We start from the raw sequence: 126,577 nt of genomic DNA on the forward strand, positions 1-126,577 counted from the left end.
AAAAATTAAAACAGTTAAAAAGAAAGAGAAGATTGGGAAGAGAGAAATGGAGCAATATATTATTATTATTTATACAAAATGTTTTTTATCTTCAATTTGTTTATTTGTAAGAACTTTATTTTTTTAGGAAAACAAGGAGAATTGATGATTGGGCAGAAATTACAAAAAGATCACTGAGAAAGATACAGAAATTTTACATGATGATAGTATCATGGAATCATAAGAGGAGGAAGTCTTCCTAAAGTAGGATATTATTTTCTGCCTATTTATTCAAGAATAGGAATCTTAGAAAAGATCATCTCCTTTGCGTTTATGACTCTATAGCATTCTTGTGATAAGATCATTTGAAGTAAGATTATTTCAAAGCTTTCTACATCTAAAAATGATTTCTACCTAAACTGACTTTCATATTTTCTAGGCTACAATAATCTTTCCCTTGGGCTAAGTATTGTTTTCTTTCTTTCTTTCTTTCTTTCTTTCTTTCTTTCTTTCTTTCTTTCTTTCTTTCTTTCTTTTTCTTTTTCTTTTTTTTGAAGACACAATTCCTTTATTTTTACAGATAAAATGTTAAATATCTCTCTTTAATTCCCTTATTACAATGTTATAGATGATGTGACAAGGTATGTGTATAATTATTAATTCAAATGTCTAATATTATAGCAACTGCAAATAACTATATTTTTAAATGAAGATAAATATAGTTTATCTGGCTATAAATTTTGTTGTGTTACTCAGGTTTTATTACTGGAACAAAATGCTGATTAAAAACAACTGAAAGAAAAGTTTACTTTGATTGATAGTTTCAGAGGTTTAAGTGCATAGTTTCAGAGGTTTAGGTCTATGGTAAGCTGGTTTTATTGCTTTGGGCTTGAAGGTGGTCATAACAACATGGTAAAAGGGCATGGTGTAGGAAATCATTCCTCTATGGATTAGCACATTGACGAGGTCGGTGTTCTCATGATCTAATCATTTCTGAAAAACCTCACTTATGGGCATTGCTGCATGGGGACTAAGTCTTCAAAACTTGAGCTTTTGGGGGATATTCCACATCCAAACCATCACATTCTGTCTCTGGTACCCAAAGACTGGTGTCCATTTTTTTTAATGCAAAATATATTTATTTCATCTCTTAAGAGGCTGCAAAATCTCAACAGTTAAAGCATTGCTCAAAATTCCAAGCCCAAAATTTCTTCTCTGACTGAATCCTATCTTGTCTAAAACTTTCATCCACAAGATGAATTAGTACATCAGCTCTAAATTCAACCTCACAGTCTTAAGGCATAGACAAAATATAGACAAGTTCTTTACCAAATATAACATGAATGGCCTCAACTCTAATTCCCAATAGAATGCCCATTCCCATCTGAAACCTCAAGAGAATTTCACCTTATAAGTATTGTTCTGATTTCTCTAATGAATGAAGCATGAATAATAAAATGATTCTGACTCTGAACAAACAAAAATCCTCATTATCATAAGTGTCTTTACTGTCCACATTCCTATCAGCATTCTAATCTTTCAAGCTCCCAACAGAATTGGGCATTAAGTTGCCCTTGTAATATTCTAAGACTTCTTTGTCCTGCATTTCCAAACCTTTCCAAACTCTTCCTGCAGTACAATCCCAAATGCGTCTGAAACTTACATGATCAAGATATTATCACAGCAACTACACCACTCATTGGTACCAATATTTGTCTTAGCTTTACATCACTGAGAAAAAACATCTGAGAAAAATATCTTAGAGGAAAAATAAATTTTGGCTTATGATTTCAAGAGTTTTTACTCTTGGTCATGTGACTTCATTGCTTTGGGTTCAAGGTGAACAGAATATCATGTGGTGGAAGAAAGTTACTTACCTGATGGCATCCAGGAAGCAGAGTAGGTAAAGTGCTGGGGAGACTAATATGTCCCCAAAATCCCACTCCTAAGCTCCCACACTCTCCCAATAATCACCTTCCTCTTGTTGTTTCTGCCACCTCCTAGGAATCCACTCAGCTGTGAAACCCTCAATAAATTAATCCACTCATGGGATCAGAGTCATGATTCAATCAGTCCCTAAGAGCCCCACTTCTGACCATTACTGCATTATACATTAGCCTTTGGAAGACATTCCATAACCAAACCAGAACAGCAATCTTGAAATTTTTCAATGTTATATCAAAACCAGGGTATTTATTGAGAATTTACCATAGTCTAGATGCCAATATAAAACATTTACATGTGTAGAATTTCATTATAAAATGTTAAGTAGTATTTTCATATATATTTCAAAAATGCAGTACGCAAAGCTTATCTTACTTGCCAAAATCTGAAAACTATTATATTTTAGAACCATGTTTTAAATCAAATTTATCCAGTTTCACTGGCCTCACAATTAAGTGCTCCATAAACTGCCTGCCAGATGAAAATTTTCCTCTGGGCTAGTCGCTCCTTACCAATGGATACTCAAGAACAGTGTTTTACCAACTTTAATGTATACATACACTACCTTTGGACATCATTAAAATCCTGATTCTCACTTAATTGATGTGTAATAAATACTAAACTTTTCAAATCTCGAGCTGTTGCTGCTGTTGCTGGTCTACCTCTCATCTTTATGAATAATCAAAAGTCCTCTAAAAATAAATAATTACTGAAAGTAATTTTAATATTTTTTACATGCATGGGAACATTAACATATCATATACAATGCAACTTAAAGAAGCATATTTGAAAGAGACTGCTTGACTAATTCTGCATTACAGATTATAACACACAGAAATGGAATGGCGACCTGAGGAGAAAAACGGAAGACAGATTTTGATAGCCTTGTGTTAATATTGTTTTTCAATGAGGGGTGTTTCAATATTGTCTACCTATGGACATGTCCCAGGTAAACTGAAATTTAGCTCTATCTCCTGCCTAGGAGAATAGAAAATAATATTTTATACTTAGTTTTCTAGATAGCATATGAATATGTAAGTTAAATAATATGTAACATTAATTTATAATTTATAGAAATCATGTGCAAACAATTGCTTTAAAAAAGGTGAATATATACTCAATATAGTCCTCTTAATCATAAGTTAAAAGTATCATTTGAAAAATGGCAATAGACAGAAAATTAATCTTCCACTGTCATCCACCACAATGCCTGGACATTACTATCACCCCAAAGAAGACACAATGGGAGGAGAAGACGAAAAAAATCTGTGAATACATATCTGGATTGGAAATTCTGAGGAGCTCACAAACTTGAGTGTGGCAAGAGAGATCCCAAAAGTAGAGGACAGGGTAAACATTCAACAAACATGGATCTTTGCTGGCCTAATGACTTCTTGACTATCTGCCTCTGTCATTCGTGCACTAGAAATATACCCTTGTGCTTTAGCTTTCTTTGTAGTGAGATCAAGAAAGCTTGTTCTGAGTCTATGTGAACAGGAGGACATGGGTTCATATTTTCCAATAGGAACAGGAGGCAGTAAAGCTGAATCCTCTCTATGCAGGTAACTGTGGCCGTTGAAGTATGAATGTCTCCCTGGGTGGATTGTGTAGCCTTAGGCTCACCACCCAGTTTTAATGGCATTTCTTACAGCTTCCCTAAAAAATTGGTGTTTATTTTTGAAATACAAAAAGGTCAACCAAGACACAGTGCTGGAGGGAGCTCTGTCATGTCAGTTGAGTCAGGGTCTGAAGGCAAAAACACAAACTGTGCTGCTACCCCATATATCTTACCCACTTGAGAGTAGCAACGTGTTTCTGAGCATCACACCAAATCCTCTACCCACAACAACATGCCTTTATATTTTCGGGTCTCCTGGCTGCACCTTGTCAGTCTCATGTCATTTGGAAGCCAATGACAGAACCACAGGGGCCCACCACAGATGTTGGATCACACACCTGCACTTCATTGCTCCAGACCCAGTTCCCTGCTGACTCCTACTCACTGACATCGCTGTTCTTCACCATGGTCATAAAATCCACTCATTAAAAAATGGCACTCGATGGTTCAGTCATGATGAGCAACAGGAGATCTAAAGCTTCTCCAGGGATTTCTGGTAATGGGATTCTCAAAAACTTCAAGGTATTGGCCTAGCCATATTTCAAGAATAAAGAAGTGGACACTGTGGGTTTTGATTCATTCAGGAGCCATTAAGTGTTGAGGAATCTCCTTTCAGTAAAAGCTCTGGAGATCACATGCAGGCAAAGTTCCCAAAGAGTGGCGAAAGGTCACAGGAATCTAGGCCCATTGGGGTCTAAAATATGAGGTTCCTGTGAATTTTGGCTCTCAACTATAGCTGAAAAGGCTTTCAGATCAAATTCATGTGAAATCCTGGCTGAGATTCCGAGTGCCATGGAGAATACCACCCTCGGCCTAGATCTCCATTTCCAAGGGCTCGTCTAATGCCTGGCCTTCTAAAATCCCAACACAATTCATGGCAATTGTTCTCTGAGATCAGTTGCAGAACTCAGTCTCCAATGGCATCACACCAGACTTCAAGCTGAGTTGGACCCAGTCAACTTTTCCAACCACCACACAAAAGACCACTATTCTAACAAAAACACTCCCACATGGCCCTCATCTTCTTCCATACAGACACTCATCATAACATTCTGGCTGGGGATTTCTATAGGGTGAGCAGTCTTAGATGGTGTGCAAAGTAAGCTCTCATGCCCATATATGCCAAATGTCATGGTGGCTTGGACACCCTTCCTGAGAAAGAGGATAGATTAAATGGGCCTGTAGTTAATACTGCTCTGCTTGTAAAATTAGAAGCCTCCTGACTGCCAGGGGTAGATTCTTTATGTGTACTCGACTCATGAAAAACCCAAACACCTGTGTGCTAGTTACTGGAGGGCTTGCAACAAATCATTTGACCCAGAGGATCCCTGTTCTGACTTCATAGGGGTCAGGAACCTGACCAGAGGAAGGCAAGAGACTTCATCCAATAGTACACTTCTTTTTCATCCTTTTAGATTGGGATGGACACATGGGATTTTTCTTGAGTTTCTTGGGGAGCTGAGAATGTAATTCACAGCCACACACAGGGCCAAGATTCTGATTCAGGCAGAGCTTTTACAAAGCACTTTATTAAAAGGCACAGATTAAGCCTCTTCATTTCCATTAGAAACTGTTTTCTTGAGGAGTCCCAAAGGAGTGCCCTAAGGCAAACACCTCCCTGACATTCAGGGGAACAGAACAATAGGTAAGAAAGAAGCCTGGAGAAAAACTTGCCTTTAATTGAACACTGTGGCACTGACAGCTCCTAATCATGCAACTTGGGTTACTATCTATCCAAGCAGGGATTCTCCAGAGAGATCCTTACCAGTCATGCTAATTTTTGAGTTTTCTGAGATGCTCGGCATGCCCATCAGCAATCCAGTCCATGGCCATGTCACAGAGCTTGATTGTGGTACACATCTTGGACACAATACTACGAACTCCTTCAGAGAGTGGCCAAAATTCAGGAAGAATACAGGAACTTAGGATCTTGGTAGGTGTTTCCCATCTGCAAGGCAAGTAGCAGTCCATACATAGATTGGCCAGGAGGAGTCCTGCAAAGATTTAAACTAGACAGGACATATTCACGGTTGCATTCTTCTGTCTTCTCTCTTTAACCACAAACCCAGTGGGATCCACTGACATAAAAAAAACTCACTAGTTAACAGCACATTTCAAACCAACAACAAAAAAAAAAAAAAACACGTTTTTCCTTCATGTTCTCAGAACATGAGACAAAATGACAAATTGAAACACACAGCCACTGAGACACACAAACCACCCCTGTATTTGGTCTGCATCTATCCACTCTGTCTTCTGACTGGTGTGTGAAAATATGTTCCTCAACAGTGGCCTGTCCTGTCTCAGCTCTGGTCTCCTTGGCCATCTCTGTGTAGTTGTCAGGAGCCAGCAATGAGCCAACACTTCTTTCTCAGGAAAGGCCCCTGTTGAGACCATTCAAGGCATTTGGCTATCCACACATCACTAGGTACCAACAAAGAATGATTCTGGCCTTGGTAGAGACAATCAAGTGAGCCCACTGGGAGTGGAACTGCCTCTGGATGCCTCGCCTCCTAGATCCAAAGTTCAGAGAGTTCCTTCACCAAGGAAGTGAGGTGAGGTCACTTCCTTCAGGGAAGTGAATGAGGTCACTGCCTTGGCAACCACTTTGTCCTAACACTTGTTTCCAAGGGTCCCATGAGATGGAGGCTGCCCCAACTTCCTGTGACATTTTCACAAGACATAAAAGTCTATATACCCTAGGAGCCCGGGATCAGCAATCCACGCAGACCTGATTGTGTCCATCTTCCCTGCATTGAGAAGAGAGAGGCTTATTCAGCCCCATCCCTTCGTCCTGATTGGGTTCTTGGCCATGGAAGATGACTTTATACCTCACAGGTCCTACCTAGCTGCCTACATTTGCTCCAGGGATCATTTCTGCACCTACCTTTGAGCTTCTCAGCAGCTGTAGGATTCCCTACATACCTGTATGGCAAGATCAACTCAGGACCTGCTGTTATGTGAAAATAGATTGAGGGAACAGAATATGGTTAAGGGTTATATCATGTTCGATTTGGGTTAGGAGTCATTCTGCTGGATGAATACGGGTATTGGGTAACTGGGATGTTTTTACAAATGTAAGGTGAAATGTAAGTATGAAAATAGAAAACTAGGTAAGATCTGAAGCACACAAGTTTGTTGGGCCCTTGATTTGGATACATAGTTTTGAATTATGTTCTGCAGAGATGAATCCTCTAAATCCATAGACAATGGCCTAAGATCTTGTACCTGGGACTACTGAATGTAAAAGAGAACTTGCAGTGAAATAGAGAGAGAGTAGGCAGGATTCCAGTGTAGGGTAAGGAAGAAGAGTGAGTTTAGGATTTGGACCAAAGGCCCTTTTTGCAATCCAATGAATTTCTATTAAAGTGTAAATGGGAATGTCAGCACACATGAAGAGTCAGTCACAACAAGGCACTTGGCGAAATAGATATCAATAAGAATGTTAGGAGATCAGGCAAAGTACAAAATGAGTGATAGGATCAGGGATAATTTCTACAGGGGGGTAGTTGAACACACTATCCTTGAAAGAATCAAGTGTATACTCACCATAGGATTGAAATTTGAAAACAATAGGCAATGCAGATGTAGATGATTTTAGTAATCCATGCTCTCTTTAAAATGAGGCTTTGGTAGAAGAATAAGATAAGTGTGACTTTTGCATTTTGTGTCCAGAACATTATGTGATGAAAGGAATATATGGAGCAGGTGACACGCGTATTTCTTTCACCATTTCTTGGAGCATGTTTTGAAACCCTATCATTTAGAGTTTGGGGATAAAAATAGGTGTACCCTGGGTTTATGTATATAGAGATAATGCATGAATAGACCAAATGGTGAATAAAAAATATAACAGGTTACTATTTTAAATAATGGATTGAATTATTATTTTTAAAAATACATAGAGGCTGGTATTCACATACAAACATTCAATCCAAGTAGTTATACATGTAGTGGTAATATTAGGGTTACTAATTATAACAAACTGTGTTTGAGTTTTGCTTCGAAACTGATGATGAAATTCAAAAGTTATGTGATATAAAAGAAATCTCATGAAAAAGCAAGTAAAGCAACCTGGAGAAATACATGGGATCTGATACAGGGAGTGAATGAAAGTGAATCATATGCATATCAATTTGTGAATTGTGAATGAAATGATACATCCAATGATGTATATATACTGAAGAAATAGGAATATAACAATTTTGAATGAAAATTTAATTCAAAATACACATCATGTCCCATATGAATATACTTTCATTGATGTTAAACTGGGTCACTTACTGTAGAAATATTAGGGTTTGTTCTCAATATTCACTGAAGTTCATTTTGAGTATTCCGAAATGAATATGTATGTCAAGAAAATGAGTATTTCTTAAAAATATCTCCTGAAAGGTTGATTATAAACCCACACACATGGATATGAAAGAATCAAGGTAGTATAAGTATATGACACATATAGCTTATGTTTGCAAATTATATATATATATTTAATACATCAAAATGTAATAATATGTATGCCAATCAAAATACATAAGGGGATATATATCCTTCACATATGTACCCAAAATATTCATTTTCCTCTACATTGTTTCATGTCTAAACTTGTTGAAGTATAAAGATCACCACAGCTTGAATTTTCAGGTACCTCAGTTTATGGGGGGGCAGTGATCTCTTCATGAAATTCGTATTTACCAAAGTGAGAGTACTCTCAAGAATATACCTGTGATGGCACTAGGATTATATATATGTATATAAAAATATACATTGTGACCCAGGCGACAGAGACAGGGAGTCAGGAAGTTACATATTTGTTAATTTTGAGAATTCTTGGAGAAGTAAAATGAGAAAAATGTGTCACAGGTTTTATAATATGTATCTCTGATGAAGCAAAAGGCAAGTCCAAGTATACACCATGCCTCTTTCAAATGCCTCTACATCTATTCCTTTAGGATTATTTTTATCAATGTTAGGATAAGTAGTCAGAGCCCAGAAGGTTATGGGTTAGTGTCAGAGATTCAATATTTCAAATGTCAAAACGGAAAATGAGTCTACTACATATGGGAACACGTGGCACATAAAAATCTTCCACTGTCATCCACCACAATGCCTGGACATTACTATCACCCCAAAGAAGACACAATGAGAGGAGAAGACGAAAAAAATTTGTGAATACATATCTGGAATTGGAAATTCTGAGGAGCTCACAAACTTGGGTGTGGCAGAAGAGATCCCAAAAGTAGAGGACAGGGTAAACATTCCACAAACATGGAACTTTGCTGGCCTAATGACTTCTTGACTATCTGCCTCTGACATTCGTCCACTAGAAATATAGCTTGGTCTTTTAGCTTCCTTTGTAGTGAGATCATGAAAGCTTGGTCTTAGTCTATGTGAACAGGAGGACATGGGTTCATATTTTCCAATAGGAACAGGAGGCAGCAGAGCTGAATCCTCTCTATGCAGGTAACTGTGGCCGTTGGGGTATAAATGTCTCCCTGGGTGCATTGTGAAGCCTTTGGCTCACCGCCCCATTTTAATGGCATTTTTTACAGTTTCCCTGGAAAATTGGTGTTTGTTTTTGAAATACAAAAAGGTCAACCAGGACACAGTTGTGCAGGGAGATCTACCATGTGGGGTGAGTCAGGGTCTGAAGGCAAAAACACAAACTGGGCTGCTACCCCTTTTATCTTTCCCACTTGAGTGTAGCAACTTGTTTTTGTTGCTACAGACTTGTTTGTCTCGACCGGCAGGACACATCAGCATGGGCAGCAAACATAGATGGGGAGGAATGAAGGTACAAGAGACACAGAGAGATGACAGCAAGACAGTAGTTCTGATCAAGCTGCAAACTTTTATTGTTCACACAGGGGTATGTATGGGCTGGGGATGGGGAAAGCTCTCTTATTGGCAGTTGCTAGAAGTCTTCACAAGGTGAGATAATGCAGGATGCCTCAGGAAGACAGATGGCAGTAGGATGTCTTAGGGAGATAGATGGCTGCAGGGTTGTCTCAGGCAAGATGTCTCCCAAGGGGCTGTTTCTTGTAACTGTCAGGCTATTTTTTGAAGGAGATCTCCCTTTTGGTCCCTGGCACTTTCAGGCTATTCTTTGAAGGAGAACTCCCTTTTGGTCCCTGGCATCTCCCCCTTACTTATATAAAATATTTGACCATACCTTACCGGCCTGTGTCTAATAGAGAAATCTTTAATTCTGTTACTTATGGCTGGATAACCATACTAGCAAACATTATGCCTACCTGTGTAGGTTAGAAATAAAGGCCTTAAACTAAAAACTATTCTGGCAGTCCCTTTTGATGGTTATCAGGCATTCCTGTCTGATAATCTCTTTTGCAGCCTCCAGTTTACTTATTCTTTGAAGTTACATTTAACTATTATTATTATTTAAAATACTCAGGAATAGCAGTGTTTTGGCTTTGACTGTCTTTGCTAAGTGTTTAGGATGAAGCAAGTCAAACTGACTTTTGTTTTTATCTATTGTTAACAGTCAGCCGAGTTTCCCTGGGAGTCCTCCGGGTGCTTACAGCAGCTTTTCAGTTCTGCTAGTGCCATTTGCGCTAGGGTGGGTCCAGGCCTTGTTTGACCATATGGCTTCCCTGGGAAGCATCAGGGATTTCTCCCTTATCTGATGACCCTCCTCTTCACAGCAAATGTACTAATTGGCTTTCTGTCCTCCACTGGTCTCATTAATCTCCCTGCTCGGGAAGTTATGTGGCCGAGAGTTACAAAGCTCTTTGAAGAAGTCCCCTATTCCCTGACTCAGACTGATTCAGAGGGCAGGAGCCAAATCTTTAATTTTAAAACTTGATCCTAAACATCCAGCAAATAAATTAACAGCCATTAAAGCCCAGTACTCTTGATATAAGGCTATCTCTCTATCCTGTAGGTGATAGCTCCTTGTAACTCATTATCTTAAATTAACCCAGGTCGTGAGTTCTTAAAGTAGTACCTCTGCAAAACATTAACAGGCAATCTTTAAACCATCTATAGGTAAACTACAAACTAAGATTAACTAAGGTAAAAACATATTTAGTTTATATAATAGCTACCTCGAATTTTGGCAGGGTTATACATTATAATCCCCTGTTTGAGATCCTAGTAATCTTGGCAAAAACCAAATTTTGGACACAACTTTAAATGTACCGAAATCTGGCCTACTTTTTTCATAGTCTCGGGCTCTTCATAAATCTTAAGCACTATAGTTCTGAAGCTGATCTTTGCTTTCTAGACATCATTTTACAAAGCTTACATAAATTGTTGTTCAAGTTTACATGAATATTAGCTAGCACAACATAATATCACATCTAAAACATGAATTAAAGGCTGAAAACTTCTAACCCCTCCCCCTTTTTTTTCAGAAAAGTAGCAATATACTTTTGTGTTGTACAATAAAACCTTCACACAGATTAGGCTCTCATTAACTTAAAAATACATTTGAATTGTATCTCAGTGTAAAGTAACATAGAACTTTACATATCTTATTGATAACAAATCCAGTTAGAAAACACAAATGATATAAATAAATCTCCAACATTTTTTTTTAAAGCCAAAAATTTCCATACAACTTCAGAACACCAGCTTGATATAATACTCTTTTGAAGCTTCTACCTTACAGACTTGAATACCTGGAAGATATGAATTAATAGCACCATAATTACATTGATGATTTTATATTAACCAAGTTTAGTTCTTAAAGAAATAACATTACAATATTGAAAAATAACAGTTATTGTTTAACCATAGTTGTATAATTTTTAATTTCTTTAAGATCCCTTATTCAAAAACTTACACATTTACACAGACCTTTTTTATCTTAAACCCTTTTGTTAACTCAATCGTATAGACTTTTTATCCAGAAACACATTTTTTCTCTATTAAATCCATGTCTAGAACCTTTTAGTTTTTCTTTTCCATCGGTTAACCTTCTTTTTTGTTGACATTATGAAACAATCCTTGTAAATTTTTGAATTTAAGCAATTATTTCATAGACATCAACATTTTATTACATTTTATTGTTGAGCACCTAGAAAAACTTATAAGCTTAATTTTAAAGACATCTTTACTTTTATCTGTTTACCCAATTGAAATTGAACCATTTGAATCATGTGAATCAAAGATATTTGGATCCATATTTATTTATTTATTTATTTATTTTTCTGAGTGCTCCTCACATATCTGCCAATTGTCATATAACTGCATGATATATGGACATACACACATACAGACATACTGACATACAACACATAACACAAGTGTGCACACATAAACAAGGCCTTGTAGCTGTTTTTGAGGTGAAATCTCCATTGCAATGTTTAAAAACTCCACAGCTGATCAAAAATAGAACTGATCAGAAAACATTAACTTGTCTGTAGGATCAAAATTATGAGCTCAAAAAATACAGAATCTAAGAAAAGCAAGAGTCCTAAAAAGATGACTGTCCAGTAATTAGTAAATACCATACAATTTATTTTTTGGTTTAGTCTTGTTTGAGTACAGGTAAAAAGACACTTTGAAGAAAGGGGGGATCTGTGGGGATGTAAACTTAAGAAATAAGCCTGTGAGAAGGGTAGAACATCCTTTTAAATGTTGGCAGCACAGTCTTCCATCTCCAGATGATGATAGTGAACCTGTATGGGCTAAGAGGCCAAAATATTAATCTGTTCTTTAATAAATTGTACCAGCCTGTTTATAACACAGGGTCCTATGGACACCACTAAAAGTAAACCCAACAAAGGGCCTAATAGTGGAAGAAGGTAGGGTAAAAGTCCATCAAGCCCAGTCCAGAGGGGGTTTTGAAATAGTTCCCTTCGTCTCTTTTCTAAATCTTGTTGAAGCTGCTTAATTTTAGTCCTTACTATGCCTGATTTATTGGCGTAAAAGCAGCATCGCTCCCCTAAGGCCAAGCAAATACCTCCCTGGTTAGCTGTCAGCAGATCTAAGCCTCATCTGTTTTGAAGGACCACTTCTGCCAGGGAGTCTATTTGGTCCTGTAAATCTTTAATGGTTCCTGATAGAGTTTGTACATCATCTATAAGTTGTTGAGACAGGCGGCGGTAGGAGTGTATAGCCATGCCTAAGCCAGCTGTACCTGTTCCCACAGCAGCTATTCCAAGGCTGGCAAGGAGTGGTGAGGCCTGTATTGCCTGCCTGTGTCTTTTGACTAAGGTGTCTAGGCTAGGAATGGGTAGAGGTTCATCTCCTGAGACAATAGTTATATCAGGGAGTAATAAGGCAAGAACACAGCCACTGGTCCAATTTGCTGGAAGCCTGGGGAAGGCCGAGTTTCCTCCACACATAAAAACTGTGCCATTGGGATGACAAAGAGATGGGGTGGGTGAGGAATAATTTTTACTGTTGAGCAATTTCCAAAGGAAGTAACTCCAACATCAATAGCATAGGTATTATTCTGTATCGCGCCTAACTTACCTATGGAGGCCTTCTCCACTAGGTGCTTGCTGATAGTTTTAGTGCGGCAGTTCACTGCAGTGCTCCTGGGACTGAAGGCTCACTCTGAGGCCTTGGAACATCTCAAGTTGTGCACCCCCTAAAGTGGCTCTCCAGCCCGGAGCCCTGGAGTGAAGGCCGGCTTCAGAATTTTCAGCAGTCTGGTCTTGTGATCTGGTTGGGCAGGGTCATCTCGCTGGGGAACTCCAAAATGTTAGACCAGGATGCAAGAAAAGACAACTGACTCCAATTAAAATCAAATTAAAGCAAGCTTATTATTTCGACCGGCCGGGCTGCCTCTCCCTCCCAAAACGGCGGGAACAAGACAGCCCTCACCTTTCCTACAGCCCAGCTTTATAGCCCAGAAAGTTACACAAAGGGGGGTTACAGATAACAGAACTCTGACAAGCATCACACTAATGGTAGTTTTACATTTTTTTTTTGGCCCCAACATCAGAATTTATGAGGACCATTAGAGACTCAGAGAGGGTTGTTGTCTGGCCAGGGAAGGCCAATATGTATGAGGTGTCACTAAGTTTCAGAGAGGGCTGCTATCTGGTCAGAAAGCCAGGCATGGGTGAGTTCAAGGCATGGACAGGCATTCCAAGCAGGTTCAGAATTTGCAGTAATTTATAGTAAAGTTGAAATTATCTTTTTATGGTTTTATGGGGAGATGCCCAATTTTAAGAAAAAATCAGGTTAGGTCTATCATCAGATCTATCTCCTACTGAGCGGACTCCAGGCTTCTTCTATTTGCATATCAACTTAAGTCCTGGCTGAGGTCTGGAAGGAACCTGAGCAGAAACCTCATGCCTAAGGCATTTTAACCATAAGTCATAATTTCCAGGTTTGGATGTTGAAAATTATGATACAAGTTTAAGATGTAATTCTCAAATTTTTATATCCTTATATCTTTCTACACTAGAAAAACTTGCTCACACAAAACTGAAAATAGGATCTCTACCATCAGAAGAAATTTCTTTAGGATCATTAAGCTACTTTCTTTGTTCTGAAGTTCCTAAAGTAGTATTAAGTTACATTAAATTACCTGGAAAAAATCCACACACTACCATGTATATCCAAAATTAAGCTTTGAAAATTCCCAAGACTGTTGCTAATTAATGTCATTTTAATAAGCCAGACTAACGTTTTAATTTAACAGTTTTTTTTGAATCTTATACACTGAGGGGAACAGATATCATATCATAATTTATTATTTTTGCCCAAGTTAATATACTGGTACACCTAGTGAACTCTTTTTAGGCTACCCAGTTCAAAAACGATGAAAAAATAAAACTCAATGATTGGGAGTTACTTGCCAACTTGGAAGTAGAGTTTTTTAATTTTCCAAACTAAGTATTTAAGTTTTTTAGCATTAACTATCTGAAATCACAAACTAAACAATTACTTAAACCCAACTTTTAACTGCAAGATTGTGCAATGCTTTAGAAACCCATTCAGATATCAGATTGTTACAATAAAAAATCAACTTTTAGATACACATTTAGCCAAGATCATCCCGAAGAAACAATCTATAATATCAACACATTACTGCATTTATTGTCCCTTTTTTAAGTAGACAGAGGTGGAGTAATCCTTAAATTGCAGGTAAGGAAGAGGGAGTTTCCTGAGAAGCGGGAAGAAATAGGCTGTCCAAGGGCATCTTAGATCTACACTCACTGGCCCAGTGATGACCTTTACCACATCTAGGGCAAAGGGTGGCTGGGGGTGGTTTTAGTCCTGGTTTGAGGAGACACTATCCCTAGGGCTTTGTTTGCCTGTAAGACACTCACGTGCAAAATGGCCAGGTTGTTTACAAGTAAAGCAAGTACGTGAGCCAGGATTGCAAAAGACCTTGGTAAAGGCAGCACCTATGGCGAGACCCATGGCATGGGCTGCACCCACCCCGGCACAGAGTCTAATAAAATCAGAAAGTTCCCCTTTATCCTTATGTGGTCGAAGAACATCCTGACATGTCGGGTTGGCGTTTTCAAAGGCAAGATGTTTTACAAAGGTGCTTTCGCTTGGTTCAAGCAGGCACTCCGTGGCTAGGTTAAGCCGGGCAACAAAGTCGCTATAAGGCTCGTCATGCCCTTGTCGAATTTTTGCTAGGGAAGTGGTAGCCGAGCCCTTTTGAGGGAGGTGTCTCCAAGCATGTAAGCCAGCTGTCTAAATCTGCGCCAAAAGTCCAGCAGGGAAACGCGCCTGTTTAGGATTAGTGTCAAAGGTGCATTGCCCACTAGCTTAACATAAGTCCAGGATTTAGAGGAAGCCTTAGTTAAATTTTTTTGAGCAGTGTCCCGACAGTGCTCTTTAAAATCTGCATTCCGTAACAGGAAGTCTCCGGCACTGAGGGTGGCTCGGGCTAAAAATTTCCAATCATTAGGAGTAAGCCAATTCAACATATGGTTCTTACCCGTCATCGGAAAACTGACCTTTAGGCAACTGACCTTTAGGCGTCAGCCTCCTGTCTTAGGTTGATACCACTGCAATTGGATCATACCCGTCACTGACTATCGGTCCAGCATATAGCCATTGGCCCCCAAATTTAGACCATCACTAGCAGAAGGGAGGAGGATACAGAAATGCCACGACACCAAGCCAATTGACAGTTCCTTTGGAAAAATTGCATCATTGGTGACACCATCAGCAAAGATATTACAGAAATGCCACGACACCAAGCCAATTGACAGTTCCTTTGGAAAAATTGCATCATTGGTGACACCTTCAGCAAAGATATGCCAGCATTACACAATTAACATGTGGTGCGCTGGCAAGGCACGGTCCTTAAGCCACATTAACCTCACTCCCCCACTGGCACCAAGGCCAAATTTGGGGGCCAACAGAGGTGAGGCAAAGAACCTCACCCCCCCACTGGTGCATAGACCTATCCACAAGTATGGCTGTATGCTGGACCGGTAGTCAGTGACGGGTATGATCCAGTTGCAGTGGTATCAACCTAAGACAGGAGGCTGACGCCTAAAGGTCAGTTTTCCAATGACGGGTAAGAGCCATATGTTGAACTGGACAACCTACCAGGCACGGTCCTTAAGCCACATTACTTGTTATTTAATTAATCAGAAGGGGGGAGATGCTGGGAGCCATCAGCCAAGTAGGTATGACAAATTCCTTGCCAGCTTACTCCCATGCTGTCTAGTGGAAGGACTTCTGAAAGGTGACCTTGCTCAAGGACCAGGGCAGGATCCGTGTTTAGGGTGTTCCCCCTTTAGAATAGGGCGGTTTAGCATAATAGGAGATTAGGGTGTTCCCCCTTTAGAATAGGGCAGTTTAGCATAATAGGAGATTAGGGTGTTCCCCCTTTAGAATAGGGCGTATCCTGCTGCTGAGTTCCTCTTGAGTGCTTAGGGTCAGACAGTATATTTTGGGAGACAGAAGCCCATGTGGAGTGGATTTGGGCAGAGTAGTGGATTTGGGCAGAGTGGATTTGGGCAGAGAACGTGGATTCCCTCAGAGCGTGTTGGTAGACGGCCGGTGTGAGTTTGGGAATAAAGAATTGCTGTTTGAATATAAAAAAAAAAAAAAAAAAGGAGTAAGCCATTGTGCGCTGTGACTCTCTAGTAAAGCCAATGTGTAGGGCGCAGTGGGTCCAAAGTGAGTACAAGCCTTTTTAAGTTTTTCGAGAAAGTGCAGCCTTAATTTTTTGTAAACACTCTGGGTTTCTTCCTGCCTAGGGGTGAACTCCTCATCCTCTGAGTCCTGCTCTTCCTCTTGCCCTCCCCCCCACTTCAACCCCTTGATTCATTTCCCCTGCTTCCTCCTCTAGATCCTTGTCTAAGTCATTGTCCTCAGCCTGGGCGGGCTTATCTGTCTGACTGTGGGTGACTGGGAACGCAAGAACAGGCAAATGGCACAGCTTAGCATTTATGTTAGATCGCCTTGGGCCAGCTCGGGTTGACTCCTGCCTAAGGCTAATGAGCGGAGTTCAGAGTCAAGGGATCTTAATTCTTTTAAGAGTTGGATCTGTTCCAGTCTATGTTGGAGAGACTCTCCCAAGGGAGCCAGGTTAGGCAGGGGAAGTGGAGAAAAAAATATTTGAAGCGGCAGTTGGCCCCTGAAGGGCTGGAGCACAAAAGGCAGGAGGGATATAGGAGGGAGGGGGATGTGTAAGTCCAATAGACTGTGGCAGGGTCCTGAGAGGTGGCAGGTCTTCTGAATGGTACCGAGCTGCTTCCTTCTCCAAGGTAGCCTCCTCCCCAGGGATCAATGGATAAAGGTGGTTGGTAACCATTGGAGCCTTATTCATTAGGGTGGGATTTTGAGCGGGACCAGGAAAGCTCCCAGGGTCCTGGGGAGACTGAGAAGGATCTGTGTCTATACTAACTGAAGGGCATGCCAAGGGGGGACAAGAGGGAGGAGAGGTCTTTTGCATAGCCTCTTCCCCAATCCTGACAAGTTTTAAGGTACCATTGTCAAAGGGTGAACTTTTAAGAATTTCATTAATTAAATTCCAGTAAGAAAAGGTAGGAACAGGCACCTTTTCTGGGCCAAAGGATTCATAATAATCTTTTAAACAGTCACCTTCTCTAAGCCATCTTTTACCATCAATGGTCTCTTCAAGGGGAAACCATGGACACAATTCTCCTATGTATGAAAAGAATAATTTTAAGTCCTTTTTCTTAACACAAGCCCCCCGTGTCTTGAGGGCCTCCTTGAGGCCTGACAAAAACAACTCATGTGACTAAACTGCTTGTCCCATGGTGGGTCACTCACCTTGCGTCCTCCTCACTCTCCTCCTGGAACTGTCTCTCCCTTGTGTCTGCCAAGGCGATCTCCAGCTCCCGCTTGGCCAAGTCTTCCCCGGAGGATGGTGTTCCTTCTCAGTCAAAGGCTCCAGCCCCACACTGGACGCCAAATGTCCCGACCTGCAGGACACATCAACATGGGCAGTGAACCTAGATGGGGAGGAATGAAGGGACAAGAGACACAGAGAGATGACAGCAAGACAGTAGTTCTGATCAAGCTGCAAACTTTCATTATTCACACAGGGGTATGTATGGGCTGGGGATGGGGAAAGCTCTCTTATCAGCAGTTGCTAGAAGTCTTCACAAGGTGAAATAACGCAGGATGCTTCAGGAAGACAGATGGCCATAGGATGTCTTAGGGAAATAGATGGCTGCAGGGGTGTCTCAGGCAAGATGTCTCCCAAGAGGCTGTTTCTTGTAACTGTCAGGCTATTCTTTGAAGGAGAACTCCCTTTTGGTCCCTGACAGCACCAAATCCTCTCCCCACAACAACATGCCTTTATATTTTCAGGTCTCCTGGCTGCACCTTGCCAGTCACATGTCATTCGGAAGCCAATGACAGAACCACAGGGCTCACCACAGATGTTGGATCACACACCTGCAGTCCATTGCTCCAGGCCCAGTTCCCTGCTGGCTCCTACTCACTGGCATCTCTGTTCTTCACCATGGTCATGAATTCCACTCAGTCAAAAATGGCACTCGCTGGTTTAGTCATGATGAGCAACAGGAGATCTAAAGGTTCTCCAGGGATTTCTGGTAATGGGATTCTCAAAAACTTCATTGTATTGGCCTAGCCATATTTCAAGAATGAAGACGTTGACACTGTGTGTTTTAATTCATTCAGGAGCCATTAAGTGTTGACGAATATCCTTTCAGTAAAAGCTCTGGAGATCGCATGCAGGCAAGGTTCCCAAGGAGTGGCGAACAGTCACAGGAATTCATGCCCATTGGGGTCTAAAATATGAGGTTCCTGTGAGTTTTGGCTCTCAACTATAGATGAGAAGGCTTTAATAGCAAAATCATGTAAAATCCTGGCTGAGATTCCCTGTGCTGTGGAGAAAGCCACCCTCGGCCTAGATCTCAGTTTCCAAAGGCTCCTCTAATGCCTGGCCTTCTAAAATCCCAACACAATTCATGGCAATAGTTCTCTGAGATCAGTTCCAGAACTCAGTCTCTAATGGCATCACACCAGATTTCAAGCTGAGGTGGACCCAGTCATCTTTTCCAACCACCACACAAAAGACCACTATTCTAACAAAAACACTCCCACATGGCCCTCATCTTCTTTCATACAGACACTCATCATAACATACTTGCTGGGGGTTTCTATTGGGTGAGTAGTCTTAGATGGTGTGCAAAGTAAGCTCTCATACCCATCATATGCCAAATGTCATGGTGGCCTGGACACCCTTCCTGAGAAACAAGATAGATTAAATGGGCCTGTAGTTAATACTGCTCTGCTTGTCAAATTAGAGGCCTCCTGCCTGCCAGGGTAGATTCTTTATGTGTACTGGACTCATGGAAACAACCCAAACACCTGTGTGCTAGATATTGGAGGGCTTGCAACAACTCATTTGACAAAGAAGATCACTGTTCTGACTTCAAAGGGGTCCAGAGCCTGACCAGAGGAAGGCAAGAGACTTCATCCAATAGTACATTTCTTTTTCATCCTTTTAGACTGGGATGGACACATGGGAATTTTCTTGAGTTTCCTGGGGTGTTGAGAATGTAATTCACAGCCTCACACAGGGCCAAGAGTCTGATTCAGACACAGCTTTTACAAAGCACTTTTCTTAAAAGGCACAGATTAGGCCTCTTCATTTCCATTTGAAATTGTTTTCTTGAGGAGTCCCAAAGGAGTGCCCCTAAGGCAAACACCTCCCTTACATTCAGTGGAACAGAACAATAGGGAAGAAAGAAGCCTGGAGAAAAACTTGTCTTTAATTGAACATTGTGGCACTGACAGCTCCCAATCATGCAACTTGGGTTACTATCTATCCAAGCAGGGATTCTCCAGAGAGATCCTTACCAGTCATGCTAATTTTTGAGTTTTCTGAGATGCTTGGCATGCCCTTCAGTAATCCAGTCCATGGCCATGTCACAGAGCTTGAATGTGGTACACATCTTGGACACAAAACCACGAACCCCTTCAGAGAGCGGCCAAAATTCAGGAAGAATACAGGAACTTAGGATCTTGGTAGGTGTTGCCCATCTGCAAGGCAAGCAGCAGTCCATTCATAAATTGGCCATGAGGAGTCCTGCAAAGATTTCCACTAGACAGGACACATTCACTGCAGCATTCTTCTCTCTACTCTCTTTAACCACAAACCCAATAAGATCCACTGACATAAAAAGGCTCACTAGTTAACAGTCCATTTCAAACCAACAACAACAACAACAACAAATCGTTTTTCCTTCATGTTCTCAGAACATGAGACAAAACGACAAATTGAAACACACAGCCACTGAGACACACAAACCACCCCTGTATTTGGTCTGCATCTATCCACTCTGTCCTCTGACTGGTGAGTAAAAATATGTTCCTCAGCAGTGGCCTGTCCTGTCTCAGCTCTGGTCTCCTTGACCTTCTCTGTGTAGTTGTCAGGAGCCAGCAATGAGCCAACACTTCTTTCTCAGGAAAGGCCCCTGTTGAGACCATTCAAGGTATTTGGCTATCCACATATCACTAGGTACCAACAAAGAATGACTCTGGCCTTGGTAGAGACAATCAAGTGAGCCCACTGGGAGTGGAACTGCCTCTGGATGCCTCGCCTCCTGGATCCCAAGTTCAGAAAATTCCATCACCAAGGAAGTGAGGTGAGGTCACTTCCTTCAGGGAAGTGAATGAGGTCACTGCCTTGGCAACCATTTTGTCCTACCAGGTGTTTCCAAGGGTTACATGAGATGGAGGCTGCCCCACCTTCCTGTGACATTTTCACAAGACATAAAGGTCTATATACCCTAGGAGCCCGGGATCAGCAATCCACACAGAACTGATTGTGTCGATCTTCCCTGCATTGAGAAGAGAGAGGCTAATTCAGCCTCATCCCTTCATCCTGACTGCGTTGTTGGCCTTGGAAGATGAGTTTAGACCTCACAGGTCCTACCTAGCTGCCTACATTTGCTCCAGGGATCATTCCTGCACCTACCTTTGAGCTTCTCAGCAGCTGTAGGATTCCCTACATACCTGTATGGCAAGATCAACTCAGGACCTGCTGTTATGTGAAAATAGATTGAGGGAACAGAGTATGGTTAAGGGTCATATCATGTTTGATTTGGGTTAAAAGTCATCCTGCTGGATGAATACAGGTATTGGGCAACTGGGATATTTATAGGAATGTAAGGGGAAATGAATTTCTATAAAATTTATGTTGTTCTGTATACATGAAAATACAGATAACAAATTATTTTTTGTGTGTGTTAGGATACTTAACCCAGAATATTGTACTTGTTTGGCAAACACTGCCACTGAACTCTATCTCCAGACCCCCACAGATAACAAATTCTTGGTTCAAAAAGCAGTTTAATTGTGGTTTTTATGATAATGGTTTATTTTGTAACAGAATTTTTTAAGTCCAATGAATGACAGACATTCAGTCATAAATTTCTGAAGACTGTGGCTGAGACTTATTCATATGTTTCCCTTTAGAATTTAGCATAACACCTTGTTTACAGAAGGCCATGAGTGAGTGTGTGTGTGTGTGCATGCGTGTGTGTGTGTTTAATTTATATATGACAGCAGAATGCATTACAATTCTTGTTACATATATAGAACACGATTTTTCATATCTCTGGTTGTATATATAGTAATTCACACCAATTTGTGTCTTTATACCTGTACTTTGGATAATAATGTTCATCACATTCAACCATCGTTAATTGCCCCATGCCCCCTCCCTTCCCCTCCAACCCTTCTGCCCTATCTAGAGTTCATATATTCCTCCCATACTCCCTCTCCCTATCCCACTATGAATCAGCCTCCTTATATCAAAGAAAACATTGGACATTTGGCTTTTTGGCATTGGCTAACTTCACTTAGCATTGTCTTCTCTAACTTCATGCATTTACCTACAAATCCATGATTTTATTCTCTTTTTTGCTGAGTAATATTCCATTGTGTATATGTGCCACATTTTTTTTAATTCATTCATCTATTGAAGGGCATCTAGGTTGGTTCCACAGTTCAGCTATTGTGAATAAACATTGATGTGGCTGTGTCCCTGTAGTATGCTATTTTTAAGTTGTTTGGATATAGACCAAGGAGAGGGATAGCTGGGTCATATGGTGGTTCCATTCCCAATTTTCCAAGAAATCTCCATACTGCTTTCCATATTGGCTGCACCAATTTGCAGTCCCACCAGCAATGTATGAGTGTACCTTTTCCCCCTGCATCCTCGCCAACACTTATTGTTGTTTTTATGCATAATAAGTGCCATTCTGACTGGAGTGAGATGAAATCTTAGAGTGGTTTTTATTTGCATTTCTCTAATTGCTAGTGATGATGAACATTTTTTCATGTATTTGTTGATTGATCGTACATCATCTTCTGAGAAGTGTCCCTTCAGGACCTTGGCCCATTTATTGATTGGTTTATATTTATTTTTGGTGTTTAGTTTTTTTGAGTTCTTTATATAATAGAGATTAGTGCTCTATCTTATGTGTAAAGGTTAAAGATTTGCTTCTAAGATGTAGGCTCTCCATTCACCTCACAGATTGTTTCTTTTGCTGAGAAGAAACTTTTTAGTTTGATTCCATCCCATTTATTGATTCTTGATTTTAATTCTTATGTCATAGGAGTCTTATTAAGGAAGTTGAGGCCTAATCCCACATGATGGAGATTAGAGTCTACTTTTCCTTCTGTTAGATATCGGGTCTCTGGTTGTATTCCTAAATCCTTGATCCATTTTGAGTTGAGTTTTGTGCATGGTGAGAGACAGGGGTTTAATTTCATTTTGTTGCATATGGATTTCCAGTTTTCCCAGCACCATTTGTTGAAAAGACTATCTTTTCTCCAATGATGTTCTTGGCACCTTTGTCTAATATAAGGTAATTGTAGTTTTGGAGGTTAGTCTTTGTGTCTTCTATTCTGTACCATTGGAACACCAGTCTGTTTTGTTGCCAATACTATGCTGTTTTTGTTACTATTACTCTGTAGTATAGTTTAAGGTCTGGTACAATGATGCCACCTGCTTCTCTCTTCCTGCTAAGGATTGCTTTAGCTATTCTGGGTCTCTTATTTTTCCAGATGAATTTCATGATTGCTTTTTCTATTTCTATGAGGAATGCCATTGGTATTTTGATCAGAATTGCATTAAATCTTTTAGTGCTTTTGGAAGTATGGTCATTTTGATAATATTAATTCTGCCTATCCAAGAGCAAGGTAGATCTTCCCATCTTCTAACATCTTCTTTGATTTCTTTCTTTAGAGTTCTGTAATTTTCATTATATAGTTCTTTCATCATTTTCATTAAGTTGATTCCCAAGTATTTTATTTATGTATTTATTTATTTAGTTTTGAGGCTGTCGAGAAGGGGGTAGTTGTCCTCATTTCCATTTCTGAGGATTTCTCACTGATATACAGAAATGCCTTTGATTTATGGGTGTTGATTTTATACCTTGCTATTTTGCTGAATTCACTTACTAGTTCTAGAAGTTTTCTGGTGGAAAACTAGAAAACTAGTTAGAGTGTTCCAGGTATAGAATCATATCATCAGCAATTTCTATTTCCTGAAATAAATTGGAGACTATTGGTATTAGTTCTTATTTAAAGGTCTTGTAGAACTTGGCTGTGAATCCATCCAGTCCTGGGCTTTTCTCGGTTGGTAGACTTTTGATGGCGTCTGCTATTTCGTCACTTGAAATTGATCTGTTTAAATTGTGTATATCATCCTACTTAAATTTGGGCAAATTATATGACTCTAGAAATTTGTCGATGCCTTCGATATTTTCTATTTTATTGGAGTATACCTTTTCAAAATAATTTCTAATTATCTTCTGTATTTCCATAGTGTCTATTGTGATATTTCCTTTTTCATCATGTATGTTAGTGATTTGAGTTTTCTCTCTCCTTCTCTTTATTAGCATGGCTAAGGGTCTGTCAATTTTATTTATTTTTTCAAAGAACAAACTTTTTGTTCTGTCAGTTTTTTCAATTGTTTCTTTTGTTTCAATTTCATTGATTTCAGCTCTGATTCTAATTATTTCCTGTTGTCTACTGCTTTTGGTGTTGATTTTTTGTTTTTTTTTTCTAGGGTTTTGATATTGGTAAGTAATTTATTTGTTGACTTTTTCTTCTTTTAAGGAATGAACTCCATGCAGTGAACTTTCCTCTTAGAACTGCTTTCATAGTGTCCCAGAAATTTTGATATATTCTATCTGGGTACCTCTAAAAACTTTTTAATCTCCTCCTTGATGTCTTCTGTAACCCATTGATCATTCAGTAGCATATTATTTAGTCTCCAGGTGTTAGAGTGTATTTTATTTCTTATTTTATCATTGATTTCTAATTTTATTCCATTATGATCTGATAGAATGCAGGGTAGTATCTCTACTTTTTTATATTTGATAAGAGTTGCTTTGTGACATAGTATATGATCTATTTTAGAGAAGAATCCATGTGCTGCTGAGAAGGAAGTACATTCTCTCATTGAAGGTTGGAATATTCTTAACTCAGTTAAGTCTAAGTTTTTGATTATATTATTGAGTTCTATAGTTTCTTTGTTTGGCTTTTGTTTGGAAGAACTATCTAGTGATTAAAGAGGTGTGTTAAGGTCACCCAAAATTATTGTGTTGTGGTCTATTTGACTCTTGAACTTGAGAAAAGTTTGTTTGATGAACATAGCTACTCCATTGTTCGGGGCATATATATTTATAATTGTTAAGTCTTGTTGGTGTTTGGTTCCCTTGAGAAGAATGTAGTGTCCTTCTTTATCCTTTTTGATTGACTTTAGTTTGAAGTCTACTTTATTTGAAATGACGATAGAAACCCCTGCTTGCTTCTGCAGTCCATGTGAGTGGTATGCTTTTTCCCAACCCATAACCTCAGTCTTTGAATGTCTTTTTCTATGAGTCTTGGAGGCAGCATATTGTTGGGTCTTTTTTTTTTTTTTTTTTTTGGTCCAATCTGCTAGTCTATTTCTTTTGATTGGTGAGTTTAGGCCATTAACATTATTATTGAGACATGATTTGTATTCCCAGCCATTTTTGTTTATTTCTGATATTTAACATGACTTGGTTTCTCTTTGATGAGATTTTCCTTTAGTGTAATCCCTCCCTCTGCTGATTTTCATCATTATTTTTCATTTCCCCTTCTTTGACTATTTTGCTGAAGATGCTCTGTAGTGTAGGCTTTCTAGTTGTAAATTCTTTTAACTTTTTTTTATCATGGAAGGTTTTTATTTCATCATTAAATCTAAAGCTTAGTTTTGCTGATATAAGATTCTTGGTTGGAATCCATTTTCTTTCAGAGCTTGGTATTTGTTGTTCCACGATCTCCTGGATTGGAAGGTCTGGGTTGAAAAATCTGCTGAGATAACGAATTGGTCTCTCCCTATATGTGATCTGATTCCTCTCTCTTGTGGCTTTTAAGATTCTATCCTCATTCTTTTTGTATGTTAGGCATTTTCATTATAATGTGCCTTGGTATACATCTGTTGTAATTTTGTATATTTGGTGTCCTGTAAGCCTCTTGTATTTGGTTTTACAATTTGTTCTTCATGCTTGGGAAATTTTCTGATATTATCTCATTCAAGAGATTGTACATTCCTTTGGCTTGAAACTCTGTGTCTTTCTCTATCTCAATACCTCTTAGATTTGTTCTTTTGATGCTGTCCCATAATTCTTGGATGTTCTGTTCATGGTTTCTAACTTTCTTCACTGTGTGGTCAACTTTATTTTCCAGATTGTATACTTTGTCTTCATTATCTGACATTCTTTCTCCCAAGTGATCTAGTCTGTTGGTTATGCTTTCTATTGAGTTTTTTATTTGATTTAAGCTATCCTTCATTTGAAGGATTTCTGACTGTTGTTTTTTTTTTTTTTTTCAGAGTCTCTATCTCTATTTTGAAGTAATCTTTTGCTACCTGTATTTGCTCTCTTATTTCTTTGTTGGAGTGATCAATTTGTGCTTGTATTTGCTCATTTAGGTCATTCTTTAATTCACAAATCATTTTGATTATGAACCTTCTGAACTCCCTCTCTGACATTTCATCAACTTCGCTGTTCATTCGTTCTGTTATTATAGTGTCCTGTCTTGTTTGGGGCACTTTCCTCTCTTGTTTTTTCATGTTGTCTATGTGTCTTCCTTTCTTGCAGTGTGGATCTGAGACATTACAGTTTCTTCCTTATATTCTTGTGGTACCTGTGCAGATTGTCTGTACCTCACCTTGATGTTGGGCTTTCAGACCCTCAATGAATGCTACTGCATTCTGGATCTGGGCCATGCAGAAGCTGGTGTGGGTGGATCTGGGCCACTGGGCTTGACCTCCTGTGGTAGTCTGCTGGTAGGAAGAGGTGGTCTTCTGCCAAAGGCTAAGCTCTGGAGGTGTCTGCCCCGCTGGGGGAGAGATGAACCCGACCTACTCAGAGCATGAACCCAGTGTGCTGGAGTAGCAGTCTGGGCTGGATCTGGGCTCCACCCAGACGGGGTGGTCCTGCACCAGAGGCTAGGCTATGGCGAGTGTCTGCCCCGCTGGGAAAGGGCTGTGCACCTAAGCCCTGCGTGTCTGGGCTCTGTGCGGCAGAGGCCAGTGTGGGTGGATCTCAGTAGTTGTATTTTGAATGTATCAGTCTATGATGAAATGTATCCAACCAAGTTTTTGTTCCTTTTCAGTTGCTAAAAAAATAGAATAATAAACTAGAATTTATTTTAACTTTTGTTTTCTTACAGAAATTATTACATTTCTGAAACGTGAAAAGTAGGTAATAAAGATGAATGCCAATTGGCATTTCAAAAGTCAGATTTACTAAAACAATACATCATGAGGTGTTTGATTACTAGTTTTTATGAAAGAATACTGTTTAAAAATTGTTTTTATTTAGTAATTCATTGTATTTATTCAATTATTAAGTGCTTACATCAACCACCATTTTATTTATTTAATTGGGTTTATTTAGGGATGAATCAATTATATGAGTTATGTATATATCAAACATATCCAACTTAAAAATTGAGCTTTTTATAGGAAAAAAGAGTTTATTGTAGTTTAATTACCCCACCCTAATGATAATATATCTTTATTTTACAGGACGGAAAACAGATATAACTTGCTGCCTTGTTTGGAGTCACATGGTGAGTTTTAAGATCAAAATTCTCCCCAATAATTTCTTAATCCCAAGTCCCATGTTTTAATATTTAGTCTTCCTTAAAGTGATTCATAAAATTGACTGATCTCATGTATCAGTACTTAGGTGACAATTTACAGAAAATTAGCTCTGCAACTTGATGGGTGAAAACCCTTTTCAACCAAAAGGTAAGTGTTGTGGCCACAACAGATGACAGTGTGTATGGCTTTTGTTTAACTGCTTCAAGAGAAGGTGGAGGACTTATTCTTAAAAACTTAAAATTGTTGGAGTAGCAAATGTTCATATAAAAAAAGTAAAGTAGAAGTGAACTTTATTCTTTTTGTTAACAGAGATAAATATCAATTTAGTATATTCATGTGTGTCTTCTATGCATAGACAAAAAATATTTCTAGAAAACATTTAAAAAGTGCTATGTGATCTTAACGTTTCTCTCTCCAGTGTATTCTGTATATTTTAACAATGGCAGAGTCCTGTGAGAAAGAACAAGGAAGATCTTTGCATACTCTTATCAGTGCTCTAGAGCTACCACAACAAAGTACCACAGACTAGGTGGCTTATAGGATGTAAGTTTGTTTTCTCATAATTTTTGAGGCTAAAAAGCCAAGATTAACTTGTTGGTAGGGTTGGTTTCTTCAGAGGGCCACAAGGGGATGGTCAGGCTTCTCTCTTGGGCTTGTAGATAGCCATGTTCTCATTAGGTTTTCACATGGTCCTCTCTCTGTGCATATGCCTGCATCCCAATTTTCACTTCTGTTAAAAGACACCAGTTATATGGATTTTATTGCCACCCACATGACCTTTTTAAAAAATATTATTTATTTATTTATTTACTTACTTACTTATTTATATGTGGTGCTCAGGCTCAAACTTAGTGCCTCATGCATGCAAGGCATGTGCTCTACCACTGAGCTATCACCCATCCCCCAGTGACCTTATTTTAACATAATTATTTCTAAAGGTCTATCTATAAATATAGCCAAAGTTTGAGGTAGTGAGGGTTAGGAATTTAGCATATGGCTTTTGAGAAAACACAATTTAACGCATTACATATATCAGCTGGAAATAAATAGTACTTTTATTATCAGTTCACAGTGGATCTTTCCTAATTTTTCAAAATTAGGTACTCTCTTACTTCACCTTATCTATACGTTATCTCATGCTGTGGGTATGTTGATTATCTAATGTTCTGGGGGAAATGTATTCTCAGTGAATTAAATTTGACTGTGGCTATGTAAAATTAAGACATGAAGAAAGAGAGTAGTTTGAGATCATGTGTTTTAACATTTGAATTGAATGATATTGACTGTCAATGTAGTTCAAAATTCAAAGGAAAATAAAAATATAATGATTTATTGAGGAAGTTATAATTGAACCAAGGATTAGTGCAAACAGGTAATTAATTGGTTGAGTTTCTAGTTGAAAATGGATGTTTTACATGGTGTATTTCATTTTCTTGAATGTATATAAAACTTAGGTAGATATCATAAATAGCTTCAAATAATTTCTTCAGTCATACAATTACAAGGCAGTGAAGATTTGAACCATTCAATTTGATTTCAAGTTCATGTCCTTTTTATGTCGTAGACTGGAATGATATAGACTATAAAGGTAAAGTACTCTGTGCAGAAGTGATATAGATTTTAGTATTTTTAATGATCTGAGTTAAAAAACTTAAAGAACTCTTATCTAACTAGTAAAATAGTACAATTATAAAAGAAAGGGGTCAGTTTGTGATGTCAATGACATTTGAAAAAATAGGAAGGCCTTTGATAGGTAGATTACTAAACATTTAAATATTAGACCAGGGAATGGTTTGTGACATACTTTTCTATATAATTATAAAAGAATGGCATCTAATTTGTTGAAATATTTGCTTTGTATGCTGTCTCCAGAGCATAATTTCAGTTGATATCTTTCAGTTTTATGGTGGAATATTGCTTGAATTTTGAGTTAAAAGTAGAAATGATATTATTTTAGTTTAATAAAAAATTGCCTTTTAAAAATGATGTATTAAAGATATTGCCAGAACCCCGGAAATTTTTATTTCTTTTGTGGTTAGGAGGTTTTCCTAAAATCCTGGTGCTATTGGTGTTCCACCTATATCTAAGTGCTTATTAGGAGCTCAGTATACTTGGTCATAATTTCTGAGAAGTAGTATTTACTGTATGTATTGCTTTGATCGGTTTCTTCAGGTGAGAAAATGTAATATAACCTGGCTGGTATAAGCCTCCCTCATTTCCTGTATTTTAATTTAGCACCTATCTCTGCTTTGCTCTGGGCCTAATGTTCCTGAATTTGGTAGTTATTTCTTAGTCTTAGTCTACCTTTGGTTAATATCTCTTTAGAAAGATAATGATTAGATAGAATATGTTTACTTAGGTGTACTACTGAAGCTCACTTTGGATTTTATTATCTCTAAGTTTTCTATCTATCGTAAATAACTAATATCTTTCATTTTCTGTCTTCCTATGTACCTTTTAATCTATCTTAATTGTACTAGTTTTTATCCTAGTGAGATCTGAATTTCTTACTGTTATTACAGGGTACTGACTACAAATATCAATTCAGAAATTGCTATTAGAATTGTTAAAATAGATCTTCAATATCAGGTATTGCAAAAAATGTTTTTACTGCCAGGCATGGTGGTGCAAGCCTGTAATCCCAGCAATCTCAGCAGCTTGGGAGGCCGAGACAGGAGGATCACAAGTTTAAAGCCAATCTCAGCAAAATCGAGGTGTTAAGCAACTCAGTGAGACCCTGTCTCTAAATAAAATATAAAATAGGGTTGGGATATGGCTCAGTGGTCTAGTGCCTGCTAGTTCAATCCCTGGTACTCACCCTGCAAAATGTTTTTATTTTTCTTTTTGAAAATAAGGTTACTTCTCTCCTTTTGAAAATTAGATAACTTAAAAATGGCAGAACTCTTTATGGAATGTGAAGAAGAAGAATTGGAACCATGGCAGAAGAAATTAAAAGAAGTTGAGGATGATGATGATGATGAGTCCATCTTTGTTGGAGAGATATCAAGTTCAAAACCAGCAATTTCCAGTAAGCATTTACTTTTACTAAAGCCAAATTTTATAAGATATTATTTTTAATGGAAAACTTGTGAATGTCTTATGGGACACAGTGTACTTATTCTACTGTAAGGAGTTAGGGATGAGAGATGAGGGGGAGGCCAGTAAGAACTTGAGAATCAAAATGGGGATGTGATTAGAGACTAGAAGGAAGCCAAAGGTTAAATATCAGATGTGTGAGAAAGAAGTAGGCTTAGATTGGCTTGTTGCATTGGAGGTCTTCTGAGATTGGAAATAATTTCTAGTGAAACTGTTCATCCGAGTGAACTGTTTATCTGTTTATTTCTGTCTTTTCTCATTTAGCAGTAACATAAGGAAGGATTTGGAATGCTTAGATTAAAATTTTGGAATATACTAAGTGTATATTAGTATCAGATGGAAGTTCTCACATCTAGGCCTCATTGCATTGTCATTCATACATGGCTAAAACTGTATATAGGCAGTGAATGATTCAGAGTTTCTGGCTTAAGTCCTTGATGGGTTGTAGATTCTGACCATATCCATTTTTCATCAACTTATATTCATGAAAAAGAGGGACATCACCTATAGCCACTGTACTTTGATGACGTAGCAGTTAGCATACTTAAATCCTTTTAACTTTTTGGCAGAATAGCCTCTATGAATTACTAGCTTTCATATACAGTAATTGGGCTGGACATTGTTATATTGTTATCAATACTTGCTAAGATATCCACTCTGAGATGTCTGAAGTATAGAGAAATAACATGGATTTCAAGTAGAAGGAGAAAATAGATCCTTTCTGATTTTATTTATACATTTGTTTTAAACCAGGAGAATTTATCAAAGAATGTAATGTGCCCCGCATATTAGTGTTTTCTTAACTTACTATGGCAATGCTTAAAAGTGTGAATGAGTCTCAAGTTTCTGTACAACCTTGTCACCATTCAAAGAAAGATATAGATTGTATATAAATACATTTTAGAACACTTCAAATATGTAGACTCTTTTTTGTGTGTTGGACTCCTGTTGAATGTGTGTACTATTTCTTTGTCTTGCAGAAAGTTTTGATTTGTGTATAATCAGATTTGTCATCCTTTTTCTTCTGGCTTTTGGATCTTGAGTTTTAATGAGAACAGTTGTGCTTACTCTTTAAAATAGTTAAGGCTAATAATCTTGTTTCTTTTGTTTCTTTGGAAGCTAAAGATGTATGTGTTTAAAATTAACTGTATTCTTAAATTAGTGATAATTTATATATTCTTTCTAGTAACCTGTTTCTTTTCAATTTGTGATTTCTATTTTCTTAGTACATATTTTAAAATTAATATAATTTTTTTAAGATATTTTGAACAGAGTTAACCCCAGCTCATATTCAAGGGGAATAAAGAATGGCATACTCAGTCAAGGTACAGTATTATTGTACTATTTTAATTTTAAAATAAAGTATTTTGACAAAATTAATAGAAACATTTTCAATATATTGTGTAATTTTAAAATACAGGTATTACTGCTGCATTCAAGCCTACATGTCAACAGTATACGAACCCAACATCAAATCCAGTGGCTGCCTCGCCAGTAAATTTTCATCCTGAATCTAGAACTTCAGATAGCTCTGTTATTGTTCAGCCTTTTTCTAAACCTGTAAGTGTTTTTGAAACTACATAGTCAGCCCAGGGTTATTTTGATATTATTAATCAGTATCAGCAGTACTCAGTTAAAATTCTGGACTGTCACAGGTAGTTATCCAGTAGGAGCAAAATCATAAGAAAATGTCACCATTTTTATAATAGCTTAAATAGTACCCAAAGTAATAATTGCAGGCACTACGTCCCCAGCCTATTAATAAGTCAGGTAATATGCTTAAGTTGAATAGATACAATATTGAAAACTATGTATCAAAATTTGAGTTAAAATATTAATAATGAATATTGCATAATGGCAAAATATTTAAGATCACAAACTGGGTCAGGTGTTCTTAATAGGGAGAATTATTGAGAGACCATCATAGCTTTTTATTCTAAAAACATACCTTCTTGGTTTAGTTTTAAAATCTTAATAAAAAGTAATAGTTAATAGTAATAGTTATCATCTATTGAGCTATTAATATACATAAGGATTTATGCTAAGTGCTATGCATAAATTAATCTTATTTAATTCTTAAGCATCCCTAGGAAGTATGTGCTGTTATTATCCCCATTTTATAGTTGAGGAAACTTAGGCTTATAGAGATTAAATGATTCACTCAAGATCACACAGCTGGTGAGGATCTGAGATTTCATTGTAGGTTAAACCATTTTTATGTGTGGGTACACACACATAACTATACATTGTATATGAATTTTTGCTTTCTAAAAATTGGAAGCATTGCCTAGTTCTAACAGTTCTCAATGGATAGTCTGTAAAGTCCTCTGGGGTTCCCTAAAACTCTCTCTGGGTTTGGAAATCAATGATATTGTCATCGTAGTTGAAGATACTAATTTTGCCTTTTCTACTATGTTGACATTTGCATTGACGATGTTGAAGCAATGGTGTGAGTAAGCTACTTATGCCTTAAGTGGGAGTCAAAGCAGTGGCACCAAACTGTACCAGTAGTATTCATATTAGTCACCTACTGAATATTTACAATAAAAAAAATTCCAGTTATACTCATTTCCTTGATGAAACTACTAAGATCTATTAACACCAGTTTAAGTATAAAACATTAATGTTATTAATTTTTAAACTCTACCCATTAATATTTTTCTTTTAAAATATTTTGCATGATGAAATACTATACATAAAGTACTTCTGTGTCTGAAGTTTGGTGCTTGTGTGATTGAATTATGAGCTACACTATCTGTTTTTTTAAAAATAGAACATCTTATCTAAATAGATATTTCCCAAATTTATTCTTGAACTAAATATTTAATAATAGCTTTATAATGTAAGTGATCCCTATGTAGGGCATATAGGTTTTTTTCTCGTCTCATTAAACCTGAAAAAGGTGACCATTATGAGCCTCCCCTGTTTTCTCCCATAAGGTGGAGACTATGTGTAAGACATCTGCTTAATCCATCATACTGGAATGTTTTTTCCCTAGATATTACTAATCCCAAGTTATATATAATCCTTTTGTTAAAAGACTGTAGATTCTTACAGAAGAATTAGCTCTTTTCTAAGCCTAACAGTTCAAGCGGTGTGCCAAGTCCTTTTCAGAGCCCTTCATTGAAAGTTTCATGAAATCGGTAGATGGCACAAGATGGTCTAAGGGGTAGGGATCCAGGTGAGTTTCCAGGTCATGACCTTTTGGATTTCGAAACCAGCAGTTATTTTTCTGCTTCATTTTAATTACCTTTCAATATTGGTCATGCCTTACCTAGACTATAAATGGAATTGGTGTATGGAAATTTGAAAGTTTGAGTTTGTTTTACTTATATCTTAGGAAATTCTCATTCCTTAAGCCCAGAATCAAAAGAGTTATCTTTTTCTTATTGTCTTATATTCCTTTTAGTCTAAATTTTCTTTCCTTATTTATGGCATGGTATATGGAACCCTTACCTGGTAATTTAATGGCTACAGGCATAGAGTTTTACTGGATAACACATGGATAGAAGAAGGCTGTTTTTTTGGTTTTTGGTTGTCTTCCCTGTGTACCATGAAATTTCTTTGACATTTCACTCTATTCCCTGGGTATCCAGTTTTACACATAATAGATGGTATTGTTCTCCTACGTTTCTGTTGTTCTTGCTGGTCCCTTACCATAACTTTACACAAGTATTCCATTTCAAGTGATTTGGAGATAGAGCATCCTATACTTAGGAATAGTATTCCAAAAATGCAGAAAGGGAATCATTACACCAAACATAGATAATCAGACCCATTCTGTGTATGCACAAACCTGGGCTCAAATTTTTCCTACAATGTGCCTAATCAAGTTTGAGTGGTTCCTACCCTATCCTCAAGCAGCTGTTGATGGTTTTACTGGTAAAGGATAACTTTTGGTAGAGGAAACTATAGGTCCTTTGCACAAGATTGCAGTCCTTTGTTCAGGGACTGTAATCTTGCACTTATACAACTAAGTATATTGTGTCTTTCACACTTCAGAAATTCTCCGCATCTGATCATTTCTTTCCTTTTGACCCGGACTACATTTTTCAGGTAATCCCTAAGAACTAATAAATAATTCTTTATAAGAAATATAGTAATGAATTTAATTTGAAAAATATATGCCCATTTGTGTACATTGTGTGACTTGAGACTTCCTTATTGTGCTGTTTTTATTGTTTATCTTTATTTTTTGGCAATTGTAAAGGAATAAAATTCCAAGATTAATTACAACAAAAATTAGAACACCATTTTTACTTGAAACAATGACTGACAAACCATGGTGTATTATTTATTTATTTTTTTGTATCAACATTATCACACATGTATGTACTTAAAACAACACATGCATTATCTCACAGTCTTATGTAATATTACTGTGGGTCAGATGATGGTTTAGCTGGCTCCTCTGCTTTAGGGTCTCACAAGGCCACTTTCCGTATGTGGTTCCTGAAGTTGCAGTCTTATCTGAAGCTTTGTGGGGGAAGTATCTGCTTCAAGTTCACATGGTTGTTTGTAGCATTCATTTCCTTACAGGTTGTCAATCTGAGTCTCAGTATCTGATTGCTTTTTGGTTCATTCTTTGTCAGATGGGTCTTCCCAGGTTGGCTACTTGCTTTCTCATAGGTATTAAGGGAGAATCCTTAGCAAAATGTCATTAGAGTCTGAAGTAATGTAATTACGAATAGAAAATCATGTTTATCCTATTACTTTTGCTGTATTCTACTGGTTAGAAGCAAGTCAGAGGTCCAACACAAAGCGAGGGAATCACACAGCATATGATTAACAGGAGGTGGGAATTGTGGTGGCCACTTTAGTATATATCTGCCAGGCATGGTTCTTTAATTTTGGGTAGTTGACAATCACTTCCTCAAAATTGAACACAGTGTACCTGCCATCTCAAGGAAAATGACTGATAGTAGTATTTCTTGATTATGGTAAAATTTGAGCTTTCAAGCAAAAATTAGAATTTTGAAAAACTTAACATCTGCCACTCTGATCTTGACAGCATCCTACTATTTCTTGAAATGAGGTGGAAGGCTACCCAGAATGTAAAAATTATTTGCTGTTAGTTAGAATCAAATTAATTTAATGGTGTTCTCATGATTGTCATAGCTGTTTGGCATTTAGGGGGGAAAAGAGAAAGTGAAAACTCAATTATTTAATGAGTTTATAAGTAAAAATATTTCAAACATAACTTGGGGGAAAAATAACAAAGCCAGGTGGTATCTTTGATGTTACAAAGTTAAAAACTAGAGATTTTTTTGACTTGGACTGTTGTGTTTTTGTAGGCCAAGTTTTAAAATCAAAGTACTTCAATTGGTGGTTCCCAATTCTTGGGTTCTTTAAAAAAAAAAAAAAAAAAAAAAACAAATAAACCAACAACAGTTTTGCCAGTTGGTCTGGGTGGGGCCTGGAAATAATAGATTTTTAAGAACTCCCAGAGATCTCCATAAAGTTAAGAATGATAGAGGTGTATTCTAGAATGCATTGAGAGTTCTATTTAAGGAATTTTCTCCCTGTATTTTGGAAGCCATTCGTTTTAATAAATTGATTAATAGTTTCCCATTTTATGTCATGTTTTATATGTGTGTATGTTTACTTTTTCCATGAACTGTCTTTGTATTTCATCATCTCTTTCAGGTAGGCAGGGATGGAATATATTATTACTTATAAAGTTAGTATGATACTGCTTAAGGGTCAGACCAGGATTCTAATTTTGGCTCCATCCAAAACAAATTTAGTATATATCTGCCACGCATGGTTCTTTAATTTTGGGTAGTTGACAATGGTGCTGTATTGGGAACCTTCCTCAACCAGGAAGGGCTTTATTAGTTCTTTTGTGATGACTACTTGATATATTTACTATGACGAGCAGTTGCATATAAACATAATTGTGGCCGTTATTTGTCGGAAGATGAATAACTTGAAGTTCAGAAGTGAATTGCCCAAGGTTGCATAGTTAAATAAAAATGCAAATCTTCTGAATGCCAGTAAAGTGCTTGTTCTACTTTTATTATTGTATATGACATTTTTTTGGACTGTTTTTATAATACATTAAAAATTCTCAATTGGAGAATTATTTTAATTAGTTATTGTTGATTAGTGGATTGCCTGCTCTCTGAAATTGTGATAATTAACCAGAGTTTTCTTCTAGAAAAGTGTTTAACAGCATTAACTTTATTATACTTATGTTAAAAGAACTATTTTAGAAAATGAAATTTTCAATTCTTAAAGTGCATATATTTAGAAAAAATATTTAAATTGAAGTAAAATTTTGCTTACTTATAGTTCAGTATGGCATTATTGATTTTTTTTAAACTACATTTTAAGGCTCAAATATCCATATCTGCCTTTTTGGTACTAAATTCTAGATGTTATTTGTGTTACAGTAATAACTTATTTCTATAACTTCTTAACAGTCCTGTGTCAATTGGAAAGTTAGTAACAAAGCAAAATTCTTAAACTTGATCAGCCCTCAATTTATAAACAAAATACTTCAAATTTTGTTATAAAATAATATGTATCTTGTGAGGAAAGTTTAGAAAAGAGAGAAGAATATATCCAGATCATGTTGTATATGTCAATATGTATTTCACTTTTTACTGAACATTCTACTTGGATCATATCATTGATTATTTCTCAAAATCTTGATGTTAATAACTGCATGATTATCCATCAATTTATTTTACCACTCCTCTATTATTGGATATATAGGTTTTTATGTTTCTGCTATTATAAATAATTTTCCATTACACTTTCATTTCCTTATCATGAATCGTTGAATGTAGAATAATTTAATCATGTGAACCTTATTTTAAAGGCTTTGGTAACTAAAGCTAACATTTTTATGCAGATTATACCAAAATATGATCTCTACTTTGCCAGTAGTGAATGTTTCATCATTTTTAAAAAAATTTATTTATTTTTTTAGTTTTTAGGTGGATATAATATTTTTATTTTTTATTTTTATGTGGTGTTGGGGATCGAACCTAGCGCCCCATGCATGCCAGGCGAGCTCGCTACCGCTTGAGCCACATCCCCAGTCATCATTTTTAAACTTTAACTTAATTCAAACTATCATTAGTCTTTTTAAATAAATTATTTATTTATTCTAATTTGTTATACACAATGGCAGAATGCAGTTGATTTCATATTACACATATAGAGCACATTTTTTCAAGTCACTGATTGTGCACAAAGTATTTTCACACCATTCATGTCTTCATACATATACTTAGGGTAATGATGTCTAACTCATTCCACATCATTCCTATGCCCTTTCTCCCTTTCTTCCTCTCCCTCCCACTGCTTAAGGGAACCATATATCAATAAGACATAACAGTTCTATCATTAGTCTTACAAGAAAAAAATAATTCAAACAGTTCCTATATTTCTCTTACCCATTTTCCCCCAATGTTAACTTTTTATCACAGGCAATTAATATGAACTAAACCTCAGACCTTATTAGAATTTCACCAGTTTTTCCATTAATGTTCCTTTTCTTTCCAGGATCCTATTCATGATCTCACCTTGTAGTTTATTCTTAGTCTTATGTTTTCTGCAGTTATTAATTCTTTTTTTGATCTTGATACTCTTAAGAGTAGCCGCTAATTATATATTTTGCAGTATTGAAGAATGCCAATACAGTAAACACTATTATTTGCATTTCTTTGACTAGTATATTGGAAAAAATGTATTTTGAATATATTGGCCATTGCATTTTAGTTTTAATTATCTCAGTTTATGTCCTTTGCCCATTTTTTTTTCTAAAAGTAGCTGTCTTTTTTTCCAGTTTGATTTTTAAGCATTGTTAATCTTAAAACTTGCTTGCTATATATTACAACATGTAGAGTGGTCTGGCTTACTCTCAACAATGATTGTCTTTTATGAAAATGGCATTGGAGCATAATATTGTGGTGTGTGTTTTGTGTATGTGTCAGTATTCTTAATATACAATGCTATTTGAATATTCCTAAATTTACTGACCACAATTTTCATAATTATTTATAATAAATATATGTGTATATTTTCATATAAATGTATTTATTACTGTATATTTGACCACAGCATAGTTCATCTCATACTTTTCACTTCTCTTTTCTTGAGATCTTCCTGCTAGTTTGAACCACCCTTTCTCCTCATGGAAGGGCTGAAATTTCCTTTGAGGCTCTGGTCTCTAGGAGCAGGGCTGCTGACCCAGATCACTTCTGTAAATAACTTCTATTCTATTCGCTGTCTGCTTGGCATTCTTATTTATTCAGCCTACTGGCCAGGTTGCTTTTATATTTGCCTTATAAAAGGAGAGGTTGGCCTACCACAGCTTTCTGTGGGATGATAGGAAGAGTCAGGGGACCAGCCTTTTCTGATCTATAACATTCTCCAAGAAACATGGTTCCAAAATTTATATTGTCTGATATATTCGTCCTTAATGTTTCTGTTTGTTTGTATTGATATTTTGAAAGCAGGATTTAAAAAATATTTTTTAGTTGTGCATGGATGCAGTATCTTTATTTTGTTTATTTACTTTTATGTGGTGCTGAGGCTCGAACCCAGTGCCTCACATGTGGGAGGCAAGTGCTTTACCGCTGAGCCACACCCCAGACACCAGGATGCAGAATTTTTTAGAGGCACAAGAACTTTTAATTTTTATAACCATGTGCTGGGAGCCATCAGCCAAGTAGGTATGACAAATTCCTTGCCAGCTTACTCCCATGCTGTCTAGTGGAAGGACTTCTGAAAGGTGACCTTGCTCAAGGACCAGGGCAGGATCCGTGTTTAGGGTGTTCCCCCTTTAGAATAGGGCAGTTTAGCATAATAGGAGAGTAGGGTGTTTCCCCTTTAGAATAGGGTGGTTTAGTAATAGGAGATTAGGGTGTTCCTCTTTTGGAATAGGGCGTATCCTGCTGCTGAGTTCCTCTTGAGTGCTTAGGGTCAGACAGTATATTTTGGGAGACAGAAGCCCATGCGGAGTGGATTTGGGAGAGAGTGGATCAGGGCAGAGTGTGGATTTGGGAAGAGAACGTGGATTCCCCCAGAACGTGTTTGTAGACGGCCGGTGTGAGTTCGGGAATAAAGAATTGCTGTTTGAATCTACAAGCTGTGTGGAGACTCGTGATTTGTGCCCAGCCGAGAGACTGCGGCAACCATGTTAATATGTTTTATACTTGTCTGCTTGTTTAGCCCAAGATTTTGCCCAATTCTATTATTTGCTTTTTGATGGTGATACAGCATTTTTAGAATCCCTCTCAGAGTGTATCACTGTTATTAATGTAAAATGGATTTACTTTTCTTTTATCTTGAAAATGTTGGACTATAATTTTTTCCTTCAAATTAATTGGCTACTCAGGAATAGACCAGCTCTATTAGCTTGCTTTCAAAGTTTTAGTAAATTATAATTTTGGCAAATTAGAAATCATCTTTGTGTTTTTAAGATTATTAATAATTGAGGCATCAAAGGTTATTCTTAGAATATTGGCATATAATTAATTTGCATTTATGAATTTTATGAAAAATAATTATAACTATAATGAATAAATGTAATATTCTTTCTCTGAAATATTTTAACAGGATTACATAATGAGCTCATCACAAGTTGTATCTAATAATTCTTCAGAATTACTATTTGACTTGACCCAGGAGACAGGATTATCACATTACCAAGGGGGACCAACACTTTCCATAGCAGGTTGGTATTAGTACTTTTTCCAAAAAGGTATAAAAGAAAAACTTGATGAATTTGCTTATGGAATTAACTTTCTATTTTGAAGCTCATATCCTCTTGTGAAGTCTTTCATATATTGTAATATGGAGTTGTACTAATAGTTTTTTGAATGCCTTTTTGGGTAACTTTATATAAAATCTTGGCTAAACTTCTTTGAACTCATTCTCACTTGGAGCCAAACTTACCACCTTAAAGTAATTTATATGAATTGGAGAGGTCCTCATATGCCCTAAATATTCTATTTTAAAAATTAGTTTCTATGACCAGTTAGGGGGAAAAGTGTTTGTTATTATTGATTTCTTCATTAGGTTAGTGTCACTCTAGTCCAATAAATGGTCTCAATATGATAGTAAAACATGATTTTAAAGTGTTAGTGTAAAGTAACCACATTAAAGAAATGATTTGTACATAGTAAGTACTCAATAAATGCTATTTGAAGAAGTAATGAAATTTACCTGTTGAAGAAGATTTTAAGTTCATTGAGGGTATAACAAAATTCTTCATTAATCAAAATACATTTGTATAGTATGAATTTTGTCTTATTGAATATTTTCTGTAATCAAAGTACTTAATTTTATATACTGGCAATTTATATGTGTTTCAAATATTTGATGAAGTAGAGATGTATATGATTTTTTTGGAGTTTTTAGTTTGTTTACTAAACAGATCAGTGTGAAGAATCTACCAAACTCAACTTCTGTCCATTCTTTTCCCATAGTAATAATGCTTAACGTTTTTCCTTTTTGTGTGTGTGTGGTATAGAGGATTTGAATCTAGGGCATTACATGTGCTAAGCAAGCATTCTACCACTGAGCTAGAACTTTATAAAAAATATTTTTCCTTGAGACTAGCTGTTGTTGAGTTGCACTCAAACTTTCAATCTTCTTACCTCAGCCTCATGAGTCATTGTGATTTTAGATGTATACCACTGTTTTTCTTTTCAGCAATATTTGATACTCACTTCTCTTGGTGTCACTACATACCTAGTAAACTTCTAGTTAATAAAGTAGTTAAGACCCAAAGAGAAATGGGGATGTATTTGTGCTAAATGTGGTTTTAGAAAACGCATGGACTTTTATTCATAGAAGATATAAATTCTTGAAACTTCTTAAAAGTAAGGATTATGACACCTATTCTCTAGCCAGGTTTTCTCATATAAAGAATGAAACTTTAGTCTGAGAAGTAAATAAGGTAATTTGAAAGAAGTAAGTTTGAACCTCTAATCTGGAGAATTTTTAGTCAGTTAACCTCTTTCCACTTTTGTTTTCTGATATTTTTCAAAGTAGAGGTACTTAATTTTCTTATATTATGCATTCATTCACCATACCTGAATCAGCCATTTGGAGATTTCACTTAAATTATTTTTAAAAAAATATTTATTTTTTTAGTTGTAGGTGGACACACAGTGTCTATTTCACTTTTATGTAGTGCTAAGGATTGAACCCAATGCCTCATGCATGCTAGGTGAGCAGTCTACCACTGAGCCACAACCCCAGCCTTTATTTTAATTTTTAATATAATTTATTCCAGGCTTCTTTTTAATTTTAAAATTTGTTTTAATTAGCTATACATGACAGGAGAATGCATTTATGCACTTTGATATACATAGTGGGATATAATTTCTCATTTTTCTTAGTGTACATGTTGTAGAAACATATAGCTCATGCAATCACATATACATAAAGTAATAATGTCTGTTTCATTCTATGATCCTTCCTATCTCACATCACCTTCCCTCCTCTCCCCTCCCTTCACTTCCCTCTACCTAATTTAAGGTAATGCTATTCTTCTCTAGTGCCTCCCATCTTATTGTGAATTAGCATCCATGTATTGGAGAAAGCATTTGGCCATTGATTTTTCGGGGTTGGCTTATTTCTCTTAGCATGATATTCTCCAACTCCATCCATTTACTGGCAAATGCCATAATTTCCTTCTTCTTTAAAGCTGAGTAATAATCCATTAAAATATATATATAATCACATTTTCTTTACCCATTCATCTATTGAAGAACACCTAGATTAGTTCCATACTTTAGCTATTGTGAATTGAGCTTCTATAAACATTGACATGGCTGCATTACTCTAATATGCAGATTTTAAGTCCTTTGGGTATAAACTGAGGAGTGGGATAACTGGGTCAAATGGTGGTTCCCTTTCAAGTTTTCTGAAGAATCTCCATACTGCTTTTCATCGTGATTGTACTAATTTTCAATCCCACCAACAATATATGAGTATACCTTTTTCCCCACATCCTCGTCAACATTTATTGTTGCCTGTATTGTTGATGATTGCCATTCTATTCAGGGATTCTCTGATGGCCATATAAGATAAGTAAATTTAAAAATGCATTAATAAGGTTTAAATGACATGACAGCAGTTATGTATGATAAATATGAATAATTGTATGTACTATGATGTTCAGTAACACACTGTAGAAATTATGAGGGTTCAGAGAAGATTGAATTTGAGTTTGATCTTGAGTGAGTGTAGGATTTATACTGACAGAGATTGAATTTCTTAAAAGTAGGGAATAGCACAGCCTAATAGAATGGAGATAAGTTAAAGAATCAGAAGTTCAATCAAATGCAAGTGACTTTTTTAACATTGAGATTTCTTCTGTTAAATTCCTCCATTAAAGCAATCTATTTCTACTATTTAGCCTGTTGTAAAATCAATTGATTCATTTGAAATGCTAGCACTTAGTGGTTTTTCAGGTAACCTAAACATCTCAAAAGAATGCTAAAGGGATCTCATGGAATCTTTCTTATGGACCTGCAGTTTGTAATAGAGTGCTTCATTAGTGGGAGATCATTTTTATGTTATCTCAAAGGATGGAGCAGAGAAACTAACTACTATAATACTTTTTATTTTTATGGCATATTTGCTCTTACTATTATATCTGTTGGAATAATTTTTTCCCTCTAAAATAAAGATGGAAAATATTTAGTTAGTAATGATAGTAGCTTTCACTTTCTACTGAGTGCTTTTTATGTACCAAATATTTTCTTGGGATATTTTAAGTATATTATCTTTTTCTTAAATAGCTCTGTAAAATAAGGCATTATAACTTATTTTACAAAAAAGGAAGCTTAAACTCAGAGAAATTAATTAAATAAGCTTAAGAGTGCATATCTAGAGACTGACATAGTCTGGATTTGAACTTATCTTGTCTCACTTAAAAGCCTAGAATATTTGTAGTTCATTCACTGCTTCTACTTTTAGTGTATAGTTGGCATTATTAAAATATGATGTACAGTTTTAGAATCCATTTTTACAAAGCCCATTGTGTATTATTTTCTAAAAGGACTTTGCCTGGCTTGGTTATAGTCTAAATATCCCCATTTTTCTTAGTAATGCTCTAAATAGGTCTAAATTCTTTATCCTTAAGGTAATGGTTTTTAAATGGAAGAGGTTTTTTTTTTAATGAAATCCCTGTACAAACAAAATTTTATGTGAATATCTAATAAATAAAATGGAAAAGTGTATTTTTGTCAGACGTGGCCCAATATATTCCCTAAAATGACCCCATTAAATTATGGGGAACATAGTATAAAAATCCTTATACTAACTCCCTGCATTAAGTGCCCTTTCATATGAATGAGTAAAATATTATTCAAACTTAGTTGTTTCCACTTTGTACATGGCAATAAGTGGTTAAAATCACCTAAAGCTGTCAGTAGACCACTCTTCAGTTTGTTAGGTGAGAAAAGAGCTAACATTGCAGTAGACATTTTAAGTTGCTAAATAAAAAAGCATATGAGGGTATCAATTTTTGGAACAAATAAAAGTTATTGTCAGATTTTCTTTCTTTTTTTTTTTTAACAAATTCTACCACATTTAAGTATCCAAAAGTAATTTATTTCTGGGAACTTGGTTCAGTGTTTTCTGCTTTAAAATTTTTGGTCTGGCTTCTTTTATAATAGCAGTTTATATATTTCTGTTTGAAGCCACATTTAGAACTTCTTGCATAGAAAGGTTACTTTACAAATTATCTTAATTCTTGGAGTTTATAATAAATGTTTATACTATTTCTGTATATGCCCTGAGTTTGGATCACTTAATTTTTGTTGTTGTTTGTGTGATATGATAATTAATTATATTATCTGTAAATTAACTCCAAAGTATTTGTACTTAATTATGAGTAGTATTCTAGGTGTTCTAAAATATTTTTTCCACTGTTTAAATCATTGTAGGTGTGAATGAAAGTTCATTTTTATCAAAACGTCCTTCTGCTTCTGAAGTAAACAGTGTTAATCCAAAAAAGCCTTAGCCCTGTGAGGGTGTTTCTGGAACAAATTCTCCAGCTGAATTCCCTTCACTTAAACCTTCTTCACTGACATCTTCCCAGGCTATGCCATCAAAAGGTAAATATGAAATCTGACATTCTATACTATAAAAATTACTATAGTATTTATACATAAATTTTAGAAATTATTATAAATTTTTAAACTATCAGTGATTATTTAATGTTCAAAAGTGATGAGTTTTGAATCATAAATGTTCTGAATTTATTTTAGGTGCAAACACCTCATCAAATCAATCTAAAAATGGAACACCTTTTCCAAGAGCTTGTCCAAAGTGCAATATTCATTTCAATCTTTTGGATCCTTTGAAAAATCACATGAAGGTAAAACTTTCAAAATTTAATTTTTATAAAGGTTGAAGCCAGGCATGGTGGCACATGATTATATTTGCAACTACTTGGGAAGATGAGGATAGAGGATTACAAGTTCAAGGCCAGTCGGGCAACATAGTGGGACTCCCCCTCTCAAAAAGGAATTTTTTGAGATTTACAGTCACTATGGCCTATCTCAATATTTAGATCAGAAATCTTCTCATAATGGAATTTCTATTTAGCTTAGATAAAAATCTGCTTTCATAGTAATTATGTAAGACTGGCATTCCTTAATCATCAGATTTAAGAAATTAAGTTCATATATTTATAATGGATGCTTATTCTTATTTTATTTTAAAAATCAATATTTCATTGGTCACATTGTTTTTCAAATTTAGAAAACATTTGTTTAATTTTTTAATAACTTAGATATTTTGTTACCTTATTTTCATAATCGCCAACATGTACATGTCACATTACATATGAAAATCTGAGTTTTTACATTTTAATTTTTAATAGTCAGACATAAACTTCACATGGTGAAGTGTTTCATATGAAATAATTGTTTTAACACACAGTTCAGAGCATAGTTTATATAATTCTCTTGAACTAGTTTGAGCTTTTTATTATTGTAGGAGGCTCTGAAATTCAGATTTTAAGGAATTTTTTAGATTATATAAGAAAAAGAAGGGTTCTGTGGCAAAGAAGTAAGGAAAAATTCTTGCTCACTATTTCAACGGTACACAACTTTTTTGTCGCATTTTACAAAAAAAGAAAGAAAGAAAAAAGCAAGAGATCCTTTTAAATTTTTAAATACAGGCTCTTTATTAATGTACAGGCTATATTTGATCTATACCACTTCCAGCTCTAGTAGTAGTGTAGTGTAGCCTCTAATCACTTCAATTTAGTGCTTAGGTTCTATATGAAACTATTCCCCTGTGAGTATTTTTAATTTCCTCTTCTTTATAATGTTTTGGTGAGACACCTGATGTTTTTTATGTTTTGCATTATAGGTAGAAAGGACAAAAAAAAAGACTACATTCAGTCCTCCCCGCAACTGATCAGAGTTTAATCTTGTAGTTATTCTTTTGAAATTTTTTAATTTTTAAATTTATAATTATTAATATGTCCTTATTGTACAAATTAAGAAGTTTCACTGTGATGTTTCAATGCATGTATATATATTTTGCTTTGATCATATCCATCCACTCTCCTACCCTCTCTTGTCCTTCCTTTCTGACCCCTACCTTTTGTCCCTTTTCTCTTCCTTAAGAATGTCTTTCCTATTTCCAGGTTATCTTTATGTATTTTGGGCAGTACTGGAGACTTGACTGGACCCAGGGCTTTGTGCATGCTAGGCTCTACCACTCTGCTACATCTTAGCTATTTTTTAAGTTTCCACATATAAGAAAAAAATATAATGCTTGTTCTGTCTCTTAATTATTTTGCTTAATATGGTGTCCTCCAATTTCATCTTTTTTTTCTGCACATGACGTGATTTTATTTATTTTTATGGCTGAAAAATATATACCGTTTTTCTTTATCCCACTCATATGTTGATCAGCAACTAGTCTAATTCCATAGCTTGGCTATTTTGGATAGTACTGTAGTAAAAACGGATATGTAGGTATCTCTTGTATGCTGAGTTAATTTCCTTTGGATAATAATAATATACCCAGAATTGATAAACTTGAATCATATGATAGTTCCATTTTTAATTTTTTAAAAATATTTTGAGGAACCTTCATACCCATTTTTATAGTATCTGTATGTACTGTTATATTACCACAAGAGTATAAGAGGTTTTTTTTTTTCCATGTCTTTGCAAGCATTTTTGGATTTTTTTTTTGATAATAATAACATTCTAAGGTAAGATAGAATCTCAATGTAGTTTTGATTTGTAGTTCCCTGATGGGTGAAGATATTGAATATTTTTTTATATATTTATGGCCATTTGTATTTCTTTAGAGAAGTGTCTGTGTAGAAAATCTACCCATTCTAAAATTTAGATTACTTTACTTGTTCTTTTGTTGTTAAGTTTTTTGAGTTCTTTATATGTCCTGGATATTAATAATTTGTTAGATGAGTAGTTGACAAAGTTTTCTCCCATTCTATAGGCTGTCTTTTCATTCTGTTGTTCCCTTGCACTGCAAAAGCATTTTAGTTTAATATCCCATTTGTCAATTCTTGCTTTTGTTCCCTGAGTTACTGAAGTCCTATTCAGGCAATCAACGATTGCTTGTATCAGTATCTTGAAATTTTTCCCCTATGTTTTCTTCTAGTAGTTTCAGGTCTTACATTAAAGTCTTTGAACCATCCATCTTGACTTTATTTTTGTTCAGGATGTAAGATAGGGTCTGGTATTTTCAGTCTTTTATAAGTGAATATCCAGTTTTCTATCCAGTTTGAAAAGGTTTTTTCTTCTGATATGTTTTTGACACCTTTGTCAAGAATCTGTTGGCTCTAGATTTGTGGCTTTATTCTTGTTTTTCAATTCTATTCATAGCCTTCATGTTTGTTTTTATGTCAGTACATATCTTTGTTACTATAGCTGTGTAGTGTATTTTTAAGTCAGGTATTGTGATGGCTCCTACATTGTGCATTCTGCTGAGGATTGCTTTGACTATTCTAGGTCTTTAATGATTCCATACAAATTTTAGGATTTTTTTCAAGTTCTATGAATAATGTCATTGATATTTTCATAGGGATTGCATGGTACATGTAGATCACTTTTGGTGGTATAGCCATTTAAATTATATTCTCCTAATATGAACATGGGCAGCCTTCCCATGTTCCATTAGTTTTTTCTTTTTCCCTCAAGTTCTTTATGTTTATACCTCTTTCGGGTCATTTTTATTATACAAGTCTTTCACAGTTCTGGTTTTATTTATTCCTAGGTATTTTAGTTTTTGTTTTCTGAGACTACTGTGAATAGGATTGCTTTTTGATTTCTTTCTCAGTGAGTTTGTTATTGGTGTCTAGAAAAGCTACTGATTTTTGTGTGTGCATTTTGTAAAATCTTACAACTCTGCTGAATTTGTCAGTTCTAAGAGTATTTTGGTGGAGTCTAGGATTTTCTGAGTATAGAATTGTGTCTGTAATCAAGGGATACATTGACTTCCTCCTATCCTATCTTTATCCCTTTTATTTCTTTCTGTTGCCTGATTGGCCTGGCTAAGGTTTTAAGTACTACTATATTGAATAAGAATGGTGGAACATGTATGAAGGCACCAATTGGTGTCAATACACTTTATATATAACCAGAGGTATGAAAAAGTGTACTCCATATGTGTAATATGAATTGTAATGCATTCCACTGTCATATTTATAAAAAATTATAATTGTAATGCATTCCAATGTGATATTCAATTAAAAAAAAGATTGGTGAGAATAGGTATACTTGTCTTATTGCTTAGTTTATTTATTTATTTATTTATTTTAGCATTTATTTTTTAGTTGTAGCTGAACACAATACCTCTATTTTATTTATTCATTTATACGTGGTGCTGAGGATCAAACCCGGTGCCCCGCATGCACTACGTGAGCGTTCTACTGCTGAGCCACAACTCCAGGTCTTTGTTGCTGAGTTTAGAAGGGAAACTTTCAATTTTTTTGTATTCAGTATGATGTTGGATATGGGTGTGTTATATATATCCTTTATTATGTTAAAGTATGATTGTGATATATATAGTTTATTCAGAGCATTTTATCATGAAGCTTTACTGAATTTTATCAAAGTTTTTTTTTCTCTTATCTATGAGATCATGCTTTTTTATCCTCTATTAATTTTTGTATTAATGTGCTATATTACATTTATTGAATTGTGTGTGTTAAACCATCCTTGCATCCCTTTCATGAAGCCAACTTGTGGACAAGCTTTTTAATGTGCCATTGAATTTGATTTGTATTTTATTGAGGATTTTGCATTTATTTGCATTTATGTTTATTAAGGATATTAGTCTATAGTTTTCTCTTTTTTGTTGTGTCATTATCAGGTCTTGGTTGCAGAGTAATTCTAGCTTGGTAAGCTGAGTTTGGAAACATTTTCTTCCTTTTTTTTTTCTAAATAGCTTAAGAAGCATTGCTGTTCTTTAAAAGTCTGGTAAATTTCAGCATTGAATCTGTCTAGGCGGGCTTTTCCTTGTTTGGAGACTTTTCTCCTGCTTCAGTCACATTGCTCATTACTGATCTATTTGGATTTTAAAATATGTGTCCAGAATCTCCTCCATTTTTTCTAGATATTCCATTTTTTTTTTGTATGCAGTTTTCCCAGATTTTCCTGAAGGATCTTATGAATGTTGTCTTTTGTAGTATACCTTTTTCATCTCTATTTTTGTTAATTTGGGTCTTCTCTTTCTTTTGGTTAAATTTGGTAAAAGTTTTTCAATTTCATTTTTCTTTTCAAAGAAACAGCTCTTTGTTTCATTTATTTTTTCTTTTCTTTTTTTGGTATCAGGGATTGAATTCATGGGCACTCAACCACTGAGCCGCATCCCTAGCCCTGTTTTGTATTTTCTTTAGAGACAGGGTCTCACTGTTGCTGAGGCTGGCTTTGAACTTGTGATGCTCCTGCCTCAGCCTCCCTAGCCACTGGGGTTATAGGTGTGAGCCTCTGCACCTGGCCCCTTAGTTTATTCAAGTTTTTCAAAGACCTTGAGATTTATCTTAGGTTATTATTTGGGATCTGCTCCCCTACCTCCCTCAATATAGCCATTCATATCTATAAACTTCCCCCAAAGTACTGTTTTCACTGTATCCCACAGGTTCTACTATATTATGTTTTCATTTTTATTTGATTCTTGGAATTTTTAAATTTCCTTCCTGATTTTTTCCATAACCTACTGTTTGTTCACCAGTGTATTTTTAGCCTCAATGTTTTGATATAATTACTGCAGTTTTTCTTGTTACAAATTTCTGGTTTCATTCCATCATGATACAATAAGATACAAGTAATCATTTCAGTTTTTCTGAATTAGTTAACTCTTGCTTTATGGTCAGAAATATGATCTATTGTGTAAAAAGTTTCATGCACTGATGAAAAGAATACACGTTTTGCAGCCCTTAGATGTATATGTCTGTTAAGTTATTTGAACTATGGTATAATTCACCCCTGATGTTTTTTTGTTGATTTTATTTGGTCTGTATGGTGAAAGTGGGTACTGCAGTTACTCATTATTAGGGCCATCTCTCCCTTTGTGTCCTGTGGTGTTTTATAAAATTGGTGCTCTTATGGTTGGTGCATATATGTTTGTAATTGTTAATGTGTCTTGATGAATTATTTCCTTTATCAATATGTAATGACCTCTTTGTTTTTTCTGTTTTGTCATCTATGAGTATAGCTATTGCTGATTGCTTTTGGATTTGGTTTGCTTACAGTATCATTTTCCATCCTTTCACTTTCAGTTTTTGTATGTTTTTGCCAGTGAGTTTTTTAGGATGTATATTATTTGGTCTTCTTTTTTAATCTAATGAGCTAATCTGCACCTTTTAATTGAAGAATTAAGACCATTTATGTTGAGAATTCTTATTCAAAGGTGCGTGTGCACTTTTTCTTGTTATTCTGTAATTTTTAAAATTATTTTATTTGTGCCAAAGATTGAACTCAGGGGCATTCACCACTGAGTCATATCCCAAGCCCTGTTTTGTATTTTATTAGAGACAGAGTCTCACTGAGTTGCTTAGGGTCTTGGTAAGTTGCTAAACCTGACTTTGAACACACAACCCTCCTGCCTCAGGCTGCCCAGGTGCTGGGAATACAGGCATGTGCCACCATGCCTGGCTGAAGTTTCTTTTTTTTTTTTTTAGAGAGAGAGAGAGAGAGAAAAAAATTTTTTTTAATATTTATTTTTTAGTTTTTAGTGGACACAACATCTTTGTATGTGGTGCTGAGGATCGAACCCGGGCCGCACGCATGCTAGGCGAGCGCACTACCACTTGAGCCACATCCCCAGCCCAGGCTGAAGTTTTTTCCTAGTTGTTTTGAATGTTCTATTTTGTGTCTTGCTCTTTTATTCATCTTAGAGATTTGATGATTTTATTAATACTGTTTGGTTCTCTCCTTTTTTTTTTCTTATTAGCTGTTCTAATCTCGTCTACTGAAATTTATTTTTTCCTGTGTCATTATTTTTGTGTTAGTCTTTCTTCCTCACTTCTGTGTAGAATTCCCTTATGTATATTCTATAATGCTGATTTAGTGGTCAGGAATTCTTTTAATGTATGCTTATCATGAAAGTTCTTTATTTTTCGTTTGATTTGGGAAACTTTGCTGGGTATGGTAATTGAGTTTGACATTTATTTTTTTTAGGCCTTGAAATACATCATTCCTTGCCCTTCTGGCCTTTTTGAGTTTCTTCTGAGAAATCCACTATTACTCTGATGTCTTTGTCTTAAAATATGACTTGACCCTTCTTTTTTGCAGCTCTATAAATATTTTTTGTTAGGTACTTTTGGGAGTTTAAATATAATATGTTGTGGGTAAGCTTTTTTTTTTCTTTTCTTTTTTCTTTTTGTTATGTCTACTTGGGTTTTTTGTTTTATTTTGTTTTGTTTTGATACGGGGGATTGAACTCAGAGTCACTCAACCACTGAGCCACACCCCCAGCCCAATTTTGTATTTTATTAGAGATAGGGTCTCACTGAGTTGCTTAGTGCCTTGGCAGTTGCTGAGTCTGGCTTTGAACTCATGATCCTCCTATCTCAGCCTCCCAAGTTGCTAGGATTACACACAAGCACCATGGCACTTGGCTAGTTGGGGCTCTTTATGTCTCTTTGACCTGGATATCCATGTCTTTTCCAGGATTTGGGAAGCTATCTTCTGACATTTCACTGAATAGACTTTCTATGCCTTCAATCTGTAGCTCTTCTCCCTCATTCTTTCTGATCATACCTGTGTTTGGTTCTTTAATGGTATCCTAGAGATCTTGTATATTATGTTCATTTTACTGATTTTTTTAAAATTAGTTTCTGATTCTGATAACTCCTCAACTTTTTCTTTAAGTCTTGTTATTCTTTCTTTTGGTCTATCTAATGTTTTGGTGGGGCTTTCAAGTGAGTTTTTAAAAATCTGACTTATTGAGCTTTTCATTTCCAAGAATTATGGTTGGTTCTGTTTCAAAATCCCTGTCTATCAAATTTCTCATTCATATCCTGCATTGGTTTCCTTAATTCATTCAGCTCTTATATCCTCTTGGAATTAATTGAACTGTTTTTTAAAAAAATTATTCTTTTAATTTCTCTGTCAAGTAGTTCATCTACTTTTATATCTTTGGATTAGAGATTTATTAGAGATTTATAAACCTCAGGAGCTATTCTACTGCCTTGTGCTTTCATATTTCTTGTGTTTGTATGTTGAGATTTGCTCATCCACTGGGATGGATATCTTTCACTCTTTTCCACTATTTCTTGGTGAGCCCTGGGTTACTGGGTTTCTATTTAGTATTGAATTTAATTCAATTTGTACTTCCTTGTGTACTTTCCTGTGGCTTCTTTGGCTGTGGTTAAAGATTTTTACACAATATATAATATGTCAGAGCCTAAATGATTTATTTTCTTTATAGGACTTGCAAGAAGGTAGTCTGTCTGGTATTTCAGGCAATTTTGCTATAGACAGCAATAGATATAGAGTGTACCCTCTGTGATTACTCCTATAGTGGGAATCGAAGCCCCTATCAGGTATGTGTTGGGGGTTTTTCTGGGCTTTGTTGATCTTGGCTGTTAACTTGGAAGCAGTTCTGCTACTGGCTGTTCCAATTGTGGTGATGTCCTGGAGCCTTTATCTTTTGTTTAGACATTCAGGGCATCTCTAGTTGTTTCATGGGGAGAAACAATGGCCAGTTACAGCTCCCTCCACTGTCACACTCACCTCCAACCCTATCAGCAATATGCTGTCTGATAGGGTATGGGAATGACAGATATTGAGGCCCCATATATAGGCACCATAAGTATGGTGCCTATAACAGTTATGCTATTTCTTCTGTTCTTGTTATAGTAGTGAGGGTTCCCAAGAGGGACTTCAGATTCACCCACCTTGCCATGCTTGCTTGGGGACAGGTTATAGTCTGTGGGCTTTTATTCCTCCTATTCTCTAAGTTGAAGTATCTGCCAAGGTTTAAGTGTGGCACAAGCAAGGCATAATTCCCCTCAGCTGGGGTGGGAGTGTAGCTCAGTGGCAGAGCACCCAGCTGATGTGTTCAACACAATCAGACTCAATCTCAATCACTGAAAAAAAAGAAGAGAAACAAAGAAGAAAAAAAAATGAGATAGACAAATAAAGTAAAATCCAAAAACAAAAAACAGTAATACCACAACAAATGAAAAGAAAGAAGAAAAATAATATTAAATAACAAACAGTTAAATAATAAAAATAGAATTAATCAAAGGGATAAAATATAGTTGGAGAAAAGTAAAATAGAAAAGGGAGAAGGGAAGAGAAGAAAAATATTTCATATTAAAAAGAGGAGAAAAATACAGACATGGTGGCACATGCCTGTAATACCAGTGACTTGGGAGGCAGAGGTAGGAGGACCAAGAGTTCAAAGCCAGCTTCAGCAATTTAGCAAGGCGCTAAGTAACTCAGTAAGACCTTGTCTCTAAATAAAACACAAACAAGGGCTGGGAATGTGGCCAAGGGGTCGAGTGTCCCCGAGTTCAGTCCACAATATCAAAAAAATAAGAGGGAAAAAAGGAAATAACCACAAAACAGCACATAAAAATAACAACAACAACAAAAACTTAAGCCATGTGTGGTGGTATATGCCTGTAATCCCAGTTATTCAGGAAGTTCAGGCAGGAGGATCACAGGTTCAAAGCCAGTATGGAAGAGAACCTGTCTGAAAAAATGAAAAGGGCTGGGGATGTAGCACAGTTTTGAAAGTACCCCTGAGTTTTTTTAAAAAAAGTAAAACTATAAAACTATGAATAAAAAAAATGAAAATTTTTTTTCCCTCAGGTGCCCAAGTGAGCAGGAAGGATAGAAACTCTTTGACTGTGCTGATCAGAGAATTTCTTTGTCTTTAGAGTGTGTGCTGCTTGGACAGAGAAAAGACTGTGGCTTACTCCTTTCTTTTGTGGTACTAGTCAGTTGACTGATGGTAGTAATTTGTGGCTTGATTCAGTTGGAATACCTCTCAGCTGCTTTGTACACCAGAATGAGCTAGTGTGGAATGCAGAGTTCCCTAGAAAAAAATTCTCTCTGGAGCTATTTGTGTTATGCACTTCTAGAGCAGAGCTGATGCTGACATCATGGCATGTCAGAATGTGGAACTCCCCAAATCTTCTCTTCAGAGATTAGCACTTGGAGGGTAGAGCTAATACTAGCTCTGTGGAGTGTCCCTGTATGGCCCTCCAAGAATGGAGAGAGGATATAGAGTCTCAAAGATCTGTGGTGGAAGGGATGGTGGTGAGTTCTGCACAATCCACAGTCCATGGTTCTGGTGTTTCCAGTCCTGGCTACATGTGACTGCTCATTCCCCAGACTCTGAGAGCTGCATCTGGCAAACTGCCAGGTCTAATGAGACGCATCTTCTGTTACTGCATATGCTGATTGCTAAAGCAGTAAGTAACCTCAGACAATAGGACCTTTTCTAAGATGGCTCCAAATTATAAAACTGAGAATATGCAAAGAAGTACAGGGGTCTTCTACAGAGCCAATTCAACATGCAAACTGTACTGTTGTTTGCTTAGCCTATATTTCTGCAGGAGGCTGGATCCTGTGACAGTCATGTTTGTTGGGACTCTGTTTCTTCTCTACCTCTGGGGCATACTTCCCTGGGATTGGCACTGGTGCATTTTGTTTCATTCTGTCTTCCATAGTCCATTTTATTTGGGCTTCTTCAAATCTCTATCCACAGTTGAAACCTGGTATTTTCTCATAGTCATTCATATCAGTGAGCAACTATGTTACAGTTATTTTAATTTGGTTTCAAGGAGATGCAGGCAAGTGTATAATGCCTCTAATCTACCATTTTTGGAAGATCTCTTGCTACTATGTTCTCTTAGTCACATTTATTTATTTATTTATTTATTTATTTTTACTAGGTAACAAAGTCACATTATTAAAAATTAAAAATAGGAAGGTGTGTATGGGAAGAATCTTTACCTCAAACTCTTATGACCTGGTTGCCAGTTTTATATCCTTTCTGATTTTCTTTCCACATATAGAAGTAGAGATGAATGTTCTTATTTCCCCTCTATTTTGCATACAGTCTGTATACAAAATAGAATCAGTTCAACATGCAAAACATACACACTTCTGGGCCTGGAGAGATTGGCAACCTTCTTCCAAGTGTGACTTTTACATGTTATAGCATTATTTGTGATTACTTGTACTGGAAATAACCAAAATATTAAAAGATTTATGTAATGGAACACTGTAACATTTTATGAAAGGAGAGTATCTCTATGATAGATAAACTGGGACAATGTGTAAGAAATACTATTTAACTAAATTGAATGCAATTGAATAATATATGTGTTTATAATAATGAAGTCTCAAAGCATAGTCAAAAATCTAGGAAGGAAATGTTTAAAACTGGAGAGTTTCAGGCACAAAAAGACAAATTCTACATGATCTCACTCAGTGGGCAGTTTTAAAAAGTTGATCTCATAGAAATCAAATAGACTAGAGGTCACCAGAGTTGGGGACAAGTAGAGGGGGAAGGGAATAGAAATTGGTTGGTCACCAGGTACAGTGTTATAGTTTGATAGGCACAGCAAATTATTATGTTCTGTGGCATAATAGGGTGAATATAATTAACAGTAATGCATTCTATATCTCATATTAGAAGAGGATTTTGATTGTGTTCACACAATTGCATCATAAAAATGTAAAAATCACATTGTTTCAAAAATGTATAAATATAATGTATTGATAATAAAAATTAAAAAATAGAAAACTCAGGTCATTTTTTACATTTTAGCTTTCATATTTTTATATTTCAGTTAAAATTTAATATAATTTCCATAAAATAATGTAATTTTTAGATGAATAATTTTAAAAAACTTAAATAGAAGTTTTTGATAAATCAAAGTTCATTATATCACAGTTAATGTTTTTGTCCCAATGGAAAAATATTAAAATATCCTATAATAATTTATTTGATTCCATGTGTCAAACATAAAACTAAGCTTTAAATAAATACATTATTTCATTTATTCTTTAGGAATTTCTTAAAGTTAGACATTTTTCTTATTGTATCATTAGTTAATTGGTATTCTAACCATACCTCTTATAGTAAAGCCCAAGTGCTGATGAATACTTTTTTTTTCTTTAGCAAAAATGTCTGTAGGTTGTTTTCTTTACTATTAGGTAGAAATTTGAAAATACTTGTATGATATAGTAAGATGTACTATAGATAGTGAGGTACACTAAAAATAATAAGTAAATTATTTGCTTGTCATATAAACTTTTCCAGAGTATTCATTATAATTTTAGTCTTTATTTACATTAATTTTGACTGGTACATAAAGCAGAAAATTTTATGTATTAATGTAGTACAATGTTTTGATATGTGTCCATTGTTTAATGTTTTACTCTGCAAACACTTATCAATTTTTTATGGTGAAAACTTTAAATTTTCTGGCTTTTTTAAAAAAAAAAATTTAGCTGTAGGTGGACACAATGTCTTTATTTTTATTCATTTATTTTTATGTGGTGCTGAGGATTGAACCCAGTGCCTCACCCGCACCAGGTGAGCACTCTACCACTGATCCATAATCCCCACTCCCTTTTTCTGGCTTTTTAAAGTGTACAGTGCATTATTGTTATCTATAGACACCCTACTATGTAATAATAGCATACCAGAACTTGTATTCCTATCTAACTGTAGTTTAGTATCCACTGATAAAACTTTTTACATATCCTTATCTTCACTTATTCTGTCCTAGATATATAATCACATCTCAATCCATATCTTTCATTACTTAGCTGATATTTGTGAAACAGAAGAATCTAGCTTTCATAACTGTATCATGAATGTATCCTTAACATTTTAAAATGTTCAAAAAAGTGTTTTGTTTTTGATTCTAGTGTTCAGTGTTTGTTGTTTGTTTTTTGTTACTTTTTGTTTTGGTACTGGGAATTGATCTCAGGGGCTCTTTACCACTGAACTACATTCCAGTTCTTTTTTTTTTTTTTTTTTTTTTTTTTTTTTGCAACACGGTCTCACTAAATTGCAGAGGGTCTCATCTAGAAAGTAATAAGTTTCTTTTTCTTTTTTTTTTTTTGATACTGGGGATTTAGGGACACTTTACCTCTGAGCTGCATCCCAGTCTACCTATCTATCTATCTATCTATCTATGTATCTATCTATCTATCTATCTATCTATCTATCTATCTATCTATCTATATTAGACTAATATTTTTAAGATTAATAATTTTATAGTGACATAACTTACTATGGAAAGTTTGAGTCAGTCTTCTCTAGTGTACAGTGTATTCTTTTGACTTTATATTTGTGTCTTCCTTTGTTTTAGCACAGTTTTCCTGAATTATATTTTAAAATATTTATTCCATACAGTTGTATGTCCAAAATAAATTTTTCTTTGCATGCTATATCTGTCACTTTCTCTCTAATCTTAATCTCTCTTTTTTTAAACCTTGCTTTTCTCATTACTGGCCTCTCTTTCCCTTCTTTTATTTTGCAGTATCTGTTTACTACTATCCTTGTCTCTAATTTATCTTACCTCTTGGTTATTCATTTTTCCCTCTCCTTTTTCCCTTGATGTGCTACTTCTTAATCTCTCTCTGGGGGTGAGGTGGGATTCTAAAGCAAGTTTATTTCTGTAGAAAGGGCATGTTTTGTGTTTGTGCACAGGGAAGAGGAAGAGGAAACCTAGGTATTCAGCCTCTTTTTTTTTCCCTTCTCAGAACCCAGTCTCTAAGTTTTCAGCAACATCATGCAGTGCTTTAGCATTCTTACTGGGACCAGAGATGTTAGGATCATGAAGTGTCAGACTGGTCAACAATTGTTTAAAGTCATCCAGGCTTCATGGTACAGATGACAGATTTCCAGGTCTAAGAGATGACCTGTTGTTGGGGAGGGGTCCTGATTGAAGTTGAGCAAGAGACCAGTCTTGTGCTGGGGCAGCCACAGAAAGACCTGGTGCAGTGTTATATTCTTCGTTAATTGTGTGGCTGTTTTACCCCACACCTGGGCCTGGAGCTCCAAACGTTGCCCCAACAGGCTTTGGTTGGTCACTGAATGACAGAAAAATTCTTGGTTGTGTGAGACTGTTCAGAGGTCACTTACATCAATGGCCTCAGGGGGTAGGATGGAGAAGAAGGTACCCTCAAACAGTGGATAGTTTCTTGTGGGCTTCATGGGCCTGGGACTAGAGTATAGGCTCTAGAGAGATTTAAAAGCAACCCACATGGGGACACATCTCCTCAGCTTTGCTGTCTCTTCTTACATCTGCTCCAGGATAACATTTTCCTGATGTTTTGCTAGAATTGTATATATTCCTATTATTAGCCTCCTTTTATCTGAAAGTATTTTTGTTTAGATGAGAGCCTAGATTTCTAGTAAAGTCTCACAGCCTGCTAGTTGGGTTATATAATTCTTTGCTTGGCAGAAGACTTCCTGCAAATGCAGTGTGTGTGTCTGCTTCTTTCTATAGCACTGCCTTTTCAGCTTTCCTTTTCCAAAGTAGGTCTGGGTTACTTCTTCTGCCATGCTCTTGACCAGCTTCTATATCTGCGTTTGCCTGCCTGCCTATCTATCTATCTATCATCTATCTATCTATCTATCTATCTATCTATCTATCTATCTATCTATCTATCTATCCTTGCACTTCAGGATATGCCTATCATGTCACCTCTTTCAGGATATATATTTAAATTGTCATATTTCTGTTTTTCTGTTGTTGTTGCTGGTGGTGGTGTTTTGTTTGTTTGTTTGTTTGTTTGTTTTCTTTTATGGTGCTGTGGATCAAACTTAGGACTTTGCATATGCTAGGCAAGTGCAGTACCACTGAGCTATATTCCCAGCTCCCTTTACTGACACTTTCTAAGATCTTTTGGATTCTTTTGTCTTTGATCTCCTTCTGACTACATGCTTTATTTCTTGGATGCTTTGGGTAGTGCTTTTGTATATTGTGGCCTCTGGATTTTCTCTGAATCTGTTTCAGTGAAAATCGGGTTTGTGGAATTTGGTTGTTGGTGGCTTTTGGATGAATTCCTATAAGTGGGGAAATGTTGACTTATGTAGGATGTTTGTATGAGAAGTCCTATTTTACTATTTAAAAATTGCATTCCATATCCTTTGCTCTGAAAATTCTACCTAAATTTTTAGGGCACTAACAAAGCTATGGAAGATGACCTATGTATTGGGAAATGTAAAGATGAGAATAGCATTAAAGACATTTAATATTTGTAGACTAGGCAGCCCAGGAAAATAAAGGCTGTGTGAAGGGTTGTAGTAAAGGGTGAGAACTAAAAGGGTTCGGGAGCTGAACAAAAGATAACCAGTTGATTTTGGACCATAGTTCACTGTCGTTAGTGCTCATTTCTTAAGTTTCTTTCTTGCCTGTCTTTTTTTTCCCTCCTGTAGGCTATTTTGCTCCTTCCCTTCTCCCTCACTCACTATAGACATTGTCCACGTTTGGTTGTCAGCAGTTTATTATTCAGCTGTTTTTCATACGGATCTTAAATATTGCTTAAAAATAAGTTACTGTGAGGGCTGGGGTTGTGGCTCACTGTAGAGCACTCATATATCACGTGTGAAGTGCTGGGTTCGATCCTCAGCACCACATAAAAATAAATAAAATAAAGGTATAGTTTCCAACTACAATTTAAAAACAAATTTTTAAAGTTACTGTGAACAAGATTTGTATGTTAATTTTTAAAAATCTGATCCTGTCTTTTCTGTAAAAGAAAAAAAAAAGAACAGCAAGTAATTGATTATATGTTATATATATTGTAATTTATTACTCTAGGTCAACTTTAATTTCAAATTAGACATTTCTGGAGAATATAAACCTTGCAACATACTCTCTCATAAACTATTTTGTAGATTTCAGAAAATAATCAGGTGCTAAATATGACTCAGAATAACTTCTACTAAAAGCCAGATCTTGTGTTTAGGACACAAAATAATCTGCATTTCTTCTTAGGAAGACTTTTCTCTATTATTTATTTTTGTGCATTATAACTTCTCATTGTTTGAGATCTTCCTCCAAGGAATCCTTCAAATAAGTGAAGAGTTTTGTTTGTCAAAATGGTGCCAGTGATACATATTATTAGTAATAAGAAGATACACATTTTTAGTAATTTTTCTAATAATGCTAGTTGTTTTATTCCCTACCATGTTTTTCTTCATTTATCCTTAAAGTAGAAAGTAGCATTTTTTTAAAAAGAAGGAACTTAGTCTTGTAAAAATCCTTAGAAATAGTCTGAATTTCCTAAGTTTGAGCTCTCAGATATTATGTGATATTGCAAGAAGAATATAGGAACATAAATAGCAAAACCTTTCTTACCTCCCTTTTTATGTTGTATTTCTATTTCAATTATAATTTATTCTGAATGGAAGACTACAGAGATTCATGTTGTATTAGAGAACTAATCTATTTGTCCTAATTTTGCATATGGGTGAAACCTCAACTCCTTAACATAGGTTAGTTATACCACTTATTTGTGGCCCATTTTACTTAGTATTTTTTTCTTTGTATTTATTTTAGATTTTGTGTGTGTGTGTTTTTTCTTTTCAGATTTATAAATTGATAAGTAAAACAAAATAAGTAAAATGCAACCTTGAAAGAAATGTTATAAGTCTGTCTTGGACCAGAAAGGCCCACTGTCCCTTGTAATACAGAGTGTTCCACCAGTTGTCTAACATTTCACATGTGGTAGAAGTGGATGTTGTTATCTTAGAAATGAAATAGGTGTATTAAGAGTTTAAAATTTTCTTATGTTGATGCCAGTTTAACACATAACACATATAGAAAACACTTAAGTTGTAAAAGAATTACCGCTTGTTAAAAAATATAACTTCTACGGCTGGGGCTCTAGCTCAGTGGCAGATCTCTTGCGTAGCATATATGAGGCACTTGGTTCAATCCTAAGCACCACATAAAAATAAACATAAAATAAAGGCATGCTGTCCATCGACAACTATCAAAAAAATTAGATAATATATTAACTTCTAGGCCCTATATCTGGACATTGTAGCTTAGTTGTTCTGAAGTGAGGCCCAGGAATTAGCATTTTAACAAATATTATAATGCACATCTTCCTGAGCTTGCCCTTTAAGTAAAAACCATACAACTGAATGCTATGTGCAATAAATAAATAAAAGATAGAATTAGTTCTATCTTGTTGAAAAAGAAAAAGAAAAGCTCACATATGAACAAATTCCATATTAAAATCATTTTATGTGACATTGTGATTTTACTCCTGATGAGGTAAGTTTCCTCTTCAGATATTTAGCATTCTAGTTTTTAAGATGTAAAAACACTTTTCTTTTATACCTAATGTAAAAAAGTGGATTTTTTTCCTTTTCTTTCTTTTTTTTTTTTAAGAAGGAAGATTAGTCTTGTATATCTTTGCATTCCATACCTTTTCTAGTACCTTGAGTCTAAGAAATAGCAGGTTAGTTGGGTCAAAGTCTAGTTCCATTAAGGTTTTACAATTTTTTTGTGTGTTACTTGATAATTAAAAATATACATCAAGGCATATGAAATATTTCTTTCTGTACTCTCGAAATAGATGTGAAATGAATAATTTTGGACCAAGCAATAAATTATTATTAAATAGTTACACCTGAACAGATAAATTGCAAAGGAATGGTTATTACATCTATAGCCAAGTCCTGTTTAAGGGTTTTCATTACTTTTTGAAAAAAAAAATTGTTTATTAAGACAATACGTGTTTGTCATTTGAGTTTTTTAGAATATGTATGTGCACCACAAATTTTTGGTGACTATTTTTCCAGATGTATTACCAAGCAGAGTTTTACATAGCCTGACCTTACTTGTAACCACAGAATAATTTTTGCTTTTTTTTTTTTAATAAGGCTTCTAATTTTTTTCTCTTTCAGTATTGTTGTCCAGAAATGATAAATAACTTTTTGGGATTGGCTAAAACAGAATTTTCAAATACAGCAAATATAAATAAGACTATTGATTCAGAGAAAGGAAAATTGATCATGTTAGTTAATGACTTTTATTATGGAAAACATGAAGGAGATGCCCAGGAAGAACAGAAAACTCACACAACCTTTAAATGCTTCAGTTGCTTGAAAATTCTAAAAAATAATATTAGGTATGTAAATATTTATTTTTATTTCTATTTGAAAATTGATATCCTACAAATATAAATGTTGTATCTTTAGGTTACATTTTACTATGCTATTCTAGATAAACAATTCTAATACTTTCTACTATAGACAAAGGCAGACTTTTTAAAAGAAAAAAATAAGTTCATTTTGTTTTAGCAGTGAATCTTTAGGTAGTTTACATTTTATTTTTCTTCAGTAATAGGAGAAAGCACTTCAAAAGTGTCCAGTTTTGAACTTCTTTATGCTAATCTTAATGCTCAAAGCTTTCAATTCATATTAAGAACATTTACCTAGTGGGAAAAGTGATCTATTTGGGGGATGGGGTTACTAGGGATTGAATTCAGGGACACTCAACCACTGAGCCACATCCCCAGCCCTATTTTGTATTTTATTTAGAGATAGTGTCTCACTATGTTGCTTAACACCTCGCTTTTGCTGAGCCTGGCTCTGAACTCGAGATCCTTCTGCTTCAGCCTCCCATGCCCCTGGGATGATAGGCATGTGCCATCAAGCCCAGCCAAAAGCAATGTGTTTTAAAGATATACCATTTCTAGGAGATGTGTCTGCTTTGATTTTATAATTTGACACCTTTAACAATTAGAGATTTCATTCACAATGAAATTTTGAAGAGGTGTACACAAATGTTTTAAATTTTAGAAACTTACTTTAGAATTTTTGCGTTACATGACATACTATAAAGATATCTTATGTAAGTGAGTAACAAGAACAAAATAACAAGATATATTGAATGGTATTTTTCATTGATTATATGGCATTACATTTATAGTATATAAGGTTACTTTCTACCATTTCATTATAAAAATTTTCAAATACTCATCAAAAATTTAAGTCTTATTGGGCACTTCTACACTTACAACTTTTATTTTATTCTTAATATTTTACTGTACTTGCTTTATCATATTTTTCTTCCTTTGGACTATCTGACTTTTAAATTAATTTCAAAGTAAGTTGCAGATATCAGTGTACTTAGACAAGATATGTGTGTGTTTGTGTGTACAAACATACATATATATGTGTATATTTCATTTACTCTTTATAATTATCACCTGTAGCATTTTTAAGCACGTACTTTCACATCTGGGCCCAGCATTTATTTGTGTTCTTGTCTTCTATGATATGCTCCTATAATAATCATTAATGGTTGCTTTATGGTAGAACGTTTTCCAAGTTTCTTCCCATATCTTATATCATATGAATTTTATCATTGTTTTACCTCCTTTGTGACACTGTTAACTGCCATCAAGAGCTAGTGGTCCCCATTCTTTTTTTTTTTTTTTAAAGAGGGAGAGAGAGAGAGAATTTTAATATTTATTTTCTAGTATTTGGCGGACACAACATCTTTGTCTGTATGTGGTGCTGAGGATCGAACCCGGGCCGCACGCATGCCAGGCGAGCGCGCTACCGCTTGAGCCACATCTCCAGCCCCCCCCATTCTTTAACAAAGGGGAAGTTGTGCTTTGACATATAACACTGAAACAGTACTATAATAGAACTCTACCACCTATTTACATATTTTTACCATTTTAATAGTAAAATATGTCAGAAATCATGTTAATAGATGCAATGAGGGCTGGGGTTGTGGCTCTTGGTAGAGTGCTTGCCTAGCACCTGTGAGGCCCTGGGTTCTGTCCTCAGCACCACATAAAAATAAATAAATAAATAAAATGTATTGTGTTCAACTACAACTAAAAATATATATATTTAAAAAAATAGATGCAATGATAAGCATGGAAGTGTGATTCACTGATTTAAGCTCCTTGTTCAAATTAAATATGACACATATAATATTAGAAATTATTTGAGCAACAAGTTTTTTTTTTTGCTTTTAAGATTAGCCATTTCCATTTCATATCAAACATGAAAATGGGATATTCCTTTTTTCAGGAATTATTTCAGGAGACATAGGTCTATATTATCAGAATATTTAGAAATTTTCAGCATGCTCCATTTGATAACATCCAGTGATTAAGCATTTAAAATATATTGGTTATCTGATAAATGTAACCTTAAAGTAAAGTACCTCATAACCAAAATTAAGTGTATTATATAACATTGCTTTTAATTTTTCCAGTAAAGCTGGGAAGGCAAATTATTTTTCAAGGATGGTAAGAAACGTACAGCTCAAGATTTCTACTCTGTTCTGTTATTATCATACTGCGATATTAGTATTTTACCCCTTACTTATCAATGAAAACAGGTATATTTCATTCTGTGAACATGATTCCAAGAAATTTGCCCATTTAGTTTTTCCCATTTCCATCTGTTCATTTGAAAAATATGAACTCCAGATTGGGCTTATTTAATAATTGAGAAAAATAACTAGCTGATTAAAGAATTCTTTATATAAATATACTTAAGTGTTTATGATTTTGAGCTAAAAGATATTGGCTTTGCATATGTAAATACTTAACCAAGACTAGGACTTTTTTTGGTAGGTGTTGTAGAGCTTGTGTTAAAACCAAAGAAGAAAGATATTTTAAGGTGTATCATAACTTGCTATAAAGAGTAGTGTGGTAGAGGTGTAAAAAAAGAGATATATGTTATAACCTTCTTGATGATAGTTATCCAGATTAATGACATTATCATCAATGTTAATAGTTGCAAGATTATTTCTTAAAGGGCTTCAAAATGAGTAATTGTAAATAGCTGACCAGTCCAAAAAGTGATGTTTTGATTGAATAACTTTTATTTTCAAATTTAGCAAAAAGCTTCAGTAAGCTCTTCTAAATAAGTATTCTCATTTATGCTACACTCTTTGCTGTTGAAGGTCATAGTTCCTTTTCATAAGGAGCCTTTTAGGGAAACTGAAATAGCAGAATGTAAAACTGAAAAATGGACGTTTTTTATAAAGGGCACAGTCTGCAAGTTAAAATAAACAGTATGTGCTAACAGTAAGCCAGTATCATTTAAAAAAAAAGTTCTTGTAATTGTAGGCATTAAAATTGCTATTACATGCATTTAGAAAACAAGACACAAGTAAAAATACCAGTAATTTGTCTTTTAAGCAGCTGGAATCTATTATATGTCTTCACAATCTTAAAAGATTTCTCTCATGACTCTAGCTGCTTTTGGTGTTAGGGTTTTCTTTCTTTCAGTGTTTTATTTTAAACTAAAAATAATATTTAAGGTATAAAAAACAAGCCTGCTCTTTTACCTTAAATTTTTAAAAATAATCTGAAGTAATGATTGAGTTAGAAAATGAGTGATATTTTGATTATTTTGAAATAAATTTGAAAAAATTCACTGAAAAGGCAATATTTAAAATATACTCTTTTCTAGAGGACTTTTAAGACATTTTGGATTTTGAGTAATACTTGGTATTTTTAAGATTAAGTGTCAGAGACTTATTGGTGAGATTTTGTTTTTAAATCTAAATTTTTGCACCTGTTGACAATCATTTATAGGTTTATGAACCACATGAAACATTATTTGGAACCTGAGAAGCAGAGCAGTGAAAGCTGGGAAAACCACACCACCTGCCAGCACTGCTACCATCAGTTTCCCACACCATTTCAGCTGCAGTGTCACATTGAAAGTACATATACGCCCCATGAATTTTCTAGTAATTTGCCATTTCATTTAAATGTCGAATATTATTGAATTTAAAGATAGAAACTCTGAGAAAACCTGAGTAACTCTGTAAGAAAAATAAGAAATAGACTCTGGAATTTGGGGGCAAAATGGAAAAATTAAGTTTTAACTTTTAGAAATTTTGAAATAAAATTCGTTACTAAAATTAAAGTCCCTCTGGCAAGTAATTCATTATAGTAATTGCCTTGGCATAATCTGGGCATTACATATTGGGGATTCAGAAGCCTCAAATCATATATATCAAATGCGAAATCAGTGTTCTTCATTTAAACTTTAAGTAACTACGGTTGTAGTTAAAATCAGATTTTGAAGCTAAGTAGCTTGAGTTTAAATACCAGATCCTCCTTTTGTTATAGCTATAAGAATTGAAACATGAACTCTTGAAAAATGAGGATAATAGAAATGCCTTCCTCATATGCTGTTATAGGAATCAAGTGAGTTAATTTAGGTGAAGTGTTTAGGAATGTGCTTGGCAACCAGTTAACAAACTATATGATTGATCACTTCTGCTGCTGCTGCTGTTACTACCACTATTTATATAAATTTGTAAAATAATTTTTATATCTTAAAATGTAATACCTTTTACCCCCTCTCACTTTTAGCCATTTGTAAAATCTGTGAATTATCATTTGAAAGAGAACATGTTCTTTTACAACATATGAAGGATAATCATAAACCCGGTGAAATGCCATATATCTGCCAGGTACATACACATTTTTATTGTGTTCTTTTAAGTGGTGTGTTTGTGTTTTAACTACAAGATTTAAGCCCATTAACCCAGAGGTCAATACATTTTTTTTCAGGAAATATTTCAGGTTTTGATGGTTTACTGTCATTGTTGGAAACAAGCAACTCTGCCATAGTAGTACAAGGGCATGTTCCAATAAAATTTTATATATAGACATTGAAATTTGATTCCATAAAACTTTCATGTGTCATAAAATATATCAGTGTTTTATTCTTTAATCATTTAGGTAAATTGGTTACCAAAATTAAAGTCCCTCTTATAAATAATTTATTAGTGGAAGGCATAACTCATTCATTATATGAGGGGTAGGCAGTGAGCTGCATTTGGCCCACAGACTGTTGCTTGCTTACATCTGTGGTAGTCAAAGAAGAGCCCAGCTAGACATACAGATGGACATGTCTTACCATATAGGGAAGAATGTAGGTGTATACAAGGGAAATTTGAAATGCTGTTAGTTATAAAGAACCATAGCTAATGTTTTGTGACCAGTATTTTTCCAGAATTTGAAGGAATAGGAACACAAAAAAATAAAAGATTGATTGCCACCACCATAGTGTGGGGTCCATTTACAGTCTAAAGAAGAGTGCTATTTTTGTAGCAGAAAAAGCACTTTATAGGACAGGAGGTGCCAAAATTTGAAAATTTCAGTCAAGGCAGTGATAGATGAACGATCTGCTAAAAAGCACACAACCTAGTTATGTTTTGAGAAGAATTCTTTAATTTTGAAAGATAATTTCTGGGTTTTTTTTTTTTTGGTGTTTCTGTTAGTGGAAATTTTGGGTGTATAGGCATCAGCAATAGTAGTAGTACACAGTGTTCTTCTAAACAAATGATCCATAATTTGCTTTGTAATTGCACATCAGTTATACATTTTTGAATCAAACAAAACTTTCTTTCTATTTCTAGGTTTGCAATTATAGATCATCATCATTTTCTGATGTGGAAACTCACTTTAGAACATCCCATGAAAACACTAAGAACTTGCTGTGGCCTTTTTGCCTCAAAGTTATTAAAATCACAACACCCTATATGCATCATTATATGAAACATCAGGTGAGATTTTCTAATTCCTGTTTGTTCATATTATCTTAATGAAAAAACAGGTTAAGTCTTGAAACACTGATTAGTTTTATTCTGCAAATGAAGCAGAGTTGTTCCAAATAACCCAATTAAATTTATAATTTATGTTGAATTATTTGTGAAACTTCCAGTTCTTTCCTTACCTCCTTTCCAGTGTAGACCATAAATAAAGACCATAAATAAAATTGTGAAAAATGATTAGAAATAGGCAACCAAGGATTGAGGGGAAAAAAAAAAACAAGAGAGAAGGTGAGTGAAATAAGCAAGTGGCAGATAGTTAGGTCTTAAGAGTAGATCTGGGAATGATTTTGAAGGAGTTTTCAAGAAGCAGGATTGGGGGAATATTATTTTGAACTGAGAAAAAAAAAGATTGTGGATACATAACCTTGTTTTTCTATTCCTTTTCAAACTTTATTTCCACTTTCTAAAGCTCTGTTATTATGAGAAAATGTGTTGTCATTGACCTAGGTTCATCCTTCGCAGCTACAAGGCAAAGGAAGCTGTTGATGGATTGATGTATGAATTCTGCCAGAGAACTGTGTTTAGATCCTAACTTCTTTCCTGGATTACTTCTGCCAGTTCTGCTGTGTAATTTTTGGAACTCAGCATTAGTGCTTGGAATTCTGATGTTATGCTTATTGTGTTTTTTTTTTCCTGAAGCACTTAAATTATCCATGTTTATGCTAAAAATGTTGATACAACAGTGTTTTTGTCAAAATCAGAACCTAATGGATTTATTGCACCTGATCATATAATCAGGTTTTTTCAACTCATTAAGCATTTCCGTATTATGAATAAAACTGGCACACCAATTTATTTACCATTGATACTCATCTTGCTATGTGATGCAGTTGTTAGATATTCATGAAATCAGGTAGTAATTTTTAAGTGGGAAAGATGATAAAAGTAGCATTTCCAAATGAATTTGGGATCGCTGGTGTTGTGACTGGGATACCACTCATCCTTGAGAAGTTCTGGAAAGATCTTTTATTTGATGGTCCCCCAACAGTATTCCAACAGGTGTTAATAGGGGTTCTCCCAGTACTGTCACTGGTAAATCAATTTGGTAAATGCCTGGATTTAAAAAATTAAACAGTTTTGTTTGTCTGTTTTTTAAAACAGGACTTCTCAGAGCTTTTAATATGCTAATGGACATTGTAAATCTCCAAGCAAAAGATATAGTATGTATCATTTCCCAAACTTATTTGACCACTGAACACTTTATTTGAACATACCTATTAACATTTCTTGATAAAGAGTTTGGGAAATATTGTCCTTCGTATTCTGTATTTCATCTTTAGCCTTTAATTTTAAAAGGGAGAGTAAGGTATAAACTATTTTATTTTGAGGCTTTTTAATGTAACTTTCCCCAGATGCTTTACTAAGCTCTACATTGAGTTATAGACATAAAAATAATGATAAGATGCGTGGAGCCAGTGTGTGGGGTGTACAATGTGTTCTATTTATTTTTTGTGGTGTAGGGCATTGAATGCAGGACTTTGCACATGCTGAGCATGTGCTACTAAGTTGTGTCACCAGCCTAGGCTATGTTATTTAAAATCAAACCTTCATGCCTGGAGCCATCTTGACTTGCCATGGGTTCCTAACTTTTAAAATTTTTGTTTGGGTGTGCCTGGGAAGTAGATAGCCAGCAGTAAAGATAGGGCAATCTATTAGTAAGAAAGAAGGATCATCAGGCATCCTCCAATGTATTTATAATCTGTATACTTATTTATGAAAGACTGGGAAAACTTCACTGAGTAGAATTATAAACTTTTAACAGATGACAGTACAATATCAGGTAATAAAAATTGTTGATTCTGTGTCTCATTTTATTATGTTGAAGACCTCACTTGTAATTGTTTCTTTAAAAGATTATATTGTTATGTCTTGAGTAATTTTAGAGCAAACAACCCAGTTTATATGACTTTTATGAAATAATTTAAGAATTTCTGATATATTAAAAAAGCTTATTAGATAAAACAATAAGCAGTTAACATATAGTAATCACCATATGGCATCAGGGTACTTAACCCTCACAACCTATATATGTTTTATAAATGAGGAAACAGGGTTTTAGTGAAAGTAACTTGCCTAATGTTGTATTGTCTCATAAAAGGCAAAGACAGAACATGACTTTAGAGCACTAGTTTTTACTGCTGTCACGGAGTTGATTTTACATTGGCATTAGATCTAAAGGTAGAAATTACATATAGTAAGAGTTACCCTTAAATCCCTCAAGACTCTCAAAAAATTCAGTACAGTTATTTTTCTATACTCTGAATAGATCATTATATCTTTGATTGAACATTGTTGTTATTAAAAACTGTGATACTGTATCTTCATCACCCTTAGCACATTAAAATGCATATGTACATAACATCAGAGATGTATAAGACTTGAGTTCACCTCAGGGAATTATAGATTGATGTTTTCTGTCTCAGGATTTTGGATAAATGTGCATTGAATGAAGTAGCAGTCATTTGAACTAGTTAAATTGTACCTGCCGCTCATGTATTTTTCTGCATTAGTCTCTTGCTTTCTGCTTCACTATTTTGTCATCCAACAAATATTTATTTAGGATGCCTTACTGTATGTCAGGAACTGTTTTAGGTATTATATAGCAGTGTGATTTAGGAATTGGTACTGTAATGGAGAAAGATAATAAATTTGTGTGAATGTGTGTTTGTATATGCTGGTGATAAGTATTGTGGGTAGGAAATAAATGTGGAAAATAAGGAGTGCCAAGCACTGGGGAGGAGGGTTTGCTCTTTTATATACAGCATGGGCATTAAAGGGCCTCTTCAAAGGAAATTAAGGAGTAAGCCATGTGGGAGAGGTAACATTATGTAGGCAATGAAGTGATTATAAACCAGAGTTACTAATAAGATTGGCAAGGAGACCATTGAAGCTGGAGCAGAGTTAACTAACAGAAGGATGAATTGTAGGAGATAAGGTTGTAGCAATAGAATGCAGGCCAATTTGTGTGGACCCAGAGTCAGGAATTTGGAAATCTCCTGGAAGGTTTTAAGTGAGAGACCTAGCATATTTCAAGAATTACCAACAACCATGGAAAGAATAGATCACAGGGCAGAAAAAGACATGAAAGGAAGATAGAAGTTTTTTTTTTTTTTTTTTTTTTTTTTTTAAACCATAGTCTGGGTAACTTGCTCCAGTATGGTAGCAGTGGTTGGAGGTAATGACAAATAGGAATGTTATCATTAGTCTTGGAAGTGAAGTTGGCAGGTTTTATTAATGTCTTAAAAAGAGAGGGGGGGGGGCAGGAGGGGACACTGAGTTTTTTGTCCTAAGCATTTATAAGAATGGAGTTTTAATATTCTAAGCTATGGAGAAAACTGAGCAAGGAGCAGATTTAGGATGGTAGGAGAGAGATATAGGAAACCTAGAGTTTAGTTTTGTCCATGTTGACTTGAGAAGCATATAAGATGTCAAGTAATATTGCCAAATAAGCATTTGGGTAGATGGTATTTAAAATCATGAAGCTGGATGAGGTAACCTAGTAAGTGATTCTAGTAAAGAGTTCTGGGAAATGAATTCTAGTAAACTTTTGTTCTGTCCTGTTGTTCTGGTATCTGTTTCTTGGCCAAGTTTTTCTCTCTTTTTTCCTCCTCTCTTTGAATACTTTATAAGTGAATTTGTGTTAAGTTGATTATATCGATGATATAAGATAGTGCACTACACTTCTAGTCTTAATATACAGCTAAAATTATTCTAACATGTTGTTCTTACATATTGCTTTGGACATTGTGAAGAACTGTTTTCTATTTTTTTAAAATTTTAATTGACATATAACAATTGTACATATTTATTGGAAATAGAGTTATAATTCAATACATGTTTACAATGTATAAGTTCAAATTAAGGTAATTAGCATTTCCCTCAAACATTTTTATCATTTGTGTTGGGAACATTCACATAACTCTCTTCTAGTTCTTTATAATAATATATAAATTATTATAAACATAGTCACCCTGCCGTGCTGTTGGACACTAGAACTTATTCTTCCTATCAAAGTGTTTTGTTTTCCAGTGTCTGATCTCCCTCATCCCTATCCCTGCACCCTTCCTAGCCTCTAGTGACCACTTTATATACTTCCCATTAGATCAACTTTTTTATCTTGAATGTATGAGTGAGAACATATGATGTTTGTTGGGGGAGGGTACTGGGAATTGAACCCAAGTATACGTCACCACTGAGCTATATCCCCAGCCCTTTTCATTTTTTGAGACAGGGTCTTGCTAAGTAGCTGAGGCTGGTCTCAAACTTGAAATCCTCTTGCCTTAGCCTTCCAAATTCTGGGAATACAGGAATGAGCATTACACCCAGCTGAATATGTGATATTGTATTTCTATGTCTGGCTTTTTTTTTTAATGAAATGTTTGCTGTGTGCTAGTAACTTTGCTAGATACTTCTCTGTATATTACCTCAGAGAAATATTACCTTAAATTTTATGAAGAGTTGGTTGTATTTAAAGGGAAATAGTGATGTATCTGGCAGAGATACAGCTTTGAAGAAGATATTTTGCATGTGTTATTCTAAATTTCTATATACTATAAGCATATGTATATGAAATATATTTTTTATATTATTGAGAATAAATGTGTAAAGGTTTCAGTTGATATTATACAGTAGGAAAAACACTGGATCAGGGAGTCTAGCATTGTTATTATCTAGCTATGGGAGAGGGACTTAGATTTCTCTTGGGTTCTATTTCCCATCTGTAGAATGTGATAGGACCAGGATATTAGGAGGAACTCAGGGAGTTTTCAACTGAAACATAGGTTATGATCAGTTATATTTTATGCCTCTGTATCTATGTTGTCCAGTGTAGTAGCCACTGGCCACAATTACCTGTGTAAATTAATTAAATAAAATTTAAAATATTTAGCCCCTCACTTTTATTTGCCACGTTTCAAGTGCTCAGTAACCATTATATGGCTAGTAATTACCATGTTGAACAGCAAAGCTCTAGAGCATTTCGTTATTGCAGGAAGTTTTATTGGACAACATTGCTTTATATAACCATTTTTGTAACTTAACCTTTGAAATATCTAGTTAGATTTACTTGAGTTTAGAGGGTGTAATTTACTTTACCAACTTGTCAAATGATTGAAAATAGCAAAATTTTAAAATGATTTTGACATTTTCTAAAATTAAAACATGTTTAGCTCATTTTCATAGTATCATGTTTTTAAATAATTTAAGTTTATAATTAAAAGCTTTCATACATTTGGTATAACTTCTATTTGAACCTGTTAATAGAACTTTAATGTTTGTCTCTATATAGTAACAAATACATTTGATAGTAATATGAGTTTTAAAAAATACTATCTATGATAAGAAATTATAAACTTTCATTAAAATTAAGTTAGAGTAGTTACAGGACACAGAATTTTGTGGTTATAAAAGTTATTTTTTCTTTTTTCTGTTTCTCAATAGAAAAAAGCAATACATCATTGTACAAAATGTAGACTGCAATTTTTGACATGCAAGGAGAAAATGGATCTCAAGACACAGCATCATCGAACATTTATAAAACCTAAACAACTAGAAGGATTGCCTCCTGGAACAAAAGTGAGTTCAAATATGTTATATTTTAACATTTTGTATAATAAAAATTAGCTCTAACCTGGTTTTATCTATTAAATATGACTTTTTAAAAATGACTTCATATTTTTATTGACTAATTTTAGATTTCATTGTTTTTATGCTTAGAAAGGAAAGCTTTAACCATTGAGTTCAGTGGTGGGTACTATGTTGAAGTGGCATTCCTTCATTAAAAGTGTACCTAGTTTAACTGTTCCTTGGGTCAGGGGGTTGTTTCAATATTATATAGGCTATTTTTGAACTATGTCAGTTTTAGCAGCTAAACTCTAAGAGACTTGATATCAGGAATCTTATTTTATTTATCTTTGTATCCCCAGTGTGTGGCATAGTGCCTTGAATGCCAAAGGTTCTCAGATGTTTGTTGAAATTGTTATCATTTAGTCTACTCTCAGAGAAGCAAGTACTGCTGCTGGACAGCATTGTATTTTAAGTGAAGAAACACATGTCTGACTGCATACTGATGATTGTAATTTGCTTTTCCCTTTTTGCCTTATATACATCTGTTTTCTCTAACTTCCTTACATACAGTCAGCTGTTGAATATTTGCTCCAGTGGAGGGAAACAGAGGCATGGAAAATCCAAAGTGAAATAACCCCCAAAACATTTATATTTGGCTTTGGGTACTTACCTTTGAATGTTGGTATGTCTGGTACTTGAATTAAATAAAATAATATAAAGCCATGCTCTGAAGACTTAGAGCAAGAGAAGCTATCCAGCATTCTTCCCTGCAAACCATTCATTTCATGCTGGAACTAGACATGCAGAACACTAATGTAAGCAGTGCAGTCCTCTCTCATTTTTCCCCTTAATAATAATAATAATAATATTAATGATAATGATACTAAATGTTGTTATGACATCTTAGAATGAGGCTTTCAGTGTACTTTTCATACATTGTATTATTTAATCCATGCAATCATTTAGTGAGTAGAAAAGGCAAATAGTGCCCTGTATTTTAGATATGAAGAAGTTTAAAGAGGATATCTTATTTACTCAAGATTACATTGCTTGGAAGGCATAATGTGAGATTCAACCTCAGTTCTTTTGATTCCTGACCTAGTGCTTTTGTATAATACCTAAGCACATGTTTCATAGGACTTCATCATAGTCTGTTCCTCACATGCATGAGGAGAGTATAGTCAAGTGATCAATGAGAATGTTGGTAGGCAATTGACCTTTCCATTGTCAACTAACAGATATAATTGAATATTTTCTATTTTGAACACTAAATGATAAATTTTGTGTTAGTTCCCTTTAAGAGAAGTCTCAATATTAAATTCTTCACACAGTGCAAAAAGTTGACTTAACTCTTTCTTATAACATTTTATAAGTATAAATCCAGGATAATGAGCCCGTAAAGGAGAGGTCACATTTACTATAGATCTATTTGTTTTGTAGTTATGAAAGGGTGATATCAGTAGGCCTTTCTAGAGTTATTTTTCAAGCTTTGTGAAACTTAGACCTATATATGAATTTTTTAAAAATTATGTCACATCATAAAAATAGCTATGGAATGTGCTCTTTTGATAGTCATACAATTTTTATTAACTCCTAATTACTCATTAATAACTGTGTTTACACATAACTGATTTTACATTAAGTGAATAAATATCAAATTTAACTTTATTTAATTGTTTTGAACATTTGGAGTAAATAAGACTAAATACAATTGTAGTTTATGTGTACTCTTTCAAAATACTTGATGTTTAAATGGTTTTTGTACAGTGATATTTTAATAGTAAGATAGTGATTTTTTGAAGTAAATATATTCTGCATTCTTGTAGGTTACTATTCGAGCTTCAGTTGGACCTCTTCAGTCAGGATCTTCACCTACACCTTCCATTAATGCAAGCACTTCTACCCTTCAGCTCTCACCTCCAAGGACTAAAAATATAACTGCTAAAAATCCCACAAAATCAAATACAAGTAAACCTAATATAACCAAATACAATGCAAATAAACCTAATGGAAATAAGCCTAATGTAAGTAAATCTAAATACAAATCAAAAATCTCTAATATGCAAAAGAAACAAAGCACATTGGCTAATAGCAATAAAAAAATCAAAGTTAATACTGCATTGAGGAACTTAAGGTGATGTTTTATTCCTAATATACAATACCAATTTAAATTTAAGTATAAAAACATTATACTTTAGTTAATTAGAATAGTAATATGGCTCTTACTTATTACTTTTGTTTTAAAATATATTTATACCATTTTCTTTGTTTCTCCATAAGGTGTCGTCGGGGCATTCACAAGTGCATTGAGTGCTGTTCTGAAATAAAAGATTTTGCAAACAATTTTCCTACATATGTCCACTGTAGCTTTTGCAGATACAACACTAGCTGTAGTAAAGCCTATGTAAATCATATGATGAGGTAAGAAGAGTTAAACCTGTAAATTGACAACTAAAATTATAGTACAGGAAGTTTTTGTTTTGAAGCAAAGTTATCCCTATTAGAAACTAGTTTTTCTCCTCAAAGAGCCAAAAGGACCTAGCAGTAAGGAACTTCTAAGATACTATCTGATGTTATTTTCCAACATAGTAACTCAAGTAATTACTGGTCTTAAATTGTAAGAACGGTTAATTAAACTAATAAAATTAGGATAGGTTTGTTGGGAAAATAATTATTCTGTTTTTTTTATTTTTCCCTATAGGTATTTAAAAATGGTGATTTTCAAATAAAACTTTAAGTGTTTTAAGCTTATTTAGCATACAAATAAATGTCCTCATTAGGAATATCCTCTTCAAATTAGTCACTTTGAGAGAAGCTGTAGTTTTGTGATGAAATCCAGTGATTACTGCTTCTGCTCATAGAGGAATAGCTGTACCTAAATTTATTGATAGTTGAAACTATTAACCTTTTATTCAACTAGTAGCTGTAGCTTTTTAATTAATAGCTAACATTATTGGAGGATTTTCAGTGATGTTAGGAACTTCATTGAATCTGGTTTTCTTTCTATGGTCCTTCATCTGTCAGGCCATCTATACATACATTTGTTCAGTGAAAAGGAGAGACTATTCTGGTTATGATGCCACTGTTGGAATTCTTTTTCATTAATTCATTTAATTTACGTTGTTTGAGTACCTATCATTACACTATGCTAAGAAACCCCTTCAGAACCCACATTATTTTCATTTGTATTTCTTTAATAGGAGAATATTTTATTCTATCAGGGTGGATTTTTATCTTTAAAAATAGTTATTCCATTATAAATGTGATATACTGCTTATTCCTAGTGAGTTTGTTCCATTTAAATAAATATTAGAATTAATGTATAACTGAGTTTCTTGGAGATCATGACATAACCTCTGTTTTACTTTCTTATCATTATCAGATACTGCTTTTCCAGAATTCTCCTACCTTTCATGGCAACTTTAGCCCTTCTCTCTCAGTTTTTCTGCCTTGATGATTGGCCTACCTCCTGGTGTTTTGGCTTCTTTAGTGCCAGCACTTCACATCAGCTTTTAAGTTTTGGGTCCTCTTCATTTTTAGTCTCATCCTATATACTCTTCATTCCTTCTGAATTCTTATTACTCCATGATGTTCAGAGTTTTGACTCTTTTTGCCAGTCTAGCAGCATTCATCTAACTTTATAGTCATTGTGGTCCTCTGTTTCGAATCCTGTTCTTTTCTTTGTCTTCTATATTTTTATTCATGCTCACCTAGCATAAAAGCCAGTTTAAGATTTCAGCCTCTTCCCCTTTCCATCTTTATGTATGCTCAATTCTAGAATACAAGAGTTTATTTATTCATTCTGACTTTATAATCTTTAACTTTGATTAAGACCTATCTATTTTTTCTTTTTAAAGACCTCCTTATTTTTACCTACAGTGTTTGTTTAATTCTTTTTCAGTATCCTAAAGATTTTATTTTCATCTTTCAGTTGTTAACCCAACTTATTAATTGCTCAATTGAAGGTCATCTTTTTCATTTTTCCTAAAAGCTAGCTCTTTTCAACTACAAATATTTTTCTTCATCCAGATATTAATCTCAGAAATTAAGCTTGTCCCATTTCTCCATATCCAGTTCTATCTTTTATCTCCTTCAATTCACCATAACCTAATTCAGTTAACTTGTATCTTCATCCCTATCTTACTATTGGTCTTCTGCTTATAAACACTTTCAAGGTTTTGTTTCTTTAATTTCAGGATGAGGGAACTGTGTCCTTCCTGCGTATTTTCTTTATTTCTTGTCTGCCTATTTCCATCAACATTTTTCAAAATGTTTGTTGCCAGCTTAATTGTGACTCATTTTTTTACCCTTTTGAGTATCATCCCTACCTTTCAACTGACACTGCCCCTTTAAAGATTATTGTGTCATGTACTTATCACCACACTTTTCCTCTTTTTTCATTCTTTACTCCTTAACTTTATTTTTAACGTTATTGCCACTCACTTTTGAAACGTTTCTCTTTAGTCTCTATTAAGCGGTTAATACCATTTTTCTTCTTTTTAGGTAACACCTCTCTTTCACTGCCTGTCTCCAACTCTTTATATTCCCTTTCTTAGTAATTTTAGCACTTGCACTTTCAGCTTTCAACTTGAAATCTTAGAATTTTAATCTTTTGTTTTTCTAAGATCCAAATATGTGTTTCTAATTATTTTGTAGATGCTTTTACCCTAGACCCACTGGCATCTCCATAGAACAACAACAACAAAAAAAAAAGGTAAATATTATTATCTGTGTCAGATTCACATTACTACCATCCCAACATTTTAAGTTCCATCTCTTTCAAGGCACCATTTTGTGTGAATGTTTAGCTCCAGCTAGAAATAATTTACTGTTCCAAGTTTCTGAAACTCAAGAAGTTCTTTTGATTCACTGTGTATCATGGCTTCCTGAGACTGCCTCCCAACCACTGCAATATCTGATACTCCAATTGCTCTAAACCAGCCCCCATCATTTTTTCCCCTAGTATACTTCTGGGTAGAATGCTAATCTCTTATTCTGTTCAAAACACAAAGCTACCTAAGGATGTCTTTTATTTTGCCCTTAATTTCTAAAGGATCAAATTGGAAAGTATTTTGTGTTTCTTAAACTAAGGTTCATCTGGCCTTCCTTCTCCCATTTATCATAGGTTTCCTTCCTGTCCTGAAGAACTTCCAAATCCATTATATCTCCAACCATTTGCAGTTGGCTCAAGACATTCTTCTTACCCTTTTCCAAACCACCCAAACCTGCATTTCATTGTCATCACATATACTCCTTATTCATTGTTAGCTCCTTTCTCCTTTTTTTTTGTTTTGTTTTTTCTTCATTGATACTGTCGTTTCCCTTTGCCTTCTCACTGAGGAGCACACCCTTATTTCTACTTATTGCAGATACTTGATCTAGGTTTGAGGTTTTTATGAAGGGAAGCTTCATTTCTCCAAAAGATGTGTACATTCAGTTCTTACCCTATACCATACCAACTCTGTAGCCTTTCAAGTAGTCTTTTTCTTTTTGGTCTCATACCTGCCCAGTCTTCTATAAAGAGAGACTCTGATCCTCATAAGTTGGCTAATATTTTCTAAAGTATTTTTCTTCCCATACTTATTTTATATAGTAGTTTTTTCTTATTCTTTATTAGTCCTCATGACACCCTGTCCTTCCCTCCAAGTTCATATTTCAAATGTCTGGTCAATTCTTTTGAATTGTGTACCATTCATCTGATTTGCCTTTCATTTTTTTTGTGTATGTAGAATCTCCTTGAGAAGTGATCTTTGTATTTATCATATCACTTACTACTTTATAAACTATAAATGATAATCATTATTTATAATTAGAGGAGGCCCCAAACGTAATCTCAAAGAATAGATTAAAAAATCTTGAAGCTGTTGAAACATCTTTAAAGTCAGACTCTTTGAAGGAAACAGATCATTAACTTCATAATTATAAATTATTTTTTAAAGATAGTATTATTGGGGTCAGTTATTTAAATTATTGTACTTTGCTAATAGCTTGTAAGTGGTAATCGAAATCACCTGAGAAAGTGACAATTAACTACTATATAATATTACTGTTATTCCTCAAAAAGATATATGAGACAACTTTTTCTTCTACATGTTAGAGAATTAAGTTAATGGACATTACTAATATCTATTTTTAATAGTATTTATATGACCCAGATTCATTTTCACAAATACTGATTATTACATACTAGGAAGTTACAATTTGTGTTTTAGTCAAAAGACCTGACAAGAACAATTAGAGAAGGAAAAGTTTATTTTGGAGCTCATAGTTTTAGAGGTCTCCATCTGTAGATGGTTGACTCCATGGGCCTGGGCCTGAGATGAGGCAGAATATCATGGTGGAAGCAAATGGTGAAGGAAAGCAACTGGGAACATGGCATCAGGAAGGAGAGGCAGAGCACTCTCATGATCACAAAATATATATCCAAAGACGAGCCTCCAGTCACATCCTACCTGCCTACAGTTACCACCCAGTTAATCCCTATCTGGGATCAATACACTGATTATGTCAAGGCTCTCATAACCTAATTGAGTCATCTCTAAACTTTCTTGCAATGCTCACACATGAGGTTTGGGAGGCATATGAAACCATACAGTTTTCTAGAAAGTGTGATAGGCAGGTAGTATTGGGGGTCAAGTCCTTGCTGTTAATTTTGCTAATTAGTAGGAGAAATATGTTTACCTAGGTTAATGTGATAAGCAGATGACTATGAGAGCACAGAGAAGGTAAGAATAAATTCTTTAAATAAGAAGTAGAGAAGACTTTCTATAAATGACATTTCTCTTAGGCTTTGAAGAAAGATGTTAAACGTTTCCAAGTAAAAAGAAAGCTGTTGTAATGATTTGCTCCTGTACACAGAGTTCTGTGTCACTGTTGATTTTTTTCTTGCATTAATTTACGAATATATATTCATTCCACATTTATTTATTAGCATTTATTCTGTGTCAAACAATCTTCTTCTCTTTCACTCAACCATGAATTATAGGGCAGGCAACTTACCACTCCAGTTATTATATCATCATTCTACAGTTTAGTGTCTTAAATAGTAGGTATACCATCAATATTGTTGGATGTTAAGGAAGTCATTCCTTTTGTGTTTCTCAGAAAGTTAAGTTGTTTCTTACATGGAATAAAGATTATTAAGAAAAATATGGTCAAAGAGGGATTTTGTCCTCAATTTCCTTGAGGTATAATTTATACCTAATAAAATTTACCTATTTGTGAAGAACAATTCAATGAGCTTTTGGTAATTATAGTCATGCAGTTGGGTAGCAGGTTTTTTAGACCTACGTCTTAACAGTATTTTTACTGTATTGAATAAAAGTCTTAGTCTTTTCTGTTTTCTTAGGTGTGTTTCTGTATTTCTATCAACTTTGTGGAAATAGGGAAGAAAGGTAGCTTTTTCCTCCTTTTTATTTGTGAGTTGTGATTCACTTTTCCATTCTTACATTACACAAAATTGCAGTTGTAGAAGTTATGTAGTAAATATAGATGAGTCAAAGAGGCAGTATAAATGCTTCTTTTTCCAAAGATAGGGAACTCTAAATCATAACTGGATTCAGACAACTAAAAATTTAATTAGAAACACTTGTAGATATTTGGTTCAAGTTATAGATAGATGTGGAAGCCATCAAAAAGACCCTAATATATAATTTTTCTCTCTCCTTATCAAAGAATAAATAAAAACAGTATACTTACTTGAAGAGAAAAAACTTTAAAATGTCATTAAAAAAATAACTTATTTTGAACTGAACCTGGTGGTACATACTTGTAATCCCAGTGACTTGGGAGGTTGAGGCTAGAGGATTCCAAGTTGGAGGCCAGCTCATCAATTTATGAGAGACCTAGTCTAAAAATAAAAAGGGCTGGAGGTATATTTCACTGGTAGAACACGCCTGGGTTCAATCCCCAGTAAACCTGCCTCCCAGTCTTGGACTCATTCCTCTAAGGAAACAATTATTTATATAATTTTTTGCACACAATTTCAGGGCTTCCCAACCCCCTGATCTCTCTAAAAACTTTATTTTTGTGATAATATCTTAAATTCATAAATCTCCAAATAATAATTACCCTAGCTTGAAAAAATGATATTTGAAATCTTCTGAGGCTGTTTTCAAGGGATTATATTTAGCCAGAATATTTCTCTTCCTTTACATACAGGCTTCACTGATGTGAGTAACCATTTACCTAGTTTGTTGGCTACTGCTTTTCAAACTTTAACTTATGTAAGAACCACTGAAAAACTTGTTAAGGCAGTTTCCTGGATCCCACTGCCAGAGATTAATTCAGTAGGTTTGTGAAGAGCCTAAGATTTTGCATTTCTAAATAAACTCTCAGGTGATGGTGATACGGTTGTCTGTGACTTTCAGATATAGTGTGCTAAACTACTTCTGGTTTTCTAGTACAGAAAGCTTTCCTTATTGGCTACAATGTTTGGTTAGTGGTTTTTTGTTCTGTGATTAGAGGAAGCATTAAGTTATGAGTTCTGCTTTTTTTCTTAAACCTCTACTAACAATTACAAAGAACTGTCTAGATGTTTGAATTTACAGATGGTAAACAGTAATATTTAGCTGAAATAGTGTGTACTTTCTAGATCAATTGAATTCTGTTCCCCTCCCTCTATACCAGCATGCTAAGATTATTAAAAAGTTATTTTCAAAAAGTTGATTTTTAATGATAATTCAGATTGAAGCAAAATTAGTTTGTTAATAAAAATTTAGAATTGTTTTAAATGTATAATAAATGAAAAATTTAGTTTGTTTTTTAACTCTTTGAGCATTTCCTTTTTACATAATGGTGAGGTATTGATCATCTAAGTATATGCTTAGGGAAAAAAGTATGTGTCATTAGGAATTAAAAACAAAATGGAATATCAGATCAAATGTTAAATTAAACAGAGTTAATGGTTCAGTATTTATTCTGTAGTCTTTTAAAAACTAGAAACTTAAGTACAGACTTGAAATATGTTTATAAATTAATATAATTATTATTATAAAATAATAGAGTTCTATACTAAAATTATTAAAATGTCTTCTGTCTCTCCAGCATTCACAGTAGTCATCCAAGTAAAAGGTTTTGTATATTTAAGGAGCATTCTGAAGATCTTAGGTAACTAGTTGATTTTATTTTAATTCTTTCTACTAAACAATGGTGATAATTTACATTCTTTCTTGCATAACAAATTTATTGAAATATAATTCACATGCTGTACAATATGCATTTAACAATAAAATTAATAAGTTATGGTATTGTGCTATATTATACTATACAGTATAGTATAGCATCCAAACCTATAATAGGTTATAGTATTATACTGTACTGCTGCTGTACAGCAATGACCACAGTTAATTTTAGTACATATTGGTCATTCCAAACAGAAACCCTTTCCCCACTCATTAGTGGTTATCCCCATTTCTTTTCAACTCTCCCCATTACTAAGCAATCATGAATCTACTTTGTGCCTATGTAGATTAGTTCATTCTAGATATTTTCTACAAATGGAATAATAGACTGTGTATGTAGTCTTTTCCAACTGCCTATAAAGGTTTATGTATATTGTAGCATGCATGTATGAATGCTTTATTTTTCAAAGTGCTGAATGATATTCCATATTATGAATATGCCATAGTTTAGCCATTCATTCAGTTCATTTTCACTTTAGGTTGTTATAATGATACTGTGAACATTTACATATTAGTTTTTATTAGGACATGTCTTTTTATTTTTCTTTAGTATATACTTAACATTGAATTTGCTGGATTTTATAGTACATTGATCCTTTTGAGGAACTGCTAAATTGCTTTTCAAAGTAGCCTCATTATTTACATTCCCAGCAGCAGTGTATGAGGGTTCTAGTTTTTTTACAATCTTTTGTAACATTCGGTATTATATCTTTTTTGTCATAGTCATCCTAGTTGCTAGGAAGTGCTGTATCATCGTGGTTTGCACTTTTAAATTAAACTGCCTGGAGTGCCAGTTGGGAAATCTGAGTGGTTCCTAAGGATATTATATTGTTCCTTATAAGACCTGAGATACGCCATTGATCTCTTGGTAAATTTATTTCATTGGTGACAAATGGTGTCAAGATGAAATTCTCATGCATTTGTATTGTAAAATGAAAGAAAAAATCAGGCCCACCAACAATATTTGAATATCAAAAAGTTACTTAAGATACCTATTAAAGTGATGCTGTTAATTTTTGAAGCACATATGTGAAACCACTGAAATTCTTGAAATCAGTAGTCTTCATAATTCTTTTTTGTTTGTTTCTTTTTCAAATAGAAGTATACATCTTAGCTTCTGTAAAGAAACTGTGGATGAATGTTGATAATTAGCATTGGTTATACCACACACTGAATTCAAAATCCATTGAGCACCATTTTTTAAAATTCTGATTTCCTTAGTTTCTTTTTCTTTATTTTCTGCTTATGTTGCTATTCTCCTTGAAATAACAATATCTTTGTTCCACCAAACTAATTTATTGATAAGTTTAGCCAAAGACTTGTTTGATGCTTTGGGTTCATGGAAAAGGAGGAAGAGGGAATTGCATTATATCTTAGGATCTTTGTGTTTATTATCTCCTATGCGTAGTTTACTCTTTCCCAGATATTATATGGTCATTCCTTTATCTCCACTCTTACAGTGATCCTTTCCTTAATTACTGCATTTGAAATTGTATCCACTCCCCCATTCTTCACTCTAGCACTTTTACCTCCTTTTATTTTTTTTTCATAGTGCATTTGCAATACTGTATATTTTACTTTTTGTTTGTCTGTGGTCTGTGTACTCTTACTACATTCTATGTGGCTTGTGGGGTTTTTGTTGTTTTTGTTGTTCATTTGTTTTTGTTTTCTTAAGCCTAGCATATGGTAGGCATTCAGTAAATATTTTTTGAATAAATTAATGTCTATGGAAAAAATTATGTATTTGGACAAAAGGTCCCATTTATGATGCTGAGCCAGTAGCTCACAGGAAGATAAAAAATAATGGTTCAATATTAAAAATTTTAGTCTCATTAGAGTGTTTATTGTATTCAGAGAAATTGATTGTTACTTGAGGTACTGCCTTAAAAGAATGAATAGGATTTATTGCATTTTAAAAATCAGATTTTTATTTGATTTTTACCTCATTGTTGTCTAGCTCAGTTGTGTGTTAGTTTTTAAATGAATTATCTGATTTTTTAAAGGTCTGGAGTGTTTTTCTCTCAACTCCCATTATGTCTCACATTGAAATTGGTCAATTTCTGTGAGTGGAACTTAGCATATTTATAAAATTCCATATCCCCCAATCTTTGTAATCACTTATTGAAATGGAATATTTTTATTGTGTATATTATGTGTATTATGCATTTATCATGTATGTATTGTAGCAGGTTCTGTGTAGATGATAGGGATAAAGCAATCTTGGAACTAGCCTTCAGGGAATGTTGTTTATTAGGTGGCAAATAAAGTATGAACAGAAGTAACTATGGATTTTAATAAGTGCAATAAGTTATTTCAGAGAAGTGAGAGATTACTTGAAATAATCTGGATAGGAATTAGGTTTACTTTGTTTTTAAGGATGAGTTTTTTTTGGTTTTTTTTTGTTTTTTTTTTTTTTTTACTGGCAGAAGGAGCAGAGGGATCTTCTAGTTGGAGAAAATAGCACAAAAGTGCAGAAATGAAAAAGAGAAGGCATACGGAAAGTATGGCTAGTAGTAAATGGATGGAACATGATGTTTGTGTGATAGTAATGGATTAAAGTCTGTAGCAACAATTTTGAGCTTACAATCATATTGGAATGCATTGAAAATTAATCTTAGGAAATTTGGACTTAATTCAGAGGGCACTGGAGAACCATTAGTGTTTTGTGTAGATTCAAGTGATACTGAAGGAAAGTTGAATTCAGGGACATACAAGGTGAGTTGTAGGTGCATAAATCATTTAGATTAGGGATCTGAATTAAGGTGCTGAGGTGGTATTACATTGTGTTTATGATGTAATATGGGCTCTGGAATCAAAGTGCATAATTTTACACCTGATTTTGACCTTTACCAGCTCTATGTCCTTGGTAGGCTACTAAGCTAACTCTGTACTGTATAAAAGGGTAATAATTATAACACTTAACTCTTCAGGTTGTTGTAAGATTTAGATGAGATGATATGTTTAAAAGCAGCCTGGCACAGATAAGTACTCAATAAGTTGTTTATATTATAAAATGCTTGACATATTAAATGTTTTAAGAAAGGAGAAAGTCATAGGTAACTATGGTTTGAGCTTTAGTGTCAAATGAAATGGGACCATAAGAAAGTCAGGAGGAGATGATTTGGGGAGAAAGCAGATGATTTTAGATTTGATGTACCAGTGAATTCTGTCAGTGCACATATATAGTATGCAATTAGAATAGAACTTAAGGAGGAGAAATCAGTCTGAAGTATCCTGTTTGTTTGTATTCATATACTGGTAAAACATATATATTATGTAATGAACATCAAATATATGAACGTTGAATGTATATACTTTGTATTAAACTGATAATAACAGTGATCAGTTAAATGATCAATTTTTTTCACCTAAACAAAATTTAGGTGAAACTTTGATTTATTAGAGAGATTTCAAAGACTCTTATAGACCCCTAAGTAGAGGAGCAACAGCCAGAGCAAATAAGGAAAACAAAAAGTCATCAAGAACTTACTTTAGTTCTCTCTGCTTTGACCTGCTAAGGCAGCACAATGCTGTCTTCTTTTCTCTGGACTTGGGTTTCTTTCTGCTTTCTCTGTACAGACCATCTTTTCTCTACTAATGACCCAACTATAATATTCCCAGACTCACATATTTTCCCAAATCAAGAAATTTGATTAAAAATTCCAATTACAAATCCCTGTTTAAAAACATATTGAGTTAGTCATGCCATCCCTTTTTAAATTATCTATATCCAGTGGAATAGGCAGTAGCCTGTTCTTTACCAGTGAAACTCTTTTTAGTATCTATGAGGGCAGTTTGTTCATAGAAAAAATTGTAGTTAGTTATTTAAGCTAAGTATTTTACATTTTAACTTTCTTTAAGCTTTTAAGTCTCTATACTCAATTTAGAATTTTAGAAATACTCCATTTAGAATTTGAGTACTTTTTAGTAATCACTTTCTAGAGGAACTTTAATTTAATGTAAAATGAAGTTCATTTAAATTGAACAGACTGAATTTTTTTCAACAGTGACATTTAAGTTCAAATTACTTTAAACAATTTAGTGTCATTTATCCATTAAATATACTTGATTTTCTTTTAAACGGCACTTCAAATGCTTGACCCAACTAGCTCCCAATTGCTTAACATTTTAATAAATATAATAAGTTCAATTATATAGTGGCTTTCTAAGTTCTCTGAACCATCTCAATATTTTTACAATCTTAATAATATTTAAGATACTTTTCAACTAAAAGTCACGAGATCAAACACATTTTAAATATGAATCTTAAGGCCATTGACACATAACTTTAATATGCCAATTATGTTTAAATATTTCAGATAGCAAATGTTATTCAGTTTAATTCAGTGAGTGTAAGAACTATTCTAGACTCAGCAAAAGTTTTTCATGATTTTGGGACTTGTTTCCTAACTTCCTTTGAAAGTCCTTAATCATTTCATGTGTTATTTAAGAATCAAGAACATACTGGAGTTCTCCCTGCTTTGACCTGCTAAGGCAGCATGATGCTGTCTTTATTTTCTCTGGACTTGAGTTTCTTTCTCCTTTCTCTGTACAGCACTCACAAGTTTTGTTAAAGAGTATGAGTAGTATAGGCCCAATCAGGTAGGCAATAGCATTCACAGTGCTGGGATGATGAGGATTCCAAATTTGTGGACTCCAACATTTTTATTAACTACGTCAGTTAATTCCATGTTAAATAATAACCACCCTTGGAAGATCATGCTAAAACTTTGGCATGTAGTGGCAGGTATCATACTATACTTCTAAATACTTTATAATTTTCTTCTAATTTTGTCCTCAACTAAATAAAACGCTAGATTATAAATTTCATTCAAGTACTGACTGGCTTTTTTGTTGTTGTTGTTGTTCATAATAACAGTGATACAGTTGTATAGACAACCTCGGTAAATATATATTGAGTGAATGAATGCTATTCTCACTTTGCAGATGGGCATAGGAACAAATAGAATGTGAATTGCCTATATTATTGCAAATTGTTAATGGAACCTAGACTGGTTGTAGGTCTTTTGACTGGTACAAAAGATAAATATTTATAAAACATAAATACTCTATGTAAATAAGTAGTAGCAAAATTTGGACATAGCTGTACCATTTTATAGAGAATAATTTCAGTTACATCAAATTTATATAACAAATAACAAGTTACATTTATTACACAAAAAGATAATTTGTGGAAAAATAATCATTGAACTTGTATATAGATTTAACAACAGATAAAAACTTTTCTTTTATGCTATTTTTTTAATAGGGGCATTACTCTAGTGTGCCTTAATTGTGATTTCCTAACTGATGTTTCTGGCTTAGATAATATGGCTGCACACTTAAGTCAACATGAAACCCATACTTGCCAAGTTGTAGTAGAGAAAGGTACGTATATATAACTGTGCTCTTGTGGATTTTGATATTTATTCCATTATTTTTGGTCAACCACAATATGAACTCTTTACTAAATCGTTACTCTCATCATAGATCATATGCTGTTGTAAATATAAAACTTTTCTTCTAATTAATATAAAACTTTTCTTCTAATTTCAATTTCTGTCTGTATCCCAACTTCTGAACATCTTTCTGAGTAAGTTTAATTTTTTTTCAGTGCATTTTACTTTGATGGATTTTAGCACCTACTGCATTTTTAAGTGTATCATTAATAGCAATGAAAAATATTTTTTAAAATATTTTTTAAACCTGCTTGTTGAAATAGGTTCCTGCTCTGTGGAGCTTGTGACCTGGTGCAAGACAAGTTGGAATTTCCTAAGTTCAAAGTTCTGAGATATTTTCTTACACAAAGCCAGTCAAGCAGCCAAGTTTATGACACTAGCTTTCATTATTCAGCTCTGTTCAGCTTGTAAATGGGTTCAGATTCCTGTTCTACTTTATCTTTGTGTCAAGTTGACATATCTTTTTTTTTTTTAAATATTTTTTTTTGGTTGTTCAAAACATTACAAAGCTCATGGCATATCATCTTCCATACATTTGATTCAAATGGGTTATCAGCTTCCATTTTTACCCCAAATACAAGTTGCAGAATCACATCGGTTACACATCCACATTTTTACATAATACCATATTAATGACTGTTGTATTCTGCTACCTTTCCTATCCCCTACTATCCCCCCTCCCCTTCCCTCTCCTCTTCCCTCTCTACCCCATCTGCTGTGGTTTAATTCTCTCCTTTTTTTTTCCCTTTCCCCTCACAAACTCTTCTATGTAGTTTTATGTAACAATGAGGGTCTCCTTCCATTTCCATACAGTTTCCCTTCTCTCTCCCTCTCTCCCACGCCACTCGTCTCTGTTAAATGTTAATCTTTTCCTCATGCTCTTATGGGACTTACTGAAACTAAAAAGTTTTTTCTCAGCAAGAGAAACAATAAGAGAGGTAAACAGGGAACCTACATCCTGGGAACAAATTTTTACTCCTCACACTTCAGATAGAGCCCTAATATCCAGAATATACAAAGAACTTAAAAAATTAAACAATAAGATAACACACAACCCTATCAACAAATGGGCCAAGGACCTGAACAGACACTTCTCAGAGGAAGACATACAGTCAATCAATAAGTATATGAAAAAATGCTCACCATCTCTAGCAGTCAGAGAAATGCAAATCAAAACCACCCTAAGATACCATCTCACTCCAGTAAGATTGGCAGCCATTAGGAAGTCAAGTAACAATAAGTGCTGGCGAGGATGTGGGGAAAAGGGTACACTTGTACATTGCTGGTGGGACTGCAAAATGGTGCGGCCAATATGGAAAGCAGTATGGAGATACCTAAGTTGACGTATCTTAACATACATTTTTTTTTCTCCAGTTGGTTTTCTCTAAAAATAACGTATTGCTATGGTCTTTTCTTACTTTGCTTAAAATGATTTGTGTTTCTCTCTACTGCACTTGCCTTCAGAGTAATACATTCCAAGTGATATGGTTGTTTGTCTTCTGTTTTGTCTGCTTCTTAATTTCATGTCGTAAGTTTTTGGACCAGATGATTGTCCTTTTTCTCATTTGTTGTCTGTCATTGTGCTATCTTTTTTTTTTCAGGTGCAGAAGCAGCCCAGAGATTTCAAAAAATATCCAGGGTACACCTGGACAGTGTCCCCCTTCGATGGACACAACTGATGACTGTTCTCTCTTTCCAAGGAATGTGAATAATTTGACTGTGGGACCTGCTCTAGGTTTTGGCCTCAAGAAATCATATCTTGGGGAAACTCCCTTCCTGCATGACTGGCCTCTTGTAAGGCTGATGTTGATTTGGCCAGAGTTGGCCTCGGGGCCCACCAAATTGAGCATACTTCCCACTGGCAGCATTGGCTCTCCATCTTAATAAGCTCATGGGCCAATTATAAATAAGAAAAACCTATCAAATCAATGGTTCGGCATACAAATTAAAGTTTACTCATTTTGGCTGCTACCCATAAATCTTCCTCTATCCTGAATGCAATCCAAGAAATATAAAAAAATCTAGTCGTTGGGAAATCATGACTATTTTTCATGTCCTTGGAACAATAGGTCTCTATAATTATGATTCAAAATCATAGTTATTTTTACTGTTATTTAAAATTATCACCCAGTATTAACTCTAAAATTTTCTCAACAATACCTATTCTCAGATTTTTTTATTTTTAAAAAATTTAGTTTAATTTTAATAGCTTGATTTTATGTTCTCTAAATTTAGTGATATCTACTTTATGATATCTATTTTTCTATTCTGTTCTTTAAAACTTATTCAGTGTTTATGTTTTTAAGAACACCAGGAGATTTCTTAAGAATTCTCTTCAGATTTCACTTATCTACCTGTTGATAGCTTTATAGTATGACTGTTCTCAGACAGTTATGATATCTTCTGTCTTGTTTCAGGATTATTATTTATATTACCTCAATAATTTTGGCTTTGAAGGTGTTAAAATTGGTAAAACTTGCAGATCTTAAAAACAAGTTTTAAAGTAACATATTTGTATATCTATTCTGTAATTTAATAAAAATTTTTTTGTTTAAAGGTCTCATTCTTTGCTAGTAAACAATTTCTTATAAAAACTATTTTATCCTATTGCTTTAATTGTTATATGGAAGTGTTGTTATGTGGCATGCAAACCTAAGAGCTAGTGCATCTTGCATTTTTTCCTCTAGCATAATTAAATTTTATTATACTATACTAATTTCTTGAATTTTAAAGACTAGCAAAGTGCCTTTTATGTCTTAATAGCCATAAGGATCATCAGACTCTGAAATAATAACTCAGGTGTGGTTTCTTTTATTCTAAAATCAGAGATAAAGCCAGTTTAGATGACTGCTTATTTTGTAATGTTTATCTTATGAGTATTAATCAAAAAGTTAAATCCTGTTAGCTTTAATTATCTGGACAAATTTATAATGTAAATGAAGGATATTCCAAAATGTCCAAAGGTGACTTGTTTCTTAGTATTGGACTTAGTAATATATTATTCTTTATTTCCTTATCTGGCTCCCTGAAGTTTATCTTCCTTCTTTCTACCCAATTTTTAAAAATTTTGCCCAGAAACAACAATTTATTTCCATTTTTAACATTAGTTCTTTATATGTTATAGAATAGAAAATCTGCTTTTTTTATTGTAATTAAAAAATATGATATACCAATATATGATAATTTTTCTGAGACTTGATTTTTTGTAGTATCAAGTTCATTTCCTTGAAGTATAAACTATATTATCACCTGTAACTTCATTTTTTAAAAATTGGTTTGACTAAAGCAGGACAAAGCTTGCTAATTATTATAGGTAATTAGTTGAATTTGTGTGATACTAATAGGTTTTAGCTTAAGCCTGATCTTTCTTTACCATCAAGTTATTTATTCTAAATAGTTGATTTGCCTCATCAACTATTGCCATGTCACATGTTTATGCTTTTTGGTTACTGTTGAATAGGTCTAATTTTTAGTTTGAGTCTATTGTCATTCTTAGAAAATGACGCTTAAGCTATAGAAACTTGGATTCTTGCCTTATTGTCACATTTTGGCAAAACATCTTGCCTATATTTTAGATGATGGTCAATACTTTGAAGAAGAATGAAGTAGGGAAGAGAAATACAGGAATATGGGGTAGAAATTAGGAGATCACCATTTTAAATCTGGTATCAGGGAAAACTTCTCGGACACATGACATTTTGATTAGAGGTGTGAAGGAGGTTATATGGATATTACTTGGATATCAAAAGAGCATTTCTGGGAGGAAAAAACTTCCAACATGGGATAATTCTGAGTTAAGGAACTGTTAGGAGACCAGTTTGGCTGCAGTAGGGGGAAGAAGAAGGAGACTAGTAGGAGATAGGCCTGTGAGATAATGTGGACCATGTGGTATATGAACTTAAAGACCATCGTAAAAACTTTGGGTTTTACTTTCAAATGAGAAGCCGTTAGTGAATTTTGAATAGAGGATACCTCAGTAAACCTCCAAATAAATAAATATCTAAATGTAACAATACTGTATCCCATTGTGTGCTTTCTTGAGAATAGTCCTAAGATACCAAGGGCAAAATCAGGGAGATTAGTTAAGGGGTTATTTTAATAAAACAAGTTGGAGCTGGTGGTCACTTGGGTAGGTGATAAGTGACTCCTTTTTGGATGTGTTTTGAATTTTTTGGTAATTTATATATGAAGTGTAAGCTAACATGTAAGGATGATTCATAGTTAATATTCTGATCAGCTGAAAAGATAGCATTGTTATCAACTGAGATGCAGAAGACTCAAGAGGAATAGGTTTGGGAGTGAAGAAGAGGATTTTAGTTTGAGACATGTTTTAGTTTTGAGATACTTATTTGATAGCTAAGTGGAGATGTCATTATCCTTTATGAATTTAAGGGTAAGTTTTAGGCTATAAGTATCATTTAATATTTTTAAATGTCATAAGAATGGATGTATGTGAGACTGGGGGATTCTAAAAAGATCAGTGTGTTGTTAATCATTGTCAATATCCTGGTTGTGATATTGAACTATAGTTTACAAGATGCTATCATTGAGGGAAACTGAGCAAAGTGTACTTGAGATTGCTCTGTATTGTTTCTTATAACCTTACGACCATGTGTGAATCTACAGTTGTTCCAGCATGAAAAAGTTCAATTTTAAAAAATTCTTGGAAGTATATGAGCTCATCAAGGGATAACAGTGGAAATAGAGAAAGGGCAAGGTCCACAGGTGAGCTCTGAGGACTCTGACAATAAAAGGTTAGAGAGATGAGAAGGAATGTACAAAGGAAATTAAAGGAGGTATGGAAAGAGATGTGGGAAGACAATCATGAGTATGGTGATGCCCTATTTGTAAATGCAGTTACTAAGTTTTAGAGGTCTATGGATCTGTTTTTCAATACTGGTTATGACTAAGTTTCATAGTTTATTCTTATGAATTTACATATCTACCCCAGTAACAGAAACAGGAATTCTTGATCTTGAGAAAATTTAATATCCATCTTACTCTTAGGCACATTCAACTCTGTATGTGTACTCTTATAAAAATAACCCTCTTGCATTTTTATAAAAGAAGGTAATTTTGTCATTATTTCTCCTGTTCTGTACTGTAAAATTAATGCCCATAATTTATACATAGTTTTGGGAAAACTGTTTCTGTGGTCAAAATTCAGGTTAAAATTAAAATTCTTTAAATTAAATTTAATGTGGGATTTACCATGTTATATTTGGCCTGTGACTATACAAAAATATTTATTCAGCCTTTGAATTTTTCCCTTCTATCATTACTAATTTCATGACAATCTCCATAGAATGGGCTATAGAATAATGATTAGATTTATCATTCTGATTTTTCTATTGGAAAATATAAATGTGGTGTTGAATAAGAAGGACTTCTAGAAATTTCATTCATGTTTCTGAATCATTTATAAGGTAGAGTGCATAATTAGATGCAAGCAAGTACATTTTCACATTTTCAGAAATTTTTTCTGGAAAAAATGGTTTCCTCATTATTACATTTATAAAGTCTAAGAAATATATAACAGTGCAGAGCCTCTTCTGCTTATAGCAGCAAGGGATATTTTTGATGAAGAGTATGGTTGCCTAACATGGCTTCACTGAGAAGCTTAAGAGTTTCTCATAATTATGTCTAGTTTCTCTCTGTAACTTCTTGTACCTGGCTTTAATAGAGACTGTTAATTTTACCAGCATTTGTAATATCTCTTAAGATTCTTGAATTTTTTTCTCATTTTGTTAAATTTAATTGCCTTTCTTAATGAGATCAAGAGGTCTTTCTTGATGATAAGATATGAACATTTGATACCCAGATTTAATTTAGTTGCAAGCAAGTACATTTAAAGAACTTTAAAGTGACAGAGTGATGTGGTACAAGTCTAGGCTCTGTAATTGATTGCCCAATTAGGAGTTCCTACCCTGTTGTTTTCTAGATGTAAGTGACTTATGCAAAGGCTACCTAATCTCTGTACCTCAGTTTCTTATTTATAAAACAAAGATTACAAAAGTACCTACTCTGAAAGTCTTGAGGGAATTAAAGGAATTAGTTTTCAGATAAAGTACTTCAAAAGTGATTAGCTAGTTCTGGTGGCTGAGGCAGCAGGATCGCAAGTTCAAAGCCAGCCTCAGCAATTTATCAAGGCCCTGAGCAACTTAGGGAAACCTTATATAAAATTTAAAAAGTAAAAAGCTCAGTGGTTAAGCAACCTTGGGTTCAATCCCCAGTACTCCCCCCCCCAAAAAAAAAGAAAAGTAAAATATTAGCACATAGGAAACACTATAGAAGTTATCAATGATTCTATTGTTGTTATATTTCTATACTCCATGATTTTATTTCTGCCTACATTTTATTCAGGTGGAATTGCCCTGATCTTCAGCCTTCAATTTTTCTTTCTAGGCCTCCCAAACCATTTACACAAATTATTTCTGTTAAATTTCTTTAGAGGTAATTGCTGCATCATGTATAAATCATACCATTCGATTTTCGGTCTCTAAAGCTCATTAAACTTATATTTTTAAGGAATCTCTATGAACACTTCTGGGTTTATTTTAGTCATAAGTGTCTTTTATAAATCGAATCAGTATTTTCCCCTAAGTTGTAATACCTTAACTTGACTATAGTATGGACATCTTGTACTTATGACATAATTCACTTCTGATTTTGAGATGTTTCTGCAGTCTCACTCTTTTCAGCTTGTATTTGATCACATACAAAAGTTTACTATCATCTACCTCATTAGAGGGTCTCCTGTGCATCTCTTTTCTGTATTTTTTATTAAAATAAGGGATCTTAATGTTTTTAATTGTCCACACTGAAACTGTCCATACAACTCACTGTGAAGTCTGGTATTGTGAAAGGAATGTAGCCTTGAAATAAGATAGACTGAGGTTTAAATCCTAGTTTTATATCTAACTAGCTCTATAACTTTGAGTAAATTATTAACCTTCAAGTCAGATTCCTCATCACTGAAAGATAAGCAATAATTCTTTTTAGGTTGGCTTTAAGAAATAATGCATGGAAATTAATTAGTTAAATTACCAGTTTAAGTAATTCGGTTAACTATTGATTCTAAATTACTTGTTACTGACCTGGAAGAAAGCCCACACTCACTGTTGTCACTGCTCCTACTCCAGCTTTCCTGCTCTTAATCCTGTTACTATTGTGAGTACTGCCACTTCCTGATGGCAGGGGATCCTAGAATCTATAGAATCTTATCATCACGGAGTTTCAGTGGCAGTACATTGGCATTGTGGTTATCTGTAATTTTGACTCAAGCAGTACTTTCCTCCAGACTGCTTGGTGGATGACATCTCATCACAGTGCTTTAATCAAATCTTGTGTACAAATTTTCTAATGTAGAATTGAGAGTAACTCTGGCTTTTTCTGTCTAAAGACTGGGAAAAAACACTGCCTTTTTGAAAACTGGTACAGAATCCTGTTTAGAAGGAAATCATGCTTTTTTAACTTACAGAATCATTTTTTTTGAAGAAAATTTTATTATTACCAAGTATTTATGTCCATAAATCTTGGCTGTTAATTTTATAAGAGTGTATAGTTCTTCTAGTTAGCAGTAGTCACATAGCTATTTCTTTTGCAGAACTTTGAAATGATTTTTCAACAATGCCTCTCTTAAATGTTAGAGATATTATTGAACTTAGTCATGAAATTGCTCTTTTCTGTTTCCCAAATCTCCATTTTTCCTCTTTTCCAGCGTACCTACCTGTGTAGATCAGTTGTAACACAGAATAGAAGTAAAGTTTTGTAAGATACTTTTTCTTGACAAAAAGTGAGAATAAAAGGGTAATTCCCCTCTAGAACATTTTTAGAGTGTAAGAGTCTGTGGTAAATGCACAATAACTGAAATTTGGAAAATTAGGCTACTTAATGAGTTATCTTTCTTATTGACTGAATCAGATATCCTAAAAATCACACTTGGAAGTGGTTTTAAAAATTAATTTAGTTCTTCAAGTGACTTCCAGGTTTGTCTAAGCAAAATGCAGTGTATTGACTAAAGGTAAAATATCAGTCCTAGCACTTTCTGACCAACTTTGTGGTCAAGTTGCCTCACTTCATCTGTGAAATGAAGTTGATAGTAATCTTTGAAGATTTAAGAGATGCACAGTGTGCTTTAAAGATTAAATCTATGTATACACTTTGTTAAATTCAATCTAATTTAAATGTACTAAGAAGAAATAGAAACAGAATTCTGACTTTCCTTAAAGCTAAAGAATTGCAAGAGAAATATTGGGTTTCATCCTTAGCACGTTGCTCTTTTCATAGTATAATATAGATAAATCTTTTCACAAGTCATTACACTGGACATTGATGTCCTGCCTTCAATGTGCAAGACTCTGTGTCAGTTGTTGGAAATGAACACATGAATAAAAGACATGATTGATGTCATTCACTATGGTAATTATACAATAGGAGAATCAAAAATGTAGACATGAAGTTCATATCTTCACAGGGCCACATAGCCAGCTGATTTCATAATCATTTAAACCATTATAATTATATATATTGAATAGCTATAATTTTTGTGAAATACTATCCCAGAAGGAATCAGAACCTGTTCTTAAAAGTGAAATATTATTTTATTATACCACTCGCAACTAAACTGTTAAGTCATTAATTGTTTTTCACATATGCAAGCAATAAGTAAACTCTTCTAGGGGTAGAATGACAATATTTTTCTTACATTTGAAACTATATCAAAATTTCTGTTAAAAATATTTACTCACATTGAGTCTATGAACATCAAAGTATAAGGGCTTACACCATTGTTTTTCTTAATTTCTGAACTTGGAAGAATCATTGTTTAACCCAAGTAATAGAATCTTAAGTGTTCAAAATGGTCAAAATGTCTTCATATATTTAAGTTAGAAGAAGGAAGAGGAGAAGGAGGAAAAACACCAAACCACTCTGATCTATGAGTTTGGGTATCTTTCTTTAACTTGAAATGTGACTGGGGTTGGAGGTATGAGAGATTCTTTTCCCTAGATTCTCTCACAGTCATTAATAAATCAAATTTTTGGGAACTGGAAGATAGTTTTTTCTTTTCAAGGTGGATATAACACATTTGTTCCTCATATGAAGTTGCCAGTCAGTAGATAAGAGCTGTGCATGAAGATATGGTGGTTTCGTGGCCAGGCGTGGTGACATATTTAATGCCTGTAATCCCAGGACCTGGGAAGGCTGAGACAGGAGGATCAAGAGTTCAAGGTCTGTCTCAGCAGTATATTGAGGCCCTAAGCAACTTAGCAAGACCCTGGGGATGTGGCTCAAGGTTAAGTGCCACTGGGTTCACTCCCTGATATAAAATAATAATACTAATAACAGTGGTTCCTGGCAGTTGGGACTAATGCCTTTGATATCTGATTAGCATGAAAGAATGGGAGAAACAGTGAAATGCAAAGATAAATGAAACTGTTGTGTACTTCATCATTTAGAACAAACCATACCAGCTTTGGCTAGTGATTCTGTAGTTACTGCCATTTAAAAAAAAATTTTTGGTCTCCTGGTCTTGAGGGTAGTTTATAGATTATAAATGAAATGTCTAGGGTATAATTCAGTTTTGCCAACAAAACCACATAACACAATAGATTCCTACTGTTTCATTAATTCTGCCTACATCAGTGGTCTTTTTTTTCCTTTACATTTTCACATGCAGATATTTTGTTTTCTTTGTTTGCTTGTCTGTCTTTCTCTAGTTCTGTCTTCTATCTAGAATGATTTTTCTGCTTTCTTCCCTAACTTTAGATGATAGCTCAAAACCAGGTGTTCAGAAATAGTTAGATCATTTCATACTAGAACAAATAAGTCTGATCCCAGACAAAAAATCAAAAGAAGTATCGAATATATTGTGTTTAAGAGTAGTGTGGAAGCTTGGCAGAAGAATCAAAACAGTGGAGATAATTTAGGGAGTAAAAGTGGCCTGTGTTGTGCACTCTCAAGCAAGTCTTGAGCAGGAAGATTGGAAATAATAATTGGTAACATTTATTGATCACATACAATGTGCCCTATAGTCTTCCAAGTATTTGATGTTCATTTACTCATTTAATTCACGCCAATTTCTGAGATAAATGCTATTATTGGCCTGAGTTTATGGATGAATGAATATTTCCCTCCTTACAGCTTATCTCCCCATCCTGTGGTATGTTTATAGTGTGAATGAAGCCTCAAAAGAACATAACTAGTGTCATTGATTCAGAATATTCCTTTTATATGTAGCCTTATGTTGTTCGTGTGACCTGCAGAAAAATACAGGAAACCATTTACTTCATTTAGGACTTTACAGAAAAGGGATTATTATTTAAAAACAAATATATTTAAACAGGTTTCTATAGAGAAGAAAACTTACATACTTTCAATTTTTTTGCTAATGATGTTGAAATTGATCACCAGTCTTTCTGTTCTCTTTGCATTGAACTCAGATGTCCTAAATACTACACTACATTTTTCTATTAAAAAACTACATTTACAGGTGAAAAGTGTAATTACTTAAAGGCAGGTCATTAGCTCAGAACTTTGAGCTTAGCAAATTTGACTGTCTTCTCTAAAGCAGTTGAATATCTCAAATGATGATTATTTCAGTAAGTATCTTTAATGAATAAGAATTACAGGTATGAAAAATTTTTTCTTTCCTGAAATGTTAATAATATATCAGTAGTTATGTTAGAACTTATTAACCTTTGAGTATGCGTCTGTAGTTATAAAATTTTAGTTATAAATTTATGATGAAATTTATAAAGTACATTTCTAATTGATATTAGAGTTATTTTTCTAAATGCTTTCACTGGTTGTTATAAGCCTGTCCCTTAAGAAGAGAATTATTTTATAGTAAAAGGCACAAAACAATATTTGGGGTCATAGACATCTTTTTAAAAATATTTATTTATTTATTTATTTATTTATTTATTTATTTATTTATTTATTTATAGTTGTAGGTGGACACCTTTATTTTATTTTTATGTAGTGCTGAGGATCAAACCCAGTGCCTCACGCATGCTAGGCAAGCACTCTACCTCTGAGCCTCAACCCCAGCCCATCATAGACATCTTAATATTAATTATTCCAATAACTTAACATGATCTCATCTACCAGTTTCTTAGTAAAATGGAGAATTATAACAATTTACATCACTAACCTCCATTGCAGTGATACTCAGAGGACTCAGTTTCCCCAGTGGAAATGCAAGCAATACCAGTTAAACATGCTTAATGACTTTTATTTTTAATTGCTACATAAAACTAACTTATTATAATACCCATTTCAAAAATTATTAGCATGGTAATTTTTAAGAGTATAAGATCTTTGATAACATTTCAATAGTAAGCTGAAAAGAAAATAACTGTGTGTTTTGCTGGGGATCAAACTGAGGGCCTCATAATGCTAGGCAAGCACTCTACCCAGCCCCCAAAATATTTTATATTTTTAGGTGTTTTCTGGCCCATTTGTTTTAGTGTTTTCAAATTGAATTTAAAATGATCAAATGCTTAGAAATAAAAATCAGTTGTAATGGATAAATTTATTTCAGTGCTTCATTAATATAATATCTATGTTTAGACTAACAATGTTTTTTCATTAAACATGTTATTCTTAAAACAATTATTTATCCATATGCTCCATTAAAACAATGAAGATATATATACTTTATACAGACTCATCTTTATTTATATTGTTTAGATAATAGAGATAATCACACAGTCTTTAACCTCAAACGTATCTGATCAATCTTTTGTTCAAGTTTTATTCAGTTCAACTTGTTTAACAAATTAATTTTAACTTATTGTAATGTACTACCAATTATAATAGTATGCAAAAAAAGGCCATAGCCACTTTGTCATCAGCACCATCATTGTTATTTTAGTGGTGCTAGATATTGAACCCAGTGCTTTGTGCATACTGAGCACATTCTCTACCACTGAACTATACATTCTTTCCTTTTATAGCCCTAACTTTTTTTAAAAAAAAATTTTTAGTTATAGATGGACAAGATACCTTGATTTCATTTCTACTTTTATGTGGTGCTGAGGATCGAACCCAGTGCCTCATGCTTGCTAAGCAAGTGCTCTACAACTGAGCTACAACCCAGCCCCTATATTCCTAATTTTAAAAATGCATAGGCACTTCATAAAGAGGAAGACTCTTTGTCATTGACTAGCCATGAGAGAACATTTTAAGAGATGACATTTTTGTCCTATTAGATATCTTCATTTTTGTTCATGAAATTTAAAAGTCAGTGTAGTTATTGCTTGTATTAAATATACTATTTCTTATAGTTACTGAGCCTTCATCAATTAACTCTTGATTAATGACATTTCAGGTCAGGTTGGCTGACATACTTATGTGCATTAAAATTGAATTTAGTATATAATATCAATATTTTTTGATGCCTAAATTCTCCAAATAATATTTTTAGTCATCAGTTTATGAAACAAAGGTCATTTAGAAAAGCTATCTGTTACATTGTTGATTATTTTACAAGATTTTTCTAGATGGTATATACCTTTGTTAATATTGTTAATAAGTTATAATAAGCATTGTTTAGGAGTCAGGAGGTTTATAAAGTATAGTTAATTGTTGAGTAGTGTTTATGGAGGTTTTTAAGAATATAGTCTTCAAAATTCTAGATTATTTCTGAGATGTTACTGCTTCTAGAGTAACTTAATTGTAATACATGTTGAAGTGACATTATTATGGAATTTCATTATAGAAAAAGTTTCTTTTCACTTCTAAGTCCTATTATAATAAATATTAATGTATATTTTATATGTGTGTGTGTATATGTATACATATATGTATATATATCCTGCTTTTTCTTTTTAAGGAGTAATTCTTTATGTCTTTTAAATTGTATTTAGCAAAGAGTACATTCCTTAAATGCTCTTGCTTTTTGATAGAGAAATACATGTCTTTATTGATTTTTAACCATTTAATAAATCTTTTGTTTAATAGCCTGCATTTTACTTTTACCTTGATATGAGGTCCAATTTACTATTATGTCATAAAATATACATTGGTTTAGATTTACATTTTAATTATTATAATCATGCAAAATCTTTCATATTTCATCATTTTAAGTATAAAATAATGAGTATTTATTTTGTTTTCAAGATTAAAAAATGAAGTGCCCATTAAGGAACAAGAATCTGTGTCTAAGGTAAAGTTTGTTTCGTTTTTTTTCCTTAATGGTTTAGACTTTTGAAAATATTGTTGGTGTGATTTTTTAAAAAAATTAAATTTCAAAATGCATATGTCAGCAACAATATTGGCATGTAATAGAAAAAATAGATTTAAAAATTTTCATCTTATAAAAATACCTAATTTTAAGTAAAATGTTAAGGTTTTTTCATTTTGACAAACATGTATTTCACTTGCATAATGTTAGTTTACTATTGTGTAATAGATATGAATTTATGAAGTAAAAATCCTGAAATAATTAAAACGTCAATCACTTGGCACACTGGAAAATTAGTAGTTTCAAATGATTTTATATTCTGGGACATTTCCAGATCTTTTGATTTCTTGATGTTGCTCTCCATTTCTGTCATATTCCCTTTACTTGCTATATCTTATGTTGCGGGCCTGTTGGCAGTTAATTCTTCCAAGGCTTTTTGTTTAATCAAATCTTTTTTCATTTGGAAAGATATTTTATGGTAGGTACAGAATTTCCAATTTTGTCTTTGTTTTTTCTTTCAAACAGTTGGTTTAAATAATGTTATTGTCTTCTAGCTTGCATATTTTCTGATGTGATGTCTTTCTATAATTATTGTCTGTATCTTTTTGTAATATGTGATTTTTCTTTGCATACTCTCAAGATTAAGTTTTATCAACCAGTATGAACATGACATGTCTTAAGTCTGTTTTGTTTGTTTGCTTTTTTATATGTTTATCTATTTGTGTCTTTAACTGTTTTTGGCATTTATCCTAATTGGTATTTTCTGAACCAACTCTTATCTACTACTTCAGGAGTTTCAATTTCACAAATGTTAAACCATTTAATGTTAGCACTGTTCTTAAGTGCCTGGTTTTAATTTCCACTCCCCAACTGACTCTTTTTTTTTTAATCTTCAGATTTACTGATTCATTTTTTTATTTGTGCCAGGTATACAGATGAGTCCATCAAAGGCATTTTTAACCTCTATAATCATAAATTTGTTTATTATTTCTAGGACTTGATTTGATTCTTAGAATTTCTGACCCTTTATTGTAAATCCTATCCTGATTATGCATATTGACCCTTCTTCTACTAAAGCATTTAACATATTAACTGTAGTAATTTAAAATTTTATGTCTGATAATTCTAGAATCTGGATCTTGTCTACCTTTGTGTTCTTAGAGGTTTTTTTCACCTTGCTTTTCTGTATGTTGTATCATGTTTGGTGGAAAGCCAGACACTATGTGTGAGACTGGGGTAAAGAGTATGTGTATGTGGAAATGTGCATACCTTTTCTTATGTTAGGCCTTTAGTGTAGAGTTTGCGGCTGTCTAGGAAGGCGTTCACCTGAATTTTGGTTTTCTCATTGCTATGATTACCTCAAGACAACTACAGGTTCAATTCCTGTAGTAATTCCTTATGTTGAGGATGGGGATTTTTTTCTCAGTGTTCTTGCTCCATACTCAGCTTTTGACTTTCACTTGAGACTGAGCCTCCAGGAGTGTCGTTATCTACACTCTTGCATTTCTTCCAACAGTACTGCTGGTACTTGTTACTTAGTGTTTGCTAGCCAATATAAGGTGGTAGGGAGTAGGGTAATGTTCTCTTTTATGATTTTTCTCACTCATAAACTGACTCTTATTATATAAATTAAATATATTTAGCTAAATGAGTTAGTTAAAAATAAACATTTTCAATGCACATTAATTTTTTCCCTCAAACAAATATTGTATCTAAAAAGCCAAGTGGTACAATGTTCAGAAGAAAATGTGTGAAGAAATTGATCAAAACTACAAGGGCAATAACAGGTCTGTCTAGAAAAACAGTGTTTATCTACTAAAAATGATGAAGTTCTTAACATTAAAACCCTTAGACAAAATTACTATGAAATTCAGAGTTACAATTAAGAATTTTCTTTGAATTATAAAAAAGAAAGAAAATGATATGTTAGAAATTTCAAAAGCTTGAGAACATACTAGTTGCACAAGGAAAAGAAAACACTGACTGAATGTTGTGGTACACACCTGTAATACCAGCAACTCAGGAGGCTGAAGCAGGAGGATTACAAATTTAAGGACAGTCTCAACAACCTTAACAGGACTCTCAAGCAAAGTAGTCAGACTCTTTCTCAAACTAAAAAATAAAAAGGGATGGGGATGTAGCTCAGTGGAAACACCTGAGGGTTCAATTCCCAGTACCAAAAAAAAAAAAAAAGAAAAAAAAGATAACTTTGAAGTAAATTTTAATCCTTCATTGTGACCAAAATAAAAGTGATTTTAAAAGAGTGTGGATCTAGCTAAGCTCATGATTTAGATTTCGAAAATCTGTTTAAAATGGGCAAAGATTTGCAGAAGATTAATCTTTTAAAAGTGTTCCATTAGTGAATTCATTATCATGATCTCCTCATGTATACTTAAAACTTCTTGCTTTATTGCGTTTTCATTCATACTTTTTTTCCCCCCTCCATTGGTCCCAGGAATTCAACCCAGGAGCACTTAATACTGAGCCACATGCCTAGCCCCTTTTTGTATTTTATTAGAGACAGGGTCTCCTTGAGTTGCATAGAGCCTTGCTAACTTGATGAGGCTGGCTTTGAACTCACAATCCTCTTGCCTAAGCCTCCCAAGTCATTAAATTGAAGATTTTTAAAAAATATATTTAAACTGATAATAGATGATGCCTTAAAGAATATGATAAAATATTTGTGAGTGGTTCTAGATATATATTTTATGCAAAAACAGTTTGCCTCTTAAGAGTACACAAGAAATTATTGAAAGTCTGATGTAAGACTATTTCTAATTTATTTGAACTTTTATAAGACATATTGTAATGATATGCATAATCATACAAAGGAATATGTCTTATTTGTCTAAGAAAATTCAAAACATTTATAATGCTATTAGAAAATTATGTTAAATCTGAAATACTATTGAAAATAAAAGGAAAATACTTTATTTATGTAATCAATCATAAATCAATGTATCTGATTATTAGCTATGTTTACATTAAGAATAATGTCATGACAAAAAATAAAGTTTTGTTGATTTGATTGACACAAAAGAAATAATTAGAAAATTTTATCCCAATAAAACTTAAAAAAATCTAGATATTATCTGGTTTATGAAATTATTAATTAATTAGAAAGAGATGATATTTGCTGGGCATGGTGCCTCACACCTATAATCCCAGTGGCTTGGGAGGCTGAGGCAGGAGGATCCCAAGTTCAAAGCCAGCCTCAGCAACTTAACAAGGCTAGGGCAATTCAGAGATTCCCTGTCTCTAAATAAAATATAAAATAGGGCTGGGGGTGTGGCTCAGTGGTTGAGTGCTCCTGAGTTCAACTACTGAGCCCAAGCCCCAGCCCAAAAGCATCTTGATTATAAAATACCATGCAAACTATCTTTACAGTATGAAATTTGAATCAAATGGAATAATTTGAAGCTCTCTAGTGAAAATACAATGAGTGTACATAAAACTGCACATTTCATGAAAGGCTGTGTCTCTCTGCTTACAACAAATGACAGAAAGCAATTTTGAAAGTATAGTCAATAAATGCAAAACATTAGCCACAGATGAACATTCTTTACAACTTTGAAAATAAATGAAAAAGTTAAGAAGTTGAAATACATGAATCACTGCATGAGAATATCAGTAGTTATGAGGAAAGTATTTATTAAATAGAAATTAAGATTACCAATGTTTTGAGAACTTGTTTGAAAGATTTTAGCACAGCTATGTGTATACCCTTGACCAAACCCGCAGCTTCTGGTAGGACACTCGTGGAGTGGTAAGGGAGGAAGAAGACAACCATATAGTCACATGCCTGATTTTATATTTGAAATAGACATGAAAAATGAAGTGTTCTTTAGATTTCAAATTTTTATTTTTTTTAATATTTGCTTTTTAGCTTTTAGGTAGACACAATGTCTTTATTTTATTTTTATGGGATGCTGAGGCTTGAAGCTAGTGCCTCACACATGCCAGATGAGTGCACTACTACTTGAGCCACATCCCCAGCCCCGCTTTCAAATTTTTAAATTAGAGAATAGTTGTTTGCTGTAACTATATACAATTTACATAAAAGAACCACTGATTTGGCACTTAAATTTTTTGATAATTTAATCTCTGTTGAGGTTTGATCTGAAATAGTTTAAAGCAATATACCATATCAATGATTTGTAATATACAACTGACATAATGTTTTAAAACAACATTGGGCTTAGTGCAGTCTAATACAGATTTTCAAATGGTATTCTGAGATTTTAACAGTTGTATCCATAGTTGCATCTTGCAAAAGAAATGTCAGTAAATTAACAATGTTAAAAATTTTCAAAATTGTCCATTGGTCAAGAGAAATTGTCAAACATGGAAGTTTGCTCATTTGCAACAAGAGAAAACTTAGATTTTGAAAATATTTATTGATATGTTTACTTTCGATGAGGCCAAGAAAGTTAAATGATAATAAATCCTGATTTGATTAGAATATTTAACTTAAGCTAATGTTTTGTGCTGGGAGCCATCAGCCAAGTAGGTATGACAATTTCCTTGCCAGCGTACCCCCATGTTTCTTTAGTGGAAGGACTCATGGAAATAGGACATTTTGCAGGACATTGCATGTAAGGTGACCTTGCTCAAGGACCAGGACGGATCCATGTTTAGGGTGTTCCTGGTTTAGCATAATAGGAGATTAGGGTGTTCCCCCTTTAGAATAGGGCGTATCCTGCTGCTGAGTTCCTCTTGAGTTCTTAGGGTCAGACAGTATATTTTGGGAGACAGAAGCCCAGGAGTAGTGGATTTGGGCAGAGAGTGGATTTGGGCAGAGAGTGGTGGATTTGGGCAGGGAACATGGATTCCCCCAGAACGTGTTTGTAGACGGCCCGTTGTGAGTTCGGGAATAAAGAATTGCTGTTTGAATCTACAAGCTGTGTGGTGACTCGTGATTTGTGCCCAGCCAGAGACTGCGGCAGTTTTGGGTTTCAATTCAGGAACTTTTCAGTTTTTCATTATTCGTAGACTAATGTTCTGAGAAATAATATTAAATACACAAAAACTTGTATATAGAGATATGCATTTTTTTCTTCCTCCTCAGACCCATGTGTGGCTTGACACAGCACTGATCCCAGCGTAGTTACATCACAGTTTTTAATACTGTTACATATGCTGGATCAGTAAGTGTACTATGATCCTTTCCTTCCCTATATTTATTATTTTTCTGGTGTTAAAAAAATATGTATCCTGGCCCCCATCAGTCCAGGCTGGCCCCCAGTGACCTGTGGAAAAGTCCAAGCCCAGACCTAGGACTGCCCCTCAGACCCATGCAAGAGTCCAGGCCCAGGACTTTCCCCAGTGAACCACGCAGGGACCCAGGCCCAGGACCACACTCCCTGACCCAATGACCTGCACAGGGGCCCAGGCCCAGGACCACCCCTGCATGGAGCAGACAACCAGGCTGTTGCACCCCATTTATCCAATGAATGGCTCCCTAGGCCCACCTCAATCTTGGGACACTGCAGCCATCACCAAAGCTCTCCCCACATACTAGCCTCCACCTTGGAACAACAGAAAGGGACTGGCAGCAGCTTCCCACCACAGCACTGCATGCCACAGCACTGTATCTCTTACCAGGCAGCCCAAAGTCATTGTAAGTCCCACCCTTTCAGCCCACCTCTGAAAGTGGTTGCCTCCATCTTGGGACACCCCCACTGCCATTCTGAGTTACCTCTGTTACTACTGCTACTATCTTTAGTTGTAGTAGTATCTGTCTTGGGACACCAGCCATTGACTGAAAGCTCAACACCAAGGTACTTACAGGTTTGATGCTATCACTGCTGCCAACTACAATGTGGTGACTGCCATCTAGGGACAACAGTCAGCACCTGGAAGACTTATCATCAAGTTCATCAAGCTTGGTTATGCCAGAAGTATCCCTGTTAGGTGTGCTAATAGCCACCATCTTGTTGCAGACAGGAGAGAGCCTTGAGCAGGGTTGCCTCTTTCTTTTCTCCTATTAAAAGCCAACTTCTTTTGATTCATGTTCACTCCTATGATCTAATACTTTTATATTCTCACCTCTTACCTTACACACCCTACACCCCCACCCCCATTTCTGTCTCTGTCCACCAATAGAAACTGTAGACTCTTTTGCAAACCTGTCTATATTGCAGATATTAATTGAACACATCATTTATTTTATTGTGATAAAACTGTAATCATCTAAACAGAAACTATTTGGTTTAAAGCTGTATATCATTTGCATTGGGTGCTGTTTAAATCCATCTCCCCATTAAAGGCAAGACACCAGAAACTTGCAGGGACACTGTAAGATTATAGGATAGAAACTATAACACCTCAGATTTGCACTACTAGAGGAGAAGACACATGGAAAAATGAAAAGGCAAAGGAAAAGAGTGCCCCAAACAAACCAAGATGATACAATAATAGAATCCGTTTTCAGTAGAGTAGATGAAATGTTAGAAATATGTCAGAATGTACATAATTAAAATGATCTACATATCAAACAATGAAATAAGAGCAAATACAGGTGACAATCCATCACTCCAACAAAGAGCAAATACAAGTAGCAAAAGATAGATTTGCAGGAGGCGGGGGACCTTGAAATGAAGGAAAAAATAAACCAAATAAAATTCAATAGAAAACATCACCAGTAGACTATATCATTTAAAAGACAGAACCTCAGACAATGAAGACAAAATATATAATCTTGAAAATAAAGTTGACCACACAGTGAAGATGGTAAGAAACCATAAACAGAACCTCCAGGAATTATGGGATAGCATCAAAAGACCAAATATAAGATTTATTGGATTAGAAGAAGGTACAGAGATACAAACCAAAGGAATGTATGCTCTCAATGAATAGTAACAGAAAATTTTCCAAACATGAAGAATGAATTGGGAAATCAAAAAGGCTTATAGGATACCAAATCTACAACATTACAACAGATCCACACAAAGACATATTATAATGAAAATGCCTAGCATACAGAATAAAGATAGAATTTTGAAAGCCACAAGAGAAAAGTTCCAGATTATGTAAAGGAGAAAATCAATTCGTATCTCAGCAGGTTTCTCAACCTAGACCCACAAAGCTAGGAGATCCTGGAACAACATATACCAACCTCTGAAAGAAAATGGGTGCCAATCAAGAATGTTATATCCAGCAAAATTCAGCTCCAGATTTGATGATGAAATAAAAACCTTCCATGATAAACAAAAGTTAAAAGAATTTACAATGAGAAAACCTGCACTACAGGATATTCTCAGCAAAATATTCCATAATAAGGAAATGAAAATCAGCAAAGGAAGTAACTACACTGAAGGAAAAACCAATCAAAGGAGAAACCAAGTCAAATACAAAACCAAAAACAAACCATAATGACTGGGAATACAAACCATATTTCAATAATGACTTTGAATGTTAGTAGCAAAAACTCATCAACTAAAACACATAGACTAGTAGATTGGAAAAAAAAAGACCCAACAATATGCTGCCTTTAACAGACTCATTTTATTTCGAAAAGATATCCACAGATCAAATGTGAAAGGATGGAAAAAAACATACTCCTCATATGAACTGTGGAAACAGGCAGGGGTATATATCCTCATATCAGATAAAGTGGCCTTTAAACCAAAGTTAGTCAGAAGGGATAAAGAAGGAAATTTTATTCTGCTTAAAGGAATCATATATCAACAAGACATAACAAGCATATTTATGCCCCAAACAATGGAGCATCTACATATATCAAACAAACCCTTCTAAATTTCAAGAATCAAATAGAACCCAGCACAATATTACTGAGTGACTTTTAACACACCTTTCTCATCACTAGATAGATCTTCCAAACAAAACTAAACAAAGAAACTATAGAACTAAATGAAACTATAGAACTCAATAATATAATCAATAATTTAGATTTAACAGACATATATAGAGTATTTCATCAATCAATGAGTGAACATAGTTTTTTCTTAGCAGCACATGAATCCTTCTCTAAAATAGACCATATGGTATGCTACAAAGCAACTCTTAGCAAATACAAAAAAAAGAAAGAAAGAAAGAAAGAAAGAAAAAGAAATACTACCCTGCATTCTACCAGATCATAATGAAATGAAATTAGAAATCAATGATAAAGTGAAATATAGAAACTACTTCAATACCTGGAGACTAAATAATACACTATTGAATGATGCATGGATAGCAGAAGACATCCTCAAAAAAAATTTAGAGGTAAATGAGAACTCTGATACAATATGCCAAAATTTCTGGGACACTACAAAGAGGAAAGTTCATTGCATTGAGCTCATTCATAAAATCAATAAGAAGTTAATATGCAAAGCTCTAAAAAAAGAAGAACAAATCAACAGCAAAAGTAGAAGACAGGAAATAAAGTCAGAGCTGAAATCAATGAAATTGACAAAAATGACAACAAAAATCTGGTTCTTTGAAAAACTAAAATTGATAAACCTTAGCCACCGTAACAAAAAAGGAGATCACTCAAAATTACTAAAATTCTTGATAAAATGGAAAATATCACAAGATACTTTTGAAATACAGAAGGTAATTGAAAACTATTTTGAAAATTTATACTTCAAGAAAATAGAAAATCTTGAAGACATCAACAAATTTATAGAGACATATGATCTTTCCAAACTAAATTATGAGGACATACACAAATAGATCAATTTTGAAAATGAAATAGTAGATGCCATCAAAATCTACCAACAAAGAAAAGCCCAGAACCAGATGAATTCTCATCCGAGTTTTACAAGACCTACAAAGAAGAATTAATACCAATCCACCTCAAATTATTCCATGAAATAGAAAACTCCTTCCAAACTCATTCTATGAGGCTAGTATCACCCTGATACCTAAGGCAAACAAAGACCCATCAAGGAAAGAAAACTTCAGACCAATGTCCCTGGAACATAGATATAAAAATTAATAAAATTCTGGCAAATCGCATTCAAAAATATATTAAAAAGATAGTGCACCATAATCAAGTGGGATTCATCCCAGGTATGCAAGCTGGGTTCAACATATGGAACTCAATAAACATGATTTATCACATCAATAGACTTAAAGATAAAAATCATATGATCATTTCAACAGATGCAGAAAATGCATTTGACAAAATACAACATCCTTTCATGTTTAAAACACTAGAACAACTAGGGGTATTAGGAACATACCTCAATATTGTAAAAGCTACTTATGATGAGCCCAATGTCAGCATCATTCAAAACAGAAAAATTGGAAGCATTCCCTCTAAGAACTGGAACAAGATAGGGATTCCCTCTTTCACCACTTCTAATCAACATAGTTCTTGAAACTCAAGCCACAACAGTTAGACAGAAGAAATTAAAGGAATACAAATAGGAAAAGAAGAACTCAAACTTATAACTATTTGTTGACATCATGATTCTATACATAGAGGATTCAAAAAACTCCACCAGAAAACTTCTAGAATTAATAAATGAATTCATTAAAATAGAAGGATACAAAGCAATACCAATAAATCAAATGCATTTTTATATATAAGTGATAAACCCGCTGAGAGAGAAATTAGGAAAACTACCCCATTCACAATAGCCTCAAAAAAAAAAAAAAAAAAAAACCTTGAGAGTCAATTTTACAGAAGAGGTGAAAGATCTATACAATGAAAACATCAGAACACTAAAGAAAGAAATTGAAGAAGACCTTAGATGATGGAAAGATCTCCCATATTCTTGGACAGGAAGAATTAATATTGTCAAAATGACCATATTACCAAAAGCATTGTACAGATTTAATGCATTTCCAATTGAAATCCCAGGAACATTCCTCATGGAAATGGAAAATGCAATCATAAAATTTATTTGGAAAAATAAGAGACCCAGAATACCAAAGCTAGCCTTAGTAAGAAGAGTGAAATAGGAAGCATTCTAATACCAGACCTTAAACTATACTACAGAGATATTGTAACAAAAACAGCATGGTATTGGCATCAAAGTAGATATATAGACCAATGGTACAGAATAAAAGACACAGAGACAAACTACATAAATACAGTTATCTCATACTAGACAAAGGTGCTGAAAACACATTGGCAAAAAGATAGCCTCTTCAACAAATGGTGCTGGGGAAACTGGAAATCCATACGCAGTTAAATGAAATTAAACCACTCTCTTTCATCATCTACAAAAGTCAAAAGTGAATCGAGGACCTAGGAATTAGACTAGAGACACTGTGCCTAATAGAAGGAAACCTAGGCCCAAATCTTCATCATGTCCAATTAGGTCCTGACTTTCTTAACTTGACTCCTAAAGCACAAGAAATGAAATCAAGAATTAATAAATGGGATAGATTCAAACTAAGAAGCTTCTTTTCAGCAAAGGAAATAATAATGTGAAGAGAGAGCCCACAGAGTGGGAGAACATATTTACTACATGCACATCAGTTAGAGCACTAATCTCCAAGACACATAGAGAACTCAAAAAACACTAATAATAATAATAATAATAATAATAATAATAATAATAAATGGGCTAAGGAACGGAACAGACTCTTCTGAAAAGATTAACAAATACATGAAAAATGTTCAACATATGTTTTAATTAGAGAAATACAAATCAAAACCACTCTCAAATTTAATCTCACTTCCAGTCAGAGTGGCAATTATCAAGAATACAAGCAGTATAAGTGTTGGCTAGAATGTAGGGAAAAAGGTATACTCATACATTGCTGGTTTGACTGCAAATTGGTACAACCACTATGGAAAGCAGTAAAGGATTCCTCAGAAAATTTGGAATGGAACCACCATTTGACCCAGCTGTCCAACTTCTGGTCTATACCCAAAGGTGTTAGAATCAGCATACTATAGTGATGCAGCTACATCAATGTTTATAGCAGTTTAACTCACAATATCTAAACTGTGGAACCAACCTAGATGCCCTTCAATAAATGAATGGATAAAGAAATTGTGGTATATATACACAATGGAGTATTACTTGACATTCAAAGAGAATAAAATCATGGCATTTGCAGGTAAATGGGTGGAGCTGGAGAACATCATGCTAAGCGTAGTAAGCCAATCCCCCCAAAACACAGGCTGAATGTTCTCTCTGATGAGTGGATGCTGATCCATAATGGGCAGGAGGGCATGGGTAAATGGAGGAAATGTGATTGGACAAAGGTGGGGAGGGGTGAGAGGGAACATGGTGGCAGGAAAGATGGTGGAATGAGGCGGACATCATTACCTTTGGTACATGTGTGGCTGCACATAGGGTACAATGCTACATCGTGTACAACCAGAGAAATGAAAAGTGCTCCATTTGTGCACAGAGAATTAAAGTGCATTCTGCTATCATATATACTTAATTAGAATAAATAAATGAATTTTTTAAAAATATCCATTTTTGCAGAACTGGGGTTGTGGCTCAGCAGTAGAGCGCTTGCCTAGCACATGCAAGGTGCTCTGTTCCATTCTTAGCACCACATAAAAATAAATAAAAGTATTGTGTCCAACTATTTAAAAGCTAATTTAAAAAAAAACTTTTTTTTTTGCTCATTTAAAAAATTTTCGTTTATATAATGCTTTTTTAAAAGTACAATTTTTCTAATATTTGAAAATATTTTTTTCAAAGTTTTTACACACCGAGAAATTTTGAAGAGGTCTGGAGTTCTCCAATCCTTGCTCCAGTTTAAACTAGTTGCTCTTTAAGCCTGATGCGTTTTCCTTTGTCACTCTGTGGTGTTGGATATTCTGTTTCCTAAAGCATAATTCTTCTTTTCTTGGTTTCCTTATTGTTTGTTGGATTGTGTGTTCTACCAGCTTTCCCAGAAGCAGAGCATCTTCTTTTACAGTCTTTGCACTTCTAAAAATATATTTACTTAAATGGTATTTCGGCTAATGTGGATAGATAACTATTTTTCTATGCAGTTTTAAAGTGGTATTCCACTGTCTTTCACCCAGTATTTTTGATAAGTCTTATAGCAATTTTTGTTCTTTTTCTTGGTGTTTAGGTTACTTTGCTCTTTCTAGAAACCGTAATGATTATATTTATACCAGTGTTTGGAAATTTCGTGATGTTTGCTCATTGTCCTTTTTTCATTCATTATGGTAGGTATATTTGACAAACCTGCATTTGAAGACTTCTGTTTTTAGACAGTTTCCTTTTGTTATTTCTTTGTTACTGTCATGTGCTTGCTCACTCATGAGCTCTGTGTCAGTTTTACTGCATTGGATCACCTGCATTAACTCCTTTCAGTGTATGGTATTTTCTTTTCTTGCTTGCTTATCTCTTTTCATTGCAATATTTATAATTTTGAAGAGCTCTTTAGTCATTTATTCTCAGTTTGTTCTGTTTTTGGAGGTTTTCTTATTGTTTAATAGGTACAATAACATACCTCTCTGATAATAGTAAGTATATAGGTACATTTTTTTTCTTTTGTCCCCAGCAACATCTCTCATGTATTCAGACCTCTTTCTTTGTTCCTTTTTTGTTTATTTTGGTCTTTCTCATGTTAGCAGATGTCTTGTAGTGTATTGATTACTGTCCACATATGATTAAAGAGTGAGGCTCAAAAGTCCATTGAAAATGTTGCATTTAGATGGAGACAGGGATGACTTGCATAGCCATATAGGTGTGTACTGCAGAACTTCCGAAGGTACTTTTTACATATACCCATTTGTACTATAAAAAATAATCTGTATTTACCATGTTAGAAATTTTTAAAATGGCTATTGATTGATTTAATATAATAGCAATAAACCCAGTGTATGTTAACAAATAACATTTTTTATTTCTGAAAAATAACTATTTCTCCCAAACAAAAGAAATTTAGAAGAATGGTATTGTTTTATACTCATTCATGAATATATTTTTAATGTCTGTCTTAGTAGAAGAAAACTAGATTCTTATATTTCTGAATTTGGTATAATGTGATATGTTGTTTTGGTAGAAATATCTGAAAAATATCCAGCTTCACCCAGTATTTTAAATCTTTTCAGATAATTGTGATTATTTTCCTCTGATACTACACCAGAACTAGACAAGTGAAATCTTTTTGTTTGTTGCAGTGTACAATCTGACTCTGCATCATTGAATTTCTTTATACTTTGTACATCAAAATCTATTGGTCTGTTTTAAACTTTGAATGGATTTTTTTACCATGTGTAATTTTGTAACATTATGCATTGGTCATTTGAAGAATATTGGTTCATTGAATTATTTGGATATCCCAAATGCTGACATGTTATGTTATAGAATATCAAGAAATCACATTCATTAATATTAGTGATATTAAATAACCCTTATTAGTGAAATAATTAACCATCAGTGGTGGGTGTGAATTTTTCCAAAGTATTAATTTTTTACTTTTGTTAGTAGCAAATACTGTCAGTTATTTCTTTTCCTCCTCCCACCCCCTGTGGATGCATCTTGTTATTAAAATTCAGTTTTATTTTACTAGTTTTTTGTTCCACTGTAATTATAGCTGATATTTGAAAGAGATATAAGGAAAAGAGGTATTGATATCACTGGATAACTACTTCTTGAATTTGATCCAGAAATTTTTGATTCACTGAAATCCTTATGGGTTGATATTTTTACAAATTCTAGTTTTATTATGAGAATTATTCTAATACTTTTTCTAATAATAATAAGTATTCTAATTTCTATTATGAGAATTAATCTAGTTGAGATTAAAAAATTGTTTTCCTATTTCTTTGTTGTATTCAGAATTTCTTTGTTGGATACTTAAGTTTCTTCTATCCAGAATGTTTAGTCTTATAAAAATAGCCAGGAATGTAAAAGTAAAGTATTGTGAATCATGTCAGGAAATTGCAAGATCTAATGTGACTGAAAAAAAAAAAAAACAGAATCATCAAATTCTGAAAGGTAAATATAAGGAAAAACTGAATCTCTTTTAATTTAAGCATATAAAATAACATGTAAACCACATTATTTCATAGTTAACTGACAAAGGGCTGTATAGCCTTTTGTATATATTATTGGTTTCAATAATGATTTTGTTGAAATGTTTATTTCAACAAAAATATTCCAGATTCTTGGTTTTTAAATCTTATTAACATGTACAGTACATTAAATAAGTTGTAAAATATTTTTAAAGTACTTAATAATACTTACATTACTAAGTAACTAAATGTTAATAAATTTTAGCTATCCCTATTAAATGAAAACAGTTATAAGATCCTACAGGTTATAACACTGGACAATTATTGCAAATAAGAAATCTTAAAATGTTTTCAAAAAGCTATAAAGCTAAAAATTTGAAAATTCAGAGGTTGAGGTTTTTAAAATTTCAGTGCTTAGGTAGATCTCTATGAAACACAACATGTTTCATAGTCCTTTTAAGCATTCTAATTAGAACTTTATTCAGGGTTCTAGATTAAGTATTTTACCCTTTTCTTTATTTATTCTGTGTTTTACAATGGATTAATTAGTAGTCTGTTGAGATTAATTAATTTCTTGTCCCCCCAAAAGTAAATAACTGAATAAGGCCTTATGAAAGTATATATTGGACTTTAGTAGTAAAGTTATCTAGCCTTATCTTCATCTATCAAATTTCCTTGAGTTCTGGAGTAGGTAGGTGGTGCATGTGATGTAACTGACCAGTAAAAATCTAAGAAAATTAACTAATAATGATTGAAATTAATAAGGTGGTTTAATGTAAAAAAATTAAAAAAACAGAATCTTTCTGATAGATCAGAGATTATAAAACATACTGAACAAAAAGCTCATTCACAATAGTAACAAAAATGAGAAATGTGTATAAAACAAAGAAAAAGTTTACTGAGATAACTTGCATGATGGATGATTTGCCAAATTAATTTGTAGATTTAATCAGTATTAAGTTGAATATTTCAGTGAGACTTGGTTTGGAAACTGGCAAACTAAAATAAGATTTATATATTTCCATTTATTAATACCATAATGTATTTTATTATTTCTCCATGTTAGATACTAATTTGTGTGTTTACTATTTTAAGCACAATTTTAATGATCATTTTTGTGCAAATAAATGTCCTTTATGTTTTTAAATTATAAAATTTATGAATAGTAACAGAATATAGGTGATTTGCTCTACCTAATAAAGTACATTGTTAATCTTTTGTTAAGACTGTGTGGTATTGGCCCCAAAATAATCTAAAAACAGATCAATGGAATGGCATAAATTTTAGAAAAATAGCTTTATGGATATATTAATTCAATTAATCATAAATGACTATTTGAAATTGTTGCTAGGATATTGGCATAATTCATTGGGAAAAAGTCTGAGTTGCAGGTAGTTTAAATCTGTACACACAAAGATAGGCCTATGTTGTATATATGTATATGTTTTTTCAGGCAGTTTTTTTTAATCAAGCTAGTGAAAAATTAGGGACGTGTTTGTCAATGCATATCTGATTTTGCATAGGAAAAGACTTTTTAAGCATAAGAGAATACAAAAACCAGTATAGAAAAAGATATTTTTTTTCAAATATATTCCTCATGTTAGGTGCTCTGACAAATTAATAACAACACTTAAATTTTAACTAAAAACAGGCCAGGGTCTTAAACAGATGAAATAATCACAGCTGAGACTAAAATCAGCTGATAGACTACCTGAGTGTCTTTTTAACATGTCTCCAAAGTTTCTCTCAGTCTTGCTTAAAAAAAATGGCCTCCTCCTAAATTGTAACCTCCCATCAAAGACAGGGAATCTGCATATGTTTTCCTTTTCAGTTAGCAAAGATGCCTTGATTTTTTTTCTCTTAGCAAATGTCTTTATTTTGATGGTGCTCAAATATATTGTTTTATGAAGAAAAACGTAATAAATGACTTTCTCTTTTTCAGTAAGCAACATAAAGCTTCTTCACCAGAAGAAAAAAATGGATGTGATACAAATTTATTTGAAGATTCATTAGCAACAAAAAGTGAAGAAAACACAACAGTTTCAGATAAAGAAAATAATAACTGTCTTGCAGGCAAGGAAACTGGCTCAAAGAAAATCTTCAGTTATGATTCAAATATTGAGGCAGATAAAATGGAGAAAGAAAAACAAAGACAGCACATTTGTCAGGAAATGGAATTGAAAATGGGCCAAAGTTCAGAAAACATAATTTCAAGTGATCAGATTAAAGATCACAAGTCCAGTGAAGCTAGGTTTTCTTCGAAGAATATTAAGGATTTGTGGTTACCATCAGGTGATGTTAGCATTGATCAGTTTTTGAGAAAAAGAGATGAATCAGAATCTGTTAGTTCTGATGTTAGCGAGCAAGGCAGTATTCATTTGGAACCTTTGACACCATCAGAGGTACTTGAGTATGAAAGTACAGAGATTCTTCAGAAAAATGGTGATTCTTCTGCCAACACTGATGAAGTAGTATCTGATCAAACAAATGACATTCCTGGAGAAGATAGTCCAAGCACAGGAGAGACAACAGTAGACTTGGCAGATGAAAAAGAACAAAGTTGAAATAATTTAGTCATTCTAAGTTGTAGCACGCCAACAGAAAGAGCATTTGGAACAGTGCAATCAGGTGAGCTCAGTAGTGCTGTGGTAGAGTTCAGAAATAAGAAAATGTGAGGGAGGTAATTCATACGCTTCACATGTATGTTCAATCTAAGTTATTAAATCAGTTCACCAACTACAGCATGCATGGTATGGATTTCCAAGTTTTTAAAAACATGAACAGGATTTTAATGAAAGCTAAGTGTGAGATCAAAGGCTATGTTTTTGGAGAAATAGGACTTGGTTGTAGATATGAATGGATTTATGAGATTAGTTATATTATTAAAATTTTTCAAACTTTCAGTCCTAAGCTTAAAATCCTTATTATCTGTATAACCTTTTAAGTTACTTTTAAAGAAAGAGATTTGGAAATCATGTACTTTTCAGAGTAATAGATTTTAAATAATGGCTGATTGGCATTGTTAATAAAGGCTTTAAGTATAATGCTGGCAAATGGAGCATGCTTAGAGTGCTAAATTGATCTAATGAGAATTTGGATGAACACAAACTTAATTTTGAATTCAGTATAACATTCCAGTCTGTCAGAAGCATGTAAACAGAATTTTTGAATCTGTGTACCTCCATAACAAGTGTTAGCCTGCCAGGCTGTAAGCTTACCTTTAATTAAATTTTAAGTGAAAGTGGAATTATAAAACATAAATTTATATTTGTGCTTTTGGTCAGTATGTAAGCTGCGTAAAAAATCCCTTGATGTATTAGTTGTATAAAGTAGAAATTCATTGTTGAAACTCCTGTAGCTACTATCCTTTTAATATTGTTTTAATATCTTCCTTAGAAATAGACGCATAAAAATGATCTGGAAGCCAAACCAAAGTATGGTATAATGTAGATAACATAAAGCAGTAAACTGAAAACATGTGCTAACATGTATTCAGTCATGTTTAAGTGACTTTTTCTTAATTGTAAAATCGAAACTTCAAACGGGACCTAAAAGAGTGATATAGAAGACTGGTTTGGGGAAAGTAGCCTAATTTACCCATAAGTTGACTGCTAAATTGATTTTTCAGTTTTTTATCATCTAGAACATAATAGATATAGAATAATATGAAGAATAATAGTTTGCTTTAAGTACTAATAAACTTTATTTAAATGCTACATTTTTACTTCTTAAAATGTGCTTTGAATTCTTAAATTTTCTTTCACTGAATGTTAAATGTTTTAAGTGGCTATTAAAATTCTGTTGTATAGTAGTTTTTGAGTAAATATTTGCAATAAAAATCTGTCCCTAAATCATTTTACTTTTCAGATCAATGCTTGATTCAGATTACTTTTGGTGCTGTTAGAAATTGTATACTCATTCAAAGAAATTTGTTATTAGAATTCCATTCTGTAGTCTTCACCTGGCATGATTTATTTTAAATCAGAAATTAAAATACAAGGGATAATATTGCCAATATTTACAGAGAATAATTGCTTTATAAATTCTTTTACTTAAACAGAAATACAATTTAATATTGTACATTTTTAAATATGCTCAGACTAAATAGGAAAAAATATATGATTGTATTATTTTCTTGAATATTTGATGAAGAACTAATATTTCATCTTTCCTGCTCACAAGAAAAGACAGGGAAACCCATTAACTGTCATCTTTTACCTTGTTGAAACAGAAATCTATAGCAGGGAAAATTTGGGGAATAATATAAACGATCGAGGAGCAGGGAGTAGAAAAATGTCTTTGTAAGAACCACTTTCTCAGTTTTATTTAATTTGTTGCCAAGCCTATCACCTTATGCCACAAAACTCTATAGAAATTTGTGCCAAATTACATCTGTAAGTAACACCAAAATCCCTTTTGAGATTTGGGTAATTTCTACCCCCTTCCACCATATACCTTTAGAGTAGTGATATTCAAAGTAGCTGGTCAATGAAATGATTTTTACCTACAACTGAGAAAAGGAATCTGTATCTGACTGTCTTTTATTGAGAAAGTCTGGCAATAAAAAATAAAGTTGAAATAAGCATTGAACTTGGTAGCATAATTGGTTTACATTCTTACACAATCTCTTTGTCTAATCCCCAATCAGAAACTAACACATCAAATAAACAAACTAAATCTTTGAGTAGTGATCAGTGAGTAGTGGTTGGCAAACTTTTTCTCCTCAAGACCAGATAATAAATAATTGTGGGTCATGTGGTGATAGTTGTACAACTCTGCCATGTAGCCTGAAATCAGCCTATGAATAATATGTAAATAAAAAGCCTGTTTATATTCCAGTAAAACTTTATTTGTAAAAACAGGATGTTGCTGGATTTGGCCCATGGACCATGTTTTGCATAAAGTACTTAGACACCTTCAATGTGGATATGAAGGCCAGTGAGATTAGGCACACTAGTGAGTTTGCCTAAGATTATCCAAGATGGCTCATAGTTCTCTGTTACCTAATAATAGAATTATTATTGAACACAAGGGCAGTTTCATGATATTAAGACATGTTATGTTCATTTTATGGAACTAAATATTTAATTAATATTGAAAATCTGAGTACCTTTTTTATTTGTGTTATTTCTTCTCCTTTGCCTCTCAAATGTTTTAGGGAAGAAATTATAAGTTTTTTTGTTTTGTTTGTTTTGTCTTTTACCCCATTAATTTGTAAAGAGCTATTATAGACATTTGTTAAGAGGACCTGACAAAGAATGAGTTGCTTTGTTTGGGCTCTAAGTAAACAGATAAGGAAACCAAATATCTGGGAAATTATTTGGCTAAGGTTACAAAGCCAAGATTTGCCCAATTTGATCTGATTCTGAAATTATTGTTTTCCCACCACACCTATAATTCCTAGCATTTATCTTGAATATTCTCTTTTAAAATAATTCATTTTGGGGGCTGAGGACGAGCTTAGTGATAGAGCATTTGCCTAATCCTCACCATTAAAAAAGAAACAAAAAACATTTTTTTACAAACAACTCATTGATGACTAATGTACTTTCACATATTATTCCTATAGGTGACTATTTGCATATGAAATAAAAGACTTATCTTAAATAAAAAGGTCTAATCATCCCTTTTATTAATAGAAATCAAAGACTTAAACCTCAACAGGATTAGTAAATCTCTTATTAGCAAAGAAAAGCATGTACTTTACTTTATATAATAATTATTGAAATTTTAACATCATCACATTTTTATATATTTTTTAATTGTTGATAGACCTTTAATTATTTATATGCAGTGCTGAGAATTGAACCCAGTGCCTCACTCACACTAGGCAAGTACACTACCATTGAGCCACAGCCACAGCCCCAACATCATTACATTTTTTTAGGCTTTTGTTATGTCATTATTTGACTTTATGATTGACATTATTTTTGTTTCAACAAAATTACTCCATGACTTTTCATTTATATTGACTTTAATGAAATAGGACTTTTTATGTATACAGGAACTAAAAGACCATTATAAATGCTTAATTTTTACTGTATTATTATAGCACTAAGACCTTTATTCAGCTAAGAAATTAAATAATTTACATGTTTCTGATTGTTAAAAAGAAGCAGTTATTTTTTTAGTATTTTTTTTTATTCAGCAGCATCTGCAGATCAATACAGACATAGATTTTTGAAAGTTGTGAAAATATTCATTTTCAACCCAAAAGCCTTAGACTAAAAGATACTTTTAACACATCATTTTGTGTGAACTTAAACACATCTGTAACAAAACCCATAATATGATTAATGAAGGAGATATCCTGAGTCAAATTACTTTTATAGTTAATGAAAGCTGATTTTTAATTGCTTGTTAAAATTACTATAAAATTATTTTTATTATTAAATATATATACTAAGCATAGTTAAACTTTATTGATGATATACTGTCATTATAATGAAGATTAATGGAGAAAGCTATAAATGAAGATCTAGCTGCAGATATTAATGGCCTAAATATTGGCTGATAATACACATTCCCTCAGATATTGATTTCTGGAAAATATCCCGGGTAATTCTGGAATCATTTGTCTTTTCAAAAAGCAGAACAGAAATATTGCCTGTATTATTTGTCCACTCCAACCACTTTTTAAAATGATTTTTTTCTCCCTAAATATTTTTAAAGTAAAGCATACCATTTATGGAGAATTTGAGAACTATACATTATAGTGTAGTTTTAAAATATCTTGGTTTTCACCACTGCCTTACAGATGTTTTAATTACTGTACTATGGCCAACAGGTGGCCTTTATTTGTTTGTTTGTTTATTTATTTTTATGTGGTGCTGAGGATCGAACCCAGTGCCTCACATGTGGTATGTAAACGCTCTACCACTGAGCCACAACCCCAGCTCATGGCCTCTTATTTTTATAAACAAAATTTTATTGGAACTGCCATGCCATTTTGTTTATATATTTTCTTTGGTATTTAGTTTACATAGCGTCTTATATGTTCGACTATATACAGTGCAGTTATATGTGACAGAGACCATATAGCCCACAAGCCTACAGGGTCACAATCTGGTTCTTTAAACAAAAGTTTGCCAATCCCTGCTATATATTTTTGTATAGGCAGATTATACTTTTATAACCAGTCTTTTATTTTCACTATTATAAGTAATATTGTGAAACTCTTAGTTCATAAATTTTGGTCTACATTTTTTATTAACTGTACTAGATTTCTAAGTGTGTAGTTTATTAGATTGATGAATATTTTACTTTTAAATTAGAAGTCATCCAGACTTGTTTTGTTAAATTAAAATAATCTTTAGACGAAAATATGAAAGCACTACATAAGTCTGTAACATGAAAAGTGAAAATTCTCCTACCACAATACTTCTGGAAAGCTTCGTGTCTCAGCATAGACTCTTAAGAGCTGAGAATTTATTCATCTAGAATTTTTTTCCATTCTTCTAAGTCAATTTCCTTTTTCTTTTTTAAACCTAATGTGATTTTTTTTATCCCTGCTATTTCTTTCTTTCTTTATTTATTTTTATTTGTGCATAACAGCCAAATGCATTACAATTCTTATTACATATATAGAGCACAATTTTTCATATCTCTGGGTGTATACATAGTATACTCACACCAATTTGTATCTTCGTACATGTACTTTGGATAATAATGATCATCACGTTCCACTATCATTAATTACCCCTGCCCCCTCCTTCCCCTCTTCACCCCTCTGCCCTATTTAGAGTTTGTCTATTCCTCCCATACTCCCTCTCCCTATCCCACTATGAATCAGCCTCCTTATATCAAAGAAAATATTTGGCATTTGTTTTTTTGGGATTGGCTAACTTCACTTAACGTTATCTTCTCTAACTCCATCCATTTACCTGCAAATGCCTTGATTTTATTCTTTTTATTGCTCAGTAATATTCCATTGTGTATAAATGCCACTTTTTTATCCATTCATCTTTTGGAGGGCATCTAGGCTGGTTCCACAGTTTAGCTATTGTGAATTGTGCTGCTATAAACATTGATGTGGCTGTGTACCTGTAGTATGCTGTTATTAAATCCTTTGGATATAGACTGAGGAGAGGGATAGCTGGGTCAAATGGTGGTTCCATTCCCAATTTTCCAAGATATCTCCATACTGCTTTCCATTGGCTGCACCAGTTTGCAGTCCCACCAGCAGTGTATGAATGTACCTTTTTCCCCACATACTCTCCAACACTTATTGTTGTTTTAATCCCTTAGCTCTCACCATGCACAAAACTCAACTTGGCCCCCCATTTTTTAATATTTATTTTTTAGTTGTAGTTGGACACAACACCTTTATTTTATTTGTTTATTTTTGTATGTGGTGCTGAGGATCGAACCCAGGGTCTCGCACGTGCGAGGCGAGCGCTCTACCGCTGAGCCACAACCCCAGCCCAAAACTTAACTTAAAATGGATCAAGGACTTAGGAATACAACCAGAGACCCTGCATCTAATAGAAGAAAAAGTAGGTCCTAGTCTCTATCATGTGGGATTAGGTCCCAACTTCCTTAATAAGACTCCTTTGACACAGGAATTAAAATAAAAAATCAATAAATGGAATGGAATCAAACTAAAAAGTTTCTTCTCAGCAAAAGAAACAATCTGTGAGGTGAATAGAGAGCCTACATCTTGGGAGCACTAGTCACTAGGGTATATAAAGAACTCAAAAAGCTAAGCACCAAAAAAACAAATAACCCAATCAACAAATGGGCCAAGGACCTGAACAGGTACTTCTCAGAAGAGGATATACAATCAATCAACACATATATGAAAAAATGTTCATCATCTCTAGCAATTAGAGAAATGCAAATCAAAACTACTCTTAAGATTTCATCTCACTCCAGTCAGAATTTCAGCTCTTATGCATACAGTCATCCCTGCTATTTCAACAAGTAATTCTTTTGTGTGACCATGTGACTAATTCCTGGCTAGATGAGTTGTGAGTGAAACAGACTTCTGGTTTAGAGCATTTAATTATTGATATTAGAGGTTTTAGAACTCACTTTTCCCCATGGCAGTGTGACCAGTCATATTCAAGACAGTGATTGCTCCATCAGGCTGAATTTCTGAGGAACTATTCTGAACAGAGCCTTTCTGTGTATTCAGAAGGGAAGGTGAAAGAGAAAAACATTTTGTTATGATCTACTAGAGTTAAGGAATTTTTGTTCTTGAAGTATAACCTAGCCTATTTTGACCAATATAGGACTTAATCCAGAAAGTGGAGTACTGGCATAAATTAAATCTAAACTATTACTGAGGCTTTGGTGACAGATGGTGAGACTACATGAGGAAATCCACATTCTGTGGTGATGGAAGATTTGATATACTGTTGCCTCTAATATTTGAAAGACAATGTACTTCATGAACATCTATTTCTGTTGGGATACTTTCTTTTTTTATAGTTAGAGGTATTTATTTTTATTTTTGCATTACAATTCTTAATACACCTTTATACCATAATTTATCATATCTCTGATTGTATATAAGATATGTTGACACCAAATTAACATCTTTATACATTTATTTTGTATAATGATGAGGGTGTCCTTTCACCATCCATGCTATTCCTCTTTTCCCTCCCTTTCCCTTCCACCCCTATTCCCTATCTAGAGGTAATCTTTCTGTTAGGACACTTTCAATAACAACATTAATAGTGTATTTTGATTACTATATTAACAGCTTTTGGTAAGATAATTTAAGGTAAAGAGACAGATGGGAAATGGTAGGATTGCAAGTGGGAACAAAAGAGGATCAAAAGGTTTAGAAATTCAGATACTTACAGAGTTAGAAGAAGCAATAACTTCTTATCCCTAACCAGTAAAAGGAGAAGGCCTTTAAACAAAAGCTTAATTAAATCAACAATATAGCCATCACACTAGTTGTTAAACTTGTAACTAGGTTAAAAAGAGAACTCGTAGTGTGGGAATTCCAATATTTCTTGGGAAAATTATCTATTTTTCAAATCTCAATCAAGAAATTGTTGAAAGAGGGAACTGTGTTATACTGTACTTTGAGATTAAAGTTTAATAATCAGTTTAGAACCATGACTGTTTGAAGGATAATCTATTTAAGTCAAGCTCAAAACCAAGAGCAAGGAAAGTTGACAAGTGGAGTTTACAGGTAAGGTCAACATTTCCAGGAAACAGAACAAGAGCCCATTAAAAAGAAGTGGTCACAGTCTAATCACTTTCTCACTTAAGTACTGTATGTACATGTCTGTGCCTCATATCTGCTGGTACTGGTGAATCACCCTTAAAAAGTTATACATAGTGTTCTTTATGCAAATTTATCAATGCTATTCTAAGAAATAACACATTGTGGAAGCAAAACAAATCCTTCAATTGGCAGTTTCAACTTATGATTCATGTAGTGCTGTGAACCTTTCTAAAAAACCCAAATGTTACATTATGCAAATATTACCAAATAAATTTGTTGGCACTTTCCAGTGTTGATTTGCCAAAGGCTACTATTCTTTGCAGATACTTAAGAAATGCAAAGAAATGATGATGTGAATGTTGCGGAACATGAAAAAAATTAGAAACTTAACTCCAATAACAACACTAAATCAGAGCAAACAGACAAAATATTTTCATCATTAAAAAAAAAATCACTGGGCATGGTGGTACATGCCTATAATCTGTTTACGTGGAGGCTGGATCATGAGGATCACAAGTTTGAGGAAGACTCTAACTTAGAAGGCCCTGTCTCAAAAAATAAAAATGACTGGGGATGTAGCTCAGTGGTAGAGCATAATTCCTGGATTCAATCCCCAGTATGGTGATGGGACATGGTAAACTTCTATGAAGCAATATGTAATCTAACCTAATACTAACTTGAAGATATTTTTGGACACACCTTTAATAACTTATCAATGAAAATCAAACTATTTTTTTATATCTGAACTACTTGTTTAAAAAAATAAGGAATATCAGGGCAACTAATATTTTGTTTTTTGAAATTACATTTTAAGAAAAAGTTTAAATAAATAATATGTGGTACTTTCAATTTTCAAGATTACTTTTACATTTGTGTTACTATTTCCTTTATTTTCTCTTTTCAGATATCTATATTATGTATATCATCTTGTTGTATAATAATAAAAAACATACATTTATCTTTTAAACAATGTTTATGAAACATTTAGTATAACTATCACAAAATTATTCAGTTTATCTTGGTCACCCAATGACTTAAAAATGTTAAGTATAATGATATGAAAAAATAATGATGAGCTGGGCAGAGTGCCACATGCCTGTAATCCCAGCAGCTCAGGAGGCTGAGTCAGATCACAAGTTTGAGTCCAGTCTGGGTAACTTAGCAAGACCTTGATGCAAAATGAAACTTTTTAAAGAGCCAGGGGTGTAGCTCAGATGTAGAGAGCCCCTGGGTTCTATCCCTAGTACCAACAACAACAAAAATCTAAATATTTATCTCTGTCAGGAATTTGAAAATATCAATACCCAAAGAATCTTTTCAGTTAGCCAAAATCACATAGGAAACAGAGTAAAGTGTCAGTCTTCCACCTATATCTACGGGCTCAGGGTACTCCAGTTAAGCATGAGGAAGAGTTTGGGAAACATACCTTTAAAAATCCTGGATGGCAGCAGGGATCCAATTTGGAGAACTAGAGGAAGGCTGCCTTCCTTGTCACTCTGTGACTCTAGATTCAAACAGAAGAAATACAGTTCCTCTGAGTCAACCCTCACTGCCCACCAATCCCCTGCTCTTTGTACCCCATTTGTGTCACTGTGATCACCAGCCCTTTGCCAGTAGATCACCCACCTTTTGCATGCAGATCGCTCACTGACCACCATTGCCAGCTGCTGGTTGCCCATTTGCCTGCCTTTTGCTTGCCCATCACTGCAGCTGATATCCACCCGCCATGCACCTTCATTTGCCCGCAGACCACCCACAGACTGCCTGCTGCCCCCGCCCATTGCTGGCTAGAAGTCAATTGTCAAAAGACTACCCACAGGTTTGGTTACACAAAGCCGCCACCATCTT

General features: G+C 34.0%; 2 pseudogenes; one reads left to right on the plus strand and one right to left on the minus strand.

The window, feature by feature from the left end:
- Nucleotides 1–27,205: 27,205 nt before the first annotated feature.
- On the plus strand, nucleotides 27,206–117,107 carry LOC143387395 (zinc finger protein 280D-like; annotated as a pseudogene).
- LOC143387403 (ran guanine nucleotide release factor pseudogene) lies at nucleotides 57,385–57,842 on the minus strand (annotated as a pseudogene).
- Nucleotides 117,108–126,577: the final 9,470 nt, after the last annotated feature.

This window comes from Callospermophilus lateralis, unplaced genomic scaffold (genome assembly GCF_048772815.1).
Source record: "Callospermophilus lateralis isolate mCalLat2 unplaced genomic scaffold, mCalLat2.hap1 Scaffold_167, whole genome shotgun sequence".
NCBI classification, from domain to species: domain Eukaryota; kingdom Metazoa; phylum Chordata; class Mammalia; order Rodentia; family Sciuridae; genus Callospermophilus; species Callospermophilus lateralis.